At 36.0% G+C, this 123,771-nt stretch overlaps 6 protein-coding genes and 2 long non-coding RNA genes across 17 annotated transcripts; 3 read left to right on the forward strand and 5 right to left on the reverse strand.

The window, feature by feature from the left end:
* Nucleotides 1-354: 354 nt before the first annotated feature.
* Nucleotides 355-7,827, reverse strand: PIG-L (phosphatidylinositol glycan anchor biosynthesis class L). Its single transcript, XM_073987987.1, has 4 exons — nt 6,999-7,827; nt 6,638-6,928; nt 3,800-3,893; nt 355-3,694 (listed from the first exon to the last, which is right to left on the reverse strand). The coding sequence occupies exons 1-4, from the start codon at nt 7,423-7,425 to the stop codon at nt 3,517-3,519; spliced, it is 990 nt and encodes a 329-aa protein (XP_073844088.1). The 5' UTR covers nt 7,426-7,827; the 3' UTR covers nt 355-3,516.
* Nucleotides 7,828-15,863: 8,036 nt separating this feature from the next.
* Nucleotides 15,864-29,478, forward strand: psidin (phagocyte signaling impaired). 5 transcript variants are annotated; one of them, XM_073987988.1, is made up of 11 exons: nt 15,864-16,112; nt 16,691-16,890; nt 20,537-20,761; nt 24,576-24,769; nt 24,842-25,140; nt 25,210-25,366; nt 26,551-26,823; nt 26,884-27,079; nt 27,198-28,342; nt 28,580-28,772; nt 28,828-29,478. In XM_073987988.1, the coding sequence occupies exons 2-11, from the start codon at nt 16,833-16,835 to the stop codon at nt 29,010-29,012; spliced, it is 2,925 nt and encodes a 974-aa protein (XP_073844089.1). In that variant the 5' UTR covers nt 15,864-16,112; nt 16,691-16,832; the 3' UTR covers nt 29,013-29,478. The 5 variants fall into 5 exon arrangements, with proteins under 5 accessions (XP_073844089.1, XP_073844092.1, XP_073844093.1 ...); XM_073987991.1 differs by having other exon boundaries at nt 15,942-16,000; XM_073987992.1 differs by having other exon boundaries at nt 15,969-16,398.
* Nucleotides 29,479-45,006: 15,528 nt separating this feature from the next.
* Nucleotides 45,007-50,757, reverse strand: LOC141390754 (uncharacterized). 4 transcript variants are annotated; one of them, XR_012409466.1, is made up of 7 exons: nt 50,623-50,757; nt 47,216-47,313; nt 46,996-47,156; nt 46,312-46,937; nt 45,678-45,812; nt 45,354-45,613; nt 45,007-45,298 (listed from the first exon to the last, which is right to left on the reverse strand). XR_012409466.1 is itself a non-coding variant. In XM_073963709.1 (7 exons), exons 2-7 carry the CDS (start codon nt 47,268-47,270, stop codon nt 45,115-45,117), a joined length of 1,272 nt encoding a protein of 423 aa, XP_073819810.1. In that variant the 5' UTR covers nt 47,271-47,313; nt 50,623-50,757; the 3' UTR covers nt 45,007-45,114. The 4 variants fall into 4 exon arrangements, 3 of the variants coding, with proteins under 3 accessions (XP_073819810.1, XP_073819813.1, XP_073819812.1); XM_073963709.1 differs by having other exon boundaries at nt 45,503-45,613; XM_073963712.1 differs by lacking the exon at nt 50,623-50,757 and adding an exon at nt 50,530-50,620 and having other exon boundaries at nt 45,503-45,613.
* Nucleotides 50,758-57,329: 6,572 nt separating this feature from the next.
* On the forward strand, nt 57,330-59,434 carry Pus1 (Pseudouridine synthase 1). 3 transcript variants are annotated; one of them, XM_073988016.1, is made up of 4 exons: nt 57,330-57,571; nt 57,918-58,403; nt 58,467-58,737; nt 58,802-59,434. In XM_073988016.1, the coding sequence occupies exons 2-4, from the start codon at nt 57,980-57,982 to the stop codon at nt 59,325-59,327; spliced, it is 1,221 nt and encodes a 406-aa protein (XP_073844117.1). In that variant the 5' UTR covers nt 57,330-57,571; nt 57,918-57,979; the 3' UTR covers nt 59,328-59,434. The 3 variants fall into 3 exon arrangements, with proteins under 3 accessions (XP_073844117.1, XP_073844109.1, XP_073844102.1); XM_073988008.1 differs by having other exon boundaries at nt 57,440-57,575; nt 57,951-58,403; XM_073988001.1 differs by having other exon boundaries at nt 57,442-57,575.
* On the reverse strand, nt 59,328-63,552 carry Srp72 (signal recognition particle 72). The gene is made up of 3 exons (XM_073987995.1): nt 63,283-63,552; nt 59,673-61,401; nt 59,328-59,606 (listed from the first exon to the last, which is right to left on the reverse strand). The coding sequence occupies exons 1-3, from the start codon at nt 63,392-63,394 to the stop codon at nt 59,474-59,476; spliced, it is 1,974 nt and encodes a 657-aa protein (XP_073844096.1). The 5' UTR covers nt 63,395-63,552; the 3' UTR covers nt 59,328-59,473.
* A 4,772-nt stretch (nt 63,553-68,324) lies between these two features.
* On the forward strand, nt 68,325-100,261 carry LOC141404561 (uncharacterized). Its single transcript, XM_073988026.1, has 7 exons — nt 68,325-68,974; nt 69,052-69,209; nt 91,464-92,364; nt 92,427-92,546; nt 92,621-92,785; nt 98,658-98,766; nt 98,849-100,261. The coding sequence occupies exons 1-7, from the start codon at nt 68,875-68,877 to the stop codon at nt 99,057-99,059; spliced, it is 1,764 nt and encodes a 587-aa protein (XP_073844127.1). The 5' UTR covers nt 68,325-68,874; the 3' UTR covers nt 99,060-100,261.
* LOC141404571 (uncharacterized) lies at nt 83,810-85,485 on the reverse strand. The gene is made up of 3 exons (XR_012413051.1): nt 85,416-85,485; nt 84,047-84,210; nt 83,810-83,987 (listed from the first exon to the last, which is right to left on the reverse strand). It is a non-coding gene; the product is annotated as an uncharacterized lncRNA (long non-coding RNA).
* Nucleotides 99,288-108,303, reverse strand: LOC141404580 (uncharacterized). Its single transcript, XR_012413052.1, has 2 exons — nt 101,577-108,303; nt 99,288-101,399 (listed from the first exon to the last, which is right to left on the reverse strand). It is a non-coding gene; the product is annotated as an uncharacterized lncRNA (long non-coding RNA).
* Nucleotides 108,304-123,771: the final 15,468 nt, after the last annotated feature.

Genomic DNA, 123,771 nt, shown 5'->3' on the forward strand with positions numbered 1-123,771 from the left:
GATTTTTCCTTGGTATGTGAGGCCAAAAACACAATCAACGTTTAAGTGAAGATTTGCGTCATTTATGGTAAAAGTATAAAGGGCAAAGTGCAGCCAAATTTGAATTTTTCATTATTCTTTTACCAGAAATCACACAAAACTTTACTCAAATTTTGATTGTGTTTTCGGCTGAGGGTATCTCCTTCTGAATTTAAATTAGTTAGAATTATAGTTGTCGAGATCGGTACTGAGTCAGTCTTTTCAGCCATCGACATTTTTGATTTATTTAAGGTTTGACTTCACATCCATCAACTTGGAGGTGTCCTGTCGGTGTGCTTTGAACTCAATACCAGAAAGAAAATTCAAATAATATTATTTTAAAATGTTTGTCTTCTCTTTTTATTTATTTTCTTTTTCATATACAAAAACGGTGTTATTTATTTTTATTATTAAAATTGTCTTCATGCTTCGCTGTCATTATAAAATAATGCTCTTTTGTTTCTTTGTTCTTTGCGTTATTGTTGTTTTTGATGTTTGTTTTTTAAGTATTAAAGTACATTTATTTCTACAATATATTTAAATAATGAATTACTTTTAAGTATTACAAAAATAACACAACATATTTATTTTAGTTATTTTTTGTTTAACTAAAAATTAAAACGATATTTCTTTTTTCTTGCATTCACTTGATTTTCTTTTTCTTCCTTTAAAAGCTATAAATTGCGGTGTCTCTAAGTCCCGGTCCTCGCTAGAGTGAATTTCATTAAAAGATTTCAGCAATTTCATGATTTTACTCTATTATGGAACTCGATCTACAAACGCACCATATCATGACATTTTTAATGAAATTCCCGCTAGTGTGGACAAATGATTAATGAAATGTGTGTGTGTGTGTTTGTAACAATAATTACTGAGGAAAGGAAAAAGTATATTTCTAAAAAAGGAGGAGACTATATAATAACTACAATTAAGTCTAGAGGAAACAATTACAAGGAGGGATTGTTGAAAATTAAAAAAAAAAACAAAGACAGTCTAAAATATTAAGGCTTTTTAAATATTACTTTTTTATTTTTAATTAAAAGTTATTTCAATAATTCTAACAACAAAAAATCACAAGCTTTATAGTTAACAAAATGTGTTTTATAGGAAAACGTCTGTGTATACGTAATTTTGTTTAAAGGAGAAACCCAAAAATATTGGTGGTACGGATATTGGTATGTGGATATGTATCCAATGCTTATAATGAATATATTTTATATATTACTTACAACCAAAATAGGTAAACAACTAAAAATTGTGTATGAAAAGCTACAATTGATTTGTAATTTTGTAATAGAATCATCTCATTATTAGTGTTATTACAAACTTTTTGTTTTACTACAGAACTGAAAGTTTACTGGCCTCAAACAGTTTTCTCACTTTTATTTTACTAGCCTTTAATAACTAATCCTAAAAACGGTGGAAACTCTAGACTTTTATCAGAACCTAGTTAAAAAATATTCAAATAAAAGTGATTCTAAACGAAGAAAACATTTTTTGATCGACAAATTAAACTCTTTTATTAAAAACATCTTTTATCAAAATTAATGCCCAAAATAAGCTTTAATTTAAGTATAATTTTAATTTAATTTTTTTTAAAGCCTACAACTTAAATGAAGAGTTTTTTTTTCGAATAATGGTATATGTTTTATTTTGCTAAGGAATCATGGAAAGAAGTTTAAAATATAAAATTTTTAGGATGACTATTTTGGATTGCACTATTCTTTTTTGATTTTTATTTCATATTTACAATTGTTATGGCCCATGTTTTTGTTGTATAATACAAATCACCCGTAATATATACATACATGTTTAAATTCTACACAAAATTCCTTGAAAAACTTGTGAGTGTTGGAAGGACATGCCAAAACAAAACACAGTGTTGATATACATATGTTGTTTTACACGCGGAATTAAAAATTAAAATTTTGTTAAAAAATTTAGGCTGAAATTGGATTTGGTGATCCTTGAATAGTGGTAGATATTAATAGATCAACAATAAGAGAAAAACAAGGGAGTTTGCATTAGTCGGCCAATGAAAATACCACAAGGAACTAAAACAGTGTTATTGTCCCCGTTGAATACATAGATAGTTGTTAAGTGCTAGTATGTATTTCATGGATTATATGGAAATAGGACTTTACATAATGTTGAAGGGCCGGAATTGTATCAGAAATTGACGATGCTGGGTCAGTCTTCCCATTCCCCTACATCCAGGATTTATTTTGAGACTGATTCATCTCCTTTGTCTACATACCCTTCAACTTCGCGGAGTGTCCTAACGGTGTCGAGGCAGAGCTTTCCTTCCCAGCAAAATTTTATGGAAGTGGTTCCATGAGATGCCATGATTTCACTGGATCTTTTGCATTGGTTAAAATGAAGTTGTGAAAGATCCGATCTTTTCATCAGCATTTGAACCCATTCAAATGAAGTCGTGAAAGATCCGATCTTTTAATCAGAATTTGAACCCATTCAAAGGAAGTCATGATAGATCCGATATTTTGATCTGCATTTAACCCATTCCATCGATCCAATAGAGATGAATTTTGTGCTTTAATTTATACACATGTGCCATGGCAAGTTCTTGCACAGAGCTATAAGATTATTTTGATTTCAAATACATATGTATGCATGTACATACTTAATTAAATATAGAAATTATTCTGTAGAATAATAATGACTTGGCGCCATAACAAGAATATACATAACGGAAACTATATCTCTGTCTCCGAATTATTGTGAATCAACAGAGAAATATTACTGCAGTTACTGATGTTGCTAAAAATTAATAAATCTCACAATCACTATACAGCTACAACAACTTGGAAAGGACATAGAGTTTTAAAAAGGAGTTATTATACAACAAAAAAAAAAATTAAAATCAATAAAATGTATGTATGTACAATTGGCAATATATAAAAGTGTATATAATTGATAATAGTGTATATAAATGTATGTGTTCTCTTTATATATTGTATTTTGTAAAGCGTTTCATTTTGTTATGTTGCTCGAAATTTGAAAGCTGTAAAATTTGCATTATCTCGCTCTCTCTCTCGCTCTCATTTTTCAACTTCTGCTCTCTCACAATATCTGTATTTGCATTATCATCTTTTTACTTGTGAGGTTTTAGAAAAACCTATTCTGACAAAAATTTTTAAATTTGAATTGATACTACAACTGAAGCCATTAGCAGTACATGCTACAAATCTTCTTATTATCAATCAGAGTTGTAGTTGAAGGTAGTTAGTTGATTCTTTTCTAGAGAATATTTAAAAATTTAGAAATGGAGTCGCATTTCCATTTCTTGATGTTTAAAAAAATATTTGGTTTCATTATCATCATCATTAGTGTTTTTTATCATAAATACTTCGCCATTCTTTAGCTGTGCATCTTCTTAATAATTATTGCTATAAGTTTCCTTGGCAAATTTTGTTGTACTTATCCTTTAGTTTGTTTGCATGGCAATTTTTCTTTATGTTTGCTGGACAATCAATATCTTTAATTGTCATGAATTTGCATTTCCAACTCAACATCGGTTAAATTTACTTCACGTATTGAGTTTATAAACATATAACGAGAAAAATAAATATACAGCCAACGGAACCATTTCATTTGCGATTGGTGTTTTTTCATTGCATTGCGAACAATTGAGGATTCTTGCCAGCTTAAAATACACCTAGAAGGAATGGGATTAGAAAAGGGGTTTTTATAATTTTTTATTTGTAAAATTTTGAAATGTTCTTTTGTTAATAAATTGCTACCGCGAATTTTTCCTACTTACCAATATCTTGACATAAAACATGTACAAATTATATCAAAAATTGATAAGTATTTGCGCACTATGTTAATGGAGTCCAATGTATAAAATTTACAATCTGAAAATTCAAAAGAAATAATGGAATTAACAGAAATCCAAACATATCAATTCAAGTATTTTTTAAACATATAAATTAAATTTTTAATTGAATATCCTTCTTAATTGTGCGCTGTTAACACGCGCAGTTCTATCATCTATGCTCCAAGTCGAAGATAAACACCATGAACTAGACATTTAAACGACAACATTATCAACATTAGCATATCCGACAATGCACTGTTTCAGTTCTAAGACTGTCACAGACATCTACAAACAGACTACAATTATTGTTGTAAATATTATAGTAAGGGTATTCCGATAACCAGAATAATGCTTTATTGTATACTTTTCCCTCGACAACTTAATGAAAAACCAGCGAAACGATACAGAGAAACCAGAACCTGATAACTGAAATAATACACGAAGAACATATTTGCGTTGCTACAACAACCAAATATTAAACCATCCCGCGGTAGCGGATTCTCCGATACCGGACTGACCCGGAAACAAACAACACCCATGTTCCGGCCAGCGGATCCCACTTCAGTATACACGTTTATGTTATATATTTCCAGATTATTTTGGTTCGTGCCGGGCGGAGGAAAATCCATAACCAACTTGGATGTGCTCAGTTTGTCACCACACTCAAATTTCGGTAATATGCATCTGGACTCGTCCATACGATTGACTATGTTGCTGCATGCTGCGTGAACACAGCCCCCAGTGAATCGTCGTCAGATTACGCGACTTCTTCGCACTCCCCCCAACAGCAACCACACGCGCAATTTAACACCAACCGTTGTTGTTCCAATCCAGAAAATGCATCCTTTTTGCAATTTAATTGCAATGGACTCCGAGGTTAGATCGAGGAAATATTGTACTTCATGAGTCGGAAACCAAGCTCAACAACAACTGCAGCTTGCAGCGTTGTGGTGGTTACAACGTACTCAGGAAAGATCGCACGAGAAGTGGAAGTGGGGAAATAGCTTTCCTATTGCACCGGTCTGTTCAATACAGACATATCTCTCTTGAGCGTGATGACCCGTACATGGAATGTATGGGTGTACGTCGCATTAGTCGATGACTCAACCAGAGCTAGCCGTGATGGTGACGCTTGATTTATCAAAAGCCTTTGATGCTGTTAAGCACTCCACGCTGTTTGAGGACATCGAGCAGACTACCTTCCGGCCAAGTTTGAAACATTGGATAACCAATTATGTATATGTGTGGACGACAGTCGTACGTGGAATTCAGGAACAAGAATTTCAAAACCACGTCGAATGAAATATGAAGTTCCTCAATGTGGAGTGATATCTCCGGAACGATTTAACCTTTACCTCTCCTGTATTCCACCCCCTCCAGACGCCATTGAAATCGTAACGCATGCGGATGATTGTACGATCTTCGCGTAAAGTACCTTCCCTGAAGGCATTAGTGAACGGGTGAACTTCTATTTGACTGATCGTAGCACCTTTTTCCACCAGAGGAATATGCAAATACCTGCAATAGTTGCCTCCACATGTCTTCATTGGACCATCTACATGAGGAGACAAAGCGTTGTTCCTTACTTTTTTAATAGCAAAAGTAGCAAAAGAGAGAACTGTCAAAATTGCTCTCACGTAACAAGTGTTGCACAAAAAAAAACATGGCTTCTTGAAAAATAACAACAAACAAAATAAATGTAACTGTTTTTTATTTTTATTTCACTGGTTTAATTTTTTTATTTGATTTGATTTCTTTTTATTTTGCTTTGACAGTGCGCATTGTTTTCTTGTTTCTTTTGCCTTAATTGTCTCAAATTAATGTCAGTTTGACAGATTTTCCACTTTTTACAACGCGAAATTTGTCGAGCAGAAAGTAGTAAAAGAGAAACCAATTTCGACATGCTCTCTCTTAAACTTTGCTTCTCTCTTTGCTGCTCTCTTGGGGGTTAAGGAAGGCTTTTCTAGTTAAAAATGGTAAAACTGGTAAAGCTTTAAGAAACTTTAACGTAAAGAAACAAAGCTAAATTCTTCTAGTACAACAATACAATGCTATGCTTTCGTTGCAGTACTTGCTTGGGCATTACCGTGAGAGCCATCCTAATCACCATATGGAGGAGGGATCTTCCAACGTCCCACATTACAAGAGAGAACCAATATATCAACAAATCTATCAATCAGGTTTAAATAGCATTCACACAGATGCCATAAACAACTATCGTGTGAATGCGGTCCTCGGAGAACATCCCCCATCTATCGCAGCTGAAGAACAACAGCTGGCCGAATCCCTACAGATCAAGGATCGATGACACCGTGCAAAACATCTGCCCAGTATGCGGCACACGTCCGCACGACACACTGCAACTTTTCAACAGCCCTCCCAATCCTCATACTCAACTAACTCCAGTAGAGCAGAGATTACATCCCATCGAAACAGCCACATTCCTACAACGGGAGATATACCCAGAGCCTGATTAAGCAGAACACGAACTTACAAACATATAATAAACACTTTTACAACAACAATGTCCCGGAAATTTCTTTCCTCCATTCATTTTTACCCTCAATTTCAACAAACAATCCAGGTATCAGGTTGAATACAACAAACGCGTGAAGCTGTCACTGTGTATAGCGGCTGCGCATCTGACAACCTAAGGTTAGATGCCCTCGAAGGAAGTTTGCGAGATATGGGGTTCAAAGTTACGTAAGTACCTTGGATTTGATTTCATTGGTTTGAGATAAGTCTCATTAGACTATTAGTCCATTGAATCGTTCAACTTACCTTTTGGTAACAAATTGGTTAGACATAAGGACGCAGCAGCATAATATACAGCACAATGATTTGGATGTTGACTAACACCGTCACGATCAAATGTGAAAAGGGCCTGAATACTTAGCGTTTCAACTGTGTGCAAAATAATGCTTGCCACAGCATCTGTTTTCCAGTCAACATTTGGATCATCGGGTAAGTTGGTTGCATTGACTAGTATAATATTGCCCTGAGGTAGGCCCAGATGGGTGCAAGCTTGCCATAGCTCTTCACGACGTTTGGAGGACTGTTTTTCATAATTGCCTAGAAATGGAAAACAAACAAATTACAATCCTTAACCACAACTACAAACATGTATGTATGTGCTACTCACCATTCGACAAACACAGCAAATATACTTCACACTGTTTTTGACGCGTTAACGAATATATTAACGGACCAAAGAACATACACTCATCATCGGGATGTGAGGTAACAAATAATACCCTTTTGGCAGCATATAAAGTTGGCCATGGCAGTCGCAACTGACCTAGTCCCTTGTACCGGAAGATTAATGTATAAATAGCTAGGCATACTAGAAAGTATGCTATCGAAGCGTAAGCTAAGTGCTCCAGGGCTTCAGTAGATTTATCCAACAATCGTAGATAGACAGTTTTTGGATGGAGTGCAGCAAGTGTTGACTGCAAAACACTGAGCCCTGTCGAATCTCCGATTAACTGGTTACGTTGCTGTTGATAAGCACTGTAGATGGTGGTATTAATAACGGAACCAATCAATGAATTCAACCAGGACACATTCATTTCATTGCAAATGGACCGTTGTGGTAGTAGCTTTCAGAGATCGTAGAAAGGCAGCAATGAAAACAGCTGATTTCAATACTAAGTTAAACGACGGGCGGCGTGACCAATAAACACAATTTTAGCCAATACAAGGGGTCGACGTAGTTGCGGAGCACTATTTTATTCTTAGCAAAAAGAACACATCAAACGAATTGTTGTCATGAATAAATATGAAATTGGCTACTTCGTACTCGCTTTATTTACAAAGTTATATTTTTATGAGACCATTAAATTTTGTGCTTCCTCTTTAGACTTGCAATTTTCGTTCGATATGTTTTACAGCCTGGTCCCCTCGATCTGTTTGGTTGATTTTTTTTATTTAGTCCTCATTTGTCCACTTTTATTCTTATTTGACAATTGTATGTGTCAATTAATGAATTTGGTTTGACATTTTGTTTTGCTTCTATTTTTCATTTTTGTAGTCAGCTGATTTATACACTGAGACAAAATGTCAAGGCAGTAGGTCCATCAGGCATGCCACAGAAACGAATTCCGATAGAAAGTGGAATTGATTCCGTATTTAGCTTCTTCAGAAACCGAAAAACGAAAAATTCTTTCGGAATGAAACCACTTTTGGTTTATCAAGTGGAATTGTATTTTTTTGATAACATGTCACATTCCAAAAGCACTTAAATATAATAAAAATATTGTTTTATTAACAAAACCACATTTAATTTCATATTTTTTTATCATTTTATTGAAAAAATTCGCAAATGTCCATTATTTCTCAATCAACAAAACCGCATAATTGCCACATAATTTTTTTCGTCAAAATCACGTTTTTCTTCGAACAAAGCATGGTACAATAATACAGGTGGCATTATCATGCCAGCTGATGGTAACATAATGTGTCAATTGCATTCAATTGATGTCAAATATTGACATCTTATGTTACCAACAATTGCCGATGCGGCTACCTGTGTGTTTGTACCATGGAACAAATATTTATTGCATGGTACAAATACACAGGTAGCCGCATCGGCAATTGTTGGCAACATAAGATGTCAAAATTTGACATCAATTCAATGCAATTGACACATTTTGTTACCATCAGCTGGCATGATAATGCTACCTGTATTATTGTACCATGATTTATTGTTTCTAACATGGTACAATAATACAGGTAGCATTATCATGCCAGCTGATGGTAACATAATGTGTCAATTGCATTGAATTGATGTCAAATTTTGACATCTTATGTTGCCAACAATTGCCGATGCGGCTACCTGTGTATTTGTACCATGGTTTCTAAAAACTAAACAATCTGGCATTACGAGTGATAACTTAAAACAAACATATGGTCTGTTCCCGTACTTTATAAAGTTGTAAAAGTCGTAAACGATTTTCATATAAATTTTGTGTACGGGAACGCAAAATGTGTAAATGTGGTAAAAATTGTAAAAACTTTTTAGTTCTGGAACAGAGCTATAAAGAAGAACAAAACATAAAGAAGAACAATAAGTCTGTCTGGTTACTTTCCCAGCAAGAATTGTCCAGCAAGAACTTTCTCAGAGAGTAAGGGGTTTTTATTCTCTTTTGCTAGAAAATTATAAAAAGTAAACAGACACCTTCCCAGCAAAAACCAGCAAGCAATCAGCTGACTTGCCAAAACAGAACAATTTGTCCGCCAACAAAGGAAGCAAACACGTCGTATTTTCTTAAAAATAAAAAAGAAAATGAAACAAAAAAGTATTTTTCCACTTTACAAATTTATTCTCCATAAAACAATACAATTAGAATATGTTATTTCCACAATAAAATTGTTTTTAATGTTCACAAACATAAATCTACAAAAAACTAAAAACGGCTGATTGATTGTTTTCAGGAAGAAGAAGAGCTTGCAAGTGTTTGCTAGAAGAAATTTGTCCAGCAAGAATTTGCAAGCTCTCAGTGAAAGAACTGTCAAAATGTCTCTCTCGAATCGCTCTCTTTTGCTGGTTTTTTGTGTTAACAGACGACTTCCAGCAACAATTGGTACAAATTGTTACAAATTTTAGGGTAACCAGACACAGCTAATTATATTAAAACTGAAAATCCAAAAAAAAAAAATAAAATTCTTTTCGCACAAAAAAGCTTTCTTTAAACACACTTGGTCTGTTCCTTTACTTTTGAAAATGGTAAAACCAGCAAAAGTAGTAAAAGTTGACACCTGCTCCCGTATGAATTGTATTGTGTCTGAAGTAAAGGAACGCTTTTCGATTAAAAAGTTGTAAAACTTGAAGATTATTGAACGTAAAGGAACGGGGCTATAAATATCAATTGTATACTAAAAATAAGTAATGCCATGTTCAAACCAGCATTTGAATCACGTCGTTCCATGGTATAAAAAGAAAGGTATAGCAGAGCTCACAGCTGATTACAATTTTTTTTCTTTAGTGACCGACTTGTGTCAAACTCATTTTGATATGTTTTGTTTTTAATGTTACAATTATGACAAATTTCATACATACCAGCATTTGTATCATAATAAAAATAAAATTAAAACAAAAGCCGTTACAATTAAAAAAGATAAGTTTCGTGTAACTATATTGAGGCTATAATGTATGTGGATGATTGTGCGATAGGTTAAATGTGATCTGAAAATATCCGCCACTACTCTGTTCAGCACATAGACGGCTGAAATTGGTCTCAATAGAACATATTGGTCAATGATTTCGACCACTAACACCCCAAGATATTGGGTTTAAATTTCCATAGCATGCCACAGATCAAAAACAGGAATAAGGTCCTCAGATTGCTGGCATGCAGAATATCGAAATCTTGTAACCTCTTGGAAAACAATAGGCCCATTTGTGGTAAGCTATGCGGCGCCATCGTGGTATGCAAATGTTGCAAACGTTAGCGCTACGCAGTAGAAAAATATTCAAACGTGCCCACATGACATTACTGAAGACGGAGACGAAGATTTTACCCTTGCATCAGCACAAAAAAATGTTGTCGATGCAGTACCTTATTGGGTGTTATCACCGTGAGCATCATTGCCACGACATAGTGGACAGGCTTCCCTCGCCCAGGCACGTCAGTCGAGATCTTCATGATCTGGAAAATAGGTATAAAAGATGACCTCTTTATCAACCAACCTATCAGGCAGACTTGAATATCATTCATACTGATACAGTTGAGCAGGATGCACAATGCTACAGTGTGTATTCCGTATTCGGAGGCCACCACCACCCATCCATTGCAGCAGTAGAACGCCAACTATCAAGATAAAACGGGTGGCTTTATCGGACAATGCAGTCGATTCAATTAGTATCGGGCCCGAATTGATGCTACGATATCCAACACATGTCCGGCGCATGTGAATTGGGACCACATGACACGCTGCATTTGTTTAGATCACTCACCACTGTCTCCTGATTCTTTATGGGCGCAACCAGTCCAGTTGCAGAATATCTGACTCACCAGATAACTGAAATATGTACATATCTGCGATGCTACAACACCAACATCTGTAGCAGCAACATTTTTAGCAGATCTCCATAAAAAATACATATGTATATAGGTATTTATTTGTTTTTCTTTAAAGCGTTCCATTAATTTTTTTAACATTTTATTAATTTTGAAAACAAAAAATAAACAAAAACAAAACTTGAAGTTTGTCGCCATTGACAATTTTGAAAGAAAGCGGGCATAGGTGTAGGGTTGATTTTCTATGGTTTTTTCGAACCTGTTCTACCTTCCTTATTCTACCATGCGTCGTTCGTTCTCATAATTACGTACACGAATTAACCCGTTCATATGACATGGTACACAATTCATATTTTCATGGTTTTTGTTTACTGATTTTAAACAGAGTTCGAAAATAAACAGTACACTAACATAGTGTACCGCTCCGAGAACAGTATCACTAAAATATTTTTAGCGTTAGTGTTCCGGAACACAAACACTAAAAATATTTTAGTGATACTGTTCCGGAGCACAACGAAAAACGTAGTGTACCATATTTTGGTACACTAAAAACGTTGGGTACCGCAGTCGGAACACTAAAAATCGTAGTGCTCCGCAGTCGGAGCACTAAAAACCGTAGTGCTCCGCAGTCGGAACACTAAAAATCGTAGTGCTCCGCAGTCGGAACACTAAAGGGGTGAGTACATAAGCTGCCTTGCCTGCTTACCTTGCTTGCTTCTGATAAAAGAACAAAAAAGAAAAGTGCAACCCAGTTCGAAATTTGCTCGGCCTTCTTTATTCTTTTATTTTTATTATGTCAGAAATGAAGCAGGAAAGCAAGGCAATCAGGCAAGGCAGCTTATGTACGCAGGCCTTTAAAATCGTAGTGTTCCGCAGTCGGAGCACTAAAAAATCGTAGTGTACCACATGTCGGAACACTAAAAAATAACGTAATGATAATGTACCACACACGAGTTTATTATGATTTGGGAGGAAAATTAAATATTTATAATTTTTGAGATAAGTAAAAATTAAGACATAAAAACACAGATACACCTGTTATATCCATGTATGTATACATATTAATTAATATCGTTGGGAACTTAAGTAGAAAATATGACAAACTTTAATTCGGTTCTTGTACAATGGCGCACTAAAAATTGTAGAGTTCTGACTGTGGATACATAGAAAATACCACAAAGGAGTTTATTATGATTGGTGAGGAAAATTAAATATTTTATAATTTTTTTTAATAAATACAAATAAATACAAATTACAAATAAATTTTTAGTGATCCGGCAGTCGGAACACTAAAAGTTTTAGTGCTCCGCAGTCGGAACACTAAAATTTTTAGTGCTCCGCAGTCGGAACACTACGATTTTTAGTCCTCCGCAGTCGGAGCACTACGATTTTTAGTGCTCCGGGATGCGGTACACTACGATTATCGTTGTGTTCCGGTACAGTATCACTAAAATATTTTTAGTGTTTGTGTTCCGGAGCGGTACACTATCGTAGTGTACCTATCCACCTTGGTACGGTACAGAACGGTACGGTACGATATTATAGTGTTTATTTTCGAACACTGATTTTAAAGAAAGTTTCAGCAAAAGACGAGTAATGCTAAGTTTACATTTACGAAATCCACTCGATTTCATCTGTCAATTTCATAGCTCAAACATCAAATGAAATCTCATCTGAAATCCATTGGATTTCATTTGACGTTTAACCTATGGATTTGACAGATGAAATCGAGTGGATTTCGTAAATGTAAACATAGCATAATGTTAATTAATATGCAATTGCAATGAAAGATAAGACAAAATTTGCTATGATTCGAATGTAAACTAGTCGTTAAATCGTTTACTTTCATTCATACTTTGTAGTTTTTCTGAAAATGTTTGGGTTTTTAATAAATTTTTAAATTTTGTATTTTTCCTGTCATAATTAATTTATACGGCGTTTATATTATAGAATTTTGCAGGGTTAACCTTCTTTATGAGGATTTATTTGAAATATAAGCAATGGAATTGGCATTTAAAATCCAGTCGGTTTGTTAAATCCGGTTATATATAAACGGGGTATTATTTCGATAAATTCTCTCATTTGTTATAGCACGGTTACACTACAGTTTTTTGCCGGGTTAACCCACTTCAAGAGGATTTATTGCTTAATCTGGTCAAATCTGACCAGATTTGCCATACAAAAATTAAATCCTCTCACGACTGGGTTTATTTTAAATCCGGCACAAATCCACCAAAAATACAGTGTTGTATTCGGTATTTGTGCAAAAAAATCCAACTCTACTCAAAAAGTACCAAAAGTTGCAACTGTTTTTGCAACAGAGTTTGTCGTGTTTTACACGTTTACGATTGGTCGCATGAGATTTTATGGAGTTAATAAATCTAAAGTTAATTGAAAATCATATAATTATTTAATTTTTTACATAAGACACTTTTTTAATAAAAAGTACGCTTGATACCATGATACAAAAATGTATCCCTGTGTGTAAAATATACCAATATGAGCAAAGAGGGGATGATATGTCATACGAGAAATTGTAAAAGTGTAAAACACGACTTTATTAGTTATTTTGTATGTATACGTAAACAAACATCAGCTGACAGTTTATATCCTCGAAAAGCTAAGTGTAACCAGCAAAGATTAACCCACTGGATCTATTAAACCCAGTGGGTTAACCTTCAATAGTGTAACCGGGGTATTAGAGATGGGACATATTTTATAGTCGTTCTGAGAGTAATTTAAATTGAACAATGTACAAAAATCGTTGTTCGTTCTCAAAATTTTGTATGGGAAATGAAGAAATTATATCGTAATTTTGGTTCGAACAACGAATAGAGAGCGAATTAGCCTTAATATGAACAAGACATAAAGGACCACTTTTCGAGTAAAAAGTAGTAAAGATTAAAGTTTCTTGCACGCAAAGGAACAGAGCAAAAAGCAACAAGTGGTTTTCTTTATAAAAACTTTTTTGAGCAAGAAATGAATGAAGTTGCAAGGATTTTCCACATAATCAAGTTGTGGACATGATTTAATGTTTGTTTAATTACAAAACAGAAACGTTTCTTCCATACAAATGTTTTACAACCATTTTTAGAAATCACTGAATTCAATTGTTTTAAAATAGTTTGGCATATTTTTCAATCAGTACACACAGATACACAGATTGTAGCTTTGTTCCTTTACTTTTTTAATGGTAACAGTGGTAAAAGAGAAAAGTGTCAAAATTGCTCTCTCATGAACATTTTTACCAGAAAAGTAAAGGAACGAAAAAATGGTAGATCTGGTAGCAATATCAAAAAAGAAACACAAAAAATCAATTTTCGTCTTTTATTTCACTGTTTTTAATTTAGTTTTGTCAGCGTTCGACTTTTTCTTCTGTTTTTGCCCATTTTTTCCCTCTCTGTGAAATAATCGTCAATCAAAAGTCGAAAAAAACAGTTCTACCATTTTTTACCTGGAGAAATTTTGCTGGTAGCCTGTGGTAGAAGAGAATGGCATATGTGCTCTCTCTCCTCTCTCACTCCCTAAAAATTGCTGCCAGTTTTGCCACTTTTTGGGGTTAAGGAACGCTTTGCAGGTTAAAAATGGTAAACTCAGGTAAGTAAAGGAGCACAGCTTGTGTATATTAGCTCTGCTCCTTAACGTGCAAGAATCTTCAAGTTTTACCACTTTTTACTCGAAAGGCGTTCTTTTACTTCAGACACCATAAAGTTCATATGGGAGCACTTTACAAGTTTTACTAATTTTGCCGGTTTTACCATTTTCAAAAGTAAAGGAACAGACCATGACAGAACTACCAGGTAGTGGTATCACACCAGCTGATCGAATATGAAAAGTCAAATCCCTTTATAAAAAAATATTTTTGTTGTAATTTCCCCAACAACACAAAGAAAGTTTTGACATAACATATTCAAAATTTTACGATGCCACTACCTGGGTAATTGTGCCATGGAACAGACCAATTGCCTTGAAGTTTTACCCAATGATTACACATGCAAGTAACTTACAGACAGTTGTGTATACATATTATATTCGAAACTTCAATTTTTTCGAACTGACACTTGCATGTGTAGACGTTCGGAAAAAAATTGAAGTTACTTTCAAAGCACTTACATTGATTACTGACAAGAAAATTTTGTCGGCAGTGAGGTTGTTAGTTGGTGTGGCAATGAATATGTGTGAGTGTATTTGTGTTTTTCGAACTGCCACTTGCATGTGTAAACGGGGGGTTAGGAACACCATGGTAGAATAATACAGGTAGCATTATCATGCCAGCTGATGGTAACATAGTGTGTCAACTGCATTGAATTGATGTCAAATTTTGACACCTTATGTTACCAACAATTGCCGATGCAGCTACCTGTGTATTTGTACCATGAGGAACACTCGAAAGAATAAGTCCCAATTTACATTAGGCGAGTTTACTTGCGGCAATTGTCAGTTTGTGGGTGAGAGAGGGTGTTGAGAGGCAAAGGGTTACCATATACCTTACCTCTCTCTCCATCAAACTGACAATTGCCGCAAGTAAACTCGCCTAATGTAAATTGGGACTAATATTAAACTGACGGAAAGCCTTATACCCCGTTTGTACTTAACCGCATTTAATAAACCCACTGGGTTTTAAATGTCAATTCCAGCGCAAACGTCTAATAAATCCTCATAAAGAAGGTTAAACAGGCAAAAGGTTCTATCCAAACGCCGTTTATAGTACGGTTACATTAGAGTTTTTTGCCTGGTTAACCCACTTCATGAGGATTTATTTGAGGTTTGCCCTATGGAATAGACATTTTAAACCCAAACCTTTGTAATTAATCACGGCAATGCTGGGGATGGATTCTTGTTTTTTGAAAATTTATAATGAAAAATATTTCCTTTAAATTTTTTTTATTTGACATTTTTTCTTTAAGAAATAGAATTGAGCCTCTGGTATGGACGTCGGTAATAAAAAAAACATTTCTACGTGTTAACACAGTATTACTAATAAAATCGTATAGCAAATTAATTAATCTAAAGGCCCCTTAATTCATTTCCCGTCATTGAATATTTTACATTTTCGACTGACATTTACTGCATTTCTCTTTTTGCCCTTTTTTGCCGACGATTAGTTAGTTGAAGAGACGGTTTTGTACGCTAAATATTTTTCTATTAAAATTAAATTAAAATAAACAAAAATTAATTAAGAACAATTATGAATGTGAAGTGCATTTTAGCTAATACCGAAAATTATTGAAATAAAGGTGATAACCCAAAGCCGGTCACGAGATATGAAGTTATGGGAATATAATAAATAAGGAAAATAAAATTCAACGTGATTGATGAAAATAATATAAGTGAAACGTGATTGTGCGATACCGCCACACAAATTTACTTATTAAATAATTAGAACAACCTTTTACGCGTGTTGAGATGTGATGATCACTGTTGGCCGACGTTCATTTACTTATTCTTGCATAGAAAATAATCTATAATTATAAATTGAAACCGCGTACAACGATACATATATATAGTACACACAGCATATATGTACGTTTATCCCCCACATAAAAAATGTGTAGATAAATTAAAAAAAGTGCTTCTATTATTTAGTTTTTAAATAACACCTGCATTTCATTGCAGTTACCTTAAAAATAAAATCATATGCAAGTGAAAATTACTCCTTTACCCATCATTACCCAACAACCACCCACAAAAATTGCCGGCACAGTATGTGGGTATTTCTAAAAATTCCCGAAACTATAAAAATACCGTCCGTGTGTGGTGTGCTGCGTTAGTTTGTGTTGATATGTTGATAATGTTAAAGATCACTGCTTTACAGGTTACTAAACGAGCGCCAAAAGAAAACGAAAGTAATTCAATAAAAATATTTTGGCAGATCACCCAAAATAATAGCTGCCATTGAAACACTGAAAATAGTTGAAATTTCAATAGAACTGTAATAGCTGAAAAAAGGCAAAGTAATGACACAACACGTGCAAGATCCAGCTGTGTTCGAGCGGCGTTTGCGTCCAATCTATGGTAAGTTATTCGCATATGTTTGGTCTTTATAATACATCGTTGTTTCTTTTCGAATAGCATTGTCAACACTTCCTTCAATGCCAAGGATTTTCAGGTTGAACCGGTTGAACCTTATGTTAACAGCTGTGTTATTGCTGTGTTATTTTATCAGTGATTACCATCACCAGAACATCCACTACGAGTCTTAAATATTGTTCCAATCAGAACGTGGGCAAGGTAGTGTTTATACGACTCGCTCTTATGATCATGAAGATATTTCCTGACATTTCGGGGTGGGGGGTAACTATCCACGATGGTTTTGCCTATAGAACCAAAGTAAATACTGCATCGACATTTCCTTGTGCCGACGCAACGGCCAGATCGTAGCCTCCTCATATAAGTGGTCCACCAAAGACATGAGGAGACACCTTGTTGCAGTTCTCAGGACTGCATTCTGGCATAGTGCTGCCGACTAGGGACTTGGAGACCTTGTTCCTACTTCTTATCTTATCGCAGAAAGCTGAGGCATGCGCGGACGACTTATATAAGCTATAGAATGTGACCCCCAGAGCTTTGGGGTAACTAGTGGTCGATATTATTATCGTCCTACACATTCATATCCGTAGACCATGTGGTGAACAAATTGACTGTTGGCTTAGTAATCCGCAACTCCATAACACGTTCTGATGATGGGGAGGTGTAACGCCTCACAAATCGTCGCTACTGGTGACAAAAATGAAACTATTCACCCACCCACCAGATGGTGATTGGGATGGCTCTCACGGCAGCACCCAAGCAAGTACTGCAACATCATCTCGTTGTGTTGCTGTACTGGAAGAATCGTTGCCTGCTCATGTAGATGGTCCACTGAAGTCATTAGGAGGCACATTGTTGCTTTTCTCAGGGTGGCATTCTGACAAGTTTGAATATTATTCCATTGCGTATCACATAAACTCGCGGACCAAACTGGCGTCGCATAGCTGTGGTCGGAATTATGCTACCATCGACCACGAAATTCAACTCTCTTCCCACCTGCGCCGTCCATTTGGTGAACATAGGCCGCAAATTTAGTGGCGGACATCTGCATATTCCGAAGTTATGCTTGTTTAAGTATAAGCAGTCGAGTACAAATTTGGACATGAAATATTTTAGGGATTTTATAAAATGCCGTTAAATGTCAAACGAATTGAATAATTGCAGCCAATATTTTTTGAAAAATCTTACTGAGATGTTGATCTAACAAAATAAAAAAACACATCCAATTTACAGTTCCAATTAGTACAGTCGGACCTCGATTATCCGTGATGGTCGGGACCGGAGGCATTACGGATAATCGATTTTCCCGGATAATGGAGGCAATGCTTTTATGCAGTTTTTGAACATATTTTGAAGTAAAAATGGCATAGTATCATTCAATAATATGAAAATCTGCATTTTTTATGTTTGTGACGGCAATCTACCAAAATTTTAAAAGATACTTAATATCATCATCGTCATTAGATTCTTCTGAATTGACTGTGTCCGATGGTTTTTGTGATACCGTAAATACACAAATTATGTAATAGGGAGAATTTTTATTTTTTATTTTATTTCAAAATTCATACATGATACAAAGCCTCAATGGCCAAATAAACGTATCTCAAGACAATAAATACCTGAGTTATAAAATAATAAATTCAATTCAATTTACTTAAATACATTAATATATAACAATAAATTATTATTTAAATGCATATATATTTCTTTCTTCGCATTTGTTTGTTTACCTTTTGTTTGCTTAATCAAATTAATTGGAAAGTGTTCTTTTAATGCCGGGTAATAAAGTTTATTACGAAAAATAGAGGAAATGGAACAAAGTCCAACATTTATTTTCTATCACGGATAATGGAGGTTCCCGGATAATCGATTCACGGATAATCGAGGTTCAACTGTAGTTACAAATTTTTGAAATTTGGAAGTTGCCTGTGGGCAACTTTGGGCCATTGTGGTAATAAATTGGTTACATTAGTGGAAGTCGAAAATGTTGGTTAGTGGTATTCAATGAAATACAAAGGGTAATTGGGACATACGGGGTAGTGAAAAATGTTGTATTTTTATTGTTATTCGAAGATTGGACTTGAATCAAGATGAGATTGACACAGTTTTTGGTGCATGTACATATTACATGTTAGGAATTTGTATGATATCAAGCGAATATCTGTTCAAATATCGATGATGATAATTTTATGTATTGGATGAAGGTCAATATTATCAGGTTTAGAGTCTGCATACAAAATAGAAAATATTTTTCAAACGCTTCTACTCTGAAAAATCTCAATATGAGCATTTCAGGTTATATGAACACTAACATATACGGCAAAATTGGCTAATTTGTGATAAATATAGACCAATTTTCCATTAAATTTCCATCAATTTTCTTCTAGAATTAAACAAACTCATCAGATTATGCTTTTTCACATCATGAATAATGAAAAATATAACGATAATAAAATTACTTAAGAAACAAACTTTGTTCATCTTTACAACTACAATGGCCCGATGTTGCCCACAGGCAACATTTGGTACCTCCCTAACCGCAAGGAATTTATAAGAATTTTCTGCATAAAGGACTTATTTTTGCGACTACTAATCATAATAAATATGAAAAATATTTTTATCTCTACGGAGAAAAATTCGGGGTTCAAAGGGTTAATGGATCTGTGGTCAAAATAATTATCCTTATTGTTGGGTTTATACCAAAAACAGTAAATATCGCGACATCGGGCAATATTTTTTAAAGATTTTATTAGTGCAGGGTATAACTGTCTCGATAAGCTTTCCAATGGTACCCATGTTTTCCTGGCAGCATTTTTCGTAAAGACCCTAAAAAAGATATTTTTCTACAAAGAAAACAATTTTGGAATAGCTCTGTTAATATTAACTGTGCTCTGCTAACACGTTAACAGAGCGCTTTGTGTCTCCGCTAGAGTGTTTTGTGTCTTCGCTAGAGTGATTTTTGTCTTCGCTAATTAAATACGAATTTATCTTAATGGGCATAAAAAATGCCCATATTGGAGCCGCATAAATAAGGACGGTTATGTTGATAGCCTCGTAGGTGTATATAAGAATTTGAGTACCTTGCTAGTCCTTTGAACCTTTATTTTGAGTACCTTGATAGTCCTATCAACCTTTTTTTGATTTTTGAGACTCAGGTTTGGAGAAATTGAATTTTGGGGTTTTAGTGTCAAAAATTCTTCAAAGGTATTTTTGCTGCAGTTCCCATATGTTTCACCGTAACCATTGGGATGCAATCTGGACCAAGCGCTTGGTTTTGCAGTAGAGATGCACTTTGACTACTAAACTGCATCTTTGGATGTTTTTGAAAAGTGACGCCATTACAATTTCTCTCGATTTTCTAATAAATGGTAAAAACTTAAATACCATTTATTTTGGTAAATCATTTTGCAAATACACAACATGTTTTACTAAAAAATGTTATAAAATATTTACATTCATTACCATTATATATTCGAATATAATAAACTAATTAATTGTCTACTGCGCGCACACACAGAGCAATTCATTCAATCATTTCTTCAACATACAATTGTGCATATCTTTAACCATAAAATTTATCAAAAATATTTCACTGTATTTTTTTTCTTTCTCTTCTTTTCTATATTTTTAGATAATTTGGAGGTTGGCAACAATCGCAAAGCACTACAAGAATCCGAAAAAGTCTTAAAGAAACATCCAAATTTATTATGCGCCAAAGCACTTAAAGGTCTGGCGCTATTACGTCTGGGACGCTATGAAGAAAGTCATGGGTATCTGCAGGCAGTCGCCGATGAAAAGCCGGTGAACGATGCAACATTACAAGTGCTGTCATTTTGCTATAAGGAATTAGAGCAATGTACGTACGTAGAGGTTAATTAGTCTTAAAAGAAGATGCAAAAAATTAAACAAAAACACCAACAACAAATTACCTACAAATTGTATTAAATTGAAGGCGTCGTTTGGTTCTGCTAAAGGCATATATCAAATCCTTCTTATATTTGTTGATGCAGCTGTTGTCTGCTAATGTGTACAGTGGAACTATTTATTTTAGTGATTTAGTGAAGCTCTTAGTAAGCTTTGCATCTATACTAGATTTGGGCAATCTCGTTCAATTGAACAATCCCGATCACTATCTCGTTTAATGTAATTTCTTTGACAAAACTGCGTATACGTAATTTCACATGTTGGTTTTATGATGTTACTCATTCGTTTTTGAACGAGGACGGTGACACGGATCGTTCAATTGAACGAGATTTCCCAACTCTAATCTATACAGCAAAAGTTTCCCTGGTTCATTGTGAAAAGATTCGGAAATGTGGTATATTTATATTGAAGATCATAAGATTACTAAAACTCATTTGTAAAGTGATTATGTGATAGCAGAAGAACGACTAACTGTGTCATGTCAAATGTCATTTTTGAATCCGTTGCCAACGATAGCTCGAAAACGAGTGGACCTATCTTTGGTGAGCTTATTAAACACATACAAATCTCATCTTTAAAGGAGACAAGAAATCTGTCTTGTTTAAAGACGAGATTTTTATGCCTAATTTTGGACAAGAAACGGTTTTTTTTGTTAAAAAGATGACAGTTCACATTTTTGTAACAGATTTTTAAAAATTCTTTTTAGCTTAAAGGCAAGATTACTAGGCTCTTTAAACACACAAATATATGAAGGCACGGTTTACCGCAATTCAATATTTTTCAATATTTTTACCACTAATCAATATTTTTCAACAACAAAAATTACAAAAGTAGTCTTAATTATTTGTCCAAACTTAGTTCAAGTTCGAAAGTGCGCAATATCGGTCCACTCCTTCGGGTACCTCTACCTTAATAGTTCAACATTTTCGCTTAAATTGTGTTCACGATAATTTTCGAAGGCATTACACGATTTGGTCCAAAATTATTTCGTCGTAAAATATTTCGTGAAATATTTCGCAGCAGCAGATTTCGTGGGGAACTATATTAACATAACAATATTTTTTCGGGTGCAAGTCTATAATTTTGGAAAAAGTGGCCCAAAACCTGCCGGCACCAATAAAAATGTGTATCCGCGACGGCCGGTTCAAAGTAGCGGATTGAACCCAGGAAACATAATTACGACCAACAGTAGTACCAGCCGCAGTCTTGCTGTTCCAGTTCCGGACAATGGAATATTCCTCCAGTTTAACTGCGATGATCTACGAGGCAAGATCAATGAGATTGTAAATTTTATGAGTCGGTGAAGAATAATAGTCGCGGCGATTCATGAAACGAAGCTGAACAATAACACCTACAGTCTTCGGAGTTGTGATTGGATCGTACAAAAAGTGGAGGCAGTGGACTTGCAATTATATTGCACAAGTCTGTCCAGAACATCTTTACTGTCTCATCTCATTTGAGCTCTATCTAGTGAGCCATACTTGGAGTGTGTAAACGCCGCGATAGAACTGTATATCCCGCCGATTAATAGCTGTGTCCTGCGTTATTCGAATGACATCAGGCAAATTTTCGAAGGAGATAAACGGCTGATCCTTGGGGATTTTAATGCGCATCATGTGTTGTGGTCTTCAACCCAAGGAAATGAAATAGAAATTTTTCACCATGAACGAGGACGCACGCACCAGGAAGTATTAGAGGAGACTGCCATAGTTCTCCTGACATATTCAACGTGACTTGGCAACCCGTCTTTTCCCTTGGTTCGGATCATATCCCTATCCTTCCCTTCATCAATAGACCACCCGCTTCATAAACTACGAAAGCAGTACTTTCCTTAAATATGGGAAATCCAATTGGGAAGGAATCAGAGAATTCACCAACCATTGCTTAGAGAATTGCCCAATCCGTCTGATGTTCGGGTACCAGAGAGGAATTTCCGAGACATCATCATTGCTGCAGTTGATCGTCATATCCCTGCTATTTGAATACCTAAAATAAAACATAATTTCGCAGCAGAGGCGACGGGATTAGCGAATGAGAGTGAACATGCGCCATGGAGGTCACTTTTCCAGAGGATATAGATGCCTTCTCTGTACTAGGTCTTTTCTCTTTAGCTTTATGATCAATAACATCTGCATAGAAAGTCGATTGGTTGACCGCCTGAGAAGTCATCGTCTTCTTGGGCGAAGGCTGTGGGCCTTCGGAAAAAGCGTTCCACAGATGTTTTCTGTGGAGCATTGTTCGTATTTCTAGAAGATGATTGTTTTTCCTCCGACCTATCCACCTTGTCTTCCCGACAGACTGTGGGAAGACTTCTTTAAAACCCAAGGGGGTCAGTTGGTAAAGGGGTCTGCATCAAAGCCTGATTTTATTTTATTAGCCTTTTTTCAGTCCATTCTGGCTCTGATTCGGCTTCGGAACATATTTCTACTGCGCCACTTTGCCTGAGGGGCAGGTAGATTTCGCCATCTCCACAATTTTGATTGCCGCCGGAGTCTCCCTAAAGTCTCTGACTTGAGCAACTATAGGATTTGGAAGAAAGATCATGTCTACCTAAAGTTTGCGTCTAGGCGCGATAAATTCTTTCGAATTTCCTTACGAATCTTAGCTTACTTTTGATGAAGAGGACCTCCCTCTCCCGTGTCACGTGCCACGAACTTGCGAAGCTATGTCACTGTACGTTTATAGTGCTTCGTATCCGAAGCTACTCGTACAGGTCCGTCCTTAAAATCATTGACCGTTGTTGGAGTCTTCTTGGATTCTCCATCGTCGGCCAGTGATACCATGGCATTCTGCAATTGAAGCCTCTTATCGGCATATCCGATATAGCCAGTAGGACATAGGACCAGTAGGAATTGAGCGTGAAGGTCCATACTCTATCCTTTAATGCTACACTCATTCTCCCTTATAGATTTGGCCTTGGTGTCCAGCTCATCATCAGATAGCCTCAGATTGTATAACTAATTCTCCGGGTGTGTCTAACCTAGGCCCGTCCGGAACAAGCCTATCCAGCTGGTCGAGAAGTTCCCTACTTTATCTCTAGACTATCTTCGATAGTTTTTAGAGTACCATGTATACCGTCCCTGCCCATAACTGCGGTCCTAAACTGGTTGTAGCCAATCCTGGCTAAATCGCCTTCCTTAGAAATTGCCGGGTCGTTTTCTATTTTTTATCAATTTAACTTGATGCACTTGTAACAGGTAAAGACAGGCGGATCACAATCGCTTTATCTAGAAGACACATGGCTTGTGGTCTAACCAACGGTACTCGGTTATTTAGGCCCTTCACCGTAACGGTATTCCTCCGGTTTTTCACTCATCGTAGTTAATTGTTTAAGGGAGCTACCCCGATCCATTTTTGGTCCACGGAGTGTCTAAAGGATCCGTAGCATATTTAGGCAATTGGAGATTTCCCTCTGTTGAAAGTCAGCATGTCGATGAACTTGGATTTGGAAGAAGAGACGAATCAATAATATAAAGACGCATACGTACATATAGAGTAGCGACTAAAACGTATCGATATGAAAATTTGGAAAAAATACAATTGCATAGGGCAGTCCCACTGTACGTCAATCAAAAATCATGATACAGCTAAAATTTATGTTGCGAAGATTAAGAACTATGTTTGATATTAAAAAACATTAAATACAAATGCTGGCACTTAGCATTAACACCCAAAAGAGTGAGGACTATTTATTTATTAGAGCAAATGAAAAATTTTAATTTTATTGTTTTCTTTTTTCTTTGCAGTGGATAAAATTGTGGAAATTTACAACTATGCAGTTAAACAATCACCCAACAATGAAGAATTACTGGCACATTTATTCATCTCCCATGTACGCATGGAGGATTTCAAATCACAACAATCGGTTGCTCTACAAATGTACAAGGCACAACCAAAAAATGCCTATTATTTTTGGGCTGTAATGAGCGTGGTACTGCAGGTTGGCTTAAATAACTTTCAGAATAGAATGACATTCATATTTAATTGATTTTTTGTCTCTTTCTTTTAATAGGGAATACGTGGTCCCGAAAGTGCAAATCCAGCTAAACGTAAAATCTACTTATCCTTAGCTCAACGTATGGTCGATAAAATGATACAAGAAAATAAATTAGAATCGGAACAGGAAGCTTTTCTATATTTGCACATTTTAAAATTACAAGATAAATATAAAGAAGCTTTGGAATTCCTTAATGGTCCTGTATGTGAGAAAGTTTATCCCGGTGCACCTATATATTTAAAAATTAATCTTCTCAAATCGTTAAAAATGTGGTCCGATTGTAATGAATTGCTAAAGAAACTGTTGAAGGAAGAGTAAGTTGTCGGAATTATGCGAAATTTGATTTTCCTACCTTTTCATGTTTCTCCTATTCTAATTTTCAGTCACGATCGTTGGGATTATTATAAGGATTATATAAACACCTGTTTTGAATTGCATGCCCTACAAAAGTCCGAAAATAATAGAGAAAAATCAGATGAAGAAAAAGATAAAACGGAATGTAAAAATCCTCTTGAGGAATGTCGGGATTTTCTAACAGAGGTAATTATAATAATTTAATAACGACCTGAAATAAGGTCCAAAAGGACTACGTCCAGACTAAGGTCATAATTCCCAATTTAGTTTTGGTTGTTGTAACCTTCATAATGGCCATTGGGCGTTGAGTCCTTTCTCAATAAAAATGTTAGTAAAGTAAGCATAAATTTAAAAGCATAGTCGGCTCTCAATCTTTCCCAAGGAGAACGTTTTAAATTCCAGTTTAACATTGATCCCTTAAATCCCAGACGAAGGTGTTGTCAGATCGCCTAACTTCATAAACCTCCTACCGAAAGTTTTCCCCAGATAAAGTGTAATGGACGCCTCGAGTTTCTGATTCCTGGGATGGTACTGAGCAAAAAGTCCACTAGACCATTAGTTTTTTTTAGGTTTTGTTGATTTCTTCGACCTTTCTATTGGCAATAAAAATACTAGTTTTTTTTTGAGCTTGAGGTCTGTTTTGTTGTTATTTATTTGGTTTTTCCAATATTTCGCAATTCATTAAATTGCTTCCTCAGGGGAAATCTACAAACATACATGGATATTTTAAAAATTAAAATCACAGCAAATTATTCAACAAAGAATAGTGAAAAAGACTACCAACAAGTAAAATAACACAGAAGTTTGCTTACAATTAAATTGAGTGTCAAATTAACTTAAAACTATGATAGAGTTCACAATCATCGTCTGTTGTAAATATTGCACTGAGTTGGATTACTTATTGCATTCTCTTCTGTGTTAAATGACGGTAGCAGAACGCCGCATTGTCTGTATCACTTTTGAAATTTATTCTCTTTGTTGTTGGTAGTTTATGTGAAGCATTTCTAACATCATTCTTCTATTGTAATTGCTTTTTTTTTTTTGAAAATGAGCAAATTTTCTTGGGCTCATATTTGGTAAACTATTGGAAATTTAAGACAAAAAATGTAGTCAAGACAATAGATAATAACTCTCTAGTACATCGACGAAGAGGCATTGTGCAAATTTTGGTAATTTATCATTTTACGAAAAATTTGCACTTTTACAAGGCCAAAACTGCCTGATGCAGAATTCCAAAATCTCAATGGTTTGGTTGTTATAGGCCAAAATATCAAAAAAGTGACAAAAAATTGTGAAACGAGAAGCTTCCCTTAAAATTTATAAATCGCCCATCCTATTACATATGTCTGTCTCTCCTTCCTATTTTCCAGATAATCGAAACATCAACGAAAAAAGTTCGGGGTCCTAATTTGGCACGTCTGGAATTACATCAACGTTTGCGGGAACATAATTTAGATGCCAACGCTTTCATGGGTGAATTTAGTGATTTGGTAATAACTTATTTCCGCTTGTTTGGGGATAAGCCATGCTGTACACATGACATCTCGCTCTTTTTGCCAGCCATATCTTTGAAAGATAGACAAGAGCTGGCCAATAAATTGTTGGTGGAATGTGGAATTAGTTCAACAAATTTACCAAAAGATGTAAGTACGAATTGTTGAGGAATGTAAGCACACATTAACGTAAGCCCTCTTCTGTTGCAGAAAGAATCAATGCAGAAGCATATTTGTGCCCTTCAATTATCACGTATTTGCGGATCACATTTGGATATGGATATTGAGCACCGTTTGGCCTTTTATACATCACTGAAATTGCATTATGAACATGGCCTTAGTAATTTTGGCAAGGATCTGTTGCCCACAGATATGGGTCCCTCAGATCCATATGCTTTATTGGCAGGTTAGTTGTCCTTGAAATGGAAAATTTAAAATAAAAATAATTAAATAAAAAAAAAATATAAGATCATTTTATAGTTATATTTTTATTATATATATATATTTTTTTTTAATTTTTTCAGCTAATGTTATGTATGACATAAGTCAAGAGGAACAAAAATCCGATCGCATATTTGAGGCTTTGTGTCTGCTGCAATATGTTCTACGCAACAGCACCAGTAATTTCCACGTCAAGCTGTTAAGTCTCAAGATTTTCCACATGTTGGGCTGTCTATTGGGTGCCCAGGAAATGTATGAATATTTGGAAATTAAACAAATTCAATTGGATTCAATGGGTTATGTACACTGTAACCCAATGATATTGGCTGGACGTTTTTCTATGGCCCGCTCCGTTTATGATACAACATTGAAATTCTTCACGAATAGCTATAAAGAACGTTTAGAGTACATAGCATTAACATATCGTTTTTGTACTTTCTCCAAACTGGAGGAGTTTATGAATTTCAAAGAACGTCTAACCAACAGTCTGCACTATGTTGCCATTTCTGTGGAAGCCCAATTATCCGATTTGGTTATATTGTATGGTAATGTACAACAAAATCTTAATACATACATGATTATGTCCATAGATCCGGCTGAAGATCGCATCTCATGGAATGAGTTGAGGGATAATCGTGATTTAACTGCCATGATACGTTGGGACCCAGTGCATTTGGTGGACACAGATCGTGAACGCAATGAATCGTTTAAACAAGAAGTGGAAATATTGCATGTGCGTTCGTTAATGTTACGTTTGGTGGCCTCGTTTGTTGATCTATTCCATCCTAATTTGAGTGTTAAATATTGTCGAGCTGCAGCAGCTTCAGGTCCTAATTTACAGGCATTGAAAGATGCTTTGCCCGGTGGTGCCAAAGATACGGCTATTATTGAATCGCTACGTGATTCATGGCTTGAATTGTTTAAACGTCTGAGAGCAGCTGATGATTTGCAACCCTTGCCAAATCGTTTCCTAGTCGATTTATTACCAACACGTTTGCATTTACTTCTTAAGATGCCATATGAAAAGTTCTTTAGTGATTTAGCCCAATTGGTAATAGAAATGTATGTTGGCAACAATAACTTGCCGCTGCAATGCAAAGTGGTATCAGATAATGCTGTCGAAGTTGTGAATTGTGTGGATTCCATTGTTAAGGAAAGTAATGCTGCCACCACAGATGGTCTATGGAGAAGGCGAGAATGGCAAAGTAAAATTGGTGCTTGCTTAGAGGTAAGTTGGTAATTGTAGAGGTTTTATTAAAGAGCGGCCCCAATGATGACCCATGAAGAACATTGACTAAATATTTCAAAGCGATACGAGACAGTTCCCTAAAACTTCACTTAGGCGAAAAAATTCCTAAAAATTTCCCCCCACATTCTTGATGAAATATTTGAGGGTTCCGTCAATTTTAAAATATCCAAATTTAGCAAGGATTTAATAAAAGATTTTTTTCAACTTTTTCCTCAGATGGTTTCCCTTTATGCCTTTGTCCTGCAAGCGATCTATGAGAAACTGCAAGCATCTATGAAAACCAAACAAAAACGAAAACCAGCTACAGATGGTGTGGATCAAATCATGAACGAAAAAGAACGCTGCCAACTGACCGTTGAATTAATGCGCCAATTAAAATTGGAATTCCAACGTTGTGATAAATGTTTACGTAAGTATTTTCTATGCACTATAAAATCTCTCTAATCCTTTATCACTGTTTACAGTTAATTGGAATACACCTGCACTGCCACGTAATTTAAATTCATTTATGGCTGATATGTCATTGAAACCCGAAATGGAAGCCATTCTAATTGGTGATGTTGCATCGACATTTAAAGAATCGCATGATTTCATGATAACGGAACTTAGAAATCTACTAAAGGATAAAATACGAATGGTTACCAAGTAAATATGTATGATGCCTCATGTTGTGTCAGTGAGTGTGCGTACGTGTGCTATAAGCTTAAGTGCCGCCTTCAAAATGTCATTATTCATTGATGAATATCCCTGACACATGTGCGCTTAATAATGTTGTTTTTTGGCATTACCAAATGACCATTTAACAATGGATCTGTTATTGTGAAATATTTTTTAAAAATCATAAAAGTATACAATCAATAATCATCTTTCATATTTACTAAAAAAGATAACAAAAAAATAAAATAACAAATTTTTGCTGTGCAAATTCTTTTCTTTTTCTAATTTAATTAAATTCAATTATATTTGTATCCAACCCCATAAGACAAAAGTGTGCAAAAAATAATATTTAAAAAGGCAGAACAACAAAAATCATATTGTGGTTTACATAAAGTGTTTTATAATAAAATAAAGAACAAAAATAAAATATTTTAAATTTTTGGCTAATACAATAAAAACAATTGTTATTAATAATTTATTTAATAAGCATATTATATAAGCAGAAGTGTTTGCATGCCTAACGAGTGCCCGTGATCGAGGATGTATTAAACTTATATACCCGTTTTTAGGGTAATCCTAACCTCGCAATAATGATTGGCAGCCATATAACTCACTTGCATTGAAAAACGATCCCTGCAAAATTTACAAGTTAAGGTAAGGATTTACTAGACTTGCTTATAAATATATGTAGAGTTTGACAAAGAAAATTTTTTTGAAACAAGAAAATTAATACTTTTTGTATTAAATTATGAATTCAGTTTGGCAGTTTTGCTGACTTGTGTATTACTAATTATTTTTAAAGTAATTCAGATTACTTTCTTACTTTAAAAATAACACGTTTTTAAAATGGGAGGTAGTTAAAATTGATGTTTCCTTTTGGAAAATTTTAAGAACTCGTCTTACCTTAGAGATGTATTAGTTGCCTGGAATATTTATACCTTACCACCACTATTTGAGGGAGGTATTATAGGTTGGTTTTGGACCTTTATTTACCAAAATGAATGTCTCGACTAGCTGAGTCGATCAGGTAATGTGTGTCCCTCCGTCCGTCTACCCATCTGTCCATCTAAAACAGCGTTGACCACATGGTAGAACAAATACAAGGTAAAGTTAATACTACAACAAATACAACTCGAACAACAACCACAAAGGAATTTGTTTTTGTTTGGAACGTTAGTGTCAAATATAAATGTAAACAAAATAGGGAAATGTCTATAAATTATTGGAATTTAAAAAACTAATAATTTGTCACATTTGATTGAATATTTTGAAAAACATAAATGAAAACTCGTTAGATTTTCAGTTTGAATGTTTCCATATCATTCCACTAAATGCACAATATCACGCAGGAAGTAGAATTCTTGCAAAAATGTTTGGGGTCGCTCGTAATTCATTGAAAAAAGAGAAGCTGTTTCAATCTTTTGTTTTTGAAAACAAGAAGCACATGTTTATGAGGGCTTTATTATTTTCAAGTTTAACAAAATACCACACATATTGACAAATATTGTACCGCCTCTATAAGTGGTGTTTTAGTGTGCGACATGTCGTTCGGACCTGGAGGAGGTTACATGTCAATGATATGAAGGAGTCTTTATGGGAAATTGTTTTTATTTCAGATGAATAATTTTTTTCTTCAAAAAATATATGTCCCTAATATACATCGAACATAGAAATAAACACAGTTTATACAGTTGGCCATTCAGAGTTCTGTTAACAACATTTGACAACAAACATAATAGATTGTTCATTATTGTGATTTGATTTCCTTTGTATTTTATCTATTTGACAGCAAACTAAATAGTCAGGGCTAACTAGTTTGGGCTGAATGGCCAACTGTATAAACTGTGGAAATAAATATATAAAATGTCGTATGGAATTTGACACTAACACTACAGCCCAGTTCAGTCAGCTGGGTATTGCTGCTACCTTTTCTTGTTCTACCCACAGTTTATACAGTTGGCCATTCAGAGTTCTGTTAACAACTTTTGACAACAAACATAATAGATTGTTCATTATTGTGATTTTATTTCCTTTGTATTTTATGTCACAATAATGTATTTGACAGCAAACTAAATAGTCAGGGCTAACTAGTTTGGGCTGAGTGTCCTACTGTATATACTGTGCGTTGACCATAGGAATACAACATGGCACAATTACCAGGTAGATGCATCAGCAAACAACTACAACAAAAACGAGTTCAGTACTGTGAAATGTCAAAAATGTTTTCCAAAAATAAAGCGATTCACACATTTTTTTCAACAAAATTTTGTTAGGCAGTTATTAATAAACACATTATAACATTGATTGTGCCATGGAATACAAATAAAACTAATGCATGTGTGAATGTATGAGTGAAAAAAGCAACAACCAAATGATGTTTTTCTTTGTTTTTGTTGACGGGAGAAAGAAAGACAACTCAGCGGGATCGCTGAGTATACTGTCTTTGCAAAGAAGCGCAGCAAGAAATTTTGGTGGTTGGTAAGTATACCAGAGAGGAAGAAGCAAGAAATGTGGATTTAAAACCAGGTCAGGCAATGTGCGCTTGCTGAGAGCAAGTGTGCGAAAACTTCAATGTAAAATGCATTGAAATGTATGCTCACTTACTCTCAGCAAGCGCACATTGCCTGACCTGGATTTAAAACAATCAGGTATGTGATGAATTTCGAATCGATTTGCAATGAAAACGATTTGCCCAAAACGAGTGAATTGTTTTTAGATGTGATGGGATCCGAATCGAATTTCAATTCCACGTTGTTTCAATTTCATTAAATTCCCACAAACAAAAAACGGACTGGTGATCCCTATTCTGGAGTTGAAAGAAGAAAAAACACTTTTTTAGTCTTGGCGATGGCAAAAGCCGAAAAAATTTAATAACAAATAAAATAAATTAGTGTTCTTGTTTAAATTGGCCTATATGGAAGTATAGTGTGGAAATTCTTGTCCAATTACATGAGGAGAACTTTACAAACAGTGCAAACAACATATTAAGCGGATGTCTTCACTAATCTAGACTAAAGAAACATGTTCAAAGTAGATTTTTTGATCCGTGTTTTTTTTATCGAAATATCAAATATTTTCTTAACAAAATATACTAAATATAAGGCAAATAAATGTAAATTTATCTATTCTATATCCGTGTTTAAATTTCAAGCTTTTTTTCCTTAAAAATGTCAAAATTCATTACATCGTTTATAAATCGACCACAAAAATATGACCGTTTTCAAACCGCGAAAAATAAACGATTATCGAATTGCATCACACGTCTTTTTGATCAATTTTTCCATAGAACAAAATGGAATATGAAACCGATATCGAAAACAATTCGATGTCGGAAAATGTACATGCATCACACCTACAGTCGTTTTTGACTCGTTTTGAGCTCGAAATCGATTTCCATCACATACCTGGGGCCTAATTACGTGATTCGATTCGATCGAGTATTTGCTCGTGAAAAAGATTTCGACACGATAAAAAAGCGGCATGACGAGGTTCGATCGAAATCGTTGATCGAATGTTTCGAGAGTAACCGGTAATCGAACTATGAAAACCTATGTGTACTATAGGCAATATTATGAAGGTAGATGTAAAAAAGGTGTTTTTTGAAAGCAAGAACCAAAAAAAAAAAACTAATTTATGAATGAAAAATGTAAATATTTGTGGAATTTGTTGAACAATACATTCAATAATAATTTCGGAATGAAGTTGTGCTATGGAAATAAGAAAATTATTAATTCTTGCAAAATCTTTTTGACATTGTTGTAACGGATTGCTGATACATCTACCTTAATAATCCTCTCTCAAAATAAATGAGAGAGAGTTTGGTGGATGTTTTGCATTAGCCTCTCTGAGAGAATGTTTCCTTTGGTAAACAACGGGGGATGAAATGTTTAAAATGTACTTCCCTTATACAATAAAGGCTATTAATATAAAATATTTTTTTCTTTTTTCCAGAAATGCTTATTTTTCAACTTATTTTTTAACGACTGCAAAAGTAATTTTTGGTTAATGTTTGCATTCATTTTAATTCTAAATTTATCACAATTTCTCAAAACGACTGCAAAGGACTTTTCCCAATTTCTCTTGTTGCTGCCAATTATTTACTAACATCGTTTTTCTTCTATAAAACGACAACAAACAACAATTTTTACATTTTAAACAAAAAGACAATAAGGAAATCTTTTATTTTATTTGTTTACGATAGGTTAGGTTAGGTTAGGTTTTAGGATGCGTAGCTGCTGTGATAGCAGCCACTCCACTCGGAGACCTTGGGGTCCATTGTGATCATCCTGAAGGTTGAAACGGATTGTGATTGTGATTGTGATATATAGGAGATGTGGATGTGTGATAGTAGCTGTGGGTAGACGGAGCTTGCGAGTGATGTGGTTTGTAAAAGCGTAGAATCCAATAGTTCAGGTGTGGTGGTGATGGTATTGAAGGTGATGACGGGTGAGATGTAGTGGTGTATAGGCGATGTCTGCAGATTGGGTGTGAATTTCGGATGCAACTATAGGAGTAGAAAGAGATTGTAGATGAGAGTGTAGATATGGAGGTTAAAAATAGAAGTAGTGAAGTTGTAGTTTTGTTTATAGAAGTAAGTTGTAGCTCGGGCATGGTTGACAATGCTACTATATAGGGATAGCGCTTGTCCTGTTCTCAGCTCTTTGGAGCCATTTTAGGCCTTTTGCCATGTGTAAAAGATCCGACGGCTCTGCTTGGCAGAATGCTGTAAGAGCATGGATGGTGTGCACACCCATGGTGCGTTGTCTTCTAGAAAGGAGCATAGGACAGCGACATAAAAGGTGCTCGATCGTTTCAGTTTCTTCCTCATCCTTGCATAGTCTGCAGTAGTCAGCCGTGTGGTCTGCTTCCCATTTGCTCATCATGGATCCTATTCTACAGTGACCCGTGATGATCCCCACTGCTAGTTTGAGGTCTGATTTCCTCATTGAGAGCAGTGAGGCGGTTCTCGACTTGGACGGGATTGGCCAGATTGCCCTTGATATGCTGCAGTTTGGCGTGTTTTGCCATTGTTGGCAGAATTTCTCCCGACATTTTTTCTCTATTATTTTCCTGAAATGGCACAGTGGTGGCTTGATGGAGTAGTCGATTTCAATGGTTTGTGACTCCGATCCACAGCGTGCCAGTTCGTCGGCTGCCTCGTTACCTTCGATGTTGCAATGCCCTGGGACCCAACACAAGGTGACGGTTGATTTTAGTGGCTCCAAAGCGTGTTTGCAGTCTAGAACAGCCGCGGACTTGATGTATTGGGATTTGAGTGATTTTAGGGCCGCTTGACTATCAACGTAGATAGTCACCGGTCCAACTATTTCCCCTCTCAAGTTGTTTATCAGTTCCGCGGCCTTTCTTATCGCAAAAACTTCGGCTTGGAAGACACTACAATATTCGTTCAGCTTGTATGATTGTCGTAGACCAAGGGATTTGCTGTAGACACCTGCTCCTGTGCCTGTTTCCATCTTAGAGCCATCAGTATAGATCTCTATACCGTCTAGAGGTTGGCTACTGTGTGTCCATTCATCCCTGTGGGGTATGTGCACCTTCGTTGCCTCGAAGCACATTTGTGGTGATATATAATCACTGATGTTCCCCGAGGCCGTTGATAGTCCGAATCGACGTAGAATTGCAGTTCTTCCGTGTTCGGAACTGCGCCATGAACCTAGCTCCTTAAGACGAAGTGCACTCATTGCTGCCAGTTCCTGTACTACTAGGTCTAGCGGATGTAGATCCAGTAGCACATTCAGGGCAGCTTGTGGAGTGCTCCTCATGGCACCAGTGATTAGGACTGATACCGCTCTTTGGACGCTGTTCATTTTGTTTAAATATGTCGTCTTATTTAGAGCATTCCACCATACCAGAGAGCCATATGTAAGAATTGGGCGTACAATGGTCGTATATATCCAGTGGATTACCGTTGGTCTCAGACCCCAGCTCTTGCCAATGGAATTTTTGCAGGAGTATAGAGCTATTAGACCTTTCTTGGTGCGCTCCTCGACATTCCTTTTCCACGAGAGTTGCTGGTCTAGGATAATGCCGAGGTATTTGGCTTCCGAAGAGAGTTCAAGAATAACTCCGTCCAGCACTGGTAGGGTAAATGGTCTGACCTTCCTTTTGTTTGTAAATAAAACTAGCTCAGTCTTTGATGGGTTCACTCCGAGGCCATTGTTGAGTGCCCATCTTGATAACTTAACCAGAGCTCCTTGCATAAGTTCTGATAGTGTCTGCGGAAACTTCCCGCTAAACATGATGACAACGTCATCAGCATATGCGATTGTCTTTATACGCAGCCTATCAAAATCCTTAAGTATTTCATTTATCACCAGAAGCCACAGTAGTGGTGATATAACACCACCTTGGGGTGTGCCTCTGGTGACATGCTTCCGGATGGAACTTCCACCGATACTTGAATTGATTATACGACTGCTAAGCATATTGTCAATCCAATTGACCAGCGTGGACGAGACACCTAGGTTTATCAGAGACTTATGTATGGACTCGAGCCTAACGTTATTAAAGGCACCCTCTATATCAAGGAATGCAGCTAGCGTATAGTCCGAGCCCTCCATATTTCTCTCAATATATCCTACTACCTCGTTTAACGCTGTATCTACCGATTTGCCTTTTTGGTAGGCATGTTGGGCGGAACTTAGGTCTGTGGCTGAAAGCTTGGCTCTGATGCCAAGATCCAGCAGCCTTTCTAAAGTTTTCAATAAAAAGGAGGAGAGACTAATTGGTCTGTAGTCTTTTGGAAGTGTGTGACTTGACTTCCCCGCTTTAGGGATGTATACCACAGTTACTTCCCTCCAAAGAGCCGGTATGTATGATAAGCATAGACAAGCCCTAAAAATAAGTTCCAGGTGTGGAATCAGTGACTCCAGTGCGTTGTGTAGCATTGCAGGTATGATTCTATCTGGTCCAGGTGACTTAAAGGGCTTGAATGTGTTTATGGCCCATTTTATTTTTGGTTGACTAATGATTTCCTCTATAACTCTCGCATCTACGGTGGTGTGGTCGTGTATCCTTGGAACATCAGGGTGTTCTGATACATCCACACAATTAGGGAAGTGAGTATTAGCAAGGAGATCAAGAGTCTCTAGGCCGGAGTTAGTCCATGTGCCGTCGGCCCGTTTGATACTACCAATGGTTTTAGGGTCCTTTGATAGTACCCTACGAAATCTGGCCACGTCCTTTACTCCTTCAATCGTTTCACTAAAGCAAATCCAGGATCTGCGCTTAGCCTTCTTAATCTCACTGTTGTATTTATTGAAAGATACTTTGTAGTTCTCCCAATCGCTTGACAACTTTGATTTGTTGGCTTTATTGTAAAGCCTTCTGCTAATCTTTCTTAGATTGGCGAGATCTTTCGACCACCAGACCGGTTGGCTTCTCCTGCCAGGGTGGGTTAGTGGGCAGGAGGCCTCGTAGCTATCCACCATAACCTCTGTTACATGTTTCACTGCATTATCGACCTCTTCGGCTGTTGTGGGATAGTAAGGAACCCCCAGCATTGAGGTTGTTAATTCAGTAAACTTGCACCAGTCGGCCTTCCGTGGATTCCTGTGTGGTGGTTGCCGAATTCCTTCAACAGAGACCTTGAAGAGTATCTTCCGGTGGTCGGAAAAGGAGCACTCTTCGGATACCTTCCAGTCAGTGATATGGGATTCGTCTTTATTAATTATGTCGATAACTTCCTCCCTGATGCTGTTTTTAAAAGTACTTTCATTTCCCCTGTTGCATATTCTCATATTATATTTTAGTATAAATTCGAAAACGGACTCACCCCGGGCATTCGTGTCACTGCTTCCCCAGTGGAAGTGATGGGCGTTGGCATCGCACCCCAGGATGATGAGGCAGGTGCTGCCCATCTCTTCAACGAGTCTCACTACGTGTTGGCCAGGTGGGTCAGGGCTCTCATATGGCATGTAAATTGACGCAAAGATGGTAGATTTTTGTGACCTATCTTGCATTTTTACAGCCGTTATATCTCCCGAGCTGAAATTGGAGAGATACATTAGATTTAAATTCTTCTTGGCAACTATACAGGTTCTTACCTTGTCATCGCTGGATGTGGCAAAGATGGTATAGTTGCTATCGCTTAGCCCAGCAACTTTATTTTTATATAAATAAGGTTCCTGGACTAGAGCGATATCAACTTCAGACTTCGAGAGGGAGAGTAGAAGTTCAGCAGCAGCCGCTTTGCAGTGATGCAGATTGATCTGCATAATGCGAAGCGGCTGCTGCTGTCGTTCCTTTACTGTCTTTGACCTAGACGGAACCTTATCCATCCTAGGCCAAAGTGCAGTTTACCCTCACGAGCCCGCAGGTATTCCTGCCCTTGTATGTCAATTGACACCCTTATAGCCATACCCTCCCCCTCCGGACTGTGGCTGACGAGCTTCCATGAGCTAGTCTGGAGGTTAGGGTTCTGTCTACCGAGTATTGTCAGTATCCTTGTTGGGTCAACCGCGGGCGGCGGCACCCATGCCGACAATACTCTTCTGCTGGGAATCTCATTCACACCCACAGCCGCCAATTGGCAGCCCTCCCAGAGTTCACCAAGTCCATCTATTGTGCTAACAAGGAAGTTTAAAGATTCCTTGTTCTCACAGCAGATGATCTTGATGCCTCTGAAAGGAGCTGCACTGCCGAAGTGAGTATGTTTGGGAGGTTCCCCTTCACCTGCAAACACTATCTCCCGCAGTTGATTTTCAATCAACTGCCAGTGTTTGTCACTGATCTTGCCTTCGGGATCAGACTTGTCGATGACCGCTATGCGCAGTTCATCAGGCACCAACGGTCTGTCCGTCTTCTTTTTTCCCCTCCCGCTACTCTTGGGAGGAGAGCGAGGAGTCACCTTGTGACTTAAGTCGGCCTGGGAGGCTGCCTTAGTAGCGGTTGACTTCTCGCTCTCGTTCGTTTGGCAGCGGGCAGAGGAGGTGGATGGCTTTGAGTCCTGTCTCGGGATGGGTCTCTTAGCCTTAGGGTGTGGTTCCTCCGTGGATCTAACCCTCTTCACCGGGTTCTTCGCTGAAGAGGGGTTGGAAGGTGCCACGCACCCAAGTGTAGGGACCGTAGCCGGTACAGGCATCCCAGTTCTCCCCTCCTCTGAGTTTTGGGGTCTCTTACCAGACGATGATGGCTTCTCTGGGAGCTGGGTCAGGTCACCATCCCTCGTTGTTTGACCTTTACAGGTAGTGGGAGTAGATGATGGCTCTGACGACAGCAAGATCCTATCGACCATCTGGATGAGGGAGAGCCTATCAATCTCAGGATTTCTCTTGGGCAGGTGAGGATACTTTTTCTCGTATTTACTCACCGCCTTGAGATTGATTTTGATTAATTTGCAATCCCTCACCGAGATAGTCGAAGGTTCCCTGCCGATGCACTTCTTGAGGTAGTGCAAGGACCTTCGGTAGCCCCCCTTGTCTTTTGCCAACCGATCTGCAGATGTGCTTGAGGTGGAGGGAACTTTGTCGTCCAAGGTTTTGGTCGTGGTTTCCTCCACAGTGGCAATCTGTCTCTGCAGGTTTGGCCTATCGGCTATGGCCGATGTACCGATACCCCGGGTTAATGGTGATCCCGTGTCCGCAGGTTTTGTAGTTTCCGCTGAGTTCGAGGACAGTTTATCCGCAACTGCAGCTGCTGGAACAACTGTGTTGTTGAGTTCGTCGTCGGATAAACTGTCCTCGGCCTCGTCAGAAACACATCTCCGACTAGGGCTCGGGGAAACCATCCGCTCCAGCATGGCCAGGAGCTGCCTACTTTGCTCGGCAAGACTGTCCTCAACGAGTAGAACTAGTCCGTCCCCTCCCGAAGATCTTTTCCTATCAACCGTAGGTTGAAACTCGTCAGATATGGTCGTGGTAGTATCATAGTCCATGGGCGTTGCGGTTTTGTTGTCATCATTGGGTTTTGGATTTTGGGGGGTTTTTGTTTTGTTTTTGTTTTTAAAATTGTTCGGATCCATGTGTCATTGATTAATGGGGGAATGGAGGTCGACCATGGCATAGCCCTCCTGTACCATGGCAAGGACTTGTCAACTAAGTCTATACTACATTGATGCGCCCAGGTGTTCAATGAGGCTCCGTTCTAATACAGTTGGTACCCTAACTGCAAACCTTGGAACACCGATAGGCACGGATTCGCCTGACACCCCGGCGTTAGGGGATCTCTGTTACGTAGGAGATCACTACGTGGGTAACCTTTGGTCGACCACAATCTCCTCGGCCCAAGCTTCCAGAAGATTGGGTGGGGGGGATTGTGACCTTAAGCCCTCACATCGCGTCAAGATTGTTACCCTTGGCGAGGGGTTTACGATAAGTAATTTGGCCTCGAGAAATTACTCGCAAATTTATGCTCAATTTCTCGATAATTTTACTCGATAACGAAAGTTGTCATCCCAACTTTGAGTACTCAGGTCGAAACAACTCGATATCGAATCACATAATTAGGCCCCTGAATATTTTTTTCAAGCACTACAGAACAATAAACGTGGATTTTTATCGAATTTTTTTTTTTTTTTTCAAGCAACCACAGACCAATAAAAGTGGATTTTTAAAGAATTTTTTCTCAAGCAGCCACAGACCAACAAACGTGGACATTCAAACAACATTTCACCAAATACCCACACACCAATAAACGTGGATTTTTAAAAAATATTTTCCCAACTACCCACACCCCAATGAACGTGGATTTTAAAAGAATATTTTTCCAACCACCCATACCCCAATAAACGTGGATTTCTAAAGAATATTTTTCAACCAAACACAGACTAATAAACGTGGATTTTTAAAGCATTTTTTTCAAGCAACCACAGACCAATAATCGTGGATTTTTAAAGAAATTTTTCAAGCAACCACAGACCAATAAACGTGGATTTTTAAGAATATTTTTTTTAAGCAACCACACACCAATAAACCTCGATTTTTGAAGAATATTTTTAAGCAACACAGACCAATAAATGTGGATTTTTAAAGAATATATTTTTTTTCAAGCAACCACACCCAATAAATATATATTTTTCCAATTGTTTTCGATATCGGTTTCATATTCCATTTTGTTCTATGGAAAAATTGATCAAAAAGACGTGTGATGCAATTCGATAATCGTTTATTTTTCTCGTTTTGAAAACGGTCATATGTTTGTGGTCGATTTATAAACGATTTAATGAACTTTGATATTTTTTATGAAATAAGGCTTGAAATTTAAACACGGATATAGAATAGACAAAAATTAACATTTATTTGCATTATATTTATGGGCCGATTCCGTACAGCGAGGCGAGTCATGTCGCGTCGTCTATCGTCTCTGTGACAAAATTTAAAAAATGTACTACGTACAGCGATAGAAAATAATCGTCGATAACAAGTTATTTTTATTTTATTTTTATTCGTTAGTAAAAATGTACGGCGACAGCTAATTTGTTGTCGCCGGAAAATGAACATTTCGGCGACAAAATTTGACGACGTCAGGCGATATTGCCATACGGAATCGAAAAATTGCATTTGGCGACGCGACACGACTCGCCTCGCTGTACGGAATCGGCCCATTAGTATATTTTGTTAAGAAAATATTTGATATTTCGATAAAAAAACACGGATCAAAAAATCTACTTTGAACATGTTTCTTTCCTCTAGATTAGTGAAGGCATCCTCTTATCGGGGGTTATCATGAATGAAACTTCCCCCGTGAGTTTTGTTTTTCCGCCGTTGTAACTTAAGGGAGAAAGTGAAAAAATGCTTCAGAACGCACCGCCGGTATTGATCACCATACTGAAGGTTATTTTTAGGGCTTGCTTATTGCTGTCGCACGTACCGGCACTGTGGAAAGAGGTAACAGTGACTTATATCCCCAAGGCTGGGAAGCCAAGCCACGCGTTGCCGAAGGACTACAGACCGATAAGTCTTTCCTCCTTTCTATTAAAAACCTTAGAAAGGCTGCTCGACTTGGAGATCAGATCGTACATAAATAGTGACCTTATAAGCAGATCTCAGCATGCTTATATGAAGGGGAAATCGACGGAAACAGCGCTACATGAGGTAGTGAGTTATATAGAGAAGAACATGGATAACTCGGATCACACATTCTTCTCTAGAGCTTCTGAGTGTCCCCTCTATCTTAATCAACTGGATTGACAGAATGTTGGAAAGCAGACTGATCAACTCCAGTATTGGAGAGAGTTCCGTAAGGAAGTCAGTCACTAGGGGCACCCCACAAGGTGGAGTCTTATCTCCATTGCTGTGGCTTCTAGTGGTGAATGGGATACTCAAGGAGTTTGATAGACTAGGGACTAAAGTTGTAGCATACGCTGACGACGTGGTCCTTCTAATCAGTGGAAAATTCTTGTCGACGCTGTCGGAACTGATGCAGGGTGCGCTGGTTAAGCTCTCTCGCTGGGCTCACCACAATGGTCTTGGGGTGAATCCTGCGAAGACTGAGCTGGTACTATTCACCAGAAAAAGAAATATTGCCGAATTTGTGCCGCCAACGCTGGATGGAGTGCGACTGGATCTCTCAACGGAGGCGAAATACCTGGGAGTGATCCTGGACCATCGGCTAAGATGGAATAGGAACACGGAGGAGCGCACCAAGAGGGGTTTAAACGCGCTTTATTCCTGCAAGAACTCCATAGGAAAGAGCTGGGGCCTCAGACCACATGTAATACATTGGCTGTATAGGACAGTGGTCAGTCCCATTCTGACCTACGGTTGTCTCGTTTGGTGGCATGCCCTAGGCAATAATTCCAATCTGTCCAAATTAGCTACTGTGCAAAGAGCTGCGTCAGTACTCGTTACTGGAGCAGCAAGAAGCACCCCTCAGGCTGCATTGAATGCCATACTGAACGTCCAACCTTTGGACATACTTGTACAGTATCGAGCTTCACGATCTGCCTTGAGGCTTAAAGAGCTAAATCTGTGGCGTGGTTCACATCTTGGACATGCTAGTGTTCTACAGCGGATTTGTAGCCAGATTGGACTAAGAGCCAGGGGAGATGAGACTGACTACATCTCATCAAGCCTGGACTTTGACACAGCTGACGTACTAATCCCCGACAGAAGTGAGTGGACACGAGGCAGACCACTTCCCGACAGCCTGTCGATCTTCACCGATGGGTCGAAGATGGAGGAAGGCACGGGATCTGGCGTGTTCTGTGAAGAATTAGACATCAGGAACTCATATAAGCTTAATGACAACTGTAGTGTTTTTCAGGCAGAAGTTTTTGCGGTTTTGAAGGCCTTGGAGTTAATAGTGGGAATGACGGACCTTATAGATAAGGCAGTCACTGTTTACGTGGACAGTCAGGCTGCCCTAAAAGCGTTAGGGTCATACAGTATTAAATCCAGGATTGTTCAAAGATGCAGGTCTCTCTTAAAAACATGTAACATTGTTGTTAGGTTTTGCTGGGTTCCAGGGCATTGCAATGTTGAGGGAAACGAGATAGTTGATGAACTGGCTAGAATAGGATCCCAATCCTCGGACCTCACGGTAGAGGATAGTGTCAAGCCGCCTCTCTGCTTCTTCCTCGACAAACTCAGTAAGCTCTACGCAGAGGAAACCGTTAAAGTTTGGCAGGATGTGCCTGGTTGTAAGGTATCTAAGTCAATCTGGCCGGTTATCTCACGGCGTAGAACTTCGTCCCTCCTCTCGCTATGCAAATCAGAAATCAGAACCGCTGTGGGGGTAATAACCGGTCACTGCGGAATAAGATCCATGACTTGCAAGTGGGATGGCAATAACATTGAGTACTGTAGGTTATGTGAGGATGAGGAGGAAACGGAGACAATCGAGCACCTTCTATGCAGATGTCCTAGACTGATGGTCAAAAGACATAGACTATTTGGTGAACATGTGATTGAATCCCTTTCCTACTTCGCCTCTGTTGACCCCACAGTGTTGGTGGTTTACTGCAAGAGCCTTAGGATGCTCTGGGGCAGGCCAACACAGACCTAAAACCATTAGTAACTAAATCGTAGTTAGCTACTAAACCATCTTCTCTCTTTAAATAACCTGACTTCTCCAATATAGTCACTACTCACTCTAATTATTCTTACTCTTCTCTCTTGTCATACCAACTTCCGCTTCCCTTCCTGTCCAACCTTTCCAACCTAATCACTTTCCTCCCACACAGCACATCACATCAACAGACATATATCATCATCCACAGGCATACAGCACCACACAACTCTATCCACAACAGGCACCTCATCACTTGTCCACCACATCACAAATACATTCACATACACTATCATCATCATCTAAATAGCCACGTATCATCATCTACAGCCACAGTCACACAGCACTACATAGCTCTATCCACAACAGGCACCACATCACTTATCCTCCACACCACCATTATCTTCACATCAGTTATCATCACCATCTACAACTCAACCAACATCAACACACATAGCCATATCCATCATCTATAATCAAATAGCCCAAACCACACACATCACACACATCAATACATCATCTTTCACCTCTACAACACGAATAATTTAATAGTTTGGACACAGTTTATACAGTTGTGATTTCCTTTGTATTTTATGTCACAATAATGTATTTGACAGCAAACTAAATAGTCAGGGCTAACTAGTTTGGGCTGAATGGCCAACTGTATAAACTGTGAGTTTGGATGATCACAATGGACCTCAAGGTCTCCGAGTGGAGTAGCTGTCAACATGGCAGCTGCACATCCTGAACCTAACCTAACCTAAGTGAAAAAATTCACGGGAAATTGCCGTTCATGATAACCCCCAATATTTTTTTGCACTGTTTGTAAAGTTCTCCTCATGTAATTGGACAAGAATTTCCACACTAAACTTCCATATAGGGCAATTTAAACAAGAACACAAATTAATTTTATTTGTTATTACATTTTTTCGGCTTTTGCCATCGCCAAGAATAAAAAAAGTGTTTTTTATTTCTATTTTTCTTCTTTCGACTGGTGATTAGGGATCACCAGTCCGTTTTTTGTTTGTGGGAATTTAATGAAATTGAAACATCGTGGAATTGAAATTCGATGCGGATCCCATCACATCTAAAAACAATTCACTCGTTTTGGGCAAATCGTTTTCATTGCAAATCGATTCGAAATTCATCACATACCTGATTAACCCCCAGTTTTTGTAACAAATTTTATTGTTCTCACACGAATTGTCAAATTTTGTAGATCGATTTACTCGCCTTAGCGCAAATGTGAAACGCTGATTTTTAAATGAGGAATTCTTAACTATGTATAGAACGTGTCTACGAAGAATTAGGTCTGTATGTCATCTAGGGGCTGAGCTATGGATGTCCAAATTATTACGAATATAGACGAACGAACAAAAAATAGTTACAAAAACAGGGGGTAACTCTAAATTTTGAAATTTTCCCTTTTTATTAAAACACCATAAATAATGGTCACCCCCATCCACTGTACAAATCTCCTATTATTTTGGCTACTCTTTCGTCAAAAAATACCGCCATGTCACTCTTAAGAGTACTACTTATGTATCAACAGTTTTTTGTCTTTACTGAAAAACAGACATGCTCTGTTCCAGAACCTGGGAGAATCTACTATTTTTTACTACGATAACATTTTTTCCTTTATGTTATCGAAAAAAATAGTAAAAATTAGTAGATACTTGCAGTACTGGAACAGACCGACAATGTTGAGTTATAAAAATATTACTGGGGGGACTTCAGGCTTCCCGAGATGGGACCGGTTATAAATAGCAACCCACATTCCATTTCTGCATTTCTTTTTTACAATAAAGATACACATGAAAAGTTTCTGTCGTTTCATTCAATTTAATTGTGTGGTTTTCTCATCTGGCTCCAGTTGCGTTGCGATCCATAATCGCACCCACAACCTCCAAAAGTTCCGAAAAATCTCTATGGTTTTGGCATAAATTTTCGATTTAAAAGTGTATTTTGTTTTTATAGCCGAGTTTGGCTCCTGTCCATAAAATAATGCTCGAAAGAAATTTCTTTGCAATAAATAAATGTTGATGAAAAAATTACAACAACATTTTTTGCATTTATCCAAAATAGAAATAACAGAAATAATCACAGTCGGATATAAATAGACACAACTAAACTGTAGAATTTAGAGAGGAAGTAGTCGGCGGTGTTGGTTCATCATTGTGGTCGCCATTTTCAGCTCGACGTATACGTTTAACCAAAATTTTTGATCTTGGATCATTAAGATGGTATAATGTTTCCAAATGAGCCCGCAAATGATGAGAACGTGAGAAACGTCTGCCACAAAGTTCACAGCTATGGAAAAAAGTAAATAAATACAAATTATTCAACAATTTAATCTATGTTGAACCTCGATTGTAAGTTGTTTTCCAAAGTTTTAATAATTAATTGAAACTCCTTGTTGTTTCTTTATCAGACACCAGATAAACATATCTTGGTTTTCTTCAAGTCTGTTGTTATTCCTTAATCGAGATTCAACTGAATTTATCTCCACCATACTTAAAAGGTTTTTCACCGGTATGCGTTAGTTGGTGCACTTTAAGGACACTGGCATAGGTAAATGTTTTACCACAAGTTTTACACGAATAGGGTCGTTCATTACGATGAATTCTGGGCGGAGAAGAAAATATATTTTTACTATACATTCATAATTGAATTTGCTAGACTTATTTACCTTTCATGTTTTCTAAGAGATGAACTATCGCTAAATGTGCGCTTACAATATTTACATTCATATGGACGCGAACCGGTATGCTTTCGAATGTGACGTGATAATTCAAAATTACTGTGAAATGCCTGGCCACACAATCTAAAGAAAAGAAAAGGAGACAAATGGGTTAAAGCTATTAGTCATGGTTCAAGAAAAAAGTTATCCAAAACATCTCCTGTCTGTAAAGTAGTTGTTCAACCTTTACTAAATGGGAGCCAAAATGAAACTGTTTTTTCCCAAACCAAACCTAAAGGCCTCGGTACATATGCGGCTGGCTTGTGTAATTTCTAGTAAAAGACTTAAAGGCCAAGGGCGATGTAGTTCGAATTTGACTCGACCTTCTTTATTCTTTTACCGTAAATGACTGAGGCAAGAATGTCATGCTGCTTATGTTCCGACACGGTACATAAGACGCCTCGCTGGCTGGCTATCTTGTTTCGCTTCAATTCTGATAAAAGAACAAAGAAGGCCGAGCCAATTTCGAGATAGTTTGCCCATTTCTTTTTTGTTCTTTTATCAGAAATGAAGATGAGCAAGAAAGCCAACCGACGAGGAATCTTATGTATCGAGGCCTTTAATTTCATAAGAAATTACTTACTCGCATTCAAAAGTTTTCACATCGTGATGTCGGCGAATGTGAGCTAGTAGCTCAAATCGTCTCCCATAAACATTGCCGCAAGTTTCGCAAACATTAGATTGTTTCGCAATTTTGCCATTTGATCTGACATTATTTTTCTTAGTTTTGTCCTCAATAATTGCAGCACCATCAGATGATATGCCAAGAATTTTAGATGGTATATTTGTTATGGTATTAATTATAACTTCTTTAACTACTCTGGGTTTGGATTGTGGTATACTATCTTGAGTGAATGATTCCTTAGTGCAAGTCTTGGAAATTTGAAAATTCTCTTTGTGATTTGTTAACTGTTTCTGCAAATTGCAAGGGTCAGAAGAATGTTCATCCTCCACTTCATTATATTCCAATGAACTGGAATTGTCCTTAGTCTTATCTGGTAAATCATCTAGCTGATTTTCTTGTAATATCTCTACACGATCTACAGAAATATCACAATTAATTTCATTATCATCTGTTAACTTCTCTAGTACATATTCCTCAAGATATTTTTGTGAATTATGACAGATCGATGCGAAGATATTTGCAATATTAAGAAAAATGAAACAATTTTTGCACATTTTTGATGGCAACTTGTGATGATTTCGCAACTGAAAAAAGTAATGGCATTAAATTATCTGTGTAAACATTTAATGTTTATTGCCTTACCTGTATACCCGTACACTTTTGAATTTTATCGCAAATTGACATGTCGTCAGTAGTTTTATCATTTGATGGCGATTGAAAGATTGGATACATGTGAGATGTTTCGTTTTCCTCCTGATTTTGCTCACTTTGCAAACAAATGCGACAAGTTAAAAGTGAAAAATCTGAAAGTTTAATTAATTTGTATTTAAAAACGAGTTTTTTTAATCGACCTGTTTTATACCTTTTTCACCATCATTATTATCGTCTGTAACGGGATATTCACTATTATCCACCATCTGGAGGCAAGAAACTTATACCGTTATTGGGACTAAAAAGGAACTAAAAAACAACATATGTTGTTTATAGGAGCATCTGGGTCTATTCCTAGTTAAGCTATAACTGTCGGATAAATCTAAAATTTTTACTATAGATAGATCTCGATGCCCTGATTACGAAAATATAAAATTTTACCGGCGGTCATAAGCGGTTTTCCGATTATTTGAGCCGAAAGTACGGGTAAGAAACCGGATATATAACCGGGTTTTCTGAGCCGATATGGGTATCAAATGAAAGTTTAAAATAACACATTTTAATGATTTATTTTCCGTTAAGATGCTAAACCCGGTTTGGGAGAAAAAAGTGTATTTTTACTATATTTTTGCTTAAAAATTCTGGTAATTATTAAAATTTTAAGGAGGAAAACTTACAATTTTAAAGAAACTGTTGTCCGCGTAGCTTAAATTTGATCCCGTCCATAGGAAAAAGTCTTAAATCCCTGACCAAAGGCCGCCAACTTAAGAAAACTTACAATTTTAAAGAAACTTTTGGATCAAGACGGGAATACGAGCGCACACCCGATAGGTAGGTCTCGTTGCCCTGATCACAATATATATATATATATATATATATATATATATATATATATATATATATATATATATATATATATATATACATATATATATATATATATATATATATATATATATATATATATCTCGTCTAGATGTAGTCCATTCTTCCCGAGATATAGGCCATTAAATTTGCAAATTTTCTTTTAAATTATAATTTTCTTTTGCAATAGCGGGCCTTCGTCCGGGGATTTAAGACTTTCTCCTATGGACAGGGGCAAATCTAGGGAACGGGAACAAAAATTTATTTTAAATTATAAATGTTTTTTTAATTTAAGACTTTCTGCTATGGACAGGTACAAGTCTCGGGAGCGGGCACAAAATTTTCTTTTAAATTAAATTTTTTTCTAAATAGCCGGCCTCCGGCCGGGGATTAAGACTTTCACCTATGGACAAGTGCAAATCTAGGGAATGGAAACAAAACTTTATTTTATATTATTATTTGTTCTCTAATTAGCCGGCTACATATTTTTGGAACTTTAAAGGCCTATATCTCGGGAAGTATGGACTACATCTAGACGATATATACAGTGTTGTGCATATCAAAAGCAACAAATCGAGAATTTTGCATTAATTAAATTTTTGGATCCGTTAAAATTTTTAAAAATGTAATATTTTGTGCCCAGTTGTTTTTTTATTATGTACTGAGAGCTTTCAACAAGTTGTTTCTGTACTTTGTAGTTGGATGGGATAACAACAACAACAATATTGACTGATCCTCGAGAACGGGGATTGCAAAACAAAAGCAACAATACAATATTATTAAAAGTGGTAGTGTCATCGTGTCAAATCAAAATTTTTTCCTTCATATAAAAATTTAAATTTTAAAATATTCATTCGGAAATTGGATTAATATCAACCGTTCTTTTTTTTGACGCATAATAAAAGAGTTAAACAACCGAATATTGGTAAACACAATACATCCTGGTGTAAACCCCTTGAGGCCATCGGCAGATTGTGGCTAGAAACGTTGAGGAAACTTTAAAAATAATGCGAATAGGAACCCCCAAGTATTAGTTGGGGCTCTTATTTCCGATATATGGCTCAGAGTACTTCGCAGTAGAAGTTTTGAAAACAATTTGAAAAGTTATACAGCTTCCAACTCAAACAACACAACGGTCAAGAACACATTGTTTCAACCAACAGTTCGTAAAATATCGTCATATGGCTAAATTATTCAGGTTTTTTATATTATTTGTTATTAAATTTTATTTTAATAATATTGATTAAACATAAAATAAAAAAATTATATTGGGTCGTTTAAACCACATAAAACATTGAATTTTCTACCGGTGTTTCACAAATTGTCTTCCTTTGGGTATGACAATGGTTTCTTGGCCATTGTATAACTTTTCAAATTGTTTTCAAAACTTCTACTGCGAAGTACTCTGAGCCATATATCGGAAATAAGAGCCCCAACTAATACTTGGGGGCTCCTATTCGCATTATTTTTAAAGTTTCCTCAACGTTTCTAGCCACAATCTGCCGATGGCCCCAAGGGGTTTACACCAGGATGTATTGTGTTTACCAATATTCGGTTGTTTAACTCTTTTATTATGCGGCAAACAAAAGAACGGTTGATATTAATCCAATTTCCGAATGAATATTTTAAAATTTAAATTTTTATATGAAGGAAAAAATTTTGATTTGAGGGTATTATGTTATTTTCCCCAGACCCTGGGAAAAGTGGTAGAAAGTGGCAACCCTGTTAGGATAACAAATGCAAATTCTTTCTAAAATGACGCTAATATGTCCCAGAAGATAAATTTAAGACAAAAGTACAGTTAATTTACACCGATGACACTACCACTTTTAATAATATTGTATTGTTGCTTTTGTTTTGCAATCCCCGTTCTCGAGGATCAGTCAATATTGTTGTTGTTGTTATCCCATCCAACTACAAAGTACAGAAACAACTTGTTGAAAGCTCTCAGTACATAATAAAAAACAACTGGGCTCAAAATATTACATTTTTAAAAATTTTAACGGATCCAAAAAATTAATTAATGCAAAATCCTTGATTTGTTGCTTTTGATATGCACAACACTGTATATTTGTGATCAGGGCAAAATGATCGGGCGTGCGCGTGTAAACCCGTCTTAAGCCAAACTTTTGCCTGCGTTTCCAAAATTTGCTCTTGTATTGTAACAGGTTCATATACATATACATTTCTGGATAGGTGTTTTCCTAAGCTTTCTTTTGATACCTATATCGCTTCAGAAAACCCGGTTATATATCCGATTTTATACCCGTACATTCGATTAAAGTAACGATGATTACCGGGTAACCGGTTATGACCGCCGGCAGAATTTTATATTTCCGTAACTAGGGCATCGATCGGACGATTATAGTCAAACTAAACTAGGAATGTTCCGCATCTGCAATTTTCACCACAGATAGGACTTGCAGTGCTGATTAAGCCACGCATATTATGCATATTATTGGGTAAGTCCATATTATAATTCCCGAGAATATATGTATTCTGGTTGGGTTTTTTTTTTTTTTTTGTTTGAATTTAAGAGCTAGCACACTCCTTGGCCCACTTTTCACTTAGGTGTTAACGAAGGTTGTAAGCCATAGCGAAGGTTGGGGTTTTAAGACTTTCTTCTAGGGCAGGAGCAAAACTCTATACAGCTATACAAACCAAATTATTTGTTTTTTTTTAACTTTCTGAGTCTATATGTCGGGAAGTATTTAGGCGCAATCAGATGATGAAATAATAGCCTCTTGGTCCTACCTGTGGTAACAATCGATCCGAATCCAATCCAGCCCTATGTTTAGAATGAGAAATCAAAACAAAAAACAGAAATACCACTCTTCTTTTCCTTATCTTAACGAATCACACTTCATTGATAACAAAACTGGCATTATTTTACCACAAGTTATGAAACACCCTGTAGTTTTGTTTGAGTTTACACAGTAGCATTGAAAGTTTATAGTAACATTAACTATAACCGAATTTAATAAATATTGTTACGAATGTAACTGATAGGTTTAAGTTAATTTAGTTTAATTTCCGTTAATTTAAAAATTTGAATTGTAACGTAACGTTTTATTACGCAGTTATTTTATTTAGGCAACAACAACTACCATGTAGAACTCTCTTCATCATTCTAGTCGTTACATTACCTTTTGTTAATGTTCTTTTGTTTGTTTTGCCAAAATCATGTAATTATGGTTTAGTTTGTTACTTCTTTTCTTGCATTTATTTGTTGTTGTAATTACGTCATTGATCAAGTCCCATGTATGTGAGTCTGGTTGTTCGCTTAGTGCGAATGTGCGTCTGTGTGTTCGCTGCACATATTCGAGGTGTTGCCATATGCTCTAGATATTTCTCGAACAGGGAGACTATGGGATATAAATACAGGGGAACTGGCAATGACGAGGGAGTTGTGTTTTAAGCGTTGAACTGAACATATCGGTTAAATAAGAGCTGCGTGCTAACTAGAGACTTGCTGTGTGCTCTGTAATTAAAGTCGGTTCTGAATAAGTGTAATAAAGTAAATAAAGCATTGTAGAAACGTAATCTAAAACGAACCCTGTTTTATTCGGTACAAATCGTATCGGGGAATAAAACAACGTCTACACGGAGATTAGTTAAATCTAATTCCGTAACAATATATTGGGTTTCAAATGTCAATTCCATTGCGTATACGTTAAAATAAATTCTCATAAAGAAGTTTAAATCGACCAAAAGCTATAATACAAACGGCGTTTTAAACGCATTTTACATTTGCGTTTAAAACAGGCGTTGTGGAAATTTACGTCATTTATTTGAAAGGCATTCTATGGAATTGACGACTTATAGCACGGTTACACTAGGGGTTTTTGCCGGGTTAACCCACTTCGAGAGAATTTATTTGACGTTTGCGCTATGGAATTGACATTTGAAATCCAAACTCACTGGGTTAATCCGGTATAGTGTCCCCGGTTACACTATACACTATATTACACTATTAAAGGCTATGCAGCTCGTTGCTTACTTTCAAATGTCAAATTATATGAGGGAACTCCGGCGGAATTGCAACGAGGCTCTGGCATTCCTTTATAATTTGGCATTTGGGAAGCAAGCCATGATTGATTATGTCACGGCCTTAAATACAACATATTTGTTGTAAAAGCACCTTTGTAGTACGTTTAGACTTGAAAAATCTACTCGATTTCAAATGTGAATTCCATAGCGTATACGTCAAATCAAATCAAATGTTTGGTTTACATTCGGCGTCGTTTCGGTATTTCGCGCGGAATCAAGCTACATTTATCATGATTTCGCATACAAAAATGAAATCATCTCATTTCGTGATTTCAGCGAAATCAACATCGAAATCACAGTACACATGATATACAACCCTGGTTTTGCCTAAAAAAGTACCAAAAGTTGCAACACTTTTCACGTATCATAATAAATAAGGTAGATGGTCAACTGCTGCAACAAAAAATGTTAGTATAAAAATTTGTAAACAATGTGACAAAATTATTAAATTACTTTGTTACAATCATGAGAGAACTACCAGGTAGTGCTATCACACCAGCTTATCGAATATGAAAAGTCAAATCCCTTTATAAAAAAAATTATTTTTGTTGTAATTTCCCCAACAACATAAAGAAAGTTTTGACATAACATATTAAAAATTTTACGATGCCACCACCTGGTTAATTGTTTCATGGTTACAAAGCTATTTTTTAATGGCAATGTTAGAAAAAAGAGCGAATTGTCAAAAATTGCTTCCTCATAGAAATTTCTTAAAAAAATCGGGAACGGAAAAATGACGGAAATTGCAGAAACTCCTGCATAAATGTCAAAATCAACGTATCAGCCATGGTACAATAATTCTTAGGTAGGCCACAGCTAACAGCTGATTACAATTTTTTTTTGTTATGGCTTAATCTGTCAAAACCGTGTTTATATGCAGAGTTGATATTTATTATTGATCAAAAAATTCAACTCTGTTTTGTTTTCATTTCAACATTTCGTTCTTCTTCTTCTTTGTTTACTCATCCGTTATCATTCATCAAAACAATTTTGACGTTTTAAGCCATAGCGACAGGGTTGTCTTTTTTTGGCGATTCTCATACCTGGCCTACCTATGAATTATTGTACCATGGTATCAGCTATCATATTAGATGCCAATAAAAATACATGCTGCTAGTTTCTACTAGGCCAAAATTGTATGGCAGAAAACAGGAGAAGAAGGTGTTATTCGGCGCTATTTTTGTTTAAAGAGAAGTGCAAGTCTTGCTAGATTTCGGAGTACGGGAACGCATTTTTAGCACTAAACGGGAAAACTACTGCATAAGAACAAGAATAATGTATTTGGAAACATAATGAACACGAATAATCCCATTCATAGGTTCTGAGCACAACTTTTATCTATCAAAATTTATTATTACTATGTATCAACGATAAAATCATTTTTTTATTTTTCATTTGTTAGAATTAATACAATATATAGATAATTTTAAAAATAAAGTTGTAAAGTTCTATATTTTTATATTTTTGATGATTAATTCAATTTACAACAACTTGTGAAAATTCATGTTCGATCAGCTGCGCATATGCATCTACCTTGATCATTGTGATATGTTTGAAATCAACAAAAAATGAGTGTAAACACCGGGATGTATTTCAGGATTTCGTGAAATCCAGTGGATTTTGGAGCGCTAGTGTAAACTTGGCAAAACTATGATTTATTTGACGTATACACTATGAAACTGACATTTGAAATCGAGTGGATTTATACATCTAAACGTGCTATTAGCCATGGTTAAATAAGAAAGGTTAGCTTAAGCTTTCTATCAATTTATTTTTTTTTCATTCGAGTGTTCCTAAAATGTCAAAACAAAGTACACAATATGTGTATGTATTGTTTGAAAAATATGCCAAACAATTTTAAAAACAATCATTTCATAATATCCACAATTCAATTATGTGGAGAAACCTAGACACTACATTCATTTTTCGCGTTTTTTATAAAATGCTAAAAAGGTATTATAAACAAAACCACTTGTTGCTTTTGTGTTTAGAAATTTTGACGTTTTATGAATTCAGGAAAAACAGGGCTCAATGGACTGTTTTCATTTAAACCTACTTGTACCATGCTATTAGCAAAAGTATTATGCTTGGTTTACATTTACGAAATCCACTCGATTTCAACTGTCAATTCCTTTGCGTATACGTCAAATGAAAACTCATCTGAAATCCATTCGATTTCATTTGACGTTTAAGCAATGGAGTTGACAGTTGAAATCGGGTGGATTTCGTAAATGTAAACCAAGCATTATTTTAATTTTACTAGTTTTCGATACATCCTAATACCCCGGTTACACTATTGAAGGTTAACCCACTGGGTTTAATAGATCCAGTGGGTTAATCTTTGCTGGTTACACTTAGCTTTTCGAGGATATAAACTGTCAGCTGATGTTTGTTTACGTATACATACAAAATAACTAATAAAGTCGTGTTTTACACTTTTACAATTTCTCGTATGAGATATCGTCCCCTCTTTGCTCATATTAGTATATTTTACACACAGGGATACATTTTTGTATCATGGTATCAAGCGTACTTTTTGTTAAAAAAGTGTATAATGTAAAAAAATAAATAATTTTATGATTTTCAAATAACTTTAGATTTATTAACTCTATAAAATCTCATGCGACCATTCGTAAACGTGTAAAACACGACAAACTCTGTTCCAAAAACAGTTGCAACTTTTGGTACTTTTTGAGTAGAGTTGGATTTTTTTGCACAAATACCGAATACAACACTGTATTTTTGGTGGATTTGTGCCGGATTTAAAATAAACCCAGTCGTATGTGTATGTATTGTTTGAAAAATATGCCAAACAATTTTAAAAACAATCATTTCATAATATCCACAATTCAATTATGTGGAGAAACCTTGACACTTCATTCATTTTTCGCGTTTTTTATAAAATGCTAAAAACGTATTATAAACAAAACCACTTGTTGCTTTTGTGTTTAGAAATTTTGACGTTTTATGAATTCAGGAAAAACAGGGCTCAATGGACTGTTTTCATTCAAACCTACTTGTACCATGCTATTAGCAAAAGTATTATGCTTGGTTTACATTTACGAAATCCACTCGATTTCAACTGTCAATTCCTTTGCGTATACGTCAAATGAAAACTCATCTGAAATCCATTCGATTTCATTTGACGTTTAAGCAATGGAGTTGACAGTTGAAATCGGGTGGATTTCGTAAATGTAAACCAAGCATTATTTTAATTTTACTAGTTTTCGATACATCCTAATACCCCGGTTACACTATTGAAGGTTAACCCACTGGGTTTAATAGATCCAGTGGGTTAATCTTTGCTGGTTACACTTAGCTTTTCGAGGATATAAACTGTCAGCTGATGTTTGTTTACGTATACATACAAAATAACTAATAAAGTCGTGTTTTACACTTTTACAATTTCTCGTATGAGATATCGTCCCCTCTTTGCTCATATTAGTATATTTTACACACAGGGATACATTTTTGTATCATGGTATCAAGCGTACTTTTTGTTAAAAAAGTGTATAATGTAAAAAAATAAATAATTTTATGATTTTCAAATAACTTTAGATTTATTAACTCTATAAAATCTCATGCGACCATTCGTAAACGTGTAAAACACGACAAACTCTGTTCCAAAAACAGTTGCAACTTTTGGTACTTTTTGAGTAGAGTTGGATTTTTTTGCACAAATACCGAATACAACACTGTATTTTTGGTGGATTTGTGCCGGATTTAAAATAAACCCAGTCGTATGTGTATGTATTGTTTGAAAAATATGCCAAACAATTTTAAAAACAATCATTTCATAATATCCACAATTCAATTATGTGGAGAAACCTTGACACTTCATTCATTTTTCGCGTTTTTTATAAAATGCTAAAAACGTATTATAAACAAAACCACTTGTTGCTTTTGTGTTTAGAAATTTTGACGTTTTATGAATTCAGGAAAAACAGGGCTCAATGGACTGTTTTCATTCAAACCTACTTGTACCATGCTATTAGCAAAAGTATTATGCTTGGTTTACATTTACGAAATCCACTCGATTTCAACTGTCAATTCCTTTGCGTATACGTCAAATGAAAACTCATCTGAAATCCATTCGATTTCATTTGACGTTTAAGCAATGGAGTTGACAGTTGAAATCGGGTGGATTTCGTAAATGTAAACCAAGCATTATTTTAATTTTACTAGTTTTCGATACATCCTAATACCCCGGTTACACTATTGAAGGTTAACCCACTGGGTTTAATAGATCCAGTGGGTTAATCTTTGCTGGTTACACTTAGCTTTTCGAGGATATAAACTGTCAGCTGATGTTTGTTTACGTATACATACAAAATAACTAATAAAGTCGTGTTTTACACTTTTACAATTTCTCGTATGAGATATCGTCCCCTCTTTGCTCATATTAGTATATTTTACACACAGGGATACATTTTTGTATCATGGTATCAAGCGTACTTTTTGTTAAAAAAGTGTCTAATGTAAAAAAACAAATAATTTTATGATTTTCAAATATCTTTAGATTTATTAACTCCATGGTTTAATAAGAAAGGTTAGCCAAAGCTTTATGTCAATTTAAATTTTTTCATTCGAGTATTCCTAAAACTTCAAAACAATATAAACAAACTGTGTATGTGTGTGTGGTGTTTGAATAATATGACAAACAATTTTAAAAAACAATAGAATTCAACGATTTTGAATATTGTTTTTAGACCATTTGTATGGAAGAAATTCGTCAGATTTGCATTGAAACAATAATTTTATCATATTCACAACTCGATTATGTAAAGAAAACTTAACACTTCATTCATTTTTCGCGTTTTTTATAAAATGCTCAAAAAATGCATTGTAAACAAACCCACTTGTTGCTTAATTTTGAAGTTTTAGGAATTCAGGAAAGACAAGGGTTCTATAGATTTTTTTTCATTTAAATCTACCTCTTTACTTATACCATGATTAACTCTATAAAATCTCATGCGACCATTCGTAAACGTGTAAAACACGACAAACTCTGTTGCAAAAACAGTTGCAACTTTTGGTACTTTTTGAGTAGAGTTGGATTTTTTTGCACAAATACCGAATACAACACTGTATTTTTGGTCGATTTGTGCCGGATTTAAAATAAACCCAGTCGTGAGAGGATTTAATTTTTGTATGGCAAATCTGGTCAGATTTGACCAGATTAAGCAATAAATCCTCATGAAGTGGGTTAAGCCGGCAAAAAGCTGTAGTGTAACCCATGGTACAAATACACAGGTAGCCGCATCGGCAATTGTTGGTAACATAAGATGTCAAAATTTGACATTAATTCAATGCAATTGACACATTATGTTACCATCAGCTGGCATGATAATGCTACCTGTATTATTGTACCATGGTGTAACCGTACTATAACGTTGCGGAAATTAACTGTCAGAACGTCAGAAATAAAGGCACCCCATTACCAGCTGTTATCTACTGTTTGTTTTGTTTCTCATTCTAAACAAATATATTACGATTTTTTTCACTCGTTCTTTCTATACTTTTCATATGTCATTCGTCTTTTAAAATCCAAGGGAGAAAACATCAAACACGTGTAATTTTTAAAATTGTTGAATTAAAAAAGTTCTGTTTACGAGTGATGATATTGATTAGCGGATTTTTAAGAAGTTTAAAGGCAGGTATTATGCGAATGTCCGCTTAAATTTCCTTTTACCGACCCACCGCAGAAAATTGTGAAAAAATGACCACAGATAGTGTTTCATGTTGTGTCATGCCGATTCCAACCATGTATTTCTTTTGTTGTACTTTTGTTATACTTGCTAACTTAGAAAATGTTACGATTTAAAAAAAAAATAGTTAGCGTAGCTATTTGCTCCTGTCCATAGGAGAAAGTCCTAAATCCTACTTAAGAAAACTTGAGATTGTATTTTTTCTACTAATTGTCTGTATAGGAAATTTGTTCCAATATGTCTTCGTATTTGAACATCTATTAATCTTTAATTTTCATTAATCGTTCATAGAACGCCTAAAACTCTTGGATCATCATATTTCAGTAACGCGTAACAAAAGTTTTACCGTCGCAATGTCGGAGGCTTTGGATATATTGGAACAGCAACAGGAACAAAGAAAAAAGGACAAAGAAGAGGCCATAGAAACAACAAAGGAAATGAAGAAATTGAAACGTAATTTAAAGCGTCGTAAATGGGTTGACTGGAAGACTGAAGATGAGGAGAAAGGTGATGAAAAGCGTGTCCCTTTCAATCCTGCGGATAGAGTGAAAAGAAAAAAGACTGCAATATTATTATCCTATTCGGGCGCAAACTATTTTGGAATGCAACGTAATCCCGGCATGGCAACCATTGAAGAGGAATTATTTAAAGCAATGCATAAAAATAAATGGATAACAGATGAAAGTTTTGAACAGGCACAGTCGTGTATGTTTCAAAGGGCGGCAAGAACAGACAAAGGTGTTTCGGCTGCCCGTCAAGTGTGTTCCATGAAATTGCGTAAGTTTGTGTGTTTGTAAGTGGTGTAGGTTGTACTTTTTTCACAGCAACATTTTTTTCTAGCTGAAGAATTGGATATTGAAGCCCTTAACAAGGATCTTCCCGAGCAAATACGTTTATTTGGAATTGAAAGAGTCACCAAGGGATTCAATGCCAAAGATCAGTGTAATGCTCGCACCTATACCTATACAATGCCCAGCATAGCATTTGCAGATTTTAATGAAAAAACAGAGTTTGAGAAATTCCGCTTATCGCCAGAAAGAGTAAAAAAGGCCCAGGAAGTTTTGCAATTATTTGAGGGAACTAAGAATTTCCATAACTTTACAAGTCGGAAGTAAATTCAACACAACTTCATTTACTGTAAGCTTTGAAAAACTTATTTATCAAACCGTTTTCAGGAACTTTTTGGACCCATCTGCCAAACGATTCATTATGTCGTTTACATGTACCGAACCCTTCTTGAGTCCTCAAGGTGTGGAGTTTATTACGGTCAAAGTAAAAGGCCAGAGTTTCATGCTACATCAAATTCGTAAAATGGTTGGTCTTACCATTGCCATTGTTCGTGGCCACACCACAACAACAACATTGGAAAAAGCTCTAGGAGAGGAACGTTTAGATTTACCAATGGCACCAGGCTTGGGTCTGGTGTTAGATACCGTACACTATGAACGTTATAATGAACGCTATGGCCAAGATGGCATACACAACCCCTTGACATGGGAAAAACAGGAGCCTGAAGTGAAACAATTCATAGAGACAAAAATCTTTGACACAATCTACCGGACGGAATGTGAACAAAAACCATTATTGGAATGGTTGGAAACATTACCGTTACATTCCTATGATGCCAGAAAAGAGGAAGACAATGCAAAAACAACTACCACCGATAAATCTAACAAAAATGATGATGACAACGAGGAGTAATTATGTGGGTTCCACAAAAATGCACAATCTTACTTTATTCATAAAAAAGTAGTAAAATAAAAACAAATTTTGAACACACATGCATTAGGACATGGTCGTGAAATGTATGCCAGTCGAAGATTCAATTGTTTTCTTGACTTGTAGGTTTAGAAACGGTTACCGCCCTTCTTCTTTTTGTGGCCACCCTTGCGATGTTGTTGGCGAGGTCCTGGTGTGGGTTCTTGATAGACAGGCGTGGCAGGAGAATTCTTACCCAAATTTGCACGATTCGACATGTCACTAAAAGAAAAAAAAACAACATATTTTACAACATTGCTTAAAATATAAAAAAAAACTTTAACTTACTATTGCTCAGCAGCTTGGGATGACATGCCCTGAGAACCCTTGATAACTTCTTTGGTACGGCGATCACGCTTCTTGCGATAACCAGTACGTTCATATTTGGGCAACCATCTCTCGGGATCTGGTGGCACCTCAGCATTATAGTTCTTGGGCAATTTACCTTTACGCTTACGCCTGTTGCTCTTCTTACGCTCAACAACTGGGGTGCCGGGAGACATTTCAATCTTGGCATTGGCTGATTTCTTGGCTGCCTTAGTTGACATTACCCAATTGGCCGATTCCAAGGCATCAATTTCAGAGGCAGTTGTCAAGGTCTCTAATTTAGGTAATTTCTTGCTAACCTCCAAAGCCTTTTTGGGATTAAATTGGGCATAGGCAATAACTAATTGAGCAAGTACTTTCATATCATTAGGTTTCAATTTAAGCAACTCTTCCAAAGAGCTGGCAGCCGTTTCAGTGGCACCACCACGCAAATGGTATTCTGCAGCTTGACGCCACATATCCGATAAATCAGCACTGCTGACATTATTCTTCTTATACCAATCTACGGCCGTTTTCAAAAGTTCGGAGGCAGCTGGTTTGTTATTGAGACCCAAGTACAGGGTCACCAAAGCCGATACAATACCAGGTTTATATTTGTTTTCACCCAATGATAGGAAAACTTCAACAGCTCCTTTGCGATCACCTTGGGACAACATCAATTGAATAATAGCAAATTTGGTGGCAAATGCCTGATCCTTATCCTTGGTGTTGACAGCATATTTCTGCAACAAATCAATTGCTTCCTTTTGTTTCTTATCCTTGGCCAGTTGGGTGGCCTTAATCAACACAGTTTGGAATTCCAAATCTGGATATTGATTAGCCAATTTGCTGCAGAACTGTTGGACTTGTTCACTAGAATTGGTAAACAATGCCAAGAGACAATTGTTCAAAGCAATGGCCTTCTTTTGGCGAGAAGTCAACTTGTGTTCACATGCCTCCGACAAGGCGGAACGTATTTTCTTCTTCGAATCGAAAACATGTTGATCCTTGTTTATGGCAACCGAATTGTTGCTGGCCACAGCAACCAATGCTGGATCCTTGGGCTTATTTTTCAAGACCTCAGCGTAAATAGCAGCAGCTTCCTTGGTTTTACCTTGCATTTGCATGCAATAGGCAATCTGAACGCGAATAACATCCAATTCCTCACGTATCTCTTCCTCCGAGGCACCATCCTCTTCCAAGGTCTCACGGCACAATTTTTCACTGACACGCAGTTTCTTTTCAGCCTCAGCATACTTTTGGCGATTTGATAAAATGCATGAACCATTGAAATGTTGTTCATAAGTTTCCTCTGGTATATCGGGAATGTCTTTAGTTTCATCCAAGGCCAAATTGGCAGCAACGGCACTTAAATTGGTGCGCCTTTCATCTTCATAATCATCATTGGTATTCTTAATGATTTCCTTGTAGGATTCGAAACATTCTTCGTAACGTTCCAGACGATACAAAACTTGGGTGCGCAATTCCTTGAGATTAGGTGGTAATGAAGGCAGACGGGCATCATCGATAATCTTTAATGCATTCTCTGGTTTATTCAAGCGATATTCGCAATAAGCTTTTTCAAAAATCAAACTGGAAGACAGTTTATTTTTGTCAATAAACTTCACTGCTTCCTCGAATTTGGAGATTTGAATCAGGCAGATGACTTTGCAGTGCAAGGCTGTCTGGTCATCGGGAGCAACACCGAGAACTAAAAAAGAATAATATTAGTACATATTATAAAATAGGAAGGTTACGGAAAAGGCTGAAGTTGTTGTTGTGCAGCATTCATTATATTCATTATACAGTTAGTCAACTATATTATTGCAAAACCAAAATTATTACAAAATTTTAAATAAAACATCATGTTATTGGTATAAATAAATATCATTATTAATATTTTTGTTAACAATACAATTCTTACACATGTTTATTAATATAATAAAATAAAAAGTAGCTAAATTTCACTAAACATTTTCTTAAACTTAACAAAAATGAGTACAACTCATTATTTGCACTGTCAACTAAAGAATTGCAAAATTCACGACTTTTCAGTTTTTCACGGTATTTTTCGAAAAGTTGGTTTTAATATTTCCTGTGCCCACATTTGGCATCAAAAACAGCTTGTAAACGTATCTGAATTTAATAAATATGTTTCGGAATGTCATATTCCAATGGTATTTTTTAACCATTCTTCTTTATTGAATTTTATTTAGTCCCCCAGGTTAGTGGGCGACCTATTCCCGACATTTTTCCATGTACCCATGAATTGTCGATGTTGGGTTAATATTTAGGCTTTGGACTGGGGTGTCAATGACGTTGGTGCAGTTGTATAACAACCAAGTCCTACATAAATACGATTTATGCGTAGGGTCGTTGTCTTGGTAGTATTCATATTGCAATTTGTTTGCATTTTTAGGGTCAACAGGTCCAAATTTCTTGACGTTTTTTGATAAATAATGTTTAAAATACGTAAATAAGCTTACTCTGTCATTGTTTCCTTCAAAATCTGGATGTCACCAACGTCACTGCTTGGTATACAACCCAATACCATAATAGACAGTTTTCCGAACATTGCGGTATGTATTAAATTCTTGTTTTCCATGGCTATAAAGGGGTTTCGCAGTACTTTTTGAGGCCCATCGTGATAGTACAACATACTTTTAGTCTTATCAGAAAATATAACGTCATCCCAATACTTAAGATGACATGAAAAGTTGTCTGTAACAAGTCTGAATAGTTTCTATATGTTGTGCTAGGAGGGCAATATTTTTTTACCTAGTCACTCATGATCAAGGCTTGTTGTTATGTAGCACTTTTCTGACTTCTCCATGTGAAACACTTACTCCAAATTCTATTTTGATTAGAAAAAGCAATTATCTGGTGCTGATTTGGGGTCTTTCGTCAATTTCTTTAATCAGTCTCCTGCCAATTCGTGGAGTTACTACTTTTGGCCTACAATGTGACGTCCTTAGTTTGAACCTGCCTTCTCTCTCCGTGCGGTATATGATGTTACATATAGTTATCAGCTTATGAGAGGTGATTTTAGCGATTTCTCTGGCGGATTTACCATTATTATATTGGAAAAGACCAAATATAGCATATTTTCCGAAATCCGTTTACCTGAGTTTCTCTTTTTCTGAATATACCGCCTATGTTACACACAGAACAATTACTTTATGATAAAAAATTATGGGTTTACATGTCCACATACCATAAAATCATAAAAATCCTTAACCGAAAAAAATCGCTGTGAAAATCCCACGATTTTATTGCACATTCATTCATTTTGCAATTATTTAGTTGACACCACAAAAACCAGGTACCTATACTTTTTGTCCGCTGTTTTTGTAATTTACTACTGATTTTTGCATTTTTTGGCTGGATGTTGTCATTAACAGGTAAATCAACAGATACGTACAAAAAACCCAACATTATTCAAAGAATTTCTTGTAGTAATTCCTAATTAAAAATCTAAATGTTTAACGATTCATCGTTTGCAATAATATAGTTGACTAACTGTATGTATCTCGATATGCCATTAACAATGTGACCTCGTAACCTCCCTCATAAGAAACTAGACTTTACTCACTCCTATTTACAGCCTTCATTGCCTTGTCAAACTCTCCATTCTGACCAAACTTGTTCACATCAGCATATGCAGCCTTAATGATGGACTCCTTGGGGTTTGCATCTTTAGACATTTTAAATGTCTATTTTCACTTGCGCTTTTCAAATAATTATTTTATTAAAAACAATTAAATACAAAAATTAGCAGCACTTTCTTCGTCTTGCTGTCGTCGTGTTTTCGTGGCAATGTACGAGTTGCTGTCAAAAATAACAGGGTGGCCAACTCTTTTTCAAACTTTGTGTGAGATGAATTGATGTGATAACACCATGATACAATTAGGAAGGTAGATGCATCGGCGAATTGCTACAACAAAGCAACTTTTTTTGTAATGTAAACTGTCAAAATTTTCGCCGAATGGTCTCTTGTTGTCTCTTTTTATCGCTTGTGTTTGTCTTTAAAGTGATGACATGCTATCTCTTACTTACCCAATCATATGGTTATTTGTTTTGATTTTTCATGGCGAATTCCTAGTTTTTTGACGTTTTAGATTCGATCAGCTGGGCTGATGCATCTACCTTCCTAATTGTGCCATGGATAACACATACAGTGATGCCAGATTTGCCGATTTATCGGCATTTTGCCGATTTTTAGTCCAAAAAAATAGAAATGCCGATTTGCCGATTTTTACCCCTAAAATGCCGATTTTTAGTTAAGGCAACTTGTTCACATAAAATTTCCATTTTGTATGAAAATTGTGGTTGCTAGAACTAATTTGGTACAATAACAAAGACAACTATATCGTCAAGAGTAGTTTGATTAATAATAATAACATTTTTTTAACATTTCATAAAAACAGTTTGAATTTTCTTGATTACCATAACGTGTACTTCAGTATATACGTCAAGGTAATTGTTCAAAAAACCAAATTGTCGAAAAGTGGGTTAGTGGAAATAATTAAAAACTTGCCACATTCTTCAGCAAATGTGGAAAGAATTTCTAGCCAAGTAAATTTAAATAAAAACAAGTGCCGAGATCGATTAGTTAGGGACTCGATGGAAGGAATTCTCTTTACTAAAGACTACATAAAATTAAATAAGTCTAACTGATATAATGTTGTCATTAAAAATGATTTGTTACAAAACTTTAATTCAAATATTTATTACAGAAATTGAATTTAATTGTAAACCAACATTTCAAAATTCCAATACAACTAGTAAGAAAGTGTCAGTCGGCTTTGCTGACAGAGGTATACCCTCAGCCTATGTGAATTGAAACTTTCTTCTACGGACAGATCGAATGTTTTTAAGGTCTTTTCAGAATTATGTGGCCATTTTTAGACATTTAGACTTTCCGAAAAATGTGGATTAAAACTTAAATTCAAAAGTGTTGTGGAGGTGGTACTTAAAGGAATGGACATAGTCCATTAGGGAAGTGGATTTTATTTTGAGAGTTATATCTTTTCGATAGATATCGCGCCCACTAGCAGAGTACGTAAAAATACTTTAAATAAAATTTCCAATCGTTTCGTTTCGTATTTTCCATAGGAACAATACAAAACGAAACATAACCCTCGTTGGCCGAACTCGCTGTTTAGTTTCGTTTTGTTTACATTCGTGAGTACGAACAAAACGAAAAGCGAAAAGTACTCAACTCCACAACAACAGATAGAAAACTAAATAGTACTTAACACATGTGAATAAATCAAAAACGTTTGGTGGTTGATAAAATTCACTGTGGTATGCTGATGCTAACTTATAGGGTTGTTAAGCAATCACATGTGTGTGTGTGTGTCTGAGTGTGTCATTGACCATAACGCACGGCAAACGTTTCCCAAAAATACTTGTCGTTTCGGTGGTGAATGAAACAACTTGGCAAAGCATTGCCGAAGTTACATTTCACCAATCGTACGGTTTCCATCTTTTTACGTTGAAAAGTTTGTGTTTTTGTTTTGGTTGTGAGAATGAAACGATTCAGAGAAGCTGAAAGGTTTGTGGCGTTGTGTGATTGGTACGGGAATCGTTTTGTTTCTTTCCGTTCATTGCCCACTAGTCATTTAAGTGGGTCATCGTATAATTTTTGGAATCGGTTGATCAGTTCGAGAACTATCGTGCTCTGCAGCCACTACATTTGGTGCCATAGGGGTTTTTACAACTCTCGGGCTATATTCTCAAGAAGTATGGACATGCCCCTGAAAAAGCTTTTACCGTTGTAATGGAGGCAGCCTATTCAAATTGTTTCAACCAAAATCGAAGTGATTCGAGAGCAGGGGCTGGATTCTTGTTCTATGAAAATTTTAAATGAAAAATATTTCCTTTATAATTTTTTTCATTTGACAGTTTTCTCCTTTGTAAAAGTTTTCATTTTACATTTTCATAGAAACGGAATTGGGCCTCAGGTCTTAAAGTAAACTTATACGAAATTTAGTGTGGGAGGTACCCGAAGGAATTGACAAATAGAGTCCATATTCGTACCTAATCTATATCTTGTAGACATATTAGGATGTGTAAAGTACTAAATCGACTAAATCAGTCACTCCTTTCAAGAGTTATCGCGCGTACAATTTATCCGAACATTTTTGGACTTTTGTGGGAGAGGTACCTGAAGGAGTGGACCGATATTGCCCATCTTCGAACTTAAACTAAGTTTGGACAAAATATTACGAAAGCCAAACCTTGGAAAAATCGGCTCATCCGTTCGAGAGTTATCGTGCGCACCAGTCAGCCAGACAGACAGACGGGCGGACATTGCTAAATCGACTCCAAATTGTCTGAAACACATTTCGTCCAACCATACTTGGGGTCTAAAACCATTATTTCGATGAGGCACATTTTGTCCGTATGAAAGTTTATATACCCTCGTTAGCATAAATACTGAGGCTATAAAAACAATCACCTTATTAATAACCTCTTAAGACAATATTTGTATAGGTTTTGTTTAGCTTGACTGAATTGAAAATATGTATATTGATTTCTTATATACATACACGTACTTATAAATATGTATATACTACATATGCATATGGTAAAACCATTTATATTCATACATATTTTGAATTATTGCCATGGTTTATGACTTGTTAATTGTTTTGTTGCACTTAAAATGTTATTTTTTAACTTTTGCTTATTAAATATAGCAATAATTTGAACTGAAATAAACGTTATTTAATTTGCCGATTTTTTGCCGATTTTGAAAATTTTTTGCCGATTTTGGCACCCGAAAAGTGCCGATTTTCGACCAAACTTATCTGGCATCCCTGAACACATAGCATCGCATGCATGGTACAATTACTTAGGTAGAAACATCGGCGAATTGCTACAACAAAGCAACTTTTTTTGTAATGTAAACTGTCAAAATTTTCGCCGAATGGTTTCTTGTTGTCTCTTTTTATCGCTTGTGTTTGTACAGCATGGTACAATAAGAAAGGTAGATGCATCGGCGAATTGCTACAACAAAGCAACTTTTTTTGTAATGTAAACTGTCAAAATTTTCGCCAAATGGTCTCTTGTTGTCTCTTTTTATCGCTTGTGTTTGTCTATAAAGTGTAGACATGCTATCTCTTACTTACCGAATCATATGGTTTTTTGCTTTGATTTTTCATGGCGAATTCATAGTTTTTTGACGTTTTAGATTCGATCAGCTGGGCTGAGGCATCTACCTTTCTAATTGTACCATGTTGTACAGTGAAGTGAACACATGCTATCTCTTACTTACCGAATCATATGGTTTTTGTTTTGATTTTTCATGGCGAATTCCTAGTTTTTTGACGTTTTAGATCCGATCAGCTGGGCTGAGGCATCTACCTAAGTATTTGTACCATGTAGCATCGCACAATTTTGAATATGTTATAGCTTCGTTCCCGTACTTTTTAATATTAAAACTCGTAAAAGAGAGAACTGCAAAAAATTTGTTCTCACACACAAGTTTTTTGAAATAGTTCGGGAACGGAAAAATGGAAAATACGTCAAAAAAACTGGAACAAATGTCAATGTCGGCGTATCAGCCAATCAGACGCCGGCAACCATGTTACTATTTTTTTACTCGCCCAAATTTGTCGTGTAAAAAGTTTTTAAAGAGAGCGTCATTCAGCGCCATTTTTGTTTAAAGAGAAGTGAACATTTTACAACTTTTTTGTGTAGGGGAACGCTTTTTCGAGTAAAATGTGTAAAAGTCGTAAAAATTGTAAAAACTTTTTAGTTCTGGAACACAGCTTATGTTTACATTTACGAAATCCACTCGATTTCATCTGTCAATTCCTTTGTGTATACGTCAAATGAAAACTCATCTGTAGAGTTGTATAGTTCATGAACGACCTAGTTCAATTGAACGATTCATTGAAAAGAGCGTTTGAACTAGATCAGTCGATATAGATCATGATAGTTCAATAGTTCACTGAACTATAATCAGTCGGTGACCGTACAATCAACGAACGATTCACAATCTAGTTCAACAAGTCGTTCACAAATACATAAAGTGACGTCGTCGTCTATGTTAAGGGATGCATTCGTAATGTGATCAGATTGTTTACGTTTTGGATTAAGGTACATGGAATAGCAGTCCGAAAATGAAGATTTCTACAAAAACATAGAGATATAACATATTACAATATGTCGAATCGATTACCTAATGAATCTGCCTTTTTGGATAGAAAAAAAGGGAAAACATAAAAAGAAACACACACGCACAAAGCTTTTTAGCAATGACAATTTCTACACACACACACACAACATAAGATTTTTTGCCTGCCACCTAAATGAAGGATGTTTTTTTTTCTAAAATGAATTAATCTTTCTTTAAGAATGCAATAAAACTATGTAAATGTAATATTTTTGTTATGGAGTAGTTAACTTATATTAGCCTTTTGTTTGTTTGTATTTGGTGTATGTATGCGTTTTCATCAAACGACCGATTAAGAGCCGCCGGTGAACGATTTTTATCCGAATGATTGAACTGGACAGTGAACTATGAACTAGATTACTGACCTAGTTCAGTTTAAAGAGCTGACCTATTGAACTAGATCTTTCAAATGAACTAGATTGTACAACTCTACTCATCTGAAATCGATTGGATTTCATTTGACGATTTGATTTGTGGTGCATTCATGATTTGCTATCATTTTCTGAATTCTACGCTGAAGAAGAAGAAGAAGCAGTACGAATTTCTACAACACAAATTTTTTTGTTTTGTGTAAATTGTTAAGGAAAAAAATGAAATTGCGTTATAATTCTGGAAATTAAATTCATAAAAATTTAACCAACCAATATAATTAATAAACATCAACGTTGTCCAAAATTACAAAGGAAAAAGTAGTTGTCGAGGAGGTGGAAAATATTACAAAACAAATTAATTATTCTACAAATCAACAAATCGTTAAAAAAAGAATTGCATACTAAGAAAAAAGTCAAAACAAATAATATTTGCAATGTATAAAATAAATATCAAGCAAAATTATTTATCCTAAGAAAACTAGCAATTGTGAAAGTGCCGCTGTGGTGGTAGTTGCAACGTGATAAACGGGAAGAAAAACGAAAAATAAAATTCCCATTTGAAAGTAATACCTCTTCCACCCGCACTTCCAACAACCCATATCATTCATTGATTTGGAAAAACACAATCATGCAGGTTTTCAAGCGGCAGCAGTCGTCATATTGTCATTTGCATTTCTTTGTAAAACTTTTCATATACTGCGTCATTTTGTGGAGTGGCTGTGGTGTTGGTATGTAAAAAAAAACAAAACGCCCCTTTGCAAATATTCACCAAGAGTCTCATTCTGATAACAATTCTTATTTTTAGCGGATGCGAGCTATGTTGAAATCCAGAGTTCATCATCAGCACTAGTGGGATCTACGGTCAATTTTACAGCCACACTATACGATGAAAAGGGAAAAATATCACCAACAGATGAATATCGTTACACATGGAGGGATGATGCCAATCCCCAGCATTATGGTGTAAGTTGTTTTAGATTATTTTTGAATAGCATATAAAATTAAACGTATAAATATAAGAGGAAGTGCAGCAGTACTCCATTTCGTCATTAAAGTTAGCTATTGTCGGAATTTTAGTTAAGCCTAGACATTAAAATCGACCTGTGGCAAAGAAAACCAGTAGTCTTGGAGGTGATATTTTTTAAACATAGATTTATTTTTCGATTCATGTATTTACTTCTATATTAGACTCTTCACTAGGGTATCCTAATATGTTACTCTGAGGGCTTCCAACAAAAAAAAAAAAAAAAAAAAGAAGTATGTATGTATATGCAATCGATCGTTTTATAGAATTACACAAAATTATTTAATGTAGGTGTGTATGAATATTTTATAGAGTTACATCAAGACAGATCTATTATATTGGATTGTGGATATGTGTGTGCATATTATTGTTTAGTTATTATTTGTGCCAACGAGGTGTACAAATTAATGAATTTGATTATAAAACATAAATTTTTCAACGGCGCCAAAGTTTTCCCGTCGCATTGTTTGTGCTATAAATATAATAGAACTGCAATCTTTGAAGTTTCGCTTATCCATTTCTGCATGTTAGCGGGAAAGTAAATAAATCTCGAAGCTACTCTTTGTTGGTTTACTTTACACTCACATAACATAATATTAGATCCAGAGCCGCTTTGCGTTTAGTATTACTTTGTTATTCTTTTTGTTTTGTTGATAAACAAATTGTGACTCATTATTGTCGCTTAATTGGGTTGTGAAAGCTAGTACTATTGTTGGTAACATTTGCTTTTGATAAGTAAATACGTGAAGAATTTTATAGTAGGGATGTCGATCGAAAATAACTTTAAAAAAATACCCAATAAAATGAACAAATTCCAAAATCGAATTAAATAATTTATGTAATTGTATCAGTTACGCTTATCATGCACAATCGTAACAATTTCGCAGAAATGGCAAACTCCGTCAGGGCTTGAAACACATTGGAGGGAGTGGTGTTTTGTGAATTTTCGATGGATGTCGTTTCTCCTAAATATAATGGATTGATGCGACGTTCCATATTTTGGATATTTTCGTTGAAAATATGCTAATTATTTGATACATACTGTAGTTATATATGGTCTTGAACAGGGCTCCCTTTACACATTGTTGTCCTAGGTATACACTTAATATGGGACTATTTTTCCGATTTCTTCAACGCCCATACTATATGATACAAAAGATTTATAAAATACTTCCTGTCAATACTTGCTTTCTTTTTTTATTTTTTGGTAAAATTGTGAAAGTTCATTCTGGGTCATATTCTACTTGATTTACATGTGTTTAATTTTTTCTCGGACTTTGTTATTTGACCTAAAATATTTATTCTTCCTCTCGATGTACAAATTTCGTTTTCTTTTCTTTATAAGCATTTCGATATTCCTGAGGGTATTATGCATTCTTAGCTGGTGCCCTTTGGTATTCAAGCATGGAGCCAGCGATACCTTGGAGTGTGAACATCTGATTCCTTGAATACGGTGTCAGTCTATAATTGATTTGGAAAATATCCGTAAAAAGCATTAAATCTTTTAATCCGCGATAAATTCAAAAATGATTTTTCACAAATGTTCCTTTTTTCAAAACTTAGATAACGGTAGTCGAACCGCCCCCATAAAAGTTCAGATTTTTTCTTTGACATAGTTTGCACGACAACTCTCAAAGGGTGTAACCGATTTGGTCCAAACCTTGCACATTGCAATATTTCTTCCAGACATGGGTTTGGTTCGAATGTTATCTATATCGGTCAATTCCTTCGGGTACCTCCTGACAAAAGTGATTCAGATGTAGTGAAGATATTTAAACACTGTTGGAAAGGAGGAAATTTGTGTAATCCAGGAAAGTCCCCGGAGGGTTTGTAGAATGATGCCAACTTATAAATATGAAGGCATAAACCCAACTCTGTAAAGGACCGCCGCAGATGAAAAAAATGAAATTGGGCTGAAGCTAATCATGTGTAGAAAATTGAGGGAATGTATATCGACGATGTCATGCTTAAGTATTCCATACACCATTTTTGACTATTGGAGATATCACCTATGGAATATTGAGATATCTAGGGTTTTCGCGTAACTCTTTCTGAATTTTTGGTCGGCTTTTTATACCCTACACCACTATGTGGGGAGGGTATTATAAGTTGGTTTTGGCGAAAAAGTTTGTAACGCATCGAAATAATGGTCGTAGACCCATACTTACATATATATACCAAAATGAATGTCTCGACGAGCTGAGCCGATCTGGCTATGTGTGTCCGTCCGTCTGTTCATCTAAACCTTGCAATCACGTTACAGGTCGCAATTTTGATCGGATCGTCACCAAATTTTGGGTGTTGATGAGAGTCCCGGAGGGGAAGAAGCATATTGATTTTGGTGATGGTCGGATATTTTTCAGGGGTCGGAATGGGCAAAAAAACTTATTTTGAGAAAAAGGCAACGTTTTATTTCAAAGAGATATTTCCGCATCCATAAGGGTATATCAAAAGCAAAAACTGCTAATGAAAGTAGAAAATATCACCTTTACAACGATGTAGGTTGTCGTAGGTAGACAAACAACGAAGATGTCGCAATAGTCGCTAATACAACCCAACTTTTCATTTTTGCGTTTTAAATTATAAGTTTTGGTTGGAGAGCTTCCAAAAGCCAAGCCTGACTATGAAAGTAGAATATCCCACCTTTACAATGACGCAAAGTAGGTTGGCGTAGGTTGCCAAATAACGGAGATATAGCAATAGTCGGTAATTCATCCCATTTTCCGATTTTTTTGTAATCACCCAATTTTGATCGGATCGTCACGAATTTTTTGGGAGTTGACGCGGGTCCCACAGAGGAAGAAGCCTATTAAGTATGGTGATGGTCGGATAATATTTAGGAGTCGGAATAAGCAAAAAGCTTATCTGGAGAAAAGGCAACGTTTTTATACCCTACACCACTATGTGGAGAGGGTATTATAAGTTGGTTTTGGCCAAAAAGTTTGTAACGCATCGAAATAATGGTCGAAGACCCATACTTATATATACCAAAATGAATGTCTCGACGAGCTGAGTCGATCTGGCTATGTGTGTCCGTCCGTCAGTCCGTCAGTCCGTCCGTCTGTCCGTCTGTCCATCTAAACCTTGTAATCACGCTACAGGTCGCAATTTTGATCGGATCGTCACGAAATGTTGGATGTTGATGGGGGTCCCGGAGGGGAAGAAACCTATTGATTTTGGTGATGGTCGGATAATATTTAGGGGTCGGAATAGGCAAAAAACTTATGTGGATAAAAAGACAACGTTTTTTTCCAAAGCTAATATCTCAGCTTCTATACGGGGTATACCAAAAGCAAAACATGACAATAAAAGTAGAAAATATTACCTTTATAATGATGTAAAGTAGGTTCTCGTAGGTGATCAAACAACGAAGATATCACAATAGTCCCAAATAAAACCCAAATTTTCATTTTTGCGATTTTAATTATAATGACGAATATCACAGCTTTGGTTGGGGACTTTCCAAAAGCAAAGCCTGGCTATGAAAGTGGAAGATCCCATCTTTACAATGATGTAAACTAGGTCGGCGTAGGTGACCAAATAACGGAGATATCTCAATAGTCGGTAATACATCCCAAGAATATATCGAATATATCGCAATAGCCGCTAATAGAACCCAACTTTTTATTTTTGCGATTTTAATAATAATGGCGAATATCACAGCTTCGGTTGGGGATCTTCCAAAAACAAAGTCTGACTATGGAAGTAGAAAATCCCATCTTTACAGTGATGCAAAGTAGGTTGGCGTAGGTGGCCACATAACGGAGATATCACAATAGTCGGCAATACATCCCATTTTTCATTTTTTTTAATAACGCTACAGGTTGCAATTTTGATCGGATCGTCACGTAATTTTGGGGGCTAATGGGGATCCTACAGAGAAAGAAGCCTATTGATTTTGGTGATGGTCGGATAATAATCAGGGGTCGGAACGGGCAAAAAACTTATTTGGAGAAAAAGTCAACGTTTTATTTCAAAGCGAATATCTCCGCTTCTAAAAAGGGTATATCAAAAGCAAAACCTGCTAATGAAAGTAGAAAATATCACCTTTGCAACGATGTTACGTATTTTGTTGTAGGTGGTCAAACAACGAAGATATCACAAAAGCCACAAAGAACACAACTTTTCATTTTTTCGATTTTTATAATAATGACGAATATCAAAGCTTTGATTCGGGACCTTCCAAAAGCAAAGTCTGACAATGAAAGTAAAAAACTCCATCATTACAATGATGTAAGGCAGGTAGGCGTAGGTATCCAAATAATAAGATATCGCAATAGTCGGTAATGCATCCCATTTTTCCACTTTTTTGGAAATCACGCTACAGGTCGCAATTTTAACTGAATCGTCACGAAATTTTGGGTGTTATTGGGGGTCCCACAGAGGAAAAAACCTGTTGATTTTTGATAATGGTCGGATATTACTCGGGGGTCGGAATGGGACAAAAAAATTATTTGGAAAAAAGGCCAACGTTTTATTTCAAAATGAATATCTCTCTTCTGTAAGAAGTATATCGAAAGCAAAACCTGGCAAGGAAAGTAGAAAATATCACCTTTACAACGATGTGAAGTAGGTTGTCATAGGTGGTCAAACAACAGAGATATCGCAACAGTCGAAATTTTGATCGGGGTCTAACAGGGAAAGAAGCCTATTGATGGTTGGTATACATCCCACTTTTCCATTTTTTATTTGGGTTGTACTGTCGATGCACTTAAATGCGTTGCAAAAAAGCTATCCCAAGCTATCCCAATTTTAATATTTTTAATTTTATTAGTCAAAAGGTTATGAACAGGGGTAGTGGTGTAGGGTATCACATAGTCGGCCCCGACCCGACTATAGCCTTGGCTCACTTGTTTTCTTATGCGAATATCTCCGCTTCTGGTAGGAGTATTCCAAAAGGAATGAAAGAAGAAAAGATCTTTATATTGATGCAAAGTATGTTGGTGTAAGTGGGTAAACAACCGAGATATCGCAAAAGTCAGTAATATATTCAATTTTTCCATTTTTTGTAATCCCGCTACAGGTTGGAATTTTGATCGGATAGTCACGAAATTTTGGGGGTTGATGGGGGCCCCACAGAGGAAGATGCCTACTGATTTTGGAGATAGTAGGATAACATTTAGGGGCCGGAATAGGGAAAAACTCATTTGGAGACAAATTCAAAGTTTTATTCTTTGTGAATATATCGGTTTCTAGTAGGTGTATTTCAACGGCAAAGAAAAAAATATTACCTTTACATTGGTGTAAAGTCGGTTGGCGAAGGTGGTCAAACAAGGGAGATACCACAATAGTCGGTAATGCATCCAATTCTTCCATTTTTTTGCAATCACGCTACAGGTCGCAATTTTGATCGGATGTCCACGAAATTTTCGTTGCTTATGTGGGTTCCAGAGGGAAGGAGGCATATTATGTTTGGTGGCAGTCGGATTATATTCTCTAAAAGAAATGTTTACCAGTGAAAAGCTTATGGGGCAGTGGTGTAGGGTATATCCTTTGCTCACTTGTTTTATTCGTTCTAGCTTCCGAGATACCCACGTTGAAAGGTCACCTACTTGGGAAAAAACTACAATTTAAAAGAAAATTTTGCTCCCATGCACGAGATTTGCACCTGCCCACAGGATATATATAGTTCTTTAATTCTTCCAAACGTACATTAACTTCAAAGTCTATATCGGAAAACATCTTCTCCCACACTAAAGTTCAAAATTTTCGCTTACGTGCAGTTTAACCCCCTATTTTTGTAAAAAAATTTATTGTTCTCACACGAATTGTCAAATTTTGTAGATCGATTTACTCGCGCTAGGCCAAATGTTGAACGCTGATTTTTGAATGATATATAGAACATGCCTACGAAGAATAAGGTATGTATGTCATCTAGGGGCTGAGCTATGGATGCTCAAATTATTACGAATATATACGAACAAAAAATAGTTACAAAAACAGGGGGTAAGACCTGCTTAAGGATCGTTTTGAATTTTTCAGCGAAAGTACTGCTTGTAGTCCTGTTTATATACAATGTTGTTCGTGGGCAAGTTCATGCTTCCTGACCTAATAGTTCAAAATCTCTAAAGAGTCCTATGGTAACTAACTAAAATACCCTGGGCACTTTGTACATTATAATATTTCTTCCAAACATTTAATTCAGTCAATTTCTATTATGGACTATATCGAACAACCTCTTCCGATTCTTCCTCACAATAGTTCAAAATATTGGCATAAGTGCAGTTTAATGGCTGTTCGAGAATTGTTTTGAAATGTTTATCTCTTTTTTTGGCACTACTCTTGGTCCTGTTTACATAGAAATGGTGGGCACAATAAATGACATTGATACAACCTTTAAAATCTTACTATTTCTCTATATCGGACAACTCTTTTTTTCCGCTTAAGTGGAGTTTATTTAAAGACTGTTTATAGAATGTATAAAAATTTCCATCGAAGGCAGTCATTGTGATGCTGATTACAACGATATAATTTATTTTGTGGACAAGTCTATTCTTCCCAACATAATGGCCCAAAAGCTCTATAAAATTTTACGGCGACCAAGACCTTTGAGCTTTAATCAATTTTAATGCCACTTCTCGAATCGTGTCGATCATTTTTACAACATTAAAAGTTTGTCTAGGTGAAGACAATACTTCCTGAAATAATAAATAACCCCCCGCACTACAGTTTTTAGTAGTCTTAGTTACAATGCTTTAATTTCCATTTCCTTAATTCTTTCGATAATGACCTTACTGTTCCAAACCCAAAATGATTCAGCTTAATCTCAATTTCATTTTTATACCCTACACCACTATGTGGAGAGGGTATTATAAGTTGGTTTTAGCCAAAAAGTTTGTAATGCATCGAAATAATGGTCGTAGACCCATACTTATATATATACCAAAATGAATGTCTCGACGAGCTGAGCCGATCTGGCTATGTGTGTCCGTCCGTCTGTTCATCTAAACCTTGCAATCACGTTACAGGTCGCAATTTTGATCGGATCGTTACCAAATTTTGGGTGTTGATGAGAGTCCCGGAGGGGAAGAAGCATATTGATTTTGGTGATGGTCGGATATTATTCAGGGGTCGGAATGGGCAAAAAAACTTATTTTGAGAAAAAGGCAACGTTTTATTTCAAAGAGATATTTCCGCATCCATAAGGGTATATCAAAAGCAAAAACTATATCACCTTTACAACGATGTAGGTTGTCGTAGGTGGACAAACAACGAAGATGTCGCAATAGTCGCTAATACAACCCAACTTTTCATTTTTGCGTTTTAAATTATAATGACGAATATCAGTTTTGGTTGGAGAGCTTCCAAAAGCCAAGCCTGACTATGAAAGTAGAATATCCCACCTTTACAATGACGCAAAATAGGTTGGCGTAGGTTGCCAAATAACGGAGATATAGCAATAGTCGGTAATTCATCCCATTTTCCGATTTTTTTGTAATCACCCAATTTTGATCGGATCGTCACGAATTTTTTGGGAGTTGATGCGGGTCCCACAGAGGAAGAAGCCTATTAAGTATGGTGATGGTCGGATAATATTTAGGAGTCGGAATAAGCAAAAAGCTTATCTGGAGAAAAGTCAACGTTTTTTTCTTATGCGAATATCTCCGCTTCTGGTAGGAGTATTCCAAAAGGAATGAAAGAAGAAAAGATCTCATTTTTATTGATGCAAAGTATGTTGGTGTAAGTGGGTAAACAACCGAGATATCGCAAAAGTCAGTAATATATTCAATTTTTCCATTTTTTGTAATCCCGCTACAGGTTGGAATTTTGATCGGATAGTCACGAAATTTTGGTGGTTGATGGGGGCCCCACAAAGGAAGATGCCTACTGATTTTGGAGATAGTAGGATAACATTTAGGGGCCGGAATAGGGAAAAACTCATTTGGAGACAAATTCAAAGTTTTATTCTTTGTGAATATATCGGTTTCTAGTAGGTGTATTTCAACGGCAAAGAAGAAAATAATACCTTTACATTGGTGTAAAGTAGATTGGCGAAGGTGGTCAAACAGGGGTGATACCACAATAGTCGGTAATGCATCCAATTCTTCCATTTTTTTGCAATCACGCTACTGGTCGCAATTTTGATCGGATGTCCACGAAATTTTCGTTGCTTATGTGGGTTCCAGAGGGAAGGAGGCATATTATGTTTGGTGGCAGTCGGATTATATTCTCTAAAAGAAATGTTTACCAGTGAAAAGCTTATGGGGCAGTGGTGTAGGGTATATCGTCACCATAAATGCCGGAAGACGTAACCGACATGGATATGGAAATTCGTTTTTTGGTGGAATCTGATATATTAAGCTAAAATACATGCTCTGGCAAAATTTCAAGCTTCTACGTTTAAAAATAACGATCCTATTCAAGAAATGCCAATAGACGTAACAGCATACTGTAATTTTCATAGAACACAAAAGGCGTAACCCACATTATTTCAAAACTAAACAGCAGTACAAACAATGTATTCTTTGATATTTGCAGCAATTATAATGTCAGAGGGAGGGCTTATTGAGTTAATGTATAATTTCCACGGGGGCGGATTCGGTTAAACGGTTATTTGACCCGAAAGTCCAGGTTCAAAACCGGGTTAGACCCAGTTCTACTGAACCGATTACTACAAAATGGGTAAGGTATGAAAGCTTATGGAAATACCTATCACATGGTGTAGTTACTTTAACAGTTTGGCTTTTACTCAGCTTATTTCTCCATATGTGTAATTTGACTCTTAGGTTACCATATCTCAAGAATGGTAGCTTTTTTTCAAAAATCGCAAAGACCATTCTTTTAGTTAATTTTTAAAGTAATAACTTTGACTTTAGACGGTTTTTACTGGTCTTACAGAAAAAATCCATAATTGAAGATTATGACAGAAGACCTATGCCCTGATTTAAATAAACATCTAAAACGCACATATGGAAAACAATATGTTAACCGGACAAAAGGAAGTGGTTATTCGGAAGGCAATGCTCGTCCCGATATTGTTCATTTTTCGAAGAGAAAGAACGAACGGAAATGTTCAAAATTTGAGACGTTGATACGAAAACGTGTATGTGGTCAAAATTCACGTCGTTCTAGTACAAAGATGTATTCATTAAAGACGGATACGATTAGGCTGTAACTTTGCAAAAGATGGTCTGGTCAACCAACCCATGGTTTAATAGAGATCAACTGATTGTAATAATCGAATAGGTCCAAAGGACAAAAACGCAAATTTTCTGTATTGGTTTGGATTATACAAAAAGACAGGAAATCCTACAGTCACTGCGAGCATTGGCTTTTGATCCTAGCAGTATAATCTACCATAGAGAAGTTCCAAAAATTTTGAGGCAGTGGATCCTTCTCAGATGTACACACAAAGGCTAAAAGTCTCAAAAAAGAAATTCCAACACCTGCAAGACTTAAAACGCTTAATTCCAAGTGATTGTCATTACTTTTATGACAACATTCCTTATGACAATTAAAATTTACATTTAAACTGTTACAGATCACTTAATTTATATGAACTATATTTTGTCCATAAATTGACTTAAATACAACAATAAATATAATATTCCAGATTTAATATCGTCTAATACAATTGAAATTATAAGTAATTATAGTGATGGTTGGAATAAACAGTTCACCTAATTGTGGTCCATTGAAATATCAACGTCAAGCCTGGGAATTGAACCCAACACCGTCAGATGGCTAGTTTAAAGTTCGCTTAACCACGTAGGCCAATAAACCAGTCCTAATTGGTTTATAATTTTTCATTTGTACTAGTTTCTTCAAATGTATACTCAATAAATTGTAGGTTACGTCTTTTAGTATTTCAGAAAAATACAATACCAAAAGACGTAAGCTTCTAACATTCTGGAAAAAAATTTAATTTTTTTCAAAAAATATATTTCTTCTCTGTCTTAAAACACGATACTAAAATTTTTCGATATTTTATAACACCGTTTTCATTTTATAACGTTTTTTGCTTCTCCTGTAAAGTTTTATTTTTGTGGGTTACGTCTTCCGGCATTTATGGTGACGATATAATTTGCTCACTTGTTTTATTCGTTCTAGCTTCCGAGATACCCACGTTGAAAGGTCACCTACTTGGGAAAAAACTACAATTTTAAAGAAAATTTTGCTCTCATGCACGAGATTTGCACCTGCCCACAGGATATATATAGTCCTTTAATTCTTCCAAACGTACATTAACTTCAAAGTCTATATCGGAAAACATCTTCTCCCACACTAAAGTTCAAAATTTTCGCTTACGTGCAGTTTAACCCCCTATTTTTGTAAAAAAATTTATTGTTCTCACACGAATTGTCAAATTTTGTAGATCGATTTACTCGCGCTAGGCCAAATGTGGAACGCTGATTTTTGAATGATATATAGAACATGCCTACGAAGAATAAGGTATGTATGTCATCTAGGGGCTGAGCTATGGATGCTCAAATTATTACGAATATATACGAACAGGGGGTAAGACCTGCTTAAGGATCGTTTTGAATTTTTCAGCGAAAGTACTGCTTGTAGTCCTGTTTATATACAATGTTGTTCGTGGGCAAGTTCATGCTTCCTGACCTAATAGTTCAAAATCTCTAAAGAGTCCTATGGTAACTAACTAAAATACCCTGGGCACTTTGTACATTATAATATTTCTTCCAAACATTTAATTCAGTCAATTTCTATTATGGACTATATCGAACAACCTCTTCCGATTCTTCCTCACAATAGTTCAAAATATTGGCATAAGTGCAGTTTAATGGCTGTTCGAGAATTGTTTTGAAATTTTTATCTCATTTTTTGGCACTACTTTTGGTCCTGTTTACATAGAAATTGTGGGCACAATAAATTACATTGATACAAACTTTAAAAATCTTACTATTTTTCTATATCGGATAACTCTTTTTTCCGCTTAAGTGGAGTTTAAAATTGTATGTATTAAAATTTCCATCGAAGGCAGTCCTTGTGATGCTGATTACATTGATATAATTTATTTTGTGGGCAAGTCTATTCTTCCCGACATAATGGCCCAAAAGCTCTATAAAATTCTGCGCCGATCAAGACCTTTGCGCTTTAATCAATTTTAATGCCACTTCTCCAATCGTGTTGATCATTCGTACAAAATAAAATTTTTTGTCTAGGTGAAGCCAATACTTACTGAAATATTGAAACCGAAATGTCCCAATATTTAGGACCACTCCTTCATTAACCTCCGGCACTACAGTTTTTAGTAGTCTTAGTAATAATGCTTTAATTTCCATTTCCTTAATTCTTTCGATAATGACCCTACTGTTTTTATTTATTTATTCAATATCAATACAAAGCAAGCTTATATATAATTGTTCCACAAACATCCCATAAGGGACAAGGGAGACTTCTCTCATATCAATGAGTGCACCCCCATTCATATTAGCTCAATGATATGGGACCTACAGTTTATCGCCGAGTCCGAACGGCGTGTCTAAGACACCACTTTTGGCTGAAGTACTCAGGAAATGTCGCCAACATTACTGAGGGGTATTTTGCCACCGTTGAAAAGTGTTTTGATGTTGCCTGGCCGGGGAATCGAACCCACGACCTTATGTGTGCAAGGCGGGTGTTCATACCATTGCACCACGGTGGCACCCAACAAAAGCAAGCTTACAAATTCTATTATTCTGTGGATGTATAGAGTGATTTAATATCCATTTCCTTAATTCTTTCGATAATGACCCTATTCTTCCAGTTTTGTTGGAGCCGTGACGTAACGACGGACAAGCAATTTCAATTTTGTCCGTTGATATGTGTTATAATTTAGGGAGTTATGTCCGGTGTTGTTGACATGTGTTTTACTGTTCATTTGAAAAGTGATTCAGCTTAATCTCACTTTCATTTTTTTGTTGTCTTCTTTATTTTTCTTTCCGAAATGTTGTTAGCCTTTTCCAAGGCTCGTATTTGTTTTTTAACCAATGACTTCTTATATTGACACAGAATGCAAACGATGACAAATCCCTGGCTTTACAATGTGTATTTATCATAAAACGATAAGAAAAGATAAACAATATTGATGTTTATTGTGTGCTCGTACATATGCTATATGTGATTAGGGCTATATAATGTATAAAAAACCACAAAGAGTTATTGAACTGCGGGAGCTACACAGTTTCACTAAGATAAACAATGTCTTGTTTTACGTTTCGATGAAGATTTTGTAAATATTTTTACAAAAACAAATCCCAAAAAAACTTGAGGCTGCCATTTTTTGATAAGTTTTCAAAATTGGGTCTCTAAAACAGTTTCCCGGTCTAACATGCATTGTTACAGTAGCTATTGTTTGTATTTGATAATTTGCCTAAGATACACTTTCCATATTTGAAATCTAATTACTTTCGGTGGTTATTACCGGCGTTAGTAGAAGTGGTTTGATTGATCTGGTTCCATCTACAAAACCATATATTCTTGGGGATACCTTCATTGGTTGGTTTAAGCAGAACTTTTTCTTCAACTGCATTGGATGTTCGCTTACTTTATAAAATATTGGTTAAAGGTATAAGGAATAATAACACAATTAGATTGCGGCAGCTGCATCGTCCGGATCTTTAATTGGCAAAAAACACTCGTGTTTACCTTGACAGATGTATTTATGTGTTTAAGAAGGATTATAGTATTGTTTGGTGTGTGTCAGTAGAATAATTAGAACCACAAACTTCCAAAACTTCTATTTGCTTAACAAATAGGGATTTCTTGGTATTCGTATCCTAAGCATGTAATTTTCACCGACCCGTTGTCAAAGCATTTTTACCTATTTACAAAATCGACAATTTTTTTATTAGCAAAACATTTGTATTGTTGCAAAACATTTGGAGCCAATTGGAAAAAAAAGCTGAGATATACATTTTTGAATGCGGCGCCCACTGTAGCTTGAAAACGTATTATCCGATCTTCATATGTTTTTTTTATTATTACACATATAAAAGACTGTACTTAAGCGAGTGACTTTTTTTTTAAAAAAATCTTTGACGCATGGCGGAAAAACAAATTTTTATACCCTACACCACTATGTGGTAAGGGGTATTATGTGTTAGTGCATTTGTATGTAACATACAAAAGGAAGCGAGATAGACCCATAGTTCCTTCTAGGGATATACATAGAATCACTTTCTGAGTCGATTTATGCATGTCCGTCCGTCCGTCCGTTCGCAACATACAGGTCGCATTTGTTGACCGATTTCGCTGAAAATTGGGGAATACCATTTTTTAGCCGTCGGAAGATCAAGTTCGAAGATGGGCTATATCGGTTCAAGTTTTGGTATAGCCCCCATATAACGGTACCTCCCGATTTAAGGTATTTTAAGGATCTTAGCCGCATTTGTTGCCCAAACCAGCTGAAATTTTACATTTGAGGTTCCCAGTGGCCGCGAAATTGCTCCACTAAAAATTGTCAAGATAGGTCCACCGTTCGGTATAGTCCCCATATAACGATACCTCCCGATTTAAGGTATTTTATGGATCTAAGCCACATTTTTTGCCCAAACTAGCTGAATTTTTACATTTGAGGTTCTCAATGGCCGCGAAATTGCTCCACTAAAATTGTCAAGATAGGTCCACGGATCGGTATAGTCCCCATATAACGATACCTCCCGATTTAAGGTATTTTAGGGATCTTAGCCACATTTTTTGCTTGAACTAGCTGAAATGTTACATATGTGGTTCCCAGTGGCCACGAAATTTCGCCACTTAAAATTGTTAAGATAGGTCCATGTTTTTTTGTAGCCCCCATATAACGGTACCTCCCGATTTTAGGTATTTTAACGATTTTCCCCGATTTTCTCCGATTTATATTTTACATATTCACAGTGGTGTAGGGTATCATATAGTCGGCCCCGCCCGACTTTGATCCTTTTCTTACTGGTTTTTAGTTAAAATTGAAATTTTGGCTTTGACAGTTCACAATTTTTGTAAAAATAAACATTTTTTAATTCCGTTTCGCTTAAGTACAAATTTATTAGGTTCTTAATGATCCCACAAAAACATATGCTGATCGGTTTATTCTTTTCCGAACTACAGTGGACACCGCAAACTGCTTTAGTAAAAAAAATTACGAAAGTAGCTCAAGGTGTTATCCATCAGAAAAAAGCAAAATTGTCTACAGGTCTCCACTCACCTATCAGTCATGCTGTCGGGCCGATGAACCCTTTTTGTATGTGTGTGCATGAAAATTTTATATCCACAATTTGAAAATAAACACAATTCACCCCGACTGATTGCCCAACATACCAAAAAAGCTTGAGAATTATATTATAATAAGCTTACCAACATAAGCCTTAAGCTTATAAAAGACTTGAGAAATCAGTTGTTAAAAGCTTACGTCATAATTGTAGAAAAATCGAAACGGAACCCTTGTTTATAAGCTTACCCTTGTAATTGTAGAACAAGCTTATGCAATTAATATTATCTTAAGCTTACCCTTGTAATAGTAAAACAAGCTTACATATATTTTTTAATTTTTTATTAAAATTTTATAAATTCAGTTCATATTTTGAGATTTAGTTATAAATTAACAAAGTGTATAGCGTATTTTATCATTGTTATTTTTTAATTTAAATTAAGTTGATTAGTGATTTAAATTTTCACTCTATGATATAATTAAAATAATTATATTTACAGTTACGTTTTCTGGTTTTATAATTGTTTCGCATCTTTATACGATTTTTCGCGAACCGTCTTGAGTGAATGTGTCGTTGGAGTTGCGGCATCTATAAAAAGTAGAAATTTAGTGATAATTTTTTCAGTTCATTTTGTAAATTGAACTTACTTTATATAGCCGTTCTTGTGCAATAGTTGTGCGCCTTGCACTCTGTATGCACGGTTTCGATTCTCAGGTCGGGCAAAAACATCACACTCTCCAACGGTGGCAAAATATCCCTCAGCGTAATGTAGACGACATTTATTTATTTATTTATTTTATTGAGTGAAAGGCTACACAACAAGATAAAAATCTTATAATTACAGTGCAGGTTTATAAAAGTTATGAAATATCCTTCTTAACAAATAATAAGAACAATAGTATGAATATAAAAGGCATAAAAACACAAATTAATTTTTATAAAACAATATTTTTAAGGAGGTACAGAATGAAAAAGTTTAATTTAATGGAGCAGTGTAATGTTTAACAAGTTTTTTCTTAAATGTGAACGCATTGCTGATTGTTTGTAGTTCATTTGGTAGAGCATTCCAAAGACGTATGGTATTAACGAAAAAGTGTTGCTCGAAAACGTGTCTTTGCAGTCTGACGGGAACTAAACGTTTGCCTCTTAGAGATCTGTTAAATTTTAATTTATCGTACAGATATTTGGGTTTCTTTTTCACTATAATTTTTTGGAGAAAAACTAAGGATCTGATATTAAGGAGAGTGTCGAAATTATAGCCATAGAGGGATTTTGCATATTGAGACACATGATCAATTCTTTTTAGCCCATATACGTATCGAATTATATTATTGAATGTTATATTTAATTTACGTCGACAAGATGAATCACAACCTGCAAAAAGTTCGCACCCGTAAATGAGACTTGGAACCAGGAAAGTTTTTGCAAGGAGTAATCGTATTTTAAATGGGGTAAAAGAGTGTGTGACCCACAAGGAACGCAATTTAGCATTTGTTTGACCTGCAAGCATATTTACGTGATTTGACCAAGTCAATGTATTGTTAAAAATAACACCAAGATTTTTTGCATTTGGGACAATGTTGATCTTTTCATTATTTATGAAAACATCAACATTTCTTACGCGAAAATTTTTGTTTTTATGGATAACTAAAAGTTTTGATTTTTGCGGATTCAACAACAATCCATTAGCCGTAGCCCACTTCTAGACTCTGGATAGGTCTTCGTTAAGTTTAGTAACACAATCACTGATTTTATTAACTGGACAACTTATATAAAGTTGGACGTCATCAGCGTACATAATGGCTTTGCTATTGACTAATTGATGTGGAAGGTCATTTGCGTACAGCGAAAACAGGAGAGGTCCTAATATTGAGCCTTGAGGAACACCTTTGGGTAACGGCAACGGCTCCGATTTATCATTACCAACGTATACAGATTGCACCCTATTACTCAGATATGACTTAAGTAATCTTATAGCTGTTTGATTGAAATTGAAGAAACGTTTGAGCTTCATACACAAATTAAGATGATCAACCGAATCAAAGGCCTTGGAATGGTCTAAAAGTACAAGAAAACTGACCATATTATCATCTATCTCGCTCCTAACTGATTCTGTGATTTCGACCAATGCACTAACACAACTATTATCCGCACGAAAGCCCGTTTGTCTATCAGATAAGAGCATGTTATTGTTGAGGTAATCAAACATTTGCTTGTGTACAATTTTTTCAAATACTTTAGACAGATAGCTAAGAATTGAGATGGGTCGAAATTCAGAATTCGATTTTGGGATGGGTATTACTTTGGCATGTTTCCAAATTGTAGGGAAAATGCTACAACTCAGAGTGGAGTTGAAGAGGTGTGTGACATATGGAAGGATGTAATGAAGAATAATCCGCATAAATTTTGGGTCGATGTCATCAATACCCACAGCATTGGTTTTCACTAAATTGAAACTATCAAAAACTTCTTGATTATTCACGCATCTAAATTCAAAACCGCTATCTGTAATAATGTTTGCTATAGATCCGATACCATAAAAAGATGTGTCAATTCCTGAGGTAGGAATATTGACAAAGGCTTTATTTAGTTCATCAATATCCCCGTAGTAGCTCGAAGTGGGCTTAGATTTCCCCACACCAATGTCGTTAATGACTTTCCACTTGCTTCTCGAGTCTATGGCAGCGTTAAATTTAAATGAATAATACTCCAGTTTTGCTGATTTTATAGCACTATTGACTCTTCTCCTTGCTGTACGAAACTCTTCCTGAAGTTCAGGAGTACGAAATCGCTTCCATCGAGAGTATGTAAAGTCTCTTTCTTTAATATATCTTTTGATTGTGGGATTAAACCATGGTTTAGTATTTGGAACACATTTTTTCTTTTTGATAGGCACCGTTGCGTTATATATAAATGAAATATTGTCTTGCAAAAAACCGGCTTTTTGGTCAACAGATGTGAGATTGTAGATATGATTCCAATTAACTTCGTTGATCTTATTTTGTATATCAGTAAAGTTAAGGTTTCTGAAATCACGATAAAAAATATGTTGTACTTCTTTGTGTATACTGAAGTCATACGCAAGAAAAATGAGATCATGTTTAGAAAAACACGATGCGGAAATCTGGTCATTGAGTAAGACCTTGTTTTGATGGTTCACAAAGAATAGGTCTAATAGTGTGCTTGAGGTAGCTGAGAAATGAGTAGGGTTAGTACAGTTAGTTGCTGAAAGGCCTAAAGTAAACAATGTGTCCGTTAAAGTGGAGTCCACTAGGATGTTTGAATTAAAATCTCCTGTTATAATAACATCCTTATATCCCATAGTTATGCAATCAAGAACATTATAAACATTATCTACATGTATGGAATTATTAGGTCGGTAAATACAACCAATGAGTATTTTGTTAGTGTTAGAACAAATATCAACAAAGACATGTTCAATCTTATCTTCGGAATTAGATCTGCATTTAAACTTGGCTTTCAATTGAACTTTAGTAAATATGGCAACTCCTCCCCCTCGACTCTCCCGGTCAGACCTAAACACTGTATATCCACTTATGTTAATGAGACTGTCAGGTATAGAAGAGTTTAGCCACGTTTCGGAAACACAAATTATATCAATATCAGATTCTTCGAATATGTATTTAAACTCATCAACTTTATTAACAAGACTTTGCGCGTTTATGTGACATACTTTCAGACCATTTCTTTGTTTAGACATAATTCTGACTAAATCTCTGGTCACATCTTTGGAATGTCTCTCTATGTTACCCATATGCAACATTTAAGAAAATTAATAAGGAAAGGAAAATAGAATCAGCAACACGCTCATTTAAAGAAGTTAGTGTGTGACATGGACATACAAATTTAAAGGGAAAAATATTATTATATATCAATTTAAAACAATTATTAAAAATGAATGAATAAAAAACTATGTTTGGTAATATATAATTACTATGTTGTATTGAGATGCAATTCTTTGTTTCGTAGTTAGTTGGATAGTTCTGGGCCTGAATCTTTTCCCAAAGCCTGAATTTCATCAATGATCTTTCCATGATAAATACAAATAGGCTCATTGCTATTGGGTCTTTTGACATAAACGAGGCCACGAAAAGTATAAGCAGACCTCACAAATCCGTCCTTTTTCAAACGGATTGCATCTTGCAGCAGCTGATAATTTGTATTTGATAAATTCTCGTTTATATAAAATTGCGAATTGGAGTTAAAACCAGCTAAATTCAATAACAGTTTGTTATTATTTTGTTTTTTGTACCCAGAAACGGATTTTAAGAAAAAATTCTTATCATACGGTGACATAAATTTAGAAATTATTACCCCATCCGGCGAATCACGATTCTTCGTGTTGTTGCGATTTTGCAATCGGTGGATTGATTTAATGCGAGGTTTCATAATATTCATAGAGCTGCATATATTTTCAAATAAGTCGTTAAGATTTTCTCCATGTTGAAAGGGAATTCCATTTATACGAACATCACAAGAAACGAAGGAATTTTCCTGTCGTAATAATTGGATCCTTAGATCCTCTATTTCAGATTTTGCCAGTATAAACTCATCAGCGATCTTCTCAAGACGAGTTACACGTTCATGGACATCTGTCAAGTCCGTTTTCAGTAATAAAAATCTCTGATCAAGCTCGCTCAATATTCGGGTTTCCGTATCCTTCAGCATTACTTCGAACTTATTTAATAATCTGTCACTGAGCTTAGAAATACGTGAATCAAGCATTTGCATTAAACGAAAAGGAGAATCTGATAATCTAGGTGTTTTAGACAAATTCCCAATAGACCGGTGAATGAAACTTTCCCGATCACGTTTGGGTGCTCTGGATGCATTTACAATATTTTCGTTATCCATGGTGAGATTTGCTTGTGTAACGTCAAATTCATTGTACTCGGACATTTTTAAAGGTATTAGTATCGTCAGGAAAAACAGGATCAAAAATGTGTATAGGGCGAATTCTTAACAATTTAGTTTAGAATACAATAATATAAAGACCACAGCAGATTTTTAGGCGCAAGTTAATGTTAAGCTTAATCACTTACTGTTAATAATGATGTATGTGCAATTAGCAATGTTGACTGCAATTGCAAGGCGCGAAAATGGTGCTGTTATTAAAAGCTCTTTTGACAGTTTTGTGTGTTGGATTTCGTTTGACACTTCTCGTTTTCTCTCTCTCTCACCCAAGTTACAAGATATTGAGTATTGTGTTTCTCACTAGGAGTTGTTGTTTTATTGCTCTTGTTTTGTTGATATGTTTTGTGAAGTTTTCGTTTGTTTATTTTGCGAATATATGAAAGCAAAACATTTACAAAACTTGCACTCTTTAAAAGTTTAAATGATAACTTATTAATCACAGGGTGCACTACTATATTTATTTATAGTCCATATTCTGTGAGGACGTTATAATACCGAAGTTTAAAGCGATTAATCGAGAGCTCTTTTTAAACACGTACCGCAGGGATAGTGGATCAGAGTCCTGATCAACCATGGAAAACTTTTATACAAGTGGTGTCGTAAAACACTCTGTTCGGATTCAGCGATAACAAGTTGGTCCCATATAATTAAGTCGATATGAAGCGGCGTGCACTGATTGATATGAGATAAATCTCCCGTGTCTATTAGGGGATGTGTATGGGTACATATGTATGAATGTCAATTATATAATTATTCAAATTTTCATCACTTTCACTTTGTTCGCATTCACTTCTACTTTCATCACAACCGCTATTTATGTCGCCAATCGTGAAAACTTCTTCGGATTCGTAATTTTTTGGTTTTTAAGAATTCAACCGAACTTCTTCATTGACTTTTTTGTCTTTCAACACTTTTTATATTTTTTGGCATTGCAATTATATTTTAGCACAACACGGATATTTATTTGTTAACACAACGCGGATATACATTTAATTGCATAAAAACTAAAAGATCACAAAAAAGTTTCAACAAAAACTATGTAATTTATCAACAAATGTCAATTAACAAAATACTTTTCAGACAGACTTAAGAAAAGTTTGTGCATGTAATAGTTTTTCAAGCATTGTTAAAAATTGATTGTGAATTTTCTATTTTTATAATATTATTCTCAAGTCCTATTACTTTTTATTTTTATTTGGTATGTTGGGTGGGGTTCATTTTGAAATCAAAACTATTTTGATTATGTTTAGTCTTGAAAAACCCACACATATGTACATACATTCTCAAATTTTCGAAAATTTACACACTCCCAGTCAGCATTTTTTGAAAATTTTAATCAAATTCGACTCTTTTTTGATCCGACTGCACGATTAAAAAGCTAGAATATGAGCTCATTTTCTGATCATAAATGACTCCTTTGTCGGTAGGAAAACATAACCTCAGGCGACTCTTCTACACAAATCACAAATGAGTCTTTTTCGAGTCGTATTTCAATCATTTATTGGTGTTTTGTTGATTAATTTCGGACCCTTTTTCGAGTCTTTTTAGAGTCATGTTTATAATCATTTATGAGTCTTTAGGGAGTCATTTATGAGTCTTTTTGTTAGACGAAATAAATTAAAAAAAATTTCTTTTTATTCTTCTTTGTTTCTTTCCTTTGTTTTATAGTCTTTTCTGTTTTGTTATGTCTTTTAATTATCCTTTATGTTGCTTGGTGGTTAGTATACTGCTTCTTCATTTCACTTGGCAAAACCTGTTGTGTTGTGTTTGTCTGTACCTTTAATATTATACGTTACATTTATATCAAAATTTTGTAGAAAGTGTATATGAGAATTTTATTTTTTTATTCACAACCAAATAAAAATAAAACAAAGCAATCAGTTTTTAATCACCTAACTGTTCAAAATATGATCAGAGTATACATAATTATAATCACTTTTCAAACACCTGTATGACCCTTTTTTGATTAAGCATTTTTCAATCTTCCAGATGATCAAAATATGACAATAAATAACAAAAAATTGTCACATTTTAAACACCTCAATGATTTATTTGTGATTGCTACACATTTGTTGTTGTATTTTAAATTGAACTCTTTTTAATCATTACAGGGAGTCACTTTCGAGTCCCTTTCTGATCACACAAGCGACTTAATCAATTTTTGATCACCAAAAGGACTCTAAAAAGACTCCTCAATGTGATTTTTGAAAAAACAGTCTTCTAAATGCTATCTGGGCTATCACAAATGCTGTCGGGCAGATTGATAGGTGAGTGGACGCCTTAAAAAAATTTGTAGATTTCCAGGGCGTGTGTGGTGAAAAAAGTAGAACACATGTATTATGAGTACTACCGAAATACGTCGAGCGTATTTTATTTCAAGTTGAACAAATTCAGTTATGACAGAAAGTATTTGTTTTGTATGTATATGTCTCTTCCAGAACTGCAAGAATCTACTAATTTTTATTATTTTTTCGATAACATAAAGGAAAAAATGTTATCGTAGTAAAAAATAGTAGCTTCTTGCAGGTTCTGGAATAAGAAGGTAGCAGCAACTGACGTTTTTGGTAACATAAGATGTCAAAATTTGACATAAATTCAATGCAATTGACACATTATGTTACCATCAGCTGGGCTGATAATGCTACCTTCTTATTGTATCATGAGCCCAACAAACACTGAAATTCAATTCATTAGGGCGAAACCTATAACTCTGCGTGTTGCGTGTGCGTTCAAAAATACAAAAACAAAATACATGTATTTGTTGTTGTTTTCAATTTGAAATACATGTATTTTGTTTTTGTATTTTTGAACGCACACGCAACAGGCAGAGCTATAGGTTTCGCCCTAACAAAGGAAAAATATTTATTTTACGAATGAAAAAATTTAAATAAAATTTTTGGTCGCGGATTTTGTGTTTTAAATGTGATTTTGGACTCAACGTATTTGGGTAATACGGACGTCCAGAGAGCGTTGTTGTGGTAGAAAGGTGAAATATTTCTGTACATCCCGTCGTTTATTAGGAATAGCAGTTAACTGTAATTTTTCGTGCTCAATAAGTGGCCATAACCCCTTAAGTTCCGAATTCTGATAGTCCATCAAAATACATATATTATTTCTTTTTTTTTTCAGCAATTTATTTCAAAATTTCCCACCAACACCTGGACCATTGAATATCCAAAAAATAAAACAAGATTTGGAAAATATCATGTAACAGTCGAAGTAGATAAGAAAATGATTTTGATTTGGTACACTGTAGCAACGGCAACGGCGACCATAGATGTGACCGACACCTTGGGTGGTCAACTTCAGCTGATACAAAATGGTAGCGAACGTACCACACAATATGTTTCTACAAAGGGTCTGGTTAATCATACCGTTGATTTGCCTGAAGAGGAGGCAACTTATCTAATGGAAAATGCTACATATATTCAGACGTATTGGTTTCAAAATTGCACATATCTTGGAGTGTCCAATGGCCTAAGTTATCAAGCTGAATATAAGGAACCTGAAAAGGTTTATGACATTGAAGCTTTGGTTGTGGTGTCTTTTGAAAAACTACCAGATCCAGTGACAACTACTACAACAACTACAACCACAACTACCACTACAACTACGACAACAACTACCACAACAACACCGAAAACGACAACACCTACTACAACTCCCAGTACTACAACCACAACAACAACTACACCAAAACCTCCAAGTAAAGCGAAACGTGATACCTCAGCTGCCGAAGCTTCAAAAGAAATTGCTCAAATGGCTCATGCAAATGCCGCATTATTGGGTCTAAATCTTACAGCAGCTTTGCAACAACAAAATAAAAATCACAATCCCCTAAATGTTTCGGCTGCTTTGATTAATCCCAAATTAATGTCGAATGCCAATAACAAAATTCAATACTATAATCTCTTACCAAAATCATATGCCACAGATGAAGAACCTCCATTTAATTGTGTCAACAAATCAATTGTTTCCAAAGATCCAATGAAAGTGTATGGCTATTATCGCAGACAAATTGTTACCAAAGGTAAGTTATATTTTTAATTCATTTTATTTACACCAATTAACATTTTTTTATTCTCCATATAGCACCCATTAGCAATTTCTCGGTTAGTGGTAAAAATTGGCTACAACATGGCGATCTTTTAAATTTGGAAATAAAATGTAAAGGATCTTCAAAAATTCAATATTGCGTATTGGCTTTTGATGGTAAGTGCTGGAACGGCTTTTAAATGTTATCTCTATTTTTATTAACTTTGTTTTTCTTTCTATTTTTTTTTTAGCTCCATACAATGCCACCGGCAATGAAACATGCAAATATTATTATGACATTGACACTTGCGAATTCAAATATTATCGTTATTATGGTGAAAGTAAAACGTTTTTGTTCTTTATCAAAAATGATGTTTCCGAAACAGTAAATCAAGTTACAATTAATATTTATGAAGGTAAGATTAATTAAACATTTCCATAAATGTATCTTAACTGTATACTATATAGAGGTTTATGGTACATCTTTGGCTAAGGTCAGGTGCACATTATAGATTAAATTTGTCACTACAATATGCATCAGTGTTGCTGATTTGTATGTGAAGCAGCACAAAGTCTGATATTGACTCTAGTAGTTCTGTCAAAAATAAAATTTTAAAAAGTTTGTAACTCATGCCGATAAAATTTATGTGAATTCTGCTTGGTCATGTTAGGTTTCAGAATATGAAGCCACCAAAAACAGCGACCACTTCACTCGGAAACCATTGCGTGCGTTCATCCTGTATACATTTTTAAAAATTGTTGATGAGATTTTGTGGTTATTGGTTGTTAAATTAAACATGAAGAAGATTCCCGGATATTACGATGGTTAATACTGGAACAGAAACAGAGTAAGAAAGGAAGTAGGAAGGAAGAAGGAAGCAGTTTGCATAGCCATGAGAGGGGTTTGGCAAATTTAAATAGGGTAATGGGATCTATGTATGATAAGGTGAGAATATCTCTCTCATTTCTATCTAGTTATCGTTATAGTTATGTACAGCAAAGCACTCCTTCAAAGTAGATGCTCGACCGTCTCTATCTCTTATGTATCTCCACATAACCTACAATTGTTGTAGTAACAGTTGGGCAGAACTTGAGGCTTCCCCTCGATTTTTGTCGGTAACTCAAAAATGAGCTAGAGAATCGCACTACAGGTACAATACGTTCTCTATAGGAATTGAGAACATTATTATACCCGGACCGAATGGAACGTATTTGCCTGGGAAGTTGGAGGAGCCAGTTTGTGCTTTGAGGACTTTATTCTTGGTTTTCACTTTTTTGTTTATATAGGTGGCGTGCCACCGTGTTGCAATAGTATGCACACCCGCCTTGCACACTGAAGGTCGTTGGTTCGATTGTCCGGCTAGTCAAACTGTAGGTCCCATATCATTGAGCTAATATGAGTCGGGGTGCACTCATTGATATGAGAGAAGTCTCCACTGTCCAGCGTGGGATGTTTGTGGAACAATTATTATTATATAGGTGGCGAGCGACAAAAAGTTGTTGCAACAGCATATGTTGTTTGTTAGTTCCATTTTCAGCTTAATCTGACTCTGAATCTATCTTACTTACTTACTTACTTAGCTGGCCTTTTACAGAACATTTGTTCCATAAGCCGAACTAAGAAAAAATCTCCAATCCTCTCTGTTTGCTGCTGTATTTTCCCAATCTGGGATATGTAGCTTTGTGATATCTCGTTTCACTTGTTCGCTCCAACGAAGCTTTGGCCTTCCAGATCTGCGAGAACCTCCATGCGGCCCGTATTTATACGCTTTTTTAGCGGGTTCATCATCACTCATTCTTATAACATGGCCTAGCCATCGCAATCGTTGTATCTCGATTCGTTCAACTATATTGATGTCATTGTATAGTTGATACAGCTCGATGTTCATACGACGCCGATATTCGCCGTCAACACAGATTGGCCCGTAGATCTTTCGAAGAATTTTTCTCTCAAACACACAAAGCACTGCCTTATCTGCTTGAGCAAGTACCCATGCTTCGGAACCATACATTAGCACGGGTAGTATCAGTGTTTTGTACAGTGTTATTTTTGTTTGACGAGAGGTGGCTTTATTCCTAAACTGCTTGCTCAGCCCAAAGTAGCATCTGTTAGCCAACACTATTCTTCTTCGTATTTCACAACTGATGTTATTTGTTGTGTTTATGGCGGTGCCGAGGTAGACGAAGTCCTTTACTACCTCAAAATTATAGGTACCAACATTCACAGATGGTGCTGTGTTTATGGACATATTACGCGTCGATACCATCAACTTGGTTTTTACGCCGTTTACTGCCAGACCAACTTTAGCAGATTCTCTTTCGACTTTTGCAAAGGTGTCAGTTACTTCCTTTACCGATCGACCTATGATGTCAATGTCGTCGGCATAAGCCAGTAACATGTGGCTGTTCGTGTATATCGTTCCATTTCTTTTGACCTTCGCGTCTCGTATGACCTTTTCCAGCAGGATGTTGAATAGATCACACGACAGGCCGTCTCCTTGTCTGAAACCTCTTTTGGTAGTAAACTACCTCTCCGAAGAGTTTACTACCAAAATTTTAACTGAGGATCTCGTCTCAGTTAATGTCATTCTACAAAGTCGAATGAGCTTTGCAGGAATACCAAAATTAGACATGGCTTGGAACACCTTTGAACGTATAGGGCTGTCGAATGCTGCTTTATAATCGACGAAAAGATGGAAGGTGTCGATCTGCATTTCTTGGGTCTTTTCCAGGATTTGTCTCAAGGTAAATATCTGGTCAATGGTGGATTTGCCAGGTCTAAAGCCGCACTGATAGGGTCCAATAATTTCATTGATCATAGGCTTTAGTCTCTCCCACAATATGCCAGATACTATCTTATATGCAATAGGGAGCAGACTTATGCCCCTATAATTGGAGCACACAGTCTTATCACCCTTCTTGTGGACTGGACATAAGATGCTCACGTTCCAATCGTCGGGTACGCGTTCTTCCTGCCAGCTGGTGCTAACTAGCTGATGCATACACCTTATCAGCGTGTCGCCTCCGGTTTTGAACAGCTCGGCTGGTAGGCCATCTGCTCCTGCCGCCTTATTATTCTTCAGCCGGTTTATTGCTGTCCTTACCTCATCTTGGCTGGGCGGTATACATTCAATACCATCATCTGGGATTGGATCTGTGGTATCTTCGCCGTCTTCACTGCTATCGGATACCAACAGATTGGAAAAATGTTCTTTCCATATCCTGAGCACACTATCTGTATCAGTTACCAAATTACCTTCTTGATCTCTACAGGAGGATATTCCTGTACCAAAGCCATCAGTTTGATGCTTCACTCTTTGGTAGAATTTTCGGACTTCGTTCTGTCTCCTGTACATCTCCATTTGTTCACACTCCCTCTTTTCCATTTCTCTCTTTTTCCTGCGGAAAAGACGTTTCTCCTCTCTCCTTTTCTCCCGATACCTCTCTCGTGCGCTACGCGTTGCTACTGATTGTAAAGTAGCCCTATATGCCGCATTTTTTTCTTCGGTAGCAGCACGGCACTCCTGGTCATACCACGGATTCTTTGGTGGAGGTCTCTGGTATCCAAGTACTGATTTTGCGGCTGTTTGCATGGAGTGGGCAATATTTTGCCATTGTGCTGATATGTTATCGGGACGAGAAGCGCTATCATTAAGCAATTGGGTCAGTTGAGTGGAATATGCTGTGGCTATCTGTTGTGTTTGCAGCTTGGCGATGTTCAACTTTCGTGTTGTGTCTGTCCGTGCTTTATTTGCAACGTTTAGACGGGTACGTACCTTTGCTGCAACGAGGTAATGGTCCGAATCTATGTTTGCTCCTCGGAACGATCGTACATCCAACACGCTCGATGAATGTCTTCCATCTATCACAACGTGATCAATCTGATTTATTGTTCTTTGGTCTGGAGACAGCCAAGTGCCCTTATGAATATCGAGATGCTTAAATCTGGTACTGCTAACTACCATGTTTTTTGCCGCTGCGAAGTCTATCAGCCTCATTCCATTGTCTGATGTTTCACTATGTAGATTGAATTTCCCAACTGTTTGTCCAAGGATATTCTCCTTTCCAATTTTGGCATTAATGTTGTTCAAACCTGCTTGATAGACTTGGTGATATAGGGGTTCTTTCATGTAACGTTGGACCTCTCTTTCTAGATCATGAAGATCTCTCCTGACGTGTCTAGATGGGGGTCCTAACCACCATATGGTGATTAGGATGGCTCTCACTCACCGTAACACCCGAGTAAGTACTGCAACGAGAGCATGAAATTGTGTTGCAGTACTGGAAGATAGTAGATAGTCCACTGAAGACATGAGGAGGCACCTTGTTGCAGATCTCAGGGCGACACTCTGAGGCGTTTGAATATGTTTCCATCGCGTTGCACTTATATTCGTGGGCCAAACTGTCGCCGCATTGCTTTCCACAAACCGACCAATCGCGTTATATGTGGTCAACACTTTTTCTCTGCCTGTGCCCAAAGTTGTTGTTTCTACATCTCAGCTTGTCGCAGATAGCTGAGGCATGCGGGGACGATGTGAACATGCTGAGCGCTTTGAATGTTTTTCCATCGCGTTGCACTTATATTCGAGGAGCAAACATCTCAGCTTGTCGTAGATAGCTTAGTTCTTACCTCTGCCGTCCATGTGGTGAACAGAGTGGATGTAGTTTTAGTGGCGGATATTTGCAAATTCCTCGCGTGGAAAAAGGTGGTAAGATCAGTCAAATAGGAATTCAGTCTTTCACAAATGGCATCAGGGAAGGCACCTGACGGCAAGCTCGTACAATCTTTCGCATATCTTACGATCTATATGCCGTCTGGAGCATGTGGAAAATAGGATATGTAGAGGTTAAATAGTTCCGGAGATATCACCCACCATGGGGAACTTTCACTCTACGGGGCTTGGACTTCTTATTCCTGAATTCCACGCACGGCTGGTGTCCACACATATAATTGATTACCTGTCCTTTAAAACTTGGCCGGAGGGTAGTCTGTTCAATGTCCTCAAACAGCGAGAAATGCTAGACAGTATAGAAGGCTTTTGATAAAACGAGCGTCATCAACACTTGTTTTGGTTGAGTCCATGACTAGCATGTGGGGAGATGGCTTGCAGCGCTGTTGTCGTGCTGTGCTGCTTACGGAAACCATGCCGATGATCAACAACTGGATAGCTATTTCTGACTCAAGAATCTTTGCAATGGGTGATAAAAGAGATATTGGTCAGCAGACTTCGGGAACGATGTGCGAGATAATTAACTCCCCGTTAATTCAGTTATTTCAGCATAACCATGGAGATTCCATTAGGACCCAACGTATTGTACCTCGGGCATTCGGAATATCATCCCTTGTAGATTGTGGTAGTTCATCCTACGTAGAACTCTTCTCTTCGCCCTGTCTCTCCCGGGTTGCTCGACAAATTGTCGACTAAAATAACTTATGGACTTCTTCGGATCAGTCAGCGTAACGTCACCAAAGGTGACAGAATTCCTATCTTACTTCTTCCCAGGGTTCGAGGGTGACTTAACCGTGGCACACAAGTCACTTTTTCCGGCTTCAATATTGCAACTCTTCAGATAATTTAGCCACTTGCTCCGCTTATGCTCACCGACCAACCATGAAATTTTCAGTGGCAGTTCCCTGACTCTGGGGTCACTAGGGTTGGCCAGACAAAGCTCATTACGTTCATTTGTTGCTAAAACCGTCGGTTTTGCTGGGAAATTTGTCTCACTTCGGATATTCGACCGGCAGTTATGAGGCGAGCGGCTGCAGATTTCTGAAGCGGTGATTAATGAACACTCTGAAACTAGGCCAATTAGCTTTCCCATGATTGGTGAAAGTGCGACATTCAGAGGTGATGAAATCGGCCGGTTCGCCGATGGAGACAATTACGGGAAGATGATCCAAGAGAAGCGACGGGTTGCCATGTGAGGTCGTTTGTCAAACGAGGTGACACGATGGATATATCGACTCTCCGTTAATTCAGGTACGAGCTTCCCAATTAATCATGCAAAACGAAGAGCTATCAACCTGCTCAGTCAGCACTATACCCCTCTGGTCATTGCCAAGGACCGAATGCCACAACCCATTATGATCATTTAAGTTCCCTATAACCTGGAGTACAGCTATTATTGGCAACTCTACCTCGGCAATTCCACATTCCATTCCATATTCGTTTGAATTTAAGTCCACCATTCCTTTTATAGTTTTTGTGTACAGTCATAGGATCAGGGTATTTTTTTATATTTGTTTGTTTATATTATTAACAAATTTCATTTTATTTATAATTATAGCCAAAAAACAATCCCAATTGTCTGTGGTCGTTGTACCTGTATCCTTTACATTAGTGGCAATAATTCTGGTAGTATTTGGCGTTTCATATTATCTACAAACACGTACACGGTAAGTTCACTCTTCAAAAATGTCCTCTTGACTTCTTTATATAACTAATTTGAAAACGTTTCTACCTCCCTGCCACCTTTAGCTTTAATGTTGAAGTAGCCGATTTTAATTTTGGTGAAACACAATCTGTCGATATGGAATACAAGACATTCCAACAACGTTTATTTGATAGTATACGTGATGTGCTGCCATCACGACGACGCTTTTCTAATTCCAGTTCAGATTTAGGACCTGAACCTGATAGTCCTGGTGTTGGTATTGATAGTAATTTGCGATATAATTCAATGAATTAATCTGCACAACAATAGAAAGGAGAAATCCTACTGGATATCAACTCCATATATTGTAATTGTTGAAATATGTTTACAGCAAAGAAAAATATAATAAGAAGCAAGAAACAGAATCGTATATTTATATATCTGAACTAACGAATTCAAAGAAGAGAAAAAACACATAACACATATAATAAGCCCAAAAGCAAATGTTTTATACACCTACATACATATATTGATTATATTATACATTTATTATTATTTTTTGTTGCAAATGTTTTTCTATTTTTTTTAATTACTAATTATTACGTATTATTATTAACTTTTTTGTACATTTGTATTTATAATAATGATCGTTTTGTTTTTAATTTTGTCCTTTCATTTATATTGTAATATCATCCATTCTATTACGTTTTCTTTATTATTTGCTTTTTCTTCTATTCATTGTTACAACCAAATTTATTACATTTTCAAATCATCATTTCAGGCCCTATGCTCCACATGGAGTAAAGGGTAACAGAAGAAGAAGAAATCATCATTACAGTTGGATTAACAAGTATTGAGATAGATTTAACAATTTTATGTGTACTAACAATTGTAGCTATGCAAAACTTCTCCAAAAGTGATGGGCATGCCGTTCGGACTCGACTATAAAAAGGAGGGAAAGAAGTTCCATATAATTGGGTTCAAAATGAGAATAGGTTTCAATTATTTTTTGTGGTTGAAAATTAGTACTTGATAATTTGGTGTATATGTACATTTACCCCATTATAATGGCTTAGTTATGACCTTCTATTAAAAAATGATCATCTTATGTTAAAAAACGGCTGCTAGAATGTGCTTTATACAGATACATTCTCTGTATTATGTTCATCCTTGCATGATTCCAAATTGTAGTGCGATTTTTCTATTCTTCTTTGTTTTAAGAATTTCATAACCTCAAATTGTAGTTCTTAATAGCTATCCCATACTACCAACTGTTTCTTCACCTATTTCCCATTGACACATTTTTATTTGGGATTGTATATTAATCCATGTTTTAATAACCAATCATCATGCTTAAGCCGTCTTTCTCTCATTGGTGGCCAAAAAACAAAAACATAACTTAAAATTGTTAGAGAACAAAAACATAAATGTTCCATTAAGACATCTAATAAACAAAAAAAATCTAAAAAATTTACACTTAAAAATTGATACTCTTACAAAAAATCCCAAAAACAAAACGATTGAAACGTAAAAAAATTAACAAAAGACACAAAATAAAATTTATTTAAACTCAACAACAAATTATGAAAATAATATTATTATAAAAAATTATAAAAAAGACTGTCTTTGTTCTATTTAAAAAGGAAAAGGAAAACAACTAATACATACAAATAAACTATAAATACGATGGTGAAAAAAAACCAAACAAATGCTATCTCAAAATTTATAAAATACAACAATTCATTTTTTTATTAGTAACCAAAACATAATGCAACCAACATTTTATATTACATGTTCGTAATTTCGCCGTCATCCAACCAGTTGTCCATCCAATCATTATCTCACATCATGTTCCATTTTAATTTTATATACACAAACATACACAAGACAATTTGTTCTCATTTCTTAAGTGATTTATGTTAACCGCAACAATACAACTGCGACTACAACAAAACAAAAAAGAAACAATCATTGATCTTTAGCTTTAAATCCATGTCTCGACAAAGAAAGAAAAACAAAACAAAAACCTAAAAACTTATTACAATTACTCTTACATGTATTTAGTTTATAGTGTATATATTACCCATGCCTAAATTATATATAATTTGAAATTATATATTATTTAAATACAATAACAAACATGAACAAAACAAAGCAAAAACATGAAAACCAATAATAAAGTATTTCATTATTAAAAAATATATTAAAATGTCTCTTTTTTATTGAAAATGGTTAAATAATTTATTTAATTTTAAAGAGTGCTATGCACAGAAAGAATTTTTTGTAAACGCGCTACAGGTCGTAATTTTGATCGGATCGCCACGAAATTTTTGTGGTTGATGGATGTCCCCGAGAGGAGGAATCCTATTGGCTGGCGATATTCGGATAATATTCGGTGGCCGGAATGACAAAATATTTGGTGGAAAAGTCGACGTTTTATTCTTTTGTGAATATCTCCGCGCTTCTATTAGAGGTAAAGCAAAGTAGGTACAGCTGTGTTCAAAATAATAGGAGCGTCCATACACAAAATGGAATGGTCCAAAAAAACATGTTTAAACTTCTCCATTTTCGCCAATTCTGCATTTGTTTAACATTGTTGACATCCGAACTGTTAATTCATTAACAGAAATGTGGTAATATGTTTTAAATTATTTACTGTTTACACCAACATTATAAATCGTCTTAAAATTTGTTGTTCAAAAAAATAGCAGTGTGGAAGAAAAAAGAGAATAAAAATATTTTTATTTGAGTTTAGGAGCAGAATTGACAATATTTTAGTTGTTAGTAGTGAATTTAAGCAGTTTCGCTGGCCGCTGTTAGAAATATACGTACGCTGTGAGTGTGCTCCGGAAAAGTGATCTTTTGATAGGCAACACAAAAAGTTACTCGCGAAAAACCATTCCGTTCCATTGTATGTGATAAATCGACACGGAGATATTAAAAGAGATCGTAGAAGTGCGAAATTTAACAAAAAAACGATTAAAACAAATATTAAAATTGATTAACATTTTTCACAAAAATTGCACAACAAAAAATTTTATGTTAACCGGTGCGCGTTATGTTGATAAACTAACAAAAATAAAAACATAAAACAGCTGACTGCTGTCATTGATGAAGTCACCATAAAAAGGCCGTGTTTACACAAACATAACTTGAAGAGACAGAAAAAGATAGTCTATCCGTTAATTTGAAATTAACAGTGGCTCACAGGAATATATTTAAACAAACTGGAAAAAAGGAAAGCTTGCCAGTTGTCTCCAGAAGGAGAAGAAAAGAACAACACAAAACTTTTCAAGATGAGCAGTGAGCAAAAAGTCGGTGATTTAAGTGTTGCTAGCCTAAGAGCAATTATCAAAGAGTGTAATGAGGAAGTATTGGGGAAAATAGCAACCCTTAGCGAAGAAGTAAACCAATTGAAAGCGACTAACGATGACTTGAGGCATGATATGGAACTTTTGAAAGAAGAAAATAGTATGATAAAGCGGCGTCTGACGGATCTGGAGAACAGCACTAAAGGAAGAAAGTTAATTATAAGAGGCCTTAGCCCTCAGCAAGCAACTGTTTATGAAGTGCAAAAATTTTTCTTGGAAAGCCTAAAATTGGAAATGGATACAAGAGTCACAACCGTAAAATCCTTGTACCAAAGGAAGGGACTATCAGCAGTTTTAGTCGAATTTGTTGCCGAAAGCGATGCAGAACGGATTCTTGGTAAAACCGGTAGCTTAAAAGGCACTCAAATCTACATAGAGCGGGACCTTAATGCGGAGCGCAGGCTTGATAAGGCAGTAATGTTAAAGATGAGAAGACAACTGCTAAATTTCAGCAATAAGTACCAAGTGAAAGTCCGAGATGACAGGATTAGGATTGAAAACAAATGGTTTAGGTGGAACTCAGCGAAAAAACTGTTATGTGGTACTAGTGATGCGGTAAAAACTCTGTTAGATCTATACGGAGATGATTTTAATCTAAACCTTAAATATAATATTCTAAAAAACTCTTTGAACACAAAAAACTAAATATCCCTAAAATTCCTTTATCATCAAGTAGTAATTTCAGTACAATAGATAAGAAAAATATTAAAATACTATCATATAATATACACGGTCTTAAAAGCAAATACCTCTACTCTGAGTTCTTTCAATATGTTAGGAGCTTCGACATTTTTGCATTGAGTGAGACTCATATCGTAGAAAATGAAATGGATGGATGGTCAAAATATTTCAGTGGCTTCTATTTATACTGGCAGAAGGCAGAGAGAACACAGGCGTTCGGTCGAGCAAGTGGTGGTATGCTTTGCGGAATAAAAAGAGAGTTACATAACATAGGAATACTTCACGATATTCTACAAGAAAACGATCTAATTGTAATTAAAATAATAACCGAAATGGTTTTTCTGTTTGTTCCTGTGTACATAAGAGGGGATAACTGGTCACCCGAATTTGAAAAGGTTAAAGAAACAGTAAAAGACTTTAAAGAAAGCAAAATATTACTGGTGGGAGATATGAACGTCAGAATAGGAAATCTGCAACAAAATTTAGAAAGCTGCTTATTGGGAGAATTCATAGCAGGAAAAGAAGTTAGAGCATCCAATGACACAGTAGTAAACATAAAGGGCAAGCAGTTTGTAGAATTCTGTGACGACAACGGGTTGGTTATCCTAAACGGCAGAACAACAGGTGATGAAACAGGACATTTTACCTTTGTTAGTACAATAGGTAGCTCTGTAAATGACATAGCTGCGGTTTCATATGAGGGTCTACAAATGGTGAAAAGATTCGAAGTAGAAGAAAAAATATGGTCGGATCATTTACCTATCAAAATAGAATTGGAAACATCTAAATGTCAGAGAAAAGTGAGGCCACTAAATTTGTTGCCAAAATTGCAATGGAAGAAACAAAGAGAGGACTTTCAAGAAAAGCTGAATATAAATCTGCAAATAGCAAAACGTGACGCCAATGTAAATAATCTACAGGATCTTATAAACATTATACACAATTCGGCGACAAAACCAAATAATCCTACAGAATCCAAAACGTACAAGTCAAACTGGTTTAATTATAACTGTCAGAAAGCCCGAAACAAGTCCTTCAAGTTACTAAATGTGTACAGAAAAACCAACAACTATATAGATAAAATGAATTATACAGAAGCTGTCAAATCATACAAAAAAATTTGCAAAGATAGAAAAAAGGAATATGAGAGAGAGCTGGAGGAAAAACTATATAATACGGCAGATGCCAAGCAGTGGTGGAGTGTTGCAAAAGAGACAAGAGGGCAAGACCTCAAAATTGGGGAAAATATATCAGCCGATGAATTTAAATGTTACTTTGACATGCTATTGAACAAAGAACAGTTTGCAAAAGATATCCACTATGCAGCTCCATTTCTATCTGATGACAGGCTAGACAGAGATATCGAGGTAGCCGAAATAAAAGATATTTTAAAGACCACTAAGGATAACAAGGCTCCAGGAGTTGACAGGGTGCCGTATGAGTTTTTTAAACATGCTTCCCATGAGTTTTTGGTTGAATTAGCATACCAGTATAACCAAATTTTTAATAGTGCGCAGATGGACAACACACTAGAGGAAACTGTCATATTCCCCATTCACAAAAAAGGAGACCATAACACACCGAATAATTACAGAGGAATTTCATTTATGAATTCGTCAGCCAAAATTCTAATGGGAATCATTAATAAAAGGCTAAAGCTGTGGGTAGAAGAAAACACAATTCTAAATGAATTTCAAGCAGGGTTTAGATCGGGATACTCCACTGCAGATAATATTTATAACTTAGCCACTATTGTCCATATTAAGCTTAATGAAAAGAAAAAGGTTTACGCTTTCTTCGTCGATTTTTCAGCTGCTTTCGACATGATATCCCGAAAACTATTGATATACAAGCTTCATAATATGGGCATATCAAATAAAATTGTTAAACTCATTGAAAATATCTATAAAAACACAAAGTCAGTGGTATGGACTGGAAAAGAGGTATCAGAACATTTCAACACTTATACAGGAGTGCGACAAGGTTGTTTACTATCACCTTTATTGTTTGCCCTATATCTGAACGATCTGCATGATTCGCTGCAAGGAGGATTAATAATTGATGAATTAAACGTTCGGGTTCTCCTGTATGCGGACGACATAGTCATTCTGGCTGATGAAAGAGAAGTACTTCAGAAAATGATACAGAATCTCGAAAGCTATTGCATGAGATGGAATATGGTGGCCAATCTAGATAAATCTAAGATAATGGTTTTTCGAAATGGTGGTCGAATATCTGCAAACGAAAGATGGCAATATCGAAATCAAGAAATTGAAATAGTGAATGATTATTGTTATCTGGGCGTAAACTTAACACCTAAAATGTCCTTTACAAAGCACGTTGAAAAAAGAAATCTTAAATCAAAAGTATGTATTAATGCAACTTGGTCAACTTTTTTAAAAAATTCTAAAATATCGTTGGTGTCAAAATGGAGAATCTTTCAAAGCGTGTGCAAAACAACACAGTCCTATGCATCACAAGTATGGGGTTTCGGATGGTTTGATGAGGTAGATAAACTGCAGAGGTACTTCCTAAAAAGAATATTAAAGCTACCGGACTCACTTCCAAGTTATATTTTATCACTAGAAACGGATATACCAGATAATCATTTTTATACATTAAAATTGCACTTGGACTATATTTCCAAGACCATTTATAAATATGAAGCAAAGCGCTTACCCCACGCTCTAACAATTAAAGCATGGGAGAAAGGAATATTCTGGGCGAAAGCCATTACAACTTTGGCAGAGAAAGTGAACATACATATATCAAATATAGACATAACATCACGCGATTGGGTAAATAAAACTAACTCCATGTTAAACTTGCTCAAAAGTCAAAGCTATATACAAAAAAGAGAAAAAGCAAACGCAAGCGAAACAAGGTTCTATCGTTTCCTAAATCCAGAAATTGGAACAGAATACATGGAAAATATATGGAACATAGATAAAATTTCCGTTATAATGAGAACTAGAGCCGATGTACTACCCTTGAATGGAAGCCATTATGGAAATGAAGAAAGGAAGCAATGCACGCTTTGCAACACTAGAGAAGTTGAGAATATGCAACATTTTATGGCTAAGTGTCCAATATTACAAGAACTCAGAATAAAGTATTTGGGAAATGCATATTTACAAGAGGAAGAACTAATAAACATATTAAACGGATGTATTGAAAATAAATGGGAAAATCTGTATAAATATGTCAGGAACGCTTTAAAATATAGAAATCGTATAATTGAGGAACAATTTTAAAATGTTTATGAAATACTGTATAATTACAAGTAAATGAATTCAATTAATATCAATATATTTTTAACAGCATATTAAAATGTATGTAGACAGACAACTATAAAAGTTATTGTCAAAATATTCTATTCTATTTTGTTATCTTCAGAATATATACTAAAATAACTACATATATAAAATATGTTACATATATGAATTGTATTTATGAATGAAACAAAATAAAATTAATCTAATCTAATCTAGTGAATTTAATAGATTTGAAGGCTGTTTGAAAACATAAAAGGCTTTTGGATGTGGCCACAATCAGGATATTGTCCTTGCAGCTAGTTTCCTATAATTTGAACATTTATTGGGAGATCGATGGATTTTATAAACAAAACCTTTGTCGATTAGAGTTGTTTAACACTCTAGCTGTTACCTCGAACAATACATAATGATTGGTTCCCCATAAATTTGTGTATTTTGATCCTTGAGCCATGATTTAGCCAGTTTCCATTAGACTTTTATGTAAGGATTGACCAAAAAAGCGCATCTATAAGGCATTAATTCCTCGACCAAATAATGTTTTAAGGCCCTTAGCATCTTAACTACACGCAGAACAATTATTTTGTTTATATTTGAAAAATTGGATGATTGGCAGAAATGAGCCATTTTTCTACACGCTTTCTTAAAAATCTTATTTTAAGGAAATAATTCTGAAGTTGCCCTGCGAATATGTTTATTAGGTTTTGCGTTGTATAAAACACAATTTTCTATGAGAACTAATCTAAATTAATGGGTCGATCTTGCATTGCCACTAAACTTGAGTTGCGTTGTCAGTTGTCTGCGCGACTGAGATGAAATGTTGTACCATTAATGTCAACTCAACTGGGTGGTCGATAAACATGTTATCGATCAGTATTTTTTCAAACTTGTGACCTCTATTTGCCAAAAAAACTATTTTAAAAATAATTTGCGCTTTGGATAACTCTTTTGTGTATTCTGGACAATATTTTAATATTTTGGGTGATTTTTCGAGCAAATTTGGAATATAACCTGGCCATTGAGTCTTCGGATCGTCAAGTTTTATTTGCTGTCCCAAAAAATGGTAAGTTCGGTGGAATTATTTTTTGAGGATGAAGAAAATATACAGGACATTGCATCTATTAGAAGAAATTTGAGGGAGTCGTCCCCATGATTCCACAATACCATAAACTGAACCTACTGAATTTGTCACCAAATTCATTTTCAAAAGATTTGAAAATGATAAATTCATTTCTTGTGATGGATCACCACCAGTGGCGTTGAAGTTTCTTTTACTTTGAGCTATTTTCTTCTTCAACTGTCCGAAATGAACCTCCACGCTTCATCTGCTGCGGCTTTGGATTCACCAAAAATCTGAACTCCTCGGGCTAAGTTTGGATTTTCACTCAGTTTATCAATTAATATTTCGAACTGTTGCTTTGTCGTTATTTTCACCACATTGATACACAAAATTAATTAATGATGCAAAGAATCAATAATTGTAAACAAAATGTTAATTTTTCCTTGTATTTTACTTCGTGTTTCTTCCAAAATGTTCACTGCAACTGAAAATTGGTGGTTGCTGAAAAACAGCAGATTCGTCAACTGAGATTCGCAACTTCAGTTGAGTGTTGCCATACGTGGATCAATTTTGACAACTGACAACGCCACTCAACGATAATTGTTATCGATGATCGACCCCTAAGTACTTTTGAACGAAAAACGTGTATTTATGTAGAAAAATACAGTACGGTGTATACCCACCATAGAGTAGTCAAGGCCGGATTGTCACAAAATGGTGTAAAACTAATTTTAACCTTTCACGATTTAAAATATTTTTGGAATAGAAGTGAAATTGATTGTGTACATAAAGCTAACATCCTGAGGACCTCATAATTTCATTTGGTCGAGGAATAACGACTTACAAATGCGCTGTTTTGGTCGATCCTTTCATAAAGGATTAATGGAAACTGGCTGAAATTTGGTTCATGGTTCAAAATACACCAATTTATGGGATACCAATCATTATGTTTTGTTTGAGGTAACAGTCAGAGTGTTAAACAACTCTAATCAATAAAGTTTTTGTTTTGTAAAATCTACTGAATTCCCCAATAAGAGCTTAATTTATTGGAAAAGTCGCCACAAGGACAATAGCCTGTTTTTGGATACTACCAAAGGACTTTTGTTTTCAAAAAAAAAAAAAAAAAAAAAAAAAAAATCAAATATATTGTATTTAGTACTATCAACTAAAATATTTACAGTTTTGGTCTTAAATTCAACAAAAAATATTTTTATTGTCCTTTTTTATCCACACTCCTATTTTTATGAACAAAAAATTTTAAGACGATTTATAATGTTGGTGTAAACAGTAAATAACTTAATACAAATTGCCACATTTATGTTAATGAAATAACAGTTGGAATGTCAACAACGTTAACCAACTACAAAATTAGCCAAAATGGAGAAGTTTAACCATGTTGTTTTGGACCATTCCCTTTTGTGTATGGGCACTCCTATTATTTTGAACACAACTGTATGTGTCAAATAACGGAAATATCGCTAATCCAAACTAATTTTTCTATTTTTGGATATGAATTGTCCCAAAAGCAAAGCCTGATAATGAAAGTAGAAAATGCCACCTTTACAATGATGCAAAATAGGAGATATCGCAATAGTCGCTTGGAATTTTTTATGTTTTTTCAAATCGTGAATTTTTAAAAAAAAATGTTATTTCAAATCGTGGATTTTAAAAAATTTCGAAATGGGAATTTTTTTATTTTTTTTTTCAATTCGGGAATTTTTTGTAAAACTTTTTGTTTAATCTAGGACCGTGGTGCAATGGTATGCCATCGTGGTGCAATGATATGCACACCCGCCTTGCACTCAGAAGATCTGCGATTCGATTCCCAGGCCAAGCAACATCAAATGTTCAACGGTGGCATGTAAAACTTCTCTACAAGTGGTGTCTTAAGACATGCCCTTCGGACTCGGCGATAAACAGTAGGTCCCATATCATTCAGCTAATATAAATCGCGGTGCTCTCGTTGATATGAGAGAAGTCTCTCTCTTGTCTTGTCTGTTAAAAAAACATATTTTTAAATTGTGGATTTTTAAATAATATTTGTTTTAAATCATGGAGTTTTTATAAAATATTTCTTTTTCATATCGTAGATTTTTTATAAAATATTTGTTCATATCGTGTATTTTTCAAATCGTGGAATTTTTTAAAAATGTGTTTTTAAATCGTGTAGTTTTTAAAAAAAGGTATTCAAATCGTGGATTTAAAAAAATGTGTATTTTTTATTTTTTTTAAATTCAAAAAAAAATATATTTTTGATTCGGACTCGGCGATAAACAGTAGGTCCCATATCATTCAGGTAATATAAATCGCGGTGCACTCATTGATATGAGAGAAGTCTCTCTCTTGTCTTGTCTGTAAAAAAACATATTTTTAAATTGTGGATTTTTAAATAATATTTATTTTAAATCATGGAGTTTTTATAAAATATTTCTTTTTCATATCGTAGATTTGTTACAAAATATTTTTTCATATCGTGGATTTTTTTAAAAATGTGTTTTCAAATCGTGTTGTTTTTAAAAAAGGTATTCAAATCGCGGATTTAAAAAATGTGGATTTTCTATTTTTTTTAAATTCAAAAAAAAAAAATATTTTTTTCATTTAGGATTTTTAAAAAAAAATGTCAAATTATGTTTTTTAGATCGTAGATTAAAGAAAAATGTGGATAAAGAAAAATATTTTTCTAATCGTGGATTTTTTAAAAATATTTTTTAAATCGTATTTTTTTTAAAAAATATTTTTCAATTTGTGAATTTTTTAAAAAATACTTTGAACCGTGAATTTTTTGAAAAATATTTTTTTTAGTAGGGGATTTAAAAAAAGAATGTTCTTCAAATCTTTGTTTTTGTAAAAAATATATTTTTTAAATTGTGCATTTAAAAAAATATTTTTTAAATCGTGGATTTTTAAAGAATTTTGTTTCAAACCTTGGTTTTATACTTTTTATAAATCGTGGATTTTCTAAAGATTTTATTTTAAATTGTGGATTTTTAAAGATTTTTTTCAAACCATGGTTTTTTACTTTTTATAAATCGTGGATTTTTTAAAGATTTTATTTTAAATTGTGGATTTTTAAAGAATTTTTTTCAAACCTTGGTTTTTTACTTTTTATAAATCGTGGATTTGGAAAAATGCGAATTTTTTATTTTTTTTTTAATTCTTGTATTTTTCAAAAAAATATTTTTTTAGATCGTGGATTTTTGTTGGATGCCAGGACACTGTGATGTTGATGTTGTGATGTAATGAGATAGCTGATGAATTGGCGAGGCGTGGCTCCCAATTCTCGGACCTAAGGGTGGAGGACTGCGTAAAGCCACCGCTCTGCTAATTCCTCGGCAAACTCAGGAAGTTCTACGCAGAGAAAACCGTAAGAATTTGACAAGACATACCTGGATGTAAGGTATCTAAGTCAATCTGGTCGAAAATCTCAGGGCGTAGAACTGCGTCCCTTCTCTCACTTTGCAAGTCAGAAATCAGAATCGTTACAGGGGTCATAACTGACCATTGCCGAATAAGATCTATGACTTGTAAGTGGGATGATAACAACATTGAGTATTGTAGGTTATGCGAGGATGAGGAGGAGACGGAGACAATCGAGCACCTTCTGTGTAGGTGTCCTAGACTGATGGTCAAAAGACTTTTTGGTGCGCATGTGATTGAATCTCTCTCTTTCTTCTCCTCCATTGACCCTACAGTCCTGTTAGCTTACTGCAAGAGCAGATCAACATAGGCTTTGAGTAGTCTTATATATACTTTTTTATAATCAATCCTCTTCTAAATCTGTTATTTTCCTCTACAATCACTCATTCTTCTTATTTCTCTCTCTCGTCTGTCATTCTCCACTTCCCTCTTTTCCCGTCTTTCCAAACTAATACACCATCTCCTCCCAGACAGCACACTTCATCATCATCATCAACAGCCCTGTATCACCATCTGTAGGCAAAAAGCACCATTCAGAACATACATCACAGCCATGTCTCTTACATACCATCATCACCGTATGCACAAATCAACATATACCCAGAATATACATCACAGCTCATGTCTCTTGCACACCATCATCACCGTATGCACAAATCACCATATACCCATCAACCGTACATCATCATCATCTACAGACACGTAACATCATATAGCCTCATCCATAACAAACATCATCACCATTTGCATGCACACAACACCATATCAGTTCATCCATAGCCGACTTACATTCCCATCACATCATCACATACAACACATATACCTCAATAGTCAGGATGATCACAATGGACCTCAAGGAGTGGAGTGGTTGCCAGCACGGCAGCTGCGCATCCTAAACCTAACCTAACCTAGATCGTGGATTTTATAAAAAGCATTTTTCAAATCGTGAATTAAAAAAAAAAAACATTTTTTAAATAGGGGACTTTAAAAAAATATATTTTTTTTAAATAGGGGATTTTGAAAAAAAAAATAGTTCTTCAAATCTAGATTTTTTAAACATTTTTTAAAATCGTTGATTTTTAAAGAATTATTTTTCAAATCATGTTTTTTAAATACTTTTTAAATCGCGAATTAAAAAACAAAAACGTTTTTTAAATTGTGGATTTTTAAAAATTAAAATTATTAAATTAAAAATTATTTTTTCAAATCGTAGATTTTTTAAAAATCATTTCTTCAAAACGTATGTTTTTAAAAATTATTTTTTCAAATCTAAGGTTTTTAAAAAAATATTTTTTCAAATCAAAATATTTTTTGAAATTTTTATTTTTTGAAAACGTGAATTTTTAAGATACAATTTTTTGAAAACGTGAATTTTTTAAAAAAATATTTTTTCAAATTATGAATTTCTTTCAAAAAGTGAATTTTTTGAAATAGTAATTTCGGAAAGTTTCCGGCCACAACTAAGAAATATAAATCAAATTTCAATCTTAATATTTATATTTTTTTCTTTTGCTTTTGCTGGTGATGGCGATACCTTTAAATGAACCTCTGCCACCACAATATTATGTAAGCGTTGCCAGTGATACCTGGGGCCTAATTCTCGCATCCGTTACTCTTATGTTACACGCTAAAACTTTCATACGAAACTTTCCCATTATTTTGGCGTTCATAGATCGAGTTCCATACAAAAGTAATTTTATGAAATTACTGTAACGGGAAACTTGACTTAAGAAAGTTTCGTATGAAAGTTTCAGCGTGTAACATAAGAGTTTTCGAGCGAGTTTTTGTTCGAAGACAAATTACGAACGTTCGAAATTTTTGTATTCCTCGAAATTATATAAAAAAGTTAACGATACATACGTTTATCGAACGGTGAAAACATGACGCCTGTTCCAGAACCTGCAAGAATCTACAACTTTTTACTACGATAACAAATTTTCCTTTATACCTGTTCCAGAACCTGCAGAAGCTACGTCTTGAGGTTGGTTCTCTGCGTAAGAACGTGGTGGAACTATCCGAGAGAAATGGGATGGTATACGTTGTTCTTGGCAAACAATAGAATATGTACAGAATGTCGTGCTGATCGTCATCGATAAAATTCATTTGTAGGGCGAAGAGCGTGGACCCGTTATTGAAGTTATTGTTTCACGTACAAATTTGTGTTGTTGGACTGTGTGTACGAATGCTCAAGATTTGGTTTTATACCCAACCAGAAATCGGGCTGTATAATTTTGAACCATCTGTGCGACGGATACAAGTTCACATACATATATCAATTTTCGGGTAGGTGCATTATTATTTCGAACATTTTTTTATTTTATTGAAAATTATATGGTTTCTGATTACTTTTAAGATGTTATTGAAAAATTTCGTATATTAAGTGGTGTTAACACGATCAGTTTTGACTGTCAGTTTTGCTCAAATAATCGGTTGCTTGCCAGTGTGTCCGTTCATTTTTGCCAGTCATCAGGCAACCACAAAATGTTTTGACATTTATTGGTATTTCCGAAAAATCGACAGTCGAAACTGATCGTGTGTACCACGCTTTAATGCGTATAACGAATACCGATGCGTATACGCAGATGTGTAGTAGTTTTAAACATAAAGCTTGTCCTAAGGAGCGTATCATTGATTTTATTAAGTATTACAAATAATAAGTATTCGGGGAAATTTGGAATCTAAATTGCTACTCCCTGAGTCGTGATTGGGTAGGAAATACAAAATATAATCTTGTTAACTGTGAATGCTGCACATATGTATAGGTTTTTTGGAAAAATTTCAATTTTATTGACCACAAACAAAACTTTCAGTGGTTGTATAATTAACTAAATATCCAAGTGCCATTGATAAGTGTCGAAGTGATTGCAAGGCATTTGCTCTCAAGATTCCACGATTGTCACCCAAAGATTCCCGTATAAACACAAAATAAAGAATTCGAAGACTAATGAGAGCGGGTTGCTGTTCCGGTGTGCATTATCTGGTCTGCGCCGTCGTAATGTGAACAGCGGAATCCTATGCAAATGCATATAAGGTTAGGATGGTCGTAGAGAAAATCTGATTAGACAGAAACTCGTTTTATCACAAAATAATACGAACTAGGTCCAGAAATTTTTGTATATTTTGTATATTTTGACATACATATTTGCATAAAATGAGCATATGTAAAACCATATTCAAGGACATGTAGTCTAAGTATCCCATCGAAATGTCTGAAATTTGGTATTTGTGGGTACAAATCCACGTCCATACGACGACACCTCCCGATTTCCGGTATTTTGATGGTTGTGGCCACACTATCCCTCCAAAATGGCTGAAATTTGGTATTAAGTGTTCGTTGGGGGTATAAAACCTACCAGTTGAAATTTGTCGGTATATGTCCACGTCTTCATATAGCCCCCATAGAACGATACACCCGATTTTTGGTATTTTGAAGGTCGTAGCCTCAAAAATTGTACACACAAACATTTTTCAAAGACATAAATACAACAAGATAAGACATTTTTTTTCTATCATTCTTCAGTGAATGGCTTCTGAATTCAAAGACATAAAGTAATAAAGACCTGACAAAATGCATGCAACAAAAAAATGTTTACGAAACTATGTATAGAAACATTACCCTTAACAGGTTGCAGTTAATTCAAAATCGCAACCAAGGAGGAACATTTCATGTAGTGGTATCAGAAACGAAACTTATGAATTCAAGGATCTATTCAAGAATAATTCTATGTCAATTGGATCGGTAAATTCGGATAAATACGTAAAAATGTATAAAAGAAAAAAATGTTAGATCACCATATCGTGATATAACATTATGTTAAATTCAAAAGCCATTCACCGAAGAATGATAGCAAACAAAATGTCTTATCTTGTTGTATTTATGTCTTTGCTGAATTTAACATAATAGGTGTGTTCGTTTACTCAACAATTTGTACAAATTTGTACAAGTCCAGTAACTTCTTGTAAACGACTAAGGTCTTTTGCATTATACTGTAGAGTAAACGAACAGCTTCCAGTAACAATTCGTACAAATTTTGAGTAAACGAACACACATAATGTTATATTACGATATGGTGATATAACATTTTTTTCTTTTATACATTTTTACGTGTTTAACAGAATTTACTGATCCAATTGACATAGAATTATTCTCGAATAGATCCTTGAATTCATAAATTTCGTTACTGATACCATTACATGAAATGTTCCTCCTTGGTTGCGATTTTGAATTAACTGCAACCTGTTAAGGGTAATGTTTCTATACAAAGTTTCGTAAACATTTTTTTGTTGCATGCATTTTGTCTAGTCTTAGTTGTATATATGCCTTTGCATTTTTTTACCTATTATTGAAATATTTGATGCATAAGAAATTGCATAAATTTTGTGTATGTCATATGTTTCGATTGCAATTTAATCAGAAGCTAAAAATATGGCCAGTCCCAAAATTTGACATGAATCGGACCAAAAATAGAAGTTGCATAAAATTCCGCTGTCTACTAATGAATATCCAAGAATATTTGGACGAAAACAATTCCATATAATTTGGAGTCGATTTAGCCTGTCGATCCGCCTCTCTGTCTGATTGTGTGCACGATAACTCTCGAAGGAATTAAGCGATATGATCCAAATTTTGAACCTCGTAACATTGTGCCCAAAATTAGATCAAGTTAAGGTACCTTCCCCACACCTCCACCATATGGTGATTAGGATGGCTCTCGCGGTAACACCAGAGACTGCACACTACAACGTGTGCTTGCTATTGTGTTGCTGTACTGAAAAACATTTTGTCTCCTCATTTAGATGGCCCACTGAAGACATGTAGAGGCACCTGTTGCAGTTCTCAGGGTGGCATTCTGACAGGTTTGAATATTTTTCATCGACCTACAGCGTTTAATGTGTTCAACATGGTTTCTTTATCTGCACCCCAATTGCTGCCAACTAGGAACTTGATGACCTTGTTCCTACATCTCAGCTTGTCGCAGATAGTTGTGCATGCGCGGATAACATGAACATGCTATCGAATTTGACCCCTAGACTTTTAGGGAAGTTTGTGGTCGGAATTCTGCTACCACCGACCATGACATTCAACTCTGTTCTCACCTCTGCCGTCCATGTGGTGAACAAAGTGTCCGTAGATTTAGTTGCGGATAGATATTTGCATATTCCTCGCATGGAAAAAGGTGGTAAGATCGGTCAGGGAAGGTACCTGACGCCAAGATCGTACAATCATCCACATACGTTACGATATCAATATCGCCTGGAGGGGCGGAATACAGGAGAGATGGAGGTTAAACAATTCCGGAGACATCACCCCACCTTGGGGAACTGTCTTTTTCACTCTACTGGGCTTGGACTCCTTATTCCAGAATTCCAAGTACGACTGGCGTCCACACATATTATTGATTATCCAGCGTTTGAAACTTGGCCAGAGGGTAGCCTGCTAGATGTCCTCCAACAGAGTAGAGTGCTTGACAGTATCAAAGGCATTTGATAAGTCAAGCGCCACCACTATCGCTGTTCTAACACACGGCCTGCTCTGGTTGAGTCTTCGGCTAATATGTGTGTGGAGATGGCGTGCAGCGCTGTTGTCGCATTGTGATGCTTATGTAATCTATGCTGATGATAGGCAAGTGGATAGCTATTTCTGACCCTGGGGAAGACTAAAGCCTCAAGGGTCTGTGCTACGGGCGACAAAAGCGAAAACGGTCTGTACGATTCCCCTTTGTTGTCATCCTTGCCTGGCTTCAGTAGCAGGACCACCCTGCCCATTTTCCAGACTTCGGGAAAGATGTGACAGGTCGAGCACTTTAGTGAAATACTAGACTGCCAGCTGTTTCAGCAATACCATGGAAATTCCATCAGGGCCCAACGTCTGGGATGATTTAGCGTTCCTGATGACTAGACATCGGATTTTGCATATTTGCATATTTTTTAATATTAAAGATACGAAGATTCTGATTGGACCAAAATTCGTTTCAAAGAAATCTAAATTCAATGGCAGGGTCATATTTCGTATTTATTTTGCATATTTGCATATTTTGCATATGCACAAAATATGCAAAAAATATGCAAAATATGCAAAAAATATGCAAAATATGCAAAAAATATGCAAAATATGCAAAAAATATGCAGAATATGCAAAAAATATGCAGAATATGCAAAAAATATGCAATATATGCAAACAGATTTTGGCCGAAAATCGTCATAAAAGTCGTAAAATTGTCATTTAAAGTTGGAAAAACCATAAAAAAATACATAACAGTGTTCTAAACTAAGACTGTTGGCCGTACAACATCGTTTTTTTCAGCAGATTATTATGTTATTGAGACCATTTACGACAGTGTGGTGTAGGGTATAAAAATATGGTATCGTAATACCATTTTTTTTATTATTAAACTATGTAAAAATATAAAATTTGATAAAATATCAAACGTGTTATGTAAAATTCAATATTTTTTTTTGTAGCATCTTAATTTAATTTGTAGCATTGTGCTGCTTGTAACTCAAAGGACCGAATCGATCTCGGATTTTTTAGCCGGGGAGCCGCCTAAACCTTTTAGTATTATTAGATTTTAATATTGCCAAAGTTTGAGCACAATTCGAATATGTTAACACGTGGTACTGGGGCCTCGAAGTTATGAAAATCTATTTTTTTTGCTATTTGGCGACTTCGACGGCCTATATATGTGGAACGGTTAAAGCTACTTGCCCGTATTACGCATTTAAATAAAAGCTATTCTGTTCTTAACATTTCTTGCTGAACAACAATGTACGTAAGTGTTACTGAATTCGAATTAATAAACCCAATGTCCCGAAAAAGGCCTTAGGGCAAAAATGGAGTCTATTTAAAAAAAACAACTTTTTTCTTCCTTTATTATCAAATTTTAGCGAAAGAAAACTTTATTTGAAAATGTTGCCTATTAGGGCGAAGATCTATTTTAATATTAATTTTAATTCATTTCTCGTTGGAGTCGAGCTTAATGATGACCGATGATGTTTGCAAGTGAAAAAGGAAAGCCGAAGATTCGAACCCTCACAACCACCATTATGTGACATGGTTCGCCTTTTGTAGAGACTCATCAGACATATCGGCCGTGGAATGGCATCGCTATCTATCAAACATTTCCTTTTTCAAATGCAATTTTGTTTTTACAAAGATGGAAATTTATACATTCATTGTATGGCTTCAATAACAAACGCTTACATTTTGTTCATACATATTTTAACTTACTTATGCCCGTAATTTCAACGTCTGGGTATACGGGTACGCAGCTACCTATTAGTTATCTTTGCCTACGCGTTTGAATTAAATTTTGAAATGATGTGGTAATATTGGTGATTTTCATTCATGATTTCGCAAAATCATTGCCACATAGAAGTGTTTTACAACTTTTAACACATTGGCAACGATTAACCAGGTAATATCCTTGGTGTAAGTAACACGGCCGTTTTTGACTCAGTAATGTTACGTATGCGTTGAAATTATAAAATGTTGCTTACACGGGATATATCTGTGAACCCATAGATATCTACGCGTTGAAATTACGGGCATGAAGGGACTGACATAATGTGGTTTTGGAGCCATCTGGGTACAGATGACAACTTGGTGATGAACTCGACTCCTTGCTATGTCGCTCACAATTTTCAAGTTATTTACCATCCTTTACCCCTCCTGTTAATTGATGTTCTGTGGTCAAGTTGCAGAATCTTTTTCAAGAAATTCGGAGTTAAAGTTTAATCGCTTGAACAACAATTAAGTCTCACTTGTAATTATCCTTGGTAAACCGTTTTCTATGAATTACGGCAGTAAGTTTGGATCGATTATTTCGGGAGAAATTTCTATCTTTGCTTTGTTAAGATTTTTGTCGTCTTTTGGATCTTTACGGTGGTTTGCACTATCAGTTCAAACAATGCCAGACCAATAAGTTAAGGACTAAGGTACCACATATGATTTATCATTTTGCTATTATCTTTATCTGATATTTGTTTGTGAATGCCTTTCGTATTAAGTAAATCCTCAATGCGGTTTAGGTCTTGTTTTGGACCTAAAAATATTTCTGAATATCCTTTTCACTATTTTTTGTATTAAACTCAATCTATTGTCTCTACGGCCTCTTGTTCTTGGGAAGTGGGCTGGGCAGTAGTTTTAAAGCACTCTCGCCTACTTCGAACTTGGATTTGTCAATCGCAGACTATTCTTATAGAAATCGCTTGAATATGTTTGGTTGATGTCCGGATGTGCTTCCAAACTTGTTTCAGGAACGCATAGGAGTTGTTCTTTACCCCCATGTGATACCAGAACAGCAACCCGTTGTTTCTTCTCTGTTTTGAGAGTATCTGGTAATAGTTTTCCATGCCAGTGCACACAAATAGCCTCGTTCCTTGAAGCTGTTGCGTTTATTTTTCACGGTTTATTCTCCGCTGTTCACGGATAAAGCTTCTAGAGATCTTATATTTGATCCTCTCCGATAGCTTCTACTGTAGCCATAATGATACTAGTAACGTTCCTATACACCTTACAGGGGTCCAGCACCAATGACAATTGCATAGTTACGATTTCCTTGAAGCCACGCTTGATTGTTTTGGGACAGATGGTTCTTCAGATTCTACGAGACGTTTAGCATAAAAACAAGAGCTAGACCTCATTGAAAATCTATTGAAATACGAAAACATAGACAAACAAGTATCAGAAAAAGGAAATAACAAAATAATAAATTACCTGTGAATCTTAGTCCTGAACATGTTGGCTTGGCATTGTTTGATCCAACGGTGCAAAACGCCGTAAAGAGCCAAAAGGCAACAAAAATCTTAACAAAGCAAAGATTCAAATTTCTTCAGAAATATTCGATCCAACTTCCAAAAGAGCAACTGCCGAAAATCCTAGAAAAAGATCTGGCATAATTCTTGTTGTTCAAGAGATTAAACATTAACCCCGAATTTCCAGGAGGCGCAAAGTATGGTAAACAACTTGAAAGTTGCGAACTACATAGCAGAGCGTTCTTCAAGTAGTGAGCTGTACCCAGATAGCCCCAAAACCACATGATGTCTGACTCTCGAATAAATTTAATTTAGAACAAAATGTCAAAGACATTTGTTTTCTTTATTAATTTTCTCGTTTAGAGTTAAGCTTGATGATCGGAAATTATTTGCAAGTGAAAAAGGAAAGCCAAGGACTCGAACCCACATAGTCACCAAACTACGTTACCTGGTTTCACTGGTGGTGAAGCAGATCTTCGGACGTATCGACTATGTAGTGGCTTCTCTGTCCAAGAACTTTTCGTTTTTCAAATGTAAATGTGTTTTATACATTTACGCGGATATTTGGCCGCTGAAATGTATTTTTCTTCACGACAAACGCTTTTTTTGTTTTCATTCCAAAAATTGATTAAAATGAAGAAAATGTTTTTTTAATAGTCTCCATTTTCGAACAAAGGCGTACCTAGTCACGTTTTTCGGGACATTGGCTTTATTATCTCGAATTCTGTGATACTTACGTAGTTTGTTGTTCAGCAAGAAATGTTAAAAACAGAATGGCCTTTAATTTAATGCTTAATATGGACAAAAAGCTTTAACCATTCCAGAGAAATGGGTCGCCGAAATCGCTAAATAGCCAAAAAAATCGAGATTTTCTTAACGTCAGGGCCCCAGTGGCACATGTTAACATATTCCAATTGTGCTCAAACTTTGACAGTCTTAAAATCTGACCCAACTAAAAACTTTATGCGGTTGCCGCCTTAAAAAATCCGACATCGATTTGTTCCCTTTGAACAATAACCAGCCCAACGCTACAAATTATTACAAAGAAAGGATTGAATTTTACATAGAGCGTTTGATATTCTATAAAATTTTTTATTTTTGCATAGTTTAATAATAAAAAAAAATTGTATTACAATACCATACTTTTATACCCTACACCACACTGTCGTAAATGGTCTCAATAACATAATAAACTGCTGAAAAAATGATGTTATACGGTCAACAGTCTTAGTTTAGAACACTGTTATGTATTTTTTGATGGTTTTTCCAACTTTAATTGACAATTTTACGACTTTTATGACGATTTTCGGCCAAAAACTGTTTGCATATTTTGCATATTTTTTGCATATTCTGCATATTTTTTGCATATTTTGCATATTTTTTGCATATTTTGCATATTTTTTGCATATTTTGCATATTTTTTGCATATTTTGCATATTTTTTGGCATATTTTTTGCATATATTTTGCATATTTTTTGCATATTTTTTGCATGTTTTTGATATGACCCCAAATATCGAAAGATTGACCCTTAAAACGCCTAGATCCAAAATTTGAGTCCAATCGGATGAGAAATAAAAAACATGCAAAAATCCGATGTCTACTGATGACATTCGGAACAGCATACATTGTAAATTGTGGTGATTCTTCCTCGACAGGCAGAGATCTAATGACGTAGATAATCTAAAGACGTAGTACTCTTTTCTTTGTCCTGTGATTCTCGGGGTACTTGATAAACTGTCGATTAAAATAACGTGCGCGCCTCATCGGATCAGTCAGCGTAACGTCGCCAAGCGAGGCTGAGTGACTTAATCGTTGCCCACAATTCACTTATTCCGGCTCCAATGTTCCAACTCTTCAGATGATTTAACCACTTGTTCCTCTGGGGTCACTGGGGTTGGCAGGACGAACGAAGCTCATCTCACTCTTTTGCTAATATCGTCGCCTTTACTTGGAAGTTTGGTCTCACTTATGTATGGTGAGCGGCTGAAGCAGTGATGATGACTCTGAACGTTCTTTCAGCTACCCGAACACCAGAAGGGTTTGGTATATCTCTGAAGCGGTGATTAGTGAACTCTGAAACTAGGGCAATTACCTTTCCCAATCTGCTGATGGAAACAATTATTTATAGATGGTCTGATCTAAGGGTAAAGACGGGTTTCCAGGTAACGTAATTTGTCAGACCAAGTGACACGATGTTTATATCTGGCGAACTCTGGCACTCTCCGCTAATTCTTGCAGGGGTGTATTTATTGACCATGCAAAACGAAGAGCTTTCACTCTTCTCAACCAGCACTATATCCCTCTAGTCGTTTCCTTGGACCGAATGCACATAACTCACGATGAGCATTAACGTCACCCAAGACCAGACGGTAATGACCTTCCAAAAGCGGCCTAATGTTGGAACTATAACCTAGAGTACAGCACTGCAGCAACTCTACCCCGTCAGTTCCCCACCTGCTTGCTATCTCTATACATTCCATGTATGGGTAATTAGAGCCAGGCTCGACGTAGTATTCTCCTCTTCGCCCTTTCACTCCTGGGGGTGCTCGACAAACTGTCGATTGAAATCACTTGCGCACATCTTCGGATCAGTCAGCGTAACGTTTCCAAACGTGACTGAGATCCTATCTTCCCATGGTTCCAGAGTGACTTAACTGTTGCCCACAATTCACTCATTCCGGCTCCAATGTTGCAACTCTTCAGATTATTTAACCACTTGCTCCAACCTGTTAACCTCCAGTGCCAGCTCCCTGACTCTGGGGTTGGCACGACGAAGCTTATCACACTCTTTTGCTAATCCCGTCGCCTCAAGTGGCAACTTTGGTCTCACTTCGGGTATTCAACCAGCAGATGTATGGTGAGCGGCTGCAGCAGTGATGATGTCTCGGAACGTCTTTTCCTCTAACTGAACATCAGAAGGATTGGGCAGTTCTCTGAAGCGGTGATTAATGAACTTTCTGAAACTTTCCATTGATTGATGAAAGTGCGGCGTTCAGAGGTGATGAAATCGGGCTGTCTGCTGATGGAGACAATTATGGGGAGACGGTCTGATCCTAGAGAAATTACGGGTTGCCAGGTGACGTCATTTGTAAGACCGGGTGACACGTTGGTTATGTCTGCCGAACTATCTTCTCATGGTTCGAGAGTGACTTAACTGTTGCCCACAATTCACTCATTCCGGCTCCAATGTTGCAACTCTTCAGATTATTTAACCACTTGCTCCGCTTATGCTCACCCAGCAACCTGTTAACTTCCAGTGCCAGCTCCCTGACTCTGGGGTTGGTACGACGAAGCACATCACGCTCATTTGCTAATCCCGTCGCCTCTAGAGGGAAGTTTGGTCTCACTTCGGGTATTCAACCAGCAGATGTATGGTGAGCGGCTGCAGCAGTGATGATGTTTCGGAACGTTCTTTCCTCTAACTGAACATCAGAAGGATTGGGCAGTTCTCTGAAGCGGTGATTAATGAACTTTCTGAAACTTTCCATTGATTGATGAAAGTGCGGCGTTCAGAGGTGACGAAATCGGGTTGTCTGCTGATGGAGACAATTATGGGGAGACGGTCTGATCCTAGAGAAATTACGGGTTGCCAGGTGACGTCATTTGTCCGACCAGGTGACACCTTGGTTATGTCTGCCGAACTGTGACGCTCTCCGCTAATTCTTGTAGGGTGTATTTATTGACCATGCAAAACGAAGAGCTTTCAATCTGCTCAGCCAGCACTATATCCCTCTGGTCGTTTCCTTGGACCGAATGCACATAACTCACGATGAGCATTAACGTCGCCCACGACCAGACGGTTATGACCTTCCAAAAGAGGCCTAATGTTGGAACTATAACCTGGAGTACAGCACTACAGCAACTCTACCTCGCCAGTTCCACACCTGCTTGCTGTCCCTATACATTGCATGTATGTATGTGTAATTAGAGCCAGGCTCGACTTAGTGTTCTCCTCTTCGCCCTTTCACTCCTGGAGTGCTCGACAAACTGTCGATTGAAATAACTTGCTCACATCTTCGGATCAGTCAGCGTAACGTGACTGAGATCCCACCTTCCCATCGTTCGAAAGTGACTTAACTGCTGTCCACAATTCACTCGTTCCGGCTCCAATGTTGTAACTCTTCAGATTATTTAACCACTTGCTCCAACCTGTTAACCTCCAGTGCCATCACGCTCATTTGCTAATCCCGTCGCCTCTAGTGTCAAGTTTGGATGGAAGGGCGGCGTTTAGAGGTGATGAATCGGGCGGTCTGCTGATGAAGATAATTATGGGGAGAGTCAGATCCAAGAGAAACGACGGGTTGCTAGGTGAGGTCATTATGTCTGCCGAACTGTGACGCTCTCCGCTAATTCTGGTAGGGCCGTCCTCATTGACTGTGCAAAACGTGGAGCTATCAATCTGCTCATCCAACACTAATCCCCCACCTCCACTTCTGGTGCCATCCTTCTTCAGTACGTTGTAACTGAAAGC

Source organism: Musca autumnalis, unplaced genomic scaffold (assembly GCF_047663935.1).
Source record: "Musca autumnalis isolate F117 unplaced genomic scaffold, ASM4766393v1 scaffold_1, whole genome shotgun sequence".
NCBI lineage: Eukaryota > Metazoa > Arthropoda > Insecta > Diptera > Muscidae > Musca > Musca autumnalis.

What these genes read in the sequence shown, in the direction of transcription:
- PIG-L (XM_073987987.1), bottom strand. Translation starts at nt 7,425, where the DNA reads ATGAATGTGTCCTGGTTGAATTCATTGATTGGTTCCGTTATTAATACC. An exon ending in TTTGCTGTGTTTGTCGAATG is followed by an intron (nt 6,929 to 6,998) that starts GTGAGTAGCACA and finishes TTCCATTTCTAG; the next exon opens with GCAATTATGAAAAACAGTCC. An exon ending in TGTTTTATGTCAAGATATTG is followed by an intron (nt 3,695 to 3,799) that starts GTAAGTAGGAAA and finishes CATTCCTTCTAG; the next exon opens with GTGTATTTTAAGCTGGCAAG.
- psidin (XM_073987988.1), top strand. Translation starts at nt 16,833, where the DNA reads ATGACACAACACGTGCAAGATCCAGCTGTGTTCGAGCGGCGTTTGCGT. An exon ending in TAATGAGCGTGGTACTGCAG is followed by an intron (nt 24,770 to 24,841) that starts GTTGGCTTAAAT and finishes TTCTTTTAATAG; the next exon opens with GGAATACGTGGTCCCGAAAG. An exon ending in GTCGGGATTTTCTAACAGAG is followed by an intron (nt 25,367 to 26,550) that starts GTAATTATAATA and finishes CCTATTTTCCAG; the next exon opens with ATAATCGAAACATCAACGAA.
- LOC141390754 (XM_073963709.1), bottom strand. Translation starts at nt 47,270, where the DNA reads ATGGTGGATAATAGTGAATATCCCGTTACAGACGATAATAATGATGGT. An exon ending in TAATAATGATGGTGAAAAAG is followed by an intron (nt 47,157 to 47,215) that starts GTATAAAACAGG and finishes TTAAACTTTCAG; the next exon opens with ATTTTTCACTTTTAACTTGT. An exon ending in ACCGGTGAAAAACCTTTTAA is followed by an intron (nt 45,299 to 45,502) that starts GTATGGTGGAGA and finishes TTTTTTCCATAG; the next exon opens with CTGTGAACTTTGTGGCAGAC.
- Pus1 (XM_073988001.1), top strand. Translation starts at nt 57,536, where the DNA reads ATGATATTGATTAGCGGATTTTTAAGAAGTTTAAAGGCAG. An exon ending in AGTGTGTTCCATGAAATTGC is followed by an intron (nt 58,404 to 58,466) that starts GTAAGTTTGTGT and finishes ATTTTTTTCTAG; the next exon opens with CTGAAGAATTGGATATTGAA. An exon ending in CATAACTTTACAAGTCGGAA is followed by an intron (nt 58,738 to 58,801) that starts GTAAATTCAACA and finishes AACCGTTTTCAG; the next exon opens with GAACTTTTTGGACCCATCTG.
- Srp72 (XM_073987995.1), bottom strand. Translation starts at nt 63,394, where the DNA reads ATGTCTAAAGATGCAAACCCCAAGGAGTCCATCATTAAGGCTGCATAT. An exon ending in AATGAAGGCTGTAAATAGGA is followed by an intron (nt 61,402 to 63,282) that starts GTGAGTAAAGTC and finishes ATTCTTTTTTAG; the next exon opens with TTCTCGGTGTTGCTCCCGAT. An exon ending in TCCCAAGCTGCTGAGCAATA is followed by an intron (nt 59,607 to 59,672) that starts GTAAGTTAAAGT and finishes TTTTTCTTTTAG; the next exon opens with TGACATGTCGAATCGTGCAA.
- LOC141404561 (XM_073988026.1), top strand. Translation starts at nt 68,875, where the DNA reads ATGCAGGTTTTCAAGCGGCAGCAGTCGTCATATTGTCATTTGCATTTC. An exon ending in CCAATCCCCAGCATTATGGT is followed by an intron (nt 69,210 to 91,463) that starts GTAAGTTGTTTT and finishes TTTTTTTTTCAG; the next exon opens with CAATTTATTTCAAAATTTCC. An exon ending in TATCTACAAACACGTACACG is followed by an intron (nt 98,767 to 98,848) that starts GTAAGTTCACTC and finishes TGCCACCTTTAG; the next exon opens with CTTTAATGTTGAAGTAGCCG.